At 43.7% G+C, this 144,179-nt stretch overlaps 2 protein-coding genes and 1 long non-coding RNA gene across 3 annotated transcripts; 2 read left to right on the top strand and 1 right to left on the bottom strand.

The window, feature by feature from the left end:
- The first annotated feature begins 21,250 nt into the window (after nucleotides 1-21,250).
- On the top strand, nucleotides 21,251-34,192 carry LOC120995337. The gene is made up of 2 exons (XM_040424465.1): nucleotides 21,251-21,392; nucleotides 31,711-34,192. Exon 2 carries the CDS (start codon nucleotides 31,716-31,718, stop codon nucleotides 33,936-33,938), a length of 2,223 nt encoding a protein of 740 aa, XP_040280399.1. The 5' UTR covers nucleotides 21,251-21,392; nucleotides 31,711-31,715; the 3' UTR covers nucleotides 33,939-34,192.
- An 11,561-nt stretch (nucleotides 34,193-45,753) lies between these two features.
- Nucleotides 45,754-132,609, top strand: MACO1 (macoilin 1). The gene is made up of 11 exons (XM_040424464.1): nucleotides 45,754-46,051; nucleotides 91,455-91,596; nucleotides 94,859-94,985; nucleotides 109,081-109,204; nucleotides 109,487-109,665; nucleotides 110,075-110,561; nucleotides 125,353-125,511; nucleotides 125,596-125,778; nucleotides 125,884-126,004; nucleotides 129,688-129,862; nucleotides 131,511-132,609. Exons 1-11 carry the CDS (start codon nucleotides 45,972-45,974, stop codon nucleotides 131,711-131,713), a joined length of 1,980 nt encoding a protein of 659 aa, XP_040280398.1. The 5' UTR covers nucleotides 45,754-45,971; the 3' UTR covers nucleotides 131,714-132,609.
- LOC120995336 lies at nucleotides 113,503-132,738 on the bottom strand. Its single transcript, XR_005777574.1, has 3 exons — nucleotides 132,604-132,738; nucleotides 128,294-128,296; nucleotides 113,503-113,514 (listed from the first exon to the last, which is right to left on the bottom strand). It is a non-coding gene; the product is annotated as an uncharacterized LOC120995336 (long non-coding RNA).
- Nucleotides 132,739-144,179: the final 11,441 nt, after the last annotated feature.

The following is a 144,179-nucleotide window of genomic DNA, read 5'->3' as shown; positions in this document are numbered from 1 at the left end:
CCGGTCAGTGCAGGGATTTTTTGGGGCTTTGGGTCTCATATATGATGACCCTGACCGAGTCGCCCTGGCTGAGTCGAAGTTACGAAGACTCCTACAGGGAGATCGGTCAGCAGAGGAATATTGCTCAGAGTTCCGTAGGTGGGCTACGGATACTCAGTGGAACGACCCGGCTCTCAGGAGTCAGTTCTGCTCTGGGTTATCTGAAAGGGTTAAGGATGCACTGGCGCTGTATGAGACCCCCCTTTCCCTTGATGCTGTTATGTCCCTCTCTATCAGAATAGATAGGCGTCTTAGGGAGAGATCGAAAATTCCTGAGCAATTGGTTACCTCTCCCAAGCAACAATTAGTCTGTACTGACTTAGATGAGCCTATGCAGCTAGGCGGAACTTCTCGTCAGGTCCGTCCTCCTGAGGTTCGCCGTAGGGGGGGGGCTTGTTTTTTCTGTGGGGGGAAGGGTCATTTCATTAATGTCTGTCCCTCCTTTCTCAAAAACAAAAGACCGTCGGAAAACTACTAACCCCAGGCTGTGCGGAGGATGTCAGCCGGGGGGTATACGTTTCCTCCATACGAACATCTCAATTTGTGTTACCAGCGGTTATTGTTTTTGGTGTTAAGACGGAGTCTATTTCTTTTTTTCTAGACAGTGGAGCAGGGGTAAATTTGATTGATGCCCATTTTGCCCGCACTATGGGTTTGTCTCTCTGTACGCTGCAGAGACCTATTCCCGTATTCGCTATAGATTCGGCTCCTCTGTCTCAGAGAAACCTCACCCACATTGTTCATAATTTACACCTTCGGGTAGGGGACCACCATAATGAGTGTCTTTCATGTTACGTTCTGGAGGGCCTTCCCTCTCCTGTGGTATTGGGTCTTCCCTGGTTGGTAGCGCACAATCCAGTGGTGGATTGGCAGGCCAGGGAGATATTGGAGTGGAGTGAGCATTGCAGAGAGAATTGCTTAAATAACAATTGCTTAATCGCCTCCATAGCTTCCCTACCTACATTTATTTCGGACTTTGAGGACGTTTTTTCTGAAAAGGGTTGTCAGAAGCTACCACCTCATCGTCCTTATGATTGCCCGGTTAACCTGATTCCCGGTGCAAAATTACCCAAGTCCAGGTTGTATAATCTTTCGGGTCCCGAGAGACAAGCCATGAAAGATTATATCTCCGAGAGTCTGGCTAAGGGACACATCAGACCCTCTTCTTCACCCGTGGCTGCAGGGTTTTTCTTTGTTAAAAAGAAAGATGGGGGCCTGCGTCCTTGCCTAGATTTTCGTGAGCTAAACCAGATAACCATCCGAGACCCATACCCTCTTCCTCTCATTCCTGACCTTTTTAATCAGATTGTGGGTGCTAGGTGGTTCTCCAAACTCGATCTTAGGGGGGCCTACAATCTGATTCGTATCAGGGAAGGGGATGAGTGGAAGACAGCTTTTAACACCCCTGAGGGGCATTATGAAAATCTAGTTATGCCTTTCGGTCTGACCAATGCCCCCACTGTCTTCCAACATTTCGTTAATGATATTTTTAGTCATCTCATCGGCAGGTTTGTTGTCATATACCTAGATGATATCTTAATTTATTCGGCTGATCTGAAAACACATGAGGTGCATGTCAGGCAAGTACTGCAGGTCCTACGGACGAATAAATTATATGCGAAAATTGAAAAATGTGTCTTCGCCGTTCAGGAAATACAGTTCCTGGGATATCTATTATCTGCTTCAGGTTTCCGTATGGATCCTGGGAAGGTCCAGGCAATTTTAGATTGGGATCTTCCTGAGAACCTTAAAGCCCTACAACGGTTTTTGGGTTTCGCAAATTTCTATAGAAAGTTCATTAAAAATTATTCAGTGATCGTTAAACCCCTTACCGACATGACTAGGAAGGGGACTGATTTTTCTAAATGGTCTGACGCCGCTAAAAATGCATTTTCCTCTCTAAAAGAGAGGTTTACCTCGGCACCTGTTCTAATTCAACCTGATGTCTCCCAGCCTTTTATTGTTGAGGTAGATGCGTCAGAGGTGGGAGTGGGGGCTGTATTGTCTCAGGGTCCGTCTCCTGGCAAATGGCGCCCTTGCGCTTTCTTTTCCAAAAAATTATCTTCTGCAGAGAAGAACTATGATGTTGGAAATAGGGAACTGTTGGCGATTAAGCTGGCGCTTGAAGAGTGGCGTCACTTCTTAGAGGGAGCAATCCACCCCGTCACGGTGATTACGGATCACAAAAACCTTCTGTACCTAGAATCGGCTAAGCGTCTCACCCCTAGACAAGCTAGGTGGTCGCTATTCTTTACCAGATTTAACTTTGTAATCACCTATCGTCCTGGGGCAAAAAATACCAAGGCAGACGCGTTATCTCGTAGTTTCCCTGGAGGGGGTAATGCTAGTGATCCGGTACCTATTTTACAAAGAGGAGTGGTTGTCTCTGCTGTACACTCTGTTCTAGAGGGAAAGGTGTTAGAGGCCCAGGGGGACGCCCCGGCCTCTTGCCCCTCAGAGAAATTGTTTGTACCGTTAAACCTGCGTCTTGAATTATTAAAAGAACATCATAATTCGGCACTTGCTGGGCACCCGGGTAGTAAAGCAACTTTGGAGCTATTATCTCGTCGTTTTTGGTGGCCAAGGTTGCGTCAGGATGTAATGGATTTCGTGTCTACTTGCTCTACTTGTGCACGCGCGAAAGTCTCTCATACACGTCCAGCAGGGTCTTTATTGCCTCTTTTTATCCCCAATAGGCCATGGACACATCTGTCAATGGATTTCATCACTGACTTACCGTTGTCTGCGGGTAAAACAGTTATTTTGGTAGTAGTAGACAGGTTTAGCAAAATGGTACACTTTAGGCTACTTTCACACTACCGTTCAGAGCGGGTCCGTCTGATGTCTGCTCAGATGGATCCGCTCCTATAATGCAGACGTTTGGATCCGTTCAGAACGGATCCGTCTGCATTATAGTTGAAAAAAATTTCTAAGTGTGAAAGTAGCCTGAACGGATCCGTCCAGACTTTACATTGAAAGTCAATGGGGGACGGATCCGTTTGAAGATTGAGCCATATTGTGTCATCTTCAAACGGATCCGTCCCCATTGACTTACATTGTAAGTCTGGACGGATCCGCTCGCCTCCGCACGGCCAGGCGGACACCCTAACGCTGCAAGCAGCGTTCAGGTGTCCGCCTGCTGAGCGGAGCGGAGGCTGAACGCTGCCAGACTGATGCATTCTGAGCGGATCCGCATCCACTCAGAATGCATTAGGGCTGGACGGATGCGTTCGGGGCCGCTTGTGAGCCCCTTCAAACGGAGCTCACAAGCGGACACCCAAACGCTAGTGTGAAAGTAGCCTTATTGCGCTACCCGCACTTCCTAATGCTAAAACTCTTGCTCAGGTGTTTATCAGTGAAATCGTGAAGCTTCCCGGGGTCCCTTCCGATGTGGTTTCGGATCGGGGAACCCAGTTTATTTCTAAGTTTTGGAAAGCTTTTTGTTCCCGTTTGGGGGTACACTTGTCCTTTTCCTCAGCTTTCCATCCTCAGTCGAATGGACAGACTGAGCGTACTAACCAAAACCTAGAAACATATTTAAGGTGTTTTGTGTCTGAAAACCAAGAGTTGTGGTCATCATATTTACCGTTAGCTGAGTTTGCCATAAATAATCATTATCAGGAGTCCACTGGCAAGTCACCATTCCTTGGTGCATACGGTTTTCATCCCCAATTTTGTACTTTCAAAGAGGGGGGGTCTTCTGGGGTTCCCGAAGAGGAAAGGTTTTCTTCATCTCTTTCTTCGGTATGGCAGAAGGTGCAAGTTAACTTGAAAAAGATGAGTGGTAAATATAAATGCATGGCCGATAAGAAACGGTCGCCAGGTCCGGACCTAGGGGTGAATGACTATGTGTGGTTGTCTACTAGGAATATTAAGTTGAAGGTTCCCTCTTGGAAACTGGGCCCTAGGTTCATTGGTCCTTATAAAATAGTAGCCGTCATTAACCCTGTGGCTTTCCGCCTGGAGCTACCTCAGACTTTTAAGATCCATAACGTCTTCCATAAATCGTTACTCAAGAAGTATGTTCCACCTCTAGAACCATCACCGCTGCCACCTCCTCCTGTTATTGTGGATGGTAATCTGGAGTTTCAAATAGCCAGAATTGTTGATTCTCGTCGGGTCCGCCGCTCTCTTCAGTATCTGGTGCATTGGAGGGGTTACGGTCCCGAGGAAAGAATGTGGGTTCCAGCGTCAGAGGTAAACGCCAACAGGTTAATTCAGGCTTTCCATACCTCTCATCCGGAGAGACCTGGTCCTGAGTGTCCGGAGGCCCCTCGTGAAAGGGGGGGTACTGTCACGAGGGTATCTAGAGCCACGTCTGACTCCGTTATACCCGGGGTCAGGAGGTCGCAGCGGGTGGCTGCGCGCTCTATATCTAAAGATCACGTTGTTTCTTAGTGATTGTTTTCTGTGTTTGCCTTGCTATCCTTTTTGTCTCAATCAGGGATCCGTAGCTTCTCCTCCTCAGCTGTTTCTTGTCTGCCACTCCCAACCTCCTTATATTCTCCCCTCACACTTCTCTAGTTGCCAGTTATAGAGCTTCCTGCCTGGACATCTATGCTGACCCACTGGAGTTGTGAATCCTGGTTGTCGTTCCAGAGTGCTACCCTCCGGATCTCTGTTGGGCTTCTTGTTGTCTCCTGTTGTCGCCCACCTGGGATTATATGTTGAGTTTGTATTGTCTGTCCTTCCCTTGGTGTTTTCCTTTAGAGCTAGTGGTGCGGACTAGTGTTCCCACCGCCCTGTTCACTATCTAGGGCTCAGCTTAGGGAAAGCCAGGGCTTTAGGCACGTGATCGGCGTACGGGTGAGGAACCCGTCTAGGGACGTCAGGGCAGCCAGGTGCCAGCCGCTAGGTGAGTCAGGGGTCACCACCTTCCCTCTCACTTGGTCAGGGCCTTCCTTGTTCCCTCCCTCTGTGTCACGTATGTGATAGTCACGCCGACCGTGATACCAGCTAGGTATATTACCACAATTGACCTCACCAAGGGGTACTGGCAGATTCCCCTATCAGATGAGGCAAAGGAAAAGACTGCCTTCTCCACCCCAGACGGGCTCTTTCAATATACCAGGATGCCCTTTGGGTTACAAGGGGCACCCGCCACTTTCCAGAGAGCGATGGACAGGGTCTTGGGGCCCCATAAAAGGTACGCAGCAGCATACTTAGACGATATTGTGGTCTTTAGCACGGACTGGGAATCCCATCTAGGTAAGGTACAGGCCGTACTGGATTCCCTCAGGAAAGCTGGCTTTACTGCTAACCCGGAGAAGTGCGCTATTGGGTTGGAGGAGGCTCGCTATCTGGGGTATATTGTAGGCAAGGGCACAATAAGACCACAGGTAAACAAAGTGGAGGCAATTCAGAAGTGGCCACAGCCTCGGACAAAAAAACAAGTGAAGGCGTTCTTTGGGATTGTTGGCTATTACCGCAGATTTGTCCCGAACTTTGCCTCCATTGCAGCACCATTAACAGACCTCACAAAAGGGAGAAAGTCAGTAATGGTCCAGTGGTCTCAAGAGACAGAAAAGGCGTTTCAGGACCTTAAAAAAGCCCTATGCAGTCAGCCTGTGCTGATCGCACCAGACTTCTCAAAAGAGTTTATTGTCCAGACTGATGCCTCAGAGGTTGGTTTAGGGGCAGTAATGTCACAAGAGGTAAATGGGGAAGAACACCCCATCATATATTTGAGTAGAAAACTCACCTCTTGTGAGAGAAACTACTCAATAGTGGAGAGGGAGTGTTTGGCAATAAAGTGGGCCCTCGTGGCTTTGAGGTACTATTTGGCAGGTAGGAAGTTCCGCTTGGTATCTGACCATGCCCCTTTAAAATGGATGTGCCGAAATAAAGGAAACAATGCAAGGGTAACACGGTGGTTCCTGGAGTTACAGGACTTTAATTTTGTGGTAGAGCACAGGGCAGGGAAGCTTCATGTTAATGCTGATGCCTTGTCAAGGATTTACTGTCTATCAGGGTCAAGTGCCCAGTCTCCTGGCCTTGGGCAGAGGGGGGGGGGATATGTAAGCATCTAAAGGGTGAGGTTATTGATGGTAAGTATGTGTCACTGAGGCTGCTGCTCTCAGTGATGTAAATCCCGGAGGTAAATGGCAACCAGTGATGTTAGATTGCTGAGTTTGTGGTAGCTGGAATTTGGGTCCGGGATTTAGGAGTGACTGAAGAGTTTGGGTGGGAAGGTCACTCCCATACTCCATCTTCTGTGTTGCCACCTCACCCAGCTGGAAGCTAATTTAAAAGACACACTGTCAGTATGTGTTTGGTGTTGGTCTGCAGAGGACTTAGGAGCATTCCTCTCCACAGTGTTCCTGAGAAGGGAAAAGACAAGATTCTGCACAAAGGTGACTCCTGTATTTTGCCTGTTTAACAATTGAACTGTTATATGACACATGAGGGCTGAAGATAAGTGCTTTATGTGCTTGAACTTTGATGGGCTGAAGCCAAGCCATCCTGTTGGACCAAATTTGAGTTGTGTTTTTTCCAATAAAACCCTTATGTTGCATCCAATCCTGCCGACTGCCTACCATTTGTACAGCTAATCTCCACAATATCTGTATGCAGTGTGCTCCTGTAAGCTCCCAAGTGGTGGCTGTATATATCTGTATGCAGTACGTTCCTGAGCTCCGCTTAGTGGTGGCTGCATATATCTGTATGCAATAAGCTCCTGAGCTCCCCTAGTGATGGCTGTATATATCTGTATGCAATAGGCTCCAGAAATTCCCATAGTTGTGACTGCATATATTTGTATGCGATAACCGACAGAGCTCCCTCTAGTGGTAGCTGTATATATCTGTATGCAATAGGCTCCCGAGTTCCCATAGTGGTGACTGTATATATCTGTATGCAATAGGCTCCCGAGCTCCCCTAATGGTGACTGCATATATTTATATGCAATAAGCTCCAGAGCTCCCCATAGTGGTGGTTGTACATATCTGTATGCAGTACGTTCCTGAGCTCCTCTTAGTGGTGGTTGTATATATCTATATGTAATAAGCTCCAGAGCTCCCCATAGTGGTGGGTGTATATATCTGTATATGGTACGCTCCTGAGCTCCCTCTAGTGGTGGCTGTATATATATCTGTATGCAGTACGCTCCTGAGCTCCTCTTAGTAGTGGTTGTATATATCTGTATGCAATAAGCTCCAGAGCTCCCCCATAGTGATGGCTGTATATATCTGTGTACAGTTCTCACGGTCTCTACTGGGACAGGGGTCAGAAGATCTAGGAGACTGGCTGCACGTGAGGTGAGCTGACACCCTCTCTGCTTTCACTTTTCTGTGTTGTTGCTGGGTATGACCACACCTCTGGTCTCAGTTGTAGCTTAAGTGGTAATTCCTACTCCTCTATTTAGTCTGACCTCATGCTATGCAGTTGAAATCTCCTTTTGCTGTGGAAACGCTGGTGTTCTCCTCTGAGTTCCTGCTCGTCCGCATACTTCGGAGTTAGGGCTCTTTCACACTTGCGTTCTTGTCTTCCGGCATAGAGTTCCGTCGTCGGGGCTCTATGCCGGAAGAATCCTGATCAGGATTATCCTAATGCATTCTGAATGGAGAGAAATCCGTTCAGGATGCATCAGGATGTCTTCAGTTCCGGAACGGAACGTTTTTTGGCCGGAGAAAATACCGCAGCATGCTGCGCTTTTTGCTCCGGCCAAAAATCCGGAACACTTGCCGCAAGGCCGGATCCGGAATTAATGCCCATTGAAAGGCATTGATCCGGATCCGGCCTTAAGCTAAACGTCGTTTCGGCGCATTGCCGGAGCCGACATTTAGCTTTTTCTGAATGGTTTCCATGGCTGCCAAGACGCTAAAGTCCTGGCAGCCATGGTAAAGTGTAGCGGGGAGCGGGGGAGCAGTATACCTACCGTCCGTGCGGCTCCCCGGGCGCTCCAGAGTGACGTCAGGGCGCCCCAAGCGCATGGATCATGTGATCACATGGATCACGTCATCCATGCGCATGGGGCGCTCTGACGTCATTCTGGAGCGCCCCGGGAGCCGCACGGACTGTAAGTATACTGCTCCCCCGCTCCCCGCTCCTACTATGGCAACCAGGACTTTAATAGCGTCCTGGGTGCCATAGTAACACTGAACGCATTTGGAAGACGGTTCCGTCTTCAAATGCTTTCAGTACACTTGCGTTTTTCCGGATCCGGCGTGTAATTCCGGCAAGTGGAGTACACGCCGGATCCGGACAACGCAAGTGTGAAAGAGGCCTTAAGTATCTCTTTTTCCTATTGTTTGTTTGTGAGTTTTTTGCCTTTATTTTGGTATTAGGCCTGAGGGGGTCTCCTGTTCCTTCAGCTTGGAAGGAACAGGCCATCCATTGTCCTGACACTAAATCCAGGGCCCTGTTAGGGTGAGATAGGACCTAGGTTCCGGCATATAAACATTCCTACCATCAAGGTCTGTTCATACTGTTAGTCAGGGCACGGATTAAGGACTCACTAGGTGGTGACCATCCCCCTATCCCTAGTTTCCAGGCCTAGTACCTTTCCCCCTCCCTCCTGTGTTCGGTGTGGAGTGTTTTCCCCACACCGCGCCGTGACATTATCAACCGCCAAAAACCATCATTTTTGTTTGTGCCAGGGAGGCTATGGATCCTATTGCTGCACTGGCTGGACAATTGCAGCGTCTGTCTTTGGAGGTAGCTGACCTCCGCACGCAGATCCAGGGATCATAGGCTGCTGGTGCCTGTAGTAGTTACCAGGCCTGTCCTGAACCTAATAATTTATGTAGATAGTGGCTCACCCCTCCTGTTATCACAGACAGTTGCTCTCACTATGCTGTGGTTCACCCCAACCACAATTGAGAATTGGTAATATATAAATGTATAGTGGGCACTCAATATCTGGTACTGCACATTGGGTACAACATATTTATTATAATAACAAGTTAATCTATTCACAATATTATCAATCAATTACATACATTTAAAAATATCATTATTCCCAATTGTTATGTATGACAATATAAATCAATATCTACAATTACTAAAACTTAGATAAAAATTCCTGGAGGTTTTAGAAAAAAATCATGAAGGTGGTTATTAGTTGATTAAAATATCACATATTATTCATTATTCCATAGGCTTCATAAAATCCATAAAATCCCTTTAAGATCTTCCACGTTAAGAAAATGCAATTGATAGGATATAGTTGGTAAAGTGCAATTAATGCAGTGCACTTGTTAAATGTTCATCAACAGTATTTTGATATCTAGCTCGGTAAGTGGTCTCACTTGTATAGCTGATTATTATCGGATATTACTTCTAGTTAGGGGTTAGTTACATGCAGTTCATTATTCACTTACTGCTTGATGTTCAGCTTGTCTCTATATCTGACTGTAGTGGCGTCCCACTACTAGTCAGTTCACTCACCCCTCTTCTTATACACCGTAAAATATATTTACTTGCGCTCCCACTCTGGGATGCTGCTGCGTTTTTCTCAGGTCTCCTGTCGGTCTCTGTTCAGCGTCCCACGTGTTGATGGCGTATCACGTGATCGGAGCGTCAAAGCGTTCCACGTGACCTGGACTTGGTGTAGTTGTATTAATTCAAGTTCCGGAGGCGGTACCAACCTCCGTACATACGATTTTCCGGCAATATTCCTGTTGGTTTTTCGCAATAGTCTTTTGCTAATTGCAATGCTGTAAGACGTCTTATCAGTATAAGGATCTCATCCACTCCTTCTATACGCGTTTCGAGGTTGCGTACCTCTTCCTCAGTAGCTGGTTTTTGAGATCCTCATTTCTTACTTATATACCCTTATAAGTCCCACCTTTTCCTCTAATTAAGGTTCCTCACAAAATCTGGTCAGGAACTCCTAGAATGTGAATAATATATCCTCCTTTAGCTGTGTTTAACTCCCATATTTCAGTACGGTTTTCATACGAAAAATTCTCATACGAAAAATCATATATATATAGCTATATCATACGAAAAAAAATTCATGCAGTTAGAATTCATATACTTAAAATCCCCTAAAATTATCGTACGAATTTCCTAAAATTATCGTACGAATTTAATATCATAATTTTCGTACGAATTTTATAAAAACGAATCATTAGTTATGTGTCATACTTATAAAATATGTGTCTAAAATTGACGATAAAATTTACAATAAAATTATAACTTATTGCCTATTCACCAATTTCTCTACGACTTTGGTTATTTTCTGTTTAAATTCTTTTCTGTTTTCGTATTTTCTGTTTTCTCCTCTATTCCGATTATATTCTTATTGTCGATATATTCTTAGTGTATGGGGGTGGGGGCCCTCCGTCGAGAGGAGATTTTTACAGAAAGCCAAATATCTCAAAGTCTGAATTGAGACCTCCAGGTAGTAACGTGTTAAAATCATATATCCGTCTCGCTTCCTGTCGTGATATGTTGGAGATATGGTCACCTCCCCTCCAATGTATGTCTACTTTTTCAAATGCCATAAATCTTAACTGAGAGGGGTCCTGGTTATGGCAATACTTAAAATGCTTCGACAATGAGTGTTTCTCATATCCTGTCCTGATTTTTGTCATATGCTCTGCAATCCTTGTTTTCAATAATCTCTTAGTACGTCCTATATACTGTTTCTTGCAAGGGCATTCAATCAGATATAAAACATTTGAAGTATTGCAGGATAAGAATGTATCTATTTCGTAGGAGAATGCTTTCGTAGTAGAAGAGACATTACTAATCTTTTTCGGGAACTTGGTATTTTTACAGTTGTTACATGTATTGCATCTATAGAATCCCTTTAAATTAAATGCATTATGGTTTATTTTTTTCTTATTTTTTATGGTAGGTGCCACTTTTAAAGCTAAATTCGGTGCCCTCGTGTATACCAATTGTGGGCCATTAGTTAGATATGGTCCTATTATTTTATCTTTTATGACATGGTGCCAATGGTTTTTAATAATGGTTTAAATTTTCTTATGCTGTGCACTATAAGGTAGGATAATCCTAATTAGGTCGTCAGTTTTTTGATCATCCCTTTTTTGATCTATATTCGATTCAGCTTCTTTTTCTACGAAGAATTTTGTTCTATCCATTTTTTGTATTTCTCTCAATGATTTATCCACTTGTTTAAGAGGATATTTTTTCACAAGAAATTGTTCCTTCATAATCGTGGCTTCTTCATATAATCATCTTCCTTCGTGCAATTCCGTCTCTGTCTTCTAAACTGTCCCTTAGGGATATTCAGCAGCCATCTTGGTAGATGGCAGCTTGTGTATAGAATGTAGCTGTTACGGGCTACTTCTTTCTGATATGTATGACATATCAATTTGTCTTATTCTACTTTAATAGTCAGATCTAGAAATTCTATCTGCTTTTTACTGACACTTGAGCTAAATTTTATATTATTATCATTTAGGTTTATATCTTCTAGGAACAGTGTCAGTTCTTCCTCTGTCCCCTGCCATATAAAGATCATGTCGTCTATAAACCTTCTCCAGAGCACCAGGTTCGTCCCCATCCTTGGTGCTATTTGCTGATCCTCCCACTGAGCCATAAATAGATTAGCATAGCTGGGGGCGAACCTGGTGCCCATGGCTGTCCCTCTTATCTGAAGAAAAAATTCGGAATCATAAGAAAAATAAATATGGGTTAGAATATGTTCCACCCCGTCCGCTATATATTTTACTTGTTCTGGTAAGTACTCCCCATATAGTGTTAACTGTTGTATCAGGGCATTTACTCCCTGATCGTGTCTTATTATCGTGTACAAAGAGTTAACATCGAGAGTGCCCAGAATCCAATTGGGATCATACTTTAAACTCTCGATGCTCTGCACAATTTGAGTAGTGTCCCTGATATTGGAAAATGTTTTCCTTACTACTGGCTGTAATAATCTGTCCAAATATTGGGACAAGTTTGAATTGTAGGATCCTATACCAGAAATAATGGGCCTCCCTGGAGGGTCCAGTGGGTCTTTATGCACTTTTGGTATAATATAGAAGACGGGCATGCGTTTTGGCGTTCCCATAATAAATTTAGATTCTTGTTCATTCAGCAGTCCTTTTTTGCATCCCTCCTCTACATATACTCCCAATGATTCACTGAATTCCTTAATTGGATCTTTTAATAATTTCCTATATGTCCCAGTTGTCTCTTACATTCATTGTCATATTTACATGTATCTAAAATGACTATATCTCCTCCTTTATCAGCAGGACGGATAGTTACATTGTCATTCTGTTGTAATTGTTTGATTGCCTGTATGTCGTGTGGCTTCAGATTATTGAATCTTCTAGACTCTCCTTTGATTTTCCTTCTATCGGCTTCCACGTTTTTTTTTTATGTAATTATATCCTGTCCCATTTCATGTCTTGGGTACATTTTACTTTTTAACTTAAGATCCGTATGTACATATATCCCCTGTTTCTCCCCTTTTGGTATCATGGGGTTCCTAAGAAAATATTTTTTTAAACACAATTTTCGTACGAACTTCTCAATGCCTATGTAAGTGTCGAATTTACTTAACTGTGCTGTAGGTGCAAATTTTAAACCTTTATTTAATAGTGCATATTGTGCTGTTGTGAATGTGTTAGAACTTAAATTAATTACAGAGTTATTTTCCTCTGTTAGTGTCTTCTGTGATTTGCTCTTTCCCTTCCTTCCCTTTCCTCGTCGTGTCGTCTTTTTTCTACATTCTGATTGTGCTGGTGCTTGTGATGATTTCCTACATGTGTCTCCTTGTTGGTGTAAGATGGGTACTGATTCCTTGTTTGATATGTTTTCTGAAAATGTTGATCCTGATTCTTTTTCTGTATCTCCTCTTTGTATATCAAATTGTAGTGATGGCCCGTGATTGGTGTTATGTGATATTGGTCCTGTGGTGATTGTCGGGAGGATCTCGTACATATCCTGTGGTGTGGGGGTGTACGATCTAAAAAAAGAGGATTACTTAATGTTTCGTATCTGTTCGTAGTTTGGATGTTATATTGTGTTGGTCTTTCTTCATTTGTTTCTTTTTCTCTTGGCTTGGGGGTTTTATTAATCTGTACTCGATCTTCCTTTATATATTGACTATCACTTTGTTTATCATTTTTCACTAAATTTTGTATTTTCCTACTCTTTTTTTATATAATATCTTGTTCCACTATCCCTAATTGTTTACATATTCTTTAATGCCAATTCTTAAATGTCTCATTTTTTGGGAATTTATCTAAGGTTTACCTTAGTGCTTCTATTTTACCTGAGACTTCTTCCAGTATTGACATTCTCCTTTTAACAATTAGTTGTATAAGTGCTGTGGACTGCGATTTCAGGAGATCCTCCCATTCCTTATCAAACATGTCATTACATAGATCCTGTGCTGGGGTCTTAGATAGCTTGAGTCCTCTTGGTATAATTCCTTGTTCTAAATGGCGATTCAGGGACTTAATTTCCCACCTTTGTTTTAGTTGTTTTGTCAGGAGGGACTCAAGTTCTCTAAAGACCTCCGTCACAGGTCTATCTAATGTACCTTCTATTGTACCGGTATCTTCAAATGAATAATTATCTATTCTTTGTTTTTGACCCTCTATGAAGCTCCAGATATCCATGATTAACAGGGAGAGGAGCTCAACTAATGGGTGAAAAAACCACTTGATAATTTATGTAGATAGCGGCTCACCCCTCCTGTTATCACAGACAGGTGCTCTCACTATGCTGTGGTTCACCCCAACCACAATTGAGAATTGGTAATATATAAATGTATAGTGGGCACTCAATATCTGGTACTGCACATTGGGTACAACATATTTATTATAATAACAAGTTAATCTATTCACAATATTATCAATCAATCACATACATTTAAAAACATCACCCCCATACACTAAGAATATAATTACAATAAGAATATAATCGGAGTAGAGGAGAAAACAGAAAATACGAAAACAGAAAAGAATTTAAACAGAAAATAACCAAAGTCATAGAGAAATTGGTGAATAGGCAATAAGTTATAATTTTATTGTAAATTTTATCGTCAATTTTAGACACATATTTTATAAGTATGACACATAACTAATAACTCGTTTAATAAAATTCGTACGAAAACTATGATATTAAATTCGTACGATAATTTTAGGGGATTTTAAGTATATGAATTCTAACTGCATGAATTTTTTTTCGTATGATATAGCTATATATATGATTTTTCGTTTGAGAATTTTTCGTATGAAAACCGTACTGAAATATGGGAGAAAAACACAGCTAAAGGAGGATATATTATTCACATTCTAGGAGTTCCTGACCAGATTTTGTGAGGAACCTTAATTAGAGGAAAAGGTGGGACTTATAAGGGTATATAAGTAAGAAATGAGGATCTCAAAAACCAGCTACTGAGGAAGAGGTACGCAACCTCGAAACGCGTATAGAAGGAGTGGATGAGATCCTTATACTGATAAGACGTCTTACAGCATTGCAATTAGCAAAAGACTATTGCGAAAAACCAACAGGAATATTGCCGGAAAATCGTATGTACGGAGGTTGGTACCGCCTCCGGAACTTGAATTAATACAACTACACCAAGTCCAGGTCACGTGGAACGCTTTGACACTCTGACGCTCCGATCACGTGATACGCCATCAACACGTGGGACGCTGAACAGAGACCGACAGGAGACCTGAGAACAACGCAGCAACATCCCAGAGTGGGAGCGCAAGTAAATATATTTTACGGTGTATAAGAAGAGGGGTGAGTGAACTGACTAGTAGTGGGACGCCACTACAGTCAGATATAGAGACAAGCTGAACATCAAGCAGTAAGTGAATAATGAACTGCATGTAACTAACCCCTAACTAGAAGTAATATCCGATAATAATCAGCTATACAAGTGAGACCACTTACCGAGCTAGATATCAAAATACTGTTGATGAACATTTAACAAGTGCACTGCATTAATTGCACTTTACCAACTATATCCTATCAATTGCATTTTCTTAACGTGGAAGATCTTAAAGGGATTTTATGGATTTTATGAAGCCTATGGAATAATGAATAATATGTGAATAATATGTGATATTTTAATCAACTAATAACCACCTTCATGAATTTTTTCTAAAACCTCCAGGAATTTTTATCTAAGTTTTATTAATTGTAGATATTGATTTATATTGTCATACATAACAATTGGGAATAATGATATTTTTAAATGTATGTAATTGATTGATAATATTGTGAATAGATTAACTTGCTATTATAATAAATATGTTGTACCCAATGTGCAGTACCAGATATTGAGTGCCCACTATACATTTATATATTACTGTGCTGAACCTAAGGTTGCACTTCTGGACCGATTTTTGGGGGGAAGCAATAATTTCATTCGATTCAGAGAGTCGTGTAAATTGTACTTTAAGTTACATCTGCTCTTATCTGGGGATGAGAGTCAAAGAGTTGGTATTATCATTTTGTTGCTTAAAGGGGACGCTCAGTCCTGGGCTTTTTCTCTACCGACCGGATCACTGTCCCTCCGGTCAGTAGATGAATTTTTCAGAGCTCTAGGTCTTATTTACGATGACCCGGTTTGGATCTCCCTGGCCGAGACCAAGTTACGTGGTTTACGGCAGGGAGAGCGTTCTGCAGAGATCTATTGCTCTGAATTTAGGAGATGGGCTACGGATATGGAGTGGAATGATCCAGCTCTCCGTAGCCAATTTTGCCAGGGATTATCCGAGAGACTACAGGACGCGTTGTCACGACTGTGACTGATCCAGACAGGTCTGGGAGGAGAAGGTCGCAGCGACTTGCTACTCGCGATAGCTTGTGAGTTTGCTCCGTGGTTCAGGGTATGTCATCTGGGTTTTGCCTTGTGAACCTTTTTGTCCTGACTGGGAGTTTGTAGGCATCCTTCTCAGGTGAGTCCTGTCTGCCACTTCCAGCTACTATATTAGTTTCAGTTTCACTTGCAGTCATTGCCAGATATAGTCCTTACTTCCAGTGCTACTCTGACCTTGGAAGGAGATCGTTTGATGGTGTTGCTGTGGAGCTCTTGTCCGGCGTGGACTGTCGTGTTTGGGATCGCCTTCTCTGCTCGTGACTGGATAAGTCTATCTCTGCTGTTTTTTGTTTGTTGCTGTCTTCCCCTGTTTTTTTCCTAGACGTGAGTGATGGTGACTAGCGCTCCCATCGGCCTTTCCCCAGTCCAGTCTTGTTAGGGCGACTGAGGGTTTAGGCATCCTGCTCGCCGCACGGGTTCACACCCCGTCTAGGGTATCAGGGCAGACAGGTGCCAGCTTAGGGTTAGTCAGGGGTGGCCATTCTATTTCCCATCCGTAGATAAGGGTCCCCCTTCCCCTCCATCTGGTGCGACACGACTGCTGCTGGGTTAGCGGTCGTGACCCGCGTTGGCTTTTCACAAAAATCCTGAATCATTGGAAGTGGCTATGTCCCTTGCTGTACGTATAGATAGACGCCTGAGAGATCTAAGGTCCCTCACTCTCAGGACGAACTATCATATAATGTGGCGACTTCCTCTGACACTCTGGGTGGAGAGACTCCTGAGTTTATGCCTGGTGAAGAACCTATGCAGATAGAGAGCTACCCCTGAACCTGCTTGCAAGAGTGTTAGTCATAAGAAGAGACTATGTTTTTTATGTGGAAAAAGGGGACATTTTGTCAATATTTGTCCTTACGTTCAGCGTCAAGGTGAAAACAAAAGAAAGAAAACGTCTAATTTCCATCTTACTCTTGGTGGTGTGGGTGGGGAGACAGACAACTTACTTTTGTCATTTACTGGTAGTACCCGATTTCTCCTGTCTGCCGAGGTGGCGCTAGAGTCCAAAACTGTGGGAATTGAGGTGTTCATTGACAGTGGGGCAGGGGTTAATCTAGTCGATGGTCAGTTCGTCCGTAGGTATGGGTTGACAACAAGTGTATTAGAGAAAAATATTTCGGTGTTTGCAATAGACTCCTCACCACTTACTCAGAAATGTTTGTCACAGATGGGGCAAGACATCCGTTTAAGAGTGGGTGATTTTCATCAGGAATCCATTTCGTGTTTTGTGCTGGAGGGTCTGCCTGCTCCGTTGGTTCTGGGTTTGCCATGGTTGAGCAAACATAATACTACCATTGACTGGCAAGCAAGACAGATTCTTGATTGGAGTGATTATTGCATGGACAACTGCCTTAATACATCACTTTCTGTCTTGACCACTAAGGCTGTTCCCTCCTTTATTTCTGATTTTTAGGATGTATTCTCTGAGAGTGGTTGCCAGGGGTTACCCCCACATCGGGAATATGATTGTCCTATCAATCTTATTCCCAGAGCAAAGTTGCCCAAATTTAGGCTATATAACCCTTCTGAACACGAAAGAGCGGCCATGCGAGGGTATATTGCAGAGAGTTTGGCTAAGGGACATATTAGACCTTCCACGTCCCCAGTGGCGGCAGGGTTTTTCTTTGTAAAGAAGAAAGACGGAACTCTTAGGCCATGACTGGACTTCCGTGAGCTCAGTCGGATTATGGTCTGTGATCCTCCAGATTCTTGTCCTCCAGGGAAGTTGTTTGTTCCTTCTGAATTATGTCACAAAGTGTTTGAGGAACATCACTGTACGGTTCTCACAGGTAATCCTAGGAACCGATCCACTGTTGATCTCATCTCTCGTAGATTCTGGTGGTCGGGATTGAGCAAGTGTGTTGAGAACTCTGTGTCAGCTTGTAGTACTTGTGCACGTACGAAGGTGACACACACAGGGCCTTCCGGATCTTTACTTCCGTTGCCCATCCTGACCTTGGACTCATTTATCCATGGATTTTATCACAGATTTACCTAATTCTTCAGGGAAAACTGTGATTTTGGTGGTTGTTGATCGCTTTAGTAAGATGGCGCACTTTATAGCATTGCCTGGTTTACCTAATGCTAAGACTCTTGCACAAGTGTTTGTCGACAACATCGTGAAATTACATGGTATTCCATCTGATGTGGTGTCTGATAGGGGGACTCAGTTTGTTTCCAAATTCTGGAAGGCGTTCTGTACTCGTCTGGGGGTACAATTGTCCTTTTCTTCGGCCTTTCACCGGCCTGTCGAACGGACAGACTGAACGCACTAATCAGAATCTGGAGACTTATTTGAGATGTTTTGTCTCGGAGAACCAGTCCTCATTTCTGTACCAGGAGTCTACTGATAAGTTGCCGTTTTTGGGGCATATGGGTTCCACCCGCAATTTGGCACATTTTCTGGTACGGAGACTTCTGGTATACCTGAAGAGGAACGATTTTCCTCTTCTTTATCATCTATTTGGCGGAAAATTCAAAATAATCTGAAAAAAATGAGCAACAAATATAAACGTATGGCTGACAAGAGACGTATGAATGGTCCGGACCTGAGAGTGGGTGATTCTGTGTGGCTGTCCACAAGAAACATTAAGTTGAAAGTACCTTCTTGGAAGTTGGGTCCAAGATTTATTGGTCCATATAAGATCACTGCCATACCCAGTATCCTTTCATCTTGAACTTCCTCAGGCTTTGAAGATTCATAATGTTTTCCATAAGTCATTGTTGAAAAGATGTCTTGAACCGTCCTCCTTGCCTCCTGCTCCTGTCATGGTGGACGGTAATCTGGAATTTCAGATCTCAAGGATAGTTGACTCCCGAATTTTCCATAGATCCCTCCAGTATCTCGTTCACTGGATGGGTTACGGACCAGAGGAGAGAATGTGGGTTCCAGCGGCCGACGTTAATGCTAGTCGTCTGGTGAAAGCCTTTCACCGAGCCCATCTGTAGAAAAAGGGGGGGGGGGGGGGGGGACTGTCACGGTCTCTACTGGGACAGGGGAGACTGGCTGCACGTGAGGTGAGCTGACACCCTCTCTGGTTTCACTCTTCTGTGTTGTTGCTGGGTATGATGACCACACCTCTGGTCTCAGGTGTAGCTTAAGTGGTAATTCCTACTCCTCTATTTAGTCTGACCTCACACATGATGCTATGCAGTTGAAAGCTACTTTTGCTGTGGAAGAGCTGGTGTTGGTTTCCCTCTGAGTCCCTGCTCGTCCGCATACTTCGGAGTTAAGTGTCTCTTTTTCCTATTGTTTGTTTGTGTTTTTTTGCCTTCCTTAGTGGTGGCTGTATATATCTGTATGCAATAAGCTACTGAGCTTCCCTAGTGGTGGCTGTATATATCTGTATGCAATAGGCTCCAGAGATTCCCATAGTGGTGACTGCATATATTTGTATGCAATAAGTGCCAGAGCTCCCTCTAGTGGTGGCTGTATATATCTGTAAGCAATAGGCTCCTGAGCTCCCCTAGTGGTGACTGCATATATTTATATGCAATAAGCTCCAGAGCTCCCCATAGTGGTGGTTGTACATATCTGTATACAGTACACTCCTGAGCTCCCTCTAGTGGTGGCTGTATATATCTGTATGCAGTACGCTCCTGAACTCCCCCTAGTAGTGACTATATATATCTGTATGCAATAAGCTCCAGAGCTTCCGCTAATGGTGGCTGTATACATCTGTATGCAGTACACTCGTGAGCTCTGCCTAGTGGTGGCTGTATATATCTGTATGCAATAAGCTCCTATGCTCCCCGTAGTGGTGGCTGTATATATCTGTGTACAGTACACTCCTGTGCTTCCCCAAATGGTGGCTTTATATATCGGTATGCAGTACGCTCCTGAGCTCCACCTAGTGGTGGCTGTATATATCTGCATGCAATAAGCTCCTGAGTTCCCCATAGTGGTGGTTGCATATATCTGTACGTAATAGGCTCCTGCACTCCCTCTAGTGGTGGTTGTATATAACTGTATGCAGTATGCCCCTGAGCTCCCTTAGTGGTGGTGGTATATATTTTTATGCAGTAAGCTCCTGTGCTCCCCCTAGTGGTGGTTGAATATATATGTATGCAATAAGCTTCTGTGCTCCTCCTCGTGGTGGTTGTATATATCTGTATGCAGTACACTCCTGAGCTCTCCCTAGTGGTGGTATGTATCTTTATGCAGTATTGTCCTGCGCTCCCTCTAGAGGTGGTTGTATATATATCTGTATGCAGTGTGCTCCTGAGCTCCCCCTAGTGGTGGCTGTATATATCTGGATGCAGTCTGCTACAGAACTTCCCCTAGTGGTGGTTGTATATACCTGTATACAATACGCTCATGAGCTCCCCCTAGTGATGGAATATATCTTTATGCAGTAAGCTCCTGCACTCCACTTAGAGGTGGTTGTATATATCTGTATGCAGCACGCTCCTGAGCTCCCCCTAGTGGTGGTTGTGTGTATATATATATATATATATATATCTGTATTCAGAAACAACCTGACTTCCTCACAGTGGTGGCTGTAGATATCTGTATAACCAGAATACCTCTAATTTGCTGAATCATACATACTTTTTGAATTTATGTGTGTCAGACACTTTTTGGACCTTACCCGACAAGGTGCATGTCCATGGGGTTAGTAAATCTGCCCCACATTATTTTTCCCATTTTTATTGCAGTAAATGAAATACATACTTGTGGCATCTTATGTACAGTTTCGATCTCTTTAATTTTTATCAGAATCACATATGCATTTTTTACCGTTTGCTGCCATATGTTGCTAAAACTGTGTCAAAACCTGTACCTTCATTTTTTTTTTTTCTGGTGGATTTAAAGAGGTGTTCCAATACTTCGATATTGATGGCCTATCCTAATCAATATCAGGTCTGTGGGTGTCTGACACCCCCACCAATCAACTGTAGTGCCGCAGCTGGAAACTATACGGTGGACGGGTCCTGTCTGCTATGTAGTGGCCATGCCAGGGTACCACAGGCAGCTTCCACCAGCAGCCACCGCCCAAAACAGTAGATCAGTGGGAGTGCAAGGCGTCAGACCCCCACCAATCTTCTACCTAAAGGCAGGCTATCAATATCCAAATCCTGGAAAACCTGATTTTTTTTTTATTTATATTTATAAAATATACAAAAAAACCCTGTGTGAAGGAAGGAGACATCACAGGGGCTTATGACATTGTGCTAAACATTGGCCTCATGCATTAAAACTGTACTGACAAAGAAGCGTCAGTGTCCACAAGAAGCAGCTTTCTGCAGGGTGGAAAGTCCCCTGAGCCCGTCTTATGGACGTCCATGACACGTTTCCGCGCACCACTTTTCACACATAAGGCCATTATGTACGTTTCTGCGCAGAGTCCGTATACAAGGCGGTGTGTCCCTGCATACGGACGTCCCCTCACTTCCTGCTTCCTGCAGCAGACACTGGCTCCCTTCCCCCTTCTTCCTGCTGCCTCCTCTTCCGCTCTTTTTGACTGGGCCCCCTCCTCTGCTTTCTGGGCTCTCGTGCGATACGCCATTGACGCGACAGCACAAAGTCTTTCTCCCGCCATTCTCGGTGGTGCACGCAAACCTTATCCTGTCGGACCTTCGGCTTCCAGTAAGTTTTCTGATCACATGTAATCCGGCACATTGTTTGTAAACTCGTGTGAGGAAGGCGGACACACCATGTCCCCTCCTGGACGCCTGTGTGTATGGGAGCGAGGGGGAAAGCCTGCTACAATGGGTCACATGGGTGGAAATCCGGGCTGTGCTGCTACTAGTCATGTAGCAGTGTTAGGTGTGTGCTGTACAACACTGCCATCTGCTTGGTGCCCTTTGTGTAATATATAATGTGTGTGTGTGTGTGTGTGTATATATGTGTGTATATATATATATATATATATATTATAAACACACACACACTACATATATATTTATTATTGCCACATCCCTTTTCATACTTATGTATGTTTGCATTTTTTGTTTTTTTTGCCTCATGCCCATATAGTACCAGTGTATTACATGGCACTAAAGAAAGTATGAAGTAGCGTCCGCATGCTGGTGTCAAAATATGGGCAAAAGTGCACCTTATGCTGCATTCGACTCCCTAATGAAAATCAGATCCCACTAAGGGCTCATGCACACGACTGTATGTATTTTGTGGTCCGCAAAAAAAACCAAAAACAGATGACATCCCAATTGCATCAGTTTTTTTTGCGGATCCATTGTAACAATGCCTGGCCTTGTCTGCAAAACAGACAAGAATAGGACATGTTCTATTTTTAGGATATGTTTGTTTTTTGCTGCCCATATGCGGAACATTTTATTGCAATGGGGCCGCAAAAAAACGGAAATGACACCGTGTGCATTCCGTTTCCGTATGTTCAGAAGTCCATTCCGCAAAAAAATAGAACATGTCCTATTCTTGTCCATTTAGTCATTGTTACAACAGATCCGCAAAATAAAATAAAAAACGGATACAATACGGATGTCACACAGGTGTCATCCGTATGTTTTGCAGACTGCGAAATACATACGGTTGTGTGCATGAGCCGTACGGTATGTCTGTGAGGACGGTAGTTTCAGTTATGTGTTGGATCTGACATTCCCATTATTTTTGTACTTCTGTAATGGTGCAGAACAGTGAAAAGAAGAACGCTTGCGTGATCCACATAAGGCATCACGCACACGGCCGTAGGTATTTTGCAGTCCGCAAAAAATACAAATGACGGCCGTGTGCATTCCGTATTTTGCGGAACAGAACAGCCGGCCCCTAATAGAACAGTCCTATCCTTGTCCGTGATGAAGACAATAATTGGATATGTTCTATTCTTTTTGCGGAACGGACATACGGAAACGAAACGCACATGGAGATTAAATGGTCTGCAAAAAAAACAAAAGACGGGACTGACAGAAAGAAAATACGTTTGTGTGCATGAGCCCTAAGCCTGCTGATGAGGGTCAGTATTAGGCCCATGATCCACATTTTTTTGGGGCCGGTGACTGTGCATTGTGGACATTCGCCTGCATGAACCCTTACGCTGTGGATTCTGTACCATGTGCAGGTACCCTTATGGTACGGGCACTAGTGGTGTAAATGCTGGGGATTTTCCACAGAGGAATTACATGTGGAAAATTCATAGCTTTTTGCAGTAGCAGTAAAGTGGAGATTTACTGTACCCCCCCCATCCCCCAAAAAATAATAAAAAAAAAAAAAAGAGGGAAAAGTGGCAGTGCGTCTTATAGTCTGAATACTAAAGGCCGCTTCCATTATGGAATCAGTTGTCGCATGCGCGGGGGGGGGAGCGGTGAGAGTGCTGCACTGGCCCTACTTACCCTCCCTGGTCTTCTTCCCCGCTCTGCACTATGTCCTGACAGCGTACGGTGCCAGGACGTAAGCACTCACTACCACCTGATGCTGTGAAGCGCGAGCTAGAAGACCAGGGTGCGGTGAGTGAGCATGCGAGGCAAGTTTATTTTATTTTTTACATCTGATCTGAGGCTGATGGGGGTAGACAGTCTGATTTTTAGGGTCTTATCTGAGGTCTGATGAGGATTGAGTGTCTGCTCTGAGGTCTGACGAAAAATATTTTTTACTTTCCTCATCAAGATCCTAGGTGCGTTTTATAGTCTGCAAAATACGGTATACAAATAGTACCCATGGGCGGTATAAGAAATCTGCAGCGGATTTTCAGTCAATTTATGCAGGACATTTCCACTGTGACTGTCGCCCTTTGCACAGGCTGAAATGTCAATGTAAAATTCCGTCCTACGTGGCCTTAAGGCAGTATTACACTGGTTGATATTTCGGCTGATCGTCACTAAGGAGTGTTCATATAATACTGCCGCCGATGAACGCGCAAACGCTTGTTCATCGGGCAATTCTGATTTTTAATGCTTGCTTAAAAATGAGCGCTTGTCTAATCCAGCTAACTAGACAGTAAGCGGTCGCTCCATGCTGCGGAGGAGATCGATGCATGTAATAGCAGCGGTCTCTTCCGCTAGCTAGTAAGCGGTTGCCGGCAGGGAACACTTCCCTCCTGACAATCGCTTGCTGATCTGCCTAATGCAGGCTTTAGGAAATGGGAACAACTTGAAAAGCGGAGTGGTAACGCCACGTTCGCCATTTTCATATGCTTTTCATGAACTTTGTGAGGAAAGAAAGTTTACACAGAAATGCCAGACAAATTGGTGTGCACCAGTAGAGTGTGCCTCCAACTGCAACCTCCTGCCCTACCTGACATAAGGCATACTACATGCTGGGTGCTACAGTTGCCATGGCAACACGTTGTGCTTAGGCCCTTTTGGGGGATCTAACTGGGGGTCCATGCAACATTTGGCCTCTGCAGTACAATGAAATCGTCACAAAGAAATGCTGCGGATTTGCAGGGTTTTCTGACCAAACAGCTGATCGGCGGGGATGTTAGACACCCACCGATATCTATCAATATTAAACTCCTGGAAAACCCCTTTAAATCCCAGACAGTGGCAGGTGACAGTGGGTTTACCACAAGCAGAAGAAATGATCATGAGGTCTCAGCAATCTTTGGGTCAGTAAACATACATTACATATATTAAAGGGGTTATCCCACTTAGCAGTTTCATACTTACCTGCTGCCACCGCGCGTTCACTTCCTGGATTCTGGCTGGGGGCGGGCTTCATCTTGATTGAAGTCTTCTCCCGGCCGGGCCGCGCGCTGGACTGAACGCGCACGCTGCCGCGCATGCGCAATGTGACTTATTTCTGGCCAGTATAGTACAGAGCCGGCGTGCGCGTTCGCAGCTCTGTACTATTCTGGCCGGGAAGAAGTCACCGTCGCGCATGCGCGGCAGCGTGCGCGTTCAGGACAGCGAGTGGCCCGGCCGGGAGAAAAGAAGAAGTCTTCTGGGCAAGCGCGACCATCGGGATGTTGCGGAAGAGCGGTGGTCGTAACCAGGGGAGACCGAGTCACAACAATAAGGTAAGTGGGGATGAATTTTTCTCCTAATCGGTGGGAATTTGTTAATAAAGTATATTTACAAAAATGATCACTGTCAAATCATTAACAGATTTAACAGTGATCATTATGATGGGATAACCCCTTTAACCCTTTCAGGACACAGACCTTTATTACTGCTTTTCCATTTACATAGCAGTGTGACTTGTTTCTTCTGGGACAGGTTTTATTTTGTAATGGCTTTTAATTTACCATCTTTTGCATTGGAAAACAGAAAAGAAATTCTTTGTGGGGACGAAATTGGGGAACATTTCACCATTCCACCATTTGTTTTTTGGGTTCTAATTTTAAAGCATTCAATGTTTGCTAAAAGTGACATTCTTATTCCTCAAGTCAGTTTAATAAGTGATACCAAATGTACGTAGTTTTTTTTTAAAACTTTTAAAAATAAATTTTTTGTTGCATTTCCATGTTCGACACCCATAACTTATTTTTTCATCTACAGAACTGCATGAGAGCTTGTTTCTTGCAGGGGAGCTATATTTTCCATTTCATCCACCATGACAGCTACACATGAGATCGACCTCTGTAGGGGCAGGAACACACGGAGAGTTTAAAAGCCCCCACCCACTCTCACCCATCCAGTGTTTTCCTGTCCCTTCCGGGCACCTCACAGAGAGACCTCCCGTGTGGGAGGTCAAGAGTTTTTATTTTATTCAGGTACCTTTCTTCCATTCCTTCCTGCCCTCCTGCGGCGGCTAAAGCTGGGCAGAGGAAAATACAGGAGTTGTGAGCGGGGTGCCTGTTCTCACTCCTTGCCGCATGGTCTTCCTTCCCTTTTGTGAGGAAGCAGACCAGAGGAAAAGAGCTGGACGCTGCACGCCGATTGAAGGCGTGAGCCGCAGTCAGCTCTCCGTTCCCGGCATTGCCGGAGGGGGCGGAGCCAGGGGGCACATGGGGAACGCGGACGCCGCTCTTGGAGTAGGAGAGCAGGCGATTCGGTCCACTTTTCTCTCCACTGATTCCTGCTCCTGGAGAAGTTGGAAGCCATATGGAAAGTGCAGACCCACTTTCGGCTGCTCCTGCTGTAAGTTCCCCTGCGGGGAAAAAACAAATCTGCATTTATCTTCATGCTTTTCTGGTAAAATTTGATACCTGGTTGCTCTTCTTTTTATAGGGAGTGAAAGAGTCTAAAGTTAGATTTAAACTGGTGGAAGGAAAGGGCGAATCTATCAAAAGGAGTAGCCTGGCTAACAGTGCCAGAAATAAAGATCATGGCTGTTGCAAGCGGTTCTGGATGGGGAGCAAAAGTGGCCTCCTCAAGCTGGCAGGGAAAGTGGTCAGACTAAGTAAGAAACAGATCCTCAAACTACAGAGAACTACGAGCAGTCTGGAAAACCCTAAGGCCCCTTTCACACGGGCGAGTATTCCGCGCGGATGCGTGAGTTGAACGCATTGCACCCGCACTGAATACCGACCCATTAATTTCTATGGGGCTGTGCACATGAGCGGTGATTTTCACGCATCACTTGTGCGTTGCGTGAAAATCGCAGCATGCTCTATATTCTGCGTTTTTCACGCAACGCAGGCCCCATAGAAGTGAATGGGGTTGCGTGAAAATCGCAAGCAAGTGCGGATGCGGTGCGATTTTCATGCACGGTTGCTAGGAGACCCGATCATTATTATTTCCCCTTATAACATGGTTATAAGGGAAAATAATAGCATTCTGAATACAGAATGCATAGTAAAATAGCGCTGGAGGGGTTAAAAAAATAAAAATGTAACTCGCCTTAATCCACTTGATCGCGGAGCCGGCATCTCCTTCTGTCTTCATCTTAGCTGTGTGGGGCAACAGAACCTGTGGTGACGTCACTCCGGTCATCACATGGTCCATCACCATGGTAAAAGATCATGTGATGACTGGAGTGACGTCACCACAGGTTCTGTTGCTCCACACAGCTAAGATGAAGACGGAAGGAGATGCCGGCTCCGCGATCAAGTGGATTAAGGTGAGTTACATTTTTATTTTAAATTTTTTAACCCCTCCAGCGCTATTTTACTATGCATTCTGTATTCAGAATGCTATCATTTTCCCTACAGAAAATCTACAGAACACCAATTCCAAGCCCGAACTTGTGTGAAAAAGTTCGCGTTTGGGTACCAAACATGCGCGATTTTTCTCACGCGAGTGCAAAACGCATTACAATGTTTTGCACTCGCGCGGAAAAATCGCGCGTGCTCCCGCAACGTACCCGCACATTTTCCCTCAACGCCCGTGTGAAAGAGGCCTAAAAGTATCTCAAGTCATGTTACGCAAAAAACATCTAAAAATATTTTCGGACAATACCACGACTGTCTCCTATTTAAAACATCAAGGAGGCACAAGATCTCCGAGCTTGAGACTGCTAGCGGAAAAAAATTTTTTTGGGCAGAAAAGAACGTCCTTTCCATTGCAGCAATCCATCACAAGGGATCAGAAAACATAGAGGCAGATTACCTGAGCAGAAGAACATTAGACTCGGGGGAATGGTCATTAAACCAAGGTATCTTTCAGAAGATTTCTGGGAAATGGGGTATTCCGCAAATAGACATGTTCGCCTCAAAGACAAATGCAAAAGTAAGAAATTCCTGTTCTTTAAATCCCAGAGAAAAGCTGTGGGCAGTAGACGCCTTTTCAGTAAAATGGACATTGGATCTAGCATACGCTTTTCCTCCATGGACTCTAATCCCTTGAGTCCTGCAGAAAATACTAACTGACCCAGTAACAGTGATACTACTGGCCCAAAAAAAAGCTGCTTCTCCATCTTAAAGGAATTGGCTCTGGAGGAACCTTTGAAAATACCATTACAAAGGGACATTCTGTCACAGGGTCCAATTCTTCATCAGAATCCCAGTCTTGTCAAGCTGTCAGCCTGGATCCTGAGAGCGAGGTCTTGAGAAGCAAGGGGCTCTCGGGCAAAGTTATTAATACATTGAAGGCTAGTAGGAAAAAGATTACCTCAGCAATCTACCTTAAAATCTGGAAAAGATCACCAATCCAGCCCAAGCCTTTCCAGCAATTATGTCTACTCTTCAGACATATCACTCCCTATCTAATTTTTCAGTAAACTTCTCTAAATCCACAGTCCTGAATGTGACCCTAGGGAAGAAATTTATGGCTACTATGAAAGAAACAACCCCTTTCCAATGGACCACTGAGTCTATAGTATTCCTAGGGATAACACTGACCCCAGACTTCTCGAATTTATTTCGAGATAACTTCCAACCATTACCAAAAAGATTAGAAGACCTATTAGGTTCATTTATATCATGGTTTGGTCGAAGGACACTGATTTAAAACAATATTGCTGCCCACTGTTCTTTACTTTTTGCAAGCAATTCCTATCCCAATCCCAAAGGCTTATTTTGTAAAATTACAGGGAATCTTATCAAAATTCCTCTGGGGTGGTAAGAGATCTAGATTACCTCTTACTCTTCTGGTGCAACACCCTACAAATGGGGGGCTAGGTATTCCGGACCTATATACCTATCATAAAGCAGTAATTGCACTTAGATGCCTAGAATGGCTAAGACCTTACCCAAATCGGCTGGATCTAATTACAGAAGACAATATGTTAAACCTCCCGCTTCACTCTTTAGTCTTCTTGGACCAATCTCCAAAATACGCCAAATTACAAACATATAATGCCATCACTAAATATACTTTTGACATGTGGAAAAACTCTAAATGGAAAGACCACTTATTAACCAATTATCTCGCCCTGATGCAAGTGCGAGATGTCCTCTGCCATTCCTCAACCCAGTTCTGGGAGACTATATCTGACAGAGCCAAAGCTGTTACTACACCGGTTTTGTCTCTGTGTCCAGATAATGATGTCCCAATATCCTAGGAACTGAAAAAACACCCTAAAATAGCTTGCCTTTCTAATCGGTACGGCACGGTTTCTAATCGGTATCGGTACGGCATGGTTCCCGAGTCCTTAAGGACTCATGACGTACCGGTACGTCATGTGTTCCGATCACCACCGCCTGATCGGAACAAGGTGCCTGCTCAAATCATTGAAATTGGGTTTTTGAAAATTTCTGAAAAATTTCAAGATTTGCTTCTAAACTTCTAAGCCTTGTAACATCCCCAAAAAATAAAATATCATTCCCAAAATGATCCAAACATGAAGTAGACATATGGGGAATGTAAAGTAATAACTATTTTTGGAGGTATTATAGAAGTAGAGAAATTGAAACTTGGAAATTTGCCATTTTTTACAAATTTGGGGTAAATTTGGTATTTTTTTTTTTTATAAATTAATTTTTTTTACTTCATTTTACCAGTGTCATGAAGTACAATATGTGACGAAAAAACAATCTCAGAATGGCCTGGATAAGTCAAAGCGTTTTAAAGTTATCAGCACTTAAAGTGACACTGGTCAGATTTGCAAAAAATGGCCAAGTCCTTAAGGTGAAATAGGGCTGAGTCCTTAAGGGGTTAATATGTAATATATTTTTTTTTTTTTCCTGTAATCTAGTCCCATAGGGGGCTTAAATATGTGATCCTCTGATGTACCATAGACTGCAATAGAATACTATTGAAGTAATTATTATTACTATTAATTATTTTTTTTTTTACTGGCTGCCTGTCAAGCCCTGCTGCACTTACTGCTTAACAGGCAGTTTACTATGGCAGGACCGGGAGGATGTCGTAGCAAAAGATGGGAGCCCATGATTTCGCACTGGGGGCTTAGATGGGAAGAGTGAGCCCCCTCTTTCTAACAGCTCAAATGCAGAGGGTGTGATGGACCACGGGGTTAAATGATTGGGATCAGAATCCTCTCTGTTCACCTTCTCTGGTCATTGCTGCCGGGTGCCAACTGTATTATATAGCCGGTACCCACCATGTATGGAGTGGGCTCAGTTTGTGAGCCTGCTCATACATTTACACACATTGTACATACTTTACAGTCAATTAATTGTATAGTCTTACATAGTTGGGAAGGTTGAAAGAAGGCACAGAATTATAAAGTCAAACCTATAATTCTTTTGCACAAAAAAGGCAAACGCCTTCACCAGGGGCTTTGCAAACAGTGAGACTGACTTCAGTTGAAAAACAAAGAATGCTCCAGCACTGCCGTACATAAAACCGTACATAGAATCCAGTTTTTTTGTACGACAGTGCTGGAGCATTCTTTGTTGTTCAGCTATGATTCTATTGTGAGGCCGGGACAACCGGTAGTCTCCAGTTACCCCATATTTGGGGGAAAATCCAAATACTGGATGTACATAGACAATGCTTGGTAGGACTTCTGTGATTACTGGTTGTAACTGCAGGGACTCTGCTATGGCTGCTTGAAGGGAGAGGGAAGGTCACTGCTGTAATTACTAGTACAACTAAGTGGGACTATATCCAAGAGTGTGTGCACTCCTGAAAGTGAGGTACAAGGATGGGTTCTTATTCTGGTTGGCTGACAGGGCACCACATGACTACCTCCAATGACCCCTTGGGGTGGTGTCACACAGGTTTTTGTGGTAGCTTTTCATGCCGTTTTTGAGTCCAATCCAGAGGAGGATCCAGCTGGAAGAAGTAGATGTCTTTGTTTCTTGTTTCCTTTAAGCACATTTCTGGCTTTGGCTCAACAAAATGCCACAAAAACCTGTGTCTGACACCACCCTTAGGCCTCATGCACATGACTGGAGGTGTTTTGTGGTTTCAAGGCCGACTGCATGCCAGAATTTTTTTCCAAACTCCTGTAGAAGTGTCCTATTCTTGTTTGCAAAATGGGCAAGAATGAGACATGTTCTATCTTTTTTACAGGGATGAGGAATGGACAAATGATGCGGATGGCTTGCATTATGCTGTAAACTTTTTGCGGCCCTGTTGAAATGAATGGGTCCAAAACCAATCTGCAAAAAATACAGATCAGATGTGGACAGAAATATGGTTGTGTCCATGAGTATTTTGGTGCTTCAAGGCTGACTAAACTCTGCTCCACCTTTTAGGCACGCTATCTTTTAGGCCCCCCCGCCTGTCTGTCGGGGTATATACATTCCAGTACTTGAAAACTGGATGGATCCATGCACTTCAGTAAGGAAAAAGGAATACAAAGGATTCATTTTTGTACTCAGATTGACCTGCTTCCGTTTCCGTGTTTTGTTTTTTTGCTGGACTAGATGGCACAGTCTACCATGCCACTCCTTACAACAAAAAAGACTGAAACGAAACAGAAACCAGATCAAATGGAGTACAAAGATAAATCCTCTTTGCCTCATTGAAGTGAATGGATCAATCTTGTTTTCAAGTATTAAAAAGTACACAAATTGGAGAGCCCAACAGAGGGCTAAAACGCAGTGTGGTCCCTCAAATGAGAAAATAGGATTCTTTTTTTTTTGTACCCATGGTGAAGAATCTCCATATTAACTAGCACTACTTTTAATTAAATAATGCCTTATGAAGGACATATAAGAAAATATTATGTGACTGACATTAAAATCAAGAGGTAAACTTGGATCTAAATAAGAATTGAGGCCAAGGCTTGGCTCCAATAATTATTGCTATAAATCGCATACATCCTGCTGCTTGTACAAAAAACGCAGAAAGACTTGGGGCAGATTTACCAATCTTAGAAATGATGTAAACTTGGCCTGTCTGGATGTGCACCAGACCAATCACAGGGGGTCGGGCTGGATGAGACACCTTTTGTCTAATGCTATACCAACTATTGGTTGGCTTTCTTTGGTATAATGTCGCATCTTAGACCTCGCCCCTTTACAGTGAAGTCCCACCCCTTTTCAAGAGTGAAAAAATTAGAGAAAGCCATTCTCTTGAGATAGATTCAAGGCACAAACACGTTCGTAAATCTGGCCTTTGTGCCTCCAATATTGTAGCCGACAGGGAACGATCTATTGTCAATGATTTTTTTTTTATTATTAATGATCGTTTTGTACAAAAAAGTGTAAATGTATATACCGCTAATTCATGTGTTTTTTTTATTTTTTATTTCTTCACAGGTACGATGCCTTCTTGTGTTGTACAGGGCTGTTTTTCCGGAGGAAGGAGAAAAGAGGAAGGGGTCATTTTGCATGTATTCCCAAAAGAGAGGGAGATGATAAAAAGATGGCTTATAGAGACAGGGCAAGACTTTGGGGATATTGAAGCCTTTACAGACAAAATTATTGAAGGAAAAAAATATGACACATACAGAATGTGCTCTAAACACTTCAGAGAATATTGCTACACACAGTCTGATGGTTTCCGCAAATGTTTGCGTAAAGATGCTATACCAACTATCTTTGATCTCCCGACAACCTCAAATGAAACTTGCATCCTCTTACCATCAGGCAAGCGGAAAAGACTTGATGACGAACATGATTCATTTATGGAGTACCAGTTTACTCATGGAGAGATTTGCCCCACGTGTGGGCATGTCTTTGAAGAAAAGCCAAAGACAGAAGACAAAGGTATAGTAACTGAACCTATGGGAAGAAAACTGCGCTCAACGCAAACTGATCCAAAATGGGGAAAGAGAACCATGTCAACTGAAACAAAGATTAAAAAATACCACAAAAAAATCCAGTGTAGGCGACTTTCTGAAAAGAAATTAAAGTCCTTGTCTCTCCTTAGCTCTTCTGCTAAACATCAGTTGATTGGGACAATAACGGACAGTGATGACAGTTTTGACAGTGATAATGAGAGTAAAAGCAGCGGGGGCAGCCCACAACATGAATTTGAGTCCACTTTTCAGCTTCCTTTAGCTCCCCGTAATGAGCCCTCAAAAATGGAAGTAACACATACTGATAGACTCGATCTAAAACTCCGCACAGAAGAGACGCACTCCATATGCAGAGATCCCGTAAAAGACCGCAAATTTCTCGTTTTTGAAAGCTGTCTAGATGAACTAATCCTGTCAATTCCATGCAGAGGAGAGCAAGGCTGTGATCGACCGATTGTTAAAATTTGGAAAGAAGTAAATGGTACTTTAATAACTGTTCATGTTTCTTGTGGTAATCACAGCTATAAACTGTGGGAAAGCCAACCGCGAACTGGAGGAATACCGGTGGGCAATCTCTTAGTGTCGTCTGCTATTCTGTTCAGTGGATTAACCTTTGTGAAGGTCAGACACCTTTTCTATATTTTGGGACTTCTATGTATAGATAAGGCAACACACCTAAAAAATCAAGTTTACCATCTCTTTCCTACTATCAGTTCCCAGTGGAATTTAGAACAAACTGCGATCATAGACAACCTGAAGAAAAGTCCACTTTGCCTGGCTGGGGATGGCCAGTGCGATCGTCTGGGGCACTTGACAAAGCATGGCATCTATACGCTGATTGACATCAACAGCAAGAGGGTTGTATCTTTCCACATTGAACAACTTTCTGCTGGAACTTCTTATTTTGGTCTAAAAACAGAAGCTTGCAAGCAGGCTCTAAGGAATCTTGCTAAAAAGCAGTTAAACATAAAAATTGTATGCACGGAAAGAAAACTAAGCCTTCGTAAAATGATGAAGGCACACTTTCCATCGATTATACATCAGTATGATATCTGGCAACTGTCTAAATCCATTGGCAACAAATTGATCAAGGTTAGTAGAAAACAAGATTGTGAAGAACTAGCCAAGTGGGTCACTGCCGTTAGGGAGCACCTGTGGTGGAGTGCAAGTACGTGCAATGAGGACCGTTCTCTTCTAATTGAGAAATGGAACTCCATCTTATTCCACATTGTTAACAAACATTCATGGGAAGGGAGCGACACTTACAGTTGCTGTAGCCATGAACCAGTGGTTACCTCTAAGTTTGGTCCAAAGAAATGGCTTGAGCAAGATACCATAGTTCACAATGAACTAATAGAAGCTGTGTTGGACCGGAACCTAAAAAAAGACCTACAGCAAATGTCCTATTTCTCTCATGCCAGGGAGTTTGATGTCTTCCGCAGTGCCATTCGGAAATATCGATCCAAGAAGAAACACCTCGTAACGGATGGCATAACCGCACGCACACAACTAGCCGCACTATATCACAACCACAATGTACACCTTGTCCAGCAACAGGCCCGAACGGCTTCAGAGATCTATTCGCTAGGAAAAACGCGTTTCAAAGCTCAGAGACAAAAGATTATTGGCGCATTATATAAGCCTTCAACCCAAGATTTTCTGTTTCCAATAATGTCAGAGCTTATCAAGATGGCCCCTAAACATCGGGATATTAATCGGGAACCTAAAAGGAGAATAAGGTACTGAGAAGGTCGAGGATGCTGACTGAGGCTTTGAAGATCTTTCTAATATCAACACTGGTTTCCATATTGCCACTGTGACTGTTTTTAGAAGACCAAAAAAATGTTTTGGTTTTAGAATAAAAAATTTAAACAAAGCAAAGCACTTACATTTGATGGGTTGAATATACAGCATTAGGGTCTTATTTCTATTTTTTTTTATAAAAAGTACATCTGAGTAACTTGACTTTTTTTTTTTATATATATATTAATAAACTTATATTAAAAATATAGCATGTTTTCATGCCAATTTATAATTTTATTTTATTTTTTCGTGTCATTCTAAGGCCCAATGCACACAACCATATCTGTTTTGCAGTCTGAAAATTGCAAATCCGCAAAATACGGACGCAGTCCATGTTGCATCCGCATTTTTATTTTTTTGTGGGCCCATTTGTGTCAGTGGGTCCGTGGTCTAAATCTGTGACCAAGTATAGGACATATTCTATCTTTTTGTGGCATAGACATGCGGATGTGAAAAGAAGACTTATTATCCGAGTGCTTTAAATTCCGCAAAAAGATACTGTCTGCAAATTGCGGATAGCACAGAGATCGCATACATAGACCGCAAACCGGACATGTTGTGTGCATGAGGCCTAAGGCTTTGTTCAGTCCCTGGATCTGAACAGTACCCCCTCCACTGGATTTTTTTATTTTTTTAACACCATGTGTGAACAAGGGTTTTACAATGCACTTCACATATATTGAATCTGCACTTATTTTGGGCTTCTGCTGTTTTGAAACGTAGCTGTAGTGTTTGATAGACTTCATGAATGGTTATACTGATGTATCAGGAGTCTTATGAGGTAGAGGTTTGGCTGCTCATCACTAAAACAAGGGGACAGAAACTCAGCTGAGCTGTGTCCATTCTTGTTCCACTCTCCAAACAGGCGGTGTAAAGATTCATAGAAGAAGTAGAATTGAGCTCAGCCAAGTTCTTCAACGCTCTCGATTTAGAGATTGATGGGGGCTCCCAGCAGCTGGACCCCCTCTTCTGACGTGTCTGATTAAGTTTGTTAAAATGCTACCCTTCAGCCCCTTAAAGGGGTTGTCTCATCTCGCCGTTACTAAAGTGAGATGAGACGCAACCTCGACCACCAGTTGGACAGGAAACAGCAGAGCAAGCCGACGTTCAGTTTACCGATTGGCTGGTGATTGGGACATGGTGAGATGAGACAACCCCTTTAACACGCAATGACATACAGGTACATCATTTGTGTTAAGGCTATGTATGTAGCGGGCCCCCCAAATATAGAAATATTACAAATTCAATCCAAGTTCTGTAGACAGGGGTGTGAGAATATGGAAATGCAAAGAAAATTTGTATTTATTTCAAAGCTTTTTTTTTTTTTTTAAAGTAGCAAAACATAATAAAAACATAAATTTGGTATTGCTGTAGTTGTACTGACCACCAGAATAAGGGCTCATGCACATGACCGTAGCCTGTTTTGCGGATCCACAAAAAAACGGAACGGACACTGAAAAAAAAATACTGCTATGGCTCCCCCTGTTTTATGATAGTCAGTTGCTTTTTGCACAGGTCTTTTATAATGTAACTACATGATTATGTGAGTACAGTACATCGAGATGCGGCAGACGCACGGACCGTGCACAGTTGTGTGAATCACACATGTAATTTTTAGCATATATTGAACACCATAATAAAACCCCAAAAAACGTGGCAGAATGGGTGTGTGTTTCAGTTTCACTTGACAATCTTTTTCCATTTTCAATACAAGATCTAGTAAATTAAATGGTGCCATAGAAATAATACAACTTGTCCTGCAAAAAATAAGTCCTGATATGGCTATATGAAAGAAAAACTTAAACAAAAAAAAAACTGTGTGCTTCTATGAAAGAGGGGGGAGGAAAAAATGAAAATCCAAAAACCTTAAATAATTGGGCCTTTCCTTAACCACCTCAGCTCCCCTAGCTTAACCACCTCAGCCCCCCTAGCTTAAACGCCCTTAATGACCAGGCCACTTTTTACACTTCTGCACTACACTACTTTCACCGTTTATTGCTCGGTCATGCAACTTACCACCCAAATGAATTTTACCTCCTTTTCTTCTCACTAATAGAGCTTTCATTTGGTGGTATTTCATTGCTGCTGACATTTTTACTTTTTCTGGTATTAATTGAAATTTACCGATTTTATTTGCAAATAAATGACATTTTTCACTTTCAGTTGTAAAATTAAAAAAAAAAAAAATACATCCATATATAAATTTTTCTCTAAATTTATTGTTCTACATGTCTTTGATTAAAAAAAATGTTGGGGTAAAAAAAAAAGGGTTTGTGTAAAAGTTATACCGTTTACAAACTATGGTACAAAAATGTGAATTTCTGCTTTTTGAAGCAGCTCTGACTTTCTGAGCACCTGTCGTGTTTCCTGAGGTTCTACAATGCCCAGACAGTAGAAAAACCCCACAAATGGCCCCATTTCGGAAAGTAGACACCCCAAGGTATTCCGTGAGGGGCATGGCGAGTTCCTAGAATTTTTTATTTTTTGTCACAAGTTAGCGGAAAATGATTATTTTTTATTTTTTTTCCCTTACAAAGTCTCATATTCCACTAACTTTTGCCAAAAAAATAAAAACTTCCATGAACTCACTATGCCCATCAAGAAATACCTTGGGGTGTCTTCTTTCCAAAATGGGGTCTCTTGTGGGGTAGTTATACTGCCCTGGCCTTTTAGGGGCCCTAATGTGTGAGAAGTAGTTTGAAATGTGTAAAAAATGCCCTGTGAAATCCAAAAGGTGCTCTTTGGAATGTGGGCCCATTTGCCCACCTAGGCTGCAAAAAAGTGTCACACATCTGGTATCGCCGTACTCGGAAGAAGTAGGGCAATGTGTTTTGGGGTGTCTTTTTACATATACCCATGCTGGGTGAGAGAAATATCTCGGCAAAAGACAACTTTTCCCATTTTTTTTTTTTATACAAAGTTGGCATTTGACCAAGATATTTCTCACCCAGCATGGGTATATGTAAAATGACACCCCAAAACACATTGCCCAACTTCTCCTGAGTACAGCGATACCACATGTGTGACACTTTTTTGCAGCCTAGATGCGCAAAGGGGCCCACATTCCTTTTAGGAGGGCATTTTTAGACATTTGGATTCCAGACTTCTTCTTCTCACGCTTTAGGGCCCCTAAAATGCCAGGGCAGTATAAATACCCCACATGTGACCCCATTTTGGAAAGAAGACACCCCAAGGTATTCAATGAGGGGCATGGCGAGTTCATAGAATTTTTTTATTTTTTTTTTGCCACAAGTTAGCGGAAATTATTATTTTTTTTTCTCACAGTCTCCCTTTCCGCTAACTTGGGACAAAAATTTCAATCTTTCATGGACTCAATATGCCCCTCAGCGAATACCTTGGGGTGTCTTCTTTCCAAAATGGGGTCATTTGTGGGGTGTTTGCACTGCCCTGGCATTTGAGGGTCTCCACAATCATTACATGTATGGCCAGCATTAGGAGTTTCTGCTATTGATAATATTTATTTTTTCCGTTCAGCCTCTGGGCTGAAAGAAAAAAATGAACGGCACAGATTTCTTTATTCGCATCGATCAATGTGGATGAAAAAATCTCTGCCAAAAAAAGAGGGGAAAGGCATCTGCCAGGACATAAGAGCTCCGCCCAACATCCAAACCCACTTAGCCCTTATGCCCTGGCAAACCCGATTTCTCCATTCACATCAATCGATGTAGATGAATAAATCATTGCCGGGATTTTTTTTTATATACAAAGTGTTTGCCAAAGTATATGAACACCACCTCCCCCTCAGCTCATAAGCCTCGGCAAATGTATCTTTTACTGCAGAGGAGAAATCTCGTCTTGCAGTGCCGCATACACCGACTTTTGTGTAATCTGACAGCAGCGCAATGCTTCTGTCAGAATGCACATCAGTGCTGCAGCTAGTCGATCGGTTGGTCCACCTGGAAGGTAAAAAAAAAAAAAAAAAAAAAAAAAAAACCAGGCTGCAACGCAATAAATTTATTAACTTTATAATAACATTTGAACGGAACATATAAACTTTATTTAACTTTTTGAACAGAACATTAACTTTTTTGCTTACTGGTGATTTTTTTTTTTTTACCTTTTTATAGGACAAACCTCTCCTTCCCCATGGGACAATGTGCAAAGCGCAAATCGCCCAAAGATGTGGCGAAGTACATTATGCACTTTGTCCCAGGTGAAAGGAGAGGTGTGCAGCAGCTGTGAGTGAAAAGCAATCCCTATGCTAAGTCTACCTGTGTGTGGTACTTCCGGAAACACTCCCCAAAGCATAGGGCAGGGTGGTCAGGGCAGTCAGGACACAAATAGCGGGTGTCACGCCTTATTCCACTCCTGCTACAGACGCAACATTTTTTTCGGGGTGGCGGTCGGTTTGAGGTACCAGCAACGACACTGGGGAAATGTCGCTCGTGTAGACGGCTCACTACACTGGTGGATGGGGCCACGGAACCTTCTGGATACAGGAGGTTCTCGATGATCTCTTCCTGAAATTTGAGGAAGGATCGTGTTCTCCCAGCCTTACTATAGAGAACAAAACTATTATATACAGCCAATTGAATCAAATATACAGACACTTTCTTATACCAGCGTCTGGTCCTGCGGGAAAGTAGATAAGGAGCCAATATCTGGTCATTGAAGTCCACCCCTCCCATGAGCAAATTATAGTCGTGGACTGGAGGGGCTTTTCAATGACACTGGTTGCTCGTTCAATTTGGATTGTCGTGTCTGCGTGAATGGAGGAGAGCATGTAAACGTCACTCTTGTCTCTCCATTTCACCGCGAGCAGTTCTTTGTTACACAAGGCAGCCCTCTCCCCCCTTGCAAGACGGGTGGTAACGAGACGTTAGGGGAAGCCCCGGCGACTAGGTCGCGCGGTGCCACAGCAGCCAATCTGTTCTAGAAACAAATGCCTCGAGGGGCACACTTGTGTAGAAATTGTCCACATAAAGATGGTACACCTTGCCAAATAAGGGTGACACCAAGTCCCAGACTGTCTTCCCACTGCTCCCCAGGTAGTCAGGGCAACCGACCGGCTCCAGGGTCTGATCTTTACCCTCATAGATCTGAAATTTGTGGGTATAGCCTGTGGCCCTTTCACAGAGCTTATACAATTTGACCCCATACCGGGCGCGCTTGCTTGGGATGTATTGTTTGAAGCTAAGGCGCCTGGTAAAATGTATAAGGGACTCGTCTACGCAGATGTTTTGCTCAGGGGTATACAAATCTTCAAATTTGGTGTTGAATACTGGTCTATGAGGGGCCGAGTTTTGTGGAGCTGGTCAAAAGCTGGGTGGCCTCTGGGACGAGAGGTGCTGTTGTAGCTAAAGTGCAGGAAACGCAGGATGGTCTCAAATCGTGTCCTGGACATGGCAGCAGAGAACATGGGCATGTGATGAATTGGGTTCGTGGACCAATATGACCGCAATTCATGCTTTTTGGTTAAGCCCATGTTGAGGAGAAGGCCCAGAAAAATTTTAAATTCGGAAACTTGGACGGGTTTTCACCGGAAAGACTGGGCATAAGAGCTTCCCGGGTTGGCGGCTATAAATTCAGTGGCATATCGGTTTGTTTCTGCCACAACTAAGTTCAAGAGCTCCGCAGTCAAGAACAGCTCAAAAAACCCCAGTGCTGAACCGATCTGAGCTGTCTCAACCCGAACTCCAGACTGGGCGGTGAAAGGGGGAACTACAGGTGCGGCTGAAGTTGGGGACTGCCAATCAGGGTTTGCCAGCACCTCAGGGACTCTAGGGGCTCTACGGGCCTGTCCGTGCGGTGGCTTCAACGGGGTAACTATTGCATGTGCCACCGTACCAGCTTAAACTGCCCTTCTGGTGCTCGCCACTTCACCATGTTCTACGGCAATGCTGGTACTAGGGCCAGGATGGGCTGCGCTGCTGGTGTATGCCTCACCACGTAATCCGACAGCGCCAGCCCCACTATGCTGCCCTTGAAGTGGATTTTGTGCAACCTGTGGTGTAGCAACACGGGGCCGGGTACGCCTGGTGGTATCAGGGACCTCAACCTCCTCGTCCGAACTTTGGGTCAGACTGCCACTGCTTTCTACAGGTTCATATTCTGACCTGCTGGATTCGTCAGATGAGGGTTCCCATTCCTCATCCGACTGGGTCAGAATCCTGTAGGCCTCTTCAGAAGAATACCCCTTGTTTGCCATTTGGTCAACTAAATTTAGGGGGTATTCCCTGAGACTACCCAAGAAAAAAAGCAAGCCTGTCTTACAAATGGGAGGCTAGCGAAGTACCGGAGGCCGCTGCGATTGATAAAAAAATATCAAAACTGATTTTTTTATCGCCGCAGCGCTTGTAAAGTGATTGTGCAGTGATCAAAAAATATATATAATTTTGTCACGGCGGCGGGGCGGGCGTGGGTGAACGCACGAGTGGGCGACCGATCAGGCCTGATCGGGCAAACACTGCATTTTGGGTGGAGGGTGAGCTAAGGTGACACTAATACTATTGCGGATGCAATGCGTTTTTCACTGAAGCCCCATTCACTTCTATGGGGCCAGGGCTGCGTGAAAAACGCAGAATATAGAACATGCTGCGATTTTCACGCAGAACTGATGCGTTAAAAAACGCCCATCTACACAGACCCCTCAAAATGAATGGGTCAGGATGCAGTGCGGGTGCTATGCGTTCACGTCAAACATTAGGGGGCATTATTAGGCTGCATTCACACAGCATTTTAACATATCTTTGATGTGAATGCTGCCGTATAACGCATAGTTTCCAGCCTCTCCCGTTGCTTAGCCGTAGGTCTGTGACATTCTAGCATCCTGCTGACAATTTGGAATGATATATAAAGCCATAGCCTGTTGGCTGGCAGTAAGGCTACTTTCACACTAGCGTTCGGGGCTCCGCTTGTGAGTTCCGTTTGAAGGGGCTCACAAGCGGCCCCGAACGGATCCGTCCAGCCCTAATGCATTCTGAGTGGATGCGGATCCGCTCAGAATGCATCAGTCTGGCTCCGTTTGTCCTCCGCTCAGCAGGCGGACACCTGAACGCAGCTTGCAGCGTTCAGGTGTCCGCCTGGCCGTGCGGAGGCAAACGGATCCGTCCAGACTTACAATGTAAGTCAATGGGGACGGATCCGTTTGAAGTTGACACAGTATGGCTCAATTTTCAAACGGATCCGTCTCCAAATTTTTATTTTTTATTTTTTTGTTCATGGTAATGCAAACGGATCCGTTCTGAACGGATCTAAGCGTTTGCATTATAGGTGCGGATCCGTCTGGGCACATACCAGACGGATCCGACCTAAACGCAGGTGTGAAAGTAGCCGCTACTTTCACACTAGCGTTCGGGTGTCCGCTCGTGCGCTCCGTTTGAAGGGGCTCACGAGCGGTCCCGAATGCATCCGTCTGGCCCCAATGCATTCTCAGTGGAGGCGGATCCACTGAGAATGCATCCGCCTGCCAGCGTTCAGCCTCCGCTCCGCTCAGTGAGCGGACACCTGAACGCTGCTTGCAGCGTTCGGGTGTCCGCCTGGCCGTGCGGAGGCGAGCGGATCCGTCCAGACTTACAATGTAAGTCAATGGGGGCGGATCCGCTTGAAGATGACACTATATGGCTCAATCTTCAAGCGGATCCGTTCCCCATTGACTTTCAATGTAAAGTCTGAACGGATCCGCTCAGACAACTTTCACACTTAGAAAATTTTCTAAGTTTTAATGCAGACGCATCCGTTCTGAACGGATGCGAACGTCTGCATTATCGGAGCGGATCCGTCTGATGAAACATCAGACGGATCCGCTCCGAACGCTAGTGTGAAAGTAGCCTAAGGTGTGCATCCATACATGTGCATGATCACTACAAAATGCATGCACACGTATGCTCACTACACCCGGGATCAGCAGTCTTCGGCACGACGGGTGTGGTGAAACTACGCATCCCAGCATGCACTCTTGCTTCACTGTTCTCAGAACTCCCATAGAAGAGAATAGAGCATGCTGGGAGTTGTAGTTTCACAACAGCTGGAGTTCCGGAGGTTGCTGGCCCCTGCACTACACCCTATAGACAGTAAATGTATGCACATATCCACATGATTAGCATATATTCATGGACACATAAATGGATAATGGACACCTAGCCTCTCCTCATCCACTTATGCGCTCCTTAGCGCACGGTCCCTCAGGCAAACACGGGGTACGTTCAGACTGAGATTTTGAAGCTGAAAATAAATCGGCTGCGGTTTCTACCACAGTTGTTGCCTTTGAATGCCGCGGCCATGCTTGTAGCTTACCTCCATTGAAGGGAGCTAAACCAGAAGCGGACACCCATCACGGCTTCAAGTGGCGTCCTTCTGGTCATGTCTCTTCTTGGTGCGCTCACGCTTTACCTGTGAACTGCAATGCTGCCTCCCATTGAAAACAAGGGAAGGAAGAGACCCCACACAGCTGGCCGCTGGAATTTTGGCACTGTGTCTGCCATAGTTCCGCCTTCAAATTCCACTGTGTGAACAGGCCGCAAAAGGAGGAGTAGCAAAGGTTGCGCCGTCTGGTCAGAGCAGTGTGAGTACAGAGCTGCAAGTCATTAGGTTTCTTGTGTGCAGTGCAGAGAAAATCCACTAGGTGACTGAAGGTCCTTTTCCATGGGCCAAAGCTTGTTCAGGGGATCAGCATCACTTTCATGCAGGGCAATTATCAGGAGCAAGCATTCATATGATCATTTCCCCCTTGGAATCGAACCTGAAATGTTCTTTTACAGTAGAAATTGATTTATGAAGTTATTATGCAAAGTCTTGTGAGACTTTGCGAAGTAATAACCTCGGGTCATAGGAGCCAATACATTCTAATACTGTACGGAGTGCTCACTCCATACAGTATTCAAACGAAGTATTATGCGAATTGACTTCGGATGTTTCATCCGAAGTCGATTCGTTCATCCCTAGTCATCTGTATCAGGTAAGTTGGGATCCAACTCCCAGCACCCCCACCGATCAGCTGTGTGAAGAGGCTCTGGTGAGTGCTGTGTTTTCCTCAGATCTTACCAAGCACAGCGCTGTCCATTGTATAGTGGCTGTGCTTGGTATTGCAGCCAAGGTCCATTGACTTGAATTGAACGGAGATGCACCTGGGCCATGTGACCAATGAACGTGACATCACTGGCCTAGGAAGAGGCAGCAGTGCTCACCGAAGCGCTTGGTCTCTTCAAACAGCTGATCGATAGGACATTAATATCAATGTCTCAGACAACCCCTTTCGGCAAGGGCTAAACGCCGACACTGATTGCGTGACACCTGTCTCGGCCAGGATCGCTGAGTAGCGATGATCCCATGGAAATGAATGGGATCACTGTGGCAGTCGCAAGAAAGCCAACACTGCTGCGGCAATCTCATTCATTTCTATGGGATCACCGCTGCTCAGTGATCCTGGCCGCGACCAATGTCGCCCTCGCCTTAACCCTTTCGCTACCAGCGCCATATATGTACGGCGCTGGAGCGATGGGTTAACATGGTGCCAGTTCGCACGTGCAGCAAGTGTGATCACGCCATCTAAAAGCCAACGGTAATGTGAACAAGCCCTAAGAAAAATAATCGCACAGAATAAAAAAAATAAAAAATAAATAGCGAGTCTTGTAGCCTCAAACACGAGCTACGAAACCATAAAAAAAAAATATATAAAAATTTTAATCACCCACACTCCAAAATGGTATCTACTCCTAAACTACAGATTGCCCCCGCAAAAAATGAGCCCCCACACAGCTCAGTAGATAGAACTATAAAAAAAAGTTATGGGGTCAGAATATGGTGATGTAAAAAAATATTTTTTTTTTTGAAAGTTTTGATCTATTTTTGCACTATTTAGACATAAAAAAAACCTATACACAAATTATCGTTGTAATTGTACTGACCCAGAGAATAAAGGGCACAGGTCAGTTTTGCCGCAAAGGGAACGCCATAGGGACAAAACCCGTAAATTGCATTTTTTTTTGCTTCCCTCTACATTGTATGCCATATTAAATGGTAGCATTAGAAAGTACAACTTGTCCTGCCAAAAATATGCCCTAATATAGTATGTGATATGGTATTGGGAAGAAAAATTAAAATGCAAAAACAAACAACATCCGGTATCCAAGGGGTTAAGGAGAATCTGTGTTTTTTTTAAAGTAAATTATCGTATATTCACCGTGAAATAATTCTGACACCTATATTGTGTTGATTCTCTGTTATTCCTACTAGAAATTTAAGAATAAGGCCGGACACGACTGTATGTATTTTGCGGTCTGTAAAAAATACGGATGACATCCAAGTGCATACCGTATTTTGCGGAACAGAACAGCTGGCCCCTAATAGAGCAGTACTATCCTGGTCCGTAATGCGGACAATAATAGGACGTGTTCTATTTTTTTGCGGAACGGAAATACGGACATACGGAAACGGAATGCACACAGAGTAACTTCAGTTTTTTTTTTACGGACCTATTGAAGTGAATGGTTCCGCATACTGTCCGCAAAAAAATGGAACGGACACGGAAAGAAAATACGTTTGTGTGCATGAGCCCTAAAATTGATAACTCAATGTTGCTATTTAGGGGTGTCGCCCAATGCAGGCTGACCGACCAATCAGTGCGGATTGTGTAGAGACACGTCTCTGTAACAAGGGGCAATGGTAACACTCAGTTGACAGTTTACTCAATGTACCATTCAGAATATAACAACTTTCAGGAAAAATTTAGGGACATACAGTTCTGGCACCCTTTTTTAGGGCTGCACCCCAGCCATGAGGGCACACCCTCCCTCTGTCAAGCACCTGGCGCTACCGACCATGGCATCCAAGTGGCCAGGGATCAGCAACCTTTGGAACTCCAGCTGCTGTGAAACTACAACTTCCATGCTTGGCTGCTCTTACTCCCATAGAAATGAATGAAGCATTCTGGGAGTTGTAGTTTCTGAACAGCTGGAGTGCTGCCCCCCCCCCCCCCCCAAATCAGGATTGCATGTTTTTTTTCTGAATTGCTGCCACTAAGGTGTCTCATGATCTTTGAATGGCTGCTGTAAAAAAATAAAACACTATATTACAGTCATTAAAAGGTTAATTGGTAAAAAATATATATATTTATTTGATCACATTCCCTCCTCTTACATATTTTTTTTTAGGAAATCTGGACATCCCCTTTAAGGGAAGCCCTATGCTGACACTGTGGTTAGCTTTCCACGTCAGTGCTCCCAGTGACAGACATTGTTCGTGCACATGGCGCAGCCTCCCTGCTGTGACAAGCCAGAACTAACACACCCCCTTGGCACAGGGCCACTCCAGGTGGGGGCGGGCTCTACGGTCCGGCCCTTCATCCTGCGGACGTGGAACCCAAAACAAACCCGCCCATTGCTGTGCCTCAAGGGTTAACACTTGCTCCTCCTATTCGGCGGTCTCATTGGACAGCCCGCCGTCACCCTCTCCCCTATCTGGGCTCTGATTGGCTTCGTGGTTTGACACCTCACGCCCCCTCGCCTTTCACTACCTTGCTTCCCGCGCACTGCATTTGCCAACCTCTTCGCCCCGCCCAATCCATCTTCTGCCCCGTGTGATTGGTCTCTTCATGTGTCAGTCATGAGAATGCTCCACCCATACGTTGGGCTTTTCTTTCTAAGGCCACCAAAGCATCAGACGAACTCCTTGCGTCATTATTGGCAGCTTGCCCTTGTCTCCTATTGGCTCTCCGACTTGTCTCACAACTTTTGCCAAGCTTTGATTGGCTGTGGTAGCCGTCGCTCATAAAGGAGGCAGGTTTGCGTTTTGTCCGGCCCTGGCTGCGCCGTTGCTGAGGGGAGGAGGAGGAGGGGCCTCCATCTTTATCTCTTTGTTTCAAACCCTTTAAACTCGTTACTACCGTTTTCAGTTCATGTGTTTATTGGTGCGCTTCCGGGCGGGTAGCCCTTGGTAAGCACCGGAGGAGGTGTGAGCGGTGTCTCAGCGGAAAGGGCAGGCCTCGGGCGGCGGCGGGAGGAGGCGGACACCGGGAGAATGAAGCGGCGGAATGCGGACTGCAGTAAACTTCGGCGCCCGTTAAAACGGAACCGAATTACTGATGGAATCTACGGCAGGTGAGTGTGCACATCCGCTCCCCGGAGCGCCCCGGACGGGTCTGGCAGATGTAGGCCCTAAACGAAGCCTCGGCCTTTCCTAGCCGGGCTGCCTGTCAGTGAGCAGGGGCACATGGGGTGGTAAGCGGGCACCTGCTGGCTGTGCCGGTGTACCTGTAGGCTCCTCGGGTGGGGTGGAATACTCTGCCGAGCTGCCATTGTGCAGACTTTGTTTTGGTGAGCAGTGAGCTGTCATTAGCCGCCTGTCACCTGTCAGTGCACTTGCCCAGCCAGTCATGTGTTCTAGTCATGTCACCCCAATGACCCAGTCCCAGGTGGCCTCTCTGTCCATGTCCCCTTATGCTGCTAGTTATACTATGTTACTACTATGCCATGGCGTTCCCTTCATTCCTTAGCGGGATCCTCCTGTCATCCAATTCCCTATCCGTCCTATTGATATTATTTACTTAGCTTGCCACCATGAAACGCTGTTCGTCACATTACTGACCACCTATGTAGAGGAACATTTCTCAGGACTAGGCTTCCCATAGGCCAGAGGCAGATATCCCTTCATCTCTGGGGGCTGGCAGCTATAACTTTTATGTCAGATTCTGGAGTAAATTCTAGTAAACCCCGGCTGGCTCCTTTGGGAAAGTGACGGGAAGCTCAAAAGTTGCAACATTATGGTGCAAGTATGGCGTGTTCCATAGTTTGCAACTTTTGTTTACCCCACAATAGTGACCCCCCCCCCCCCATAGTTTGTAAGAAAAGATTCAGTATTCTAATTTCATTAAAACTTCTGCTCTTCCCGTACTTAGGAGTAGAGATGAGTAAATCAGTTTGTACATCTTAAAGGGGTTATTCTGGTTATGTGAAGTTATCCCCTGTCTGCGGGATAGGGGGATGACTATTAGATTGGTGGGGGTCCTACCACTGGGACTCCCATGGTTCAAGACCTTGGAATAATGGAGGGGCAGATGGAGCATGGGCACTTCTGTAGAGGAGATCTGCTAATAGCTGAGCGCCATACTCGGCTGTCTCCAGAACTCCCATAAAGATTATTAGAGCGGCAGTTCACATGCACAAACTGCCACTCCGTTCCAAGGGGTACTGGGTATCCATTCCCGTGATCAGTAGGACCCCCACCAATCTTATAATTATCCCTCTGTCCAGAGGAAAAGTTATAACTTTACCTAACTGAAATTTCCCTTTCACGTGTTCTACACCTGAGAGGGGCTTTCCACTCTACAGACGAAGCTGCCCCCATGCCGCTCGTATCTGTGCCACTGCCTGGAAATATGGTGGCACATTGTGCTTGTTCCGCTCCTTGGGGATTGTCAGGGTGAAATGTTTGGCTCTGTCAAGCAAGCGGCAAAGGGGGCAGCTTCGTCTACACGGGGGGGGGGGGGGACAACAGCCCCTCAGGTGTAAGACACATGAACAAATCGATTTGCCCATTTGTACTTGGGGGCTGATGGCTATCCCTGTATGTACAGACATAGGGAGTGCTGTCAGTCGCACCGCCCATTGGACTCCTAAGGATAGAAAGAGCAGGGATGGAAAAGAAGAAATTACACTCTTGAATCCCAGAGAAATGATTGCTCCATCTGCTCAGCTCCTCCTGCTCTATAACATGCTGCCTGCAGGTAAGACCGCATTTTCCTTTGTGACATGTTCTCCTTTTTAGTATGGGTTAAGAGGGCGATTCCGATTTCAGTCCGCAGAACATTGACTATGTGGACGCCCGTGTGCCTCCATTTGTTTTCTGAACCCATTCTCTTGAATGATTGAGTCTCGGTTAGAAAACTGATGAAGGGATTCAGCTACAATGCGATCTGTATTGTAGGACAGGTGTCGCAGTATCGCTGAGCATCCATAGTTAATAAATGGGGTCACGGCGATACCCGCAGGTTTGCTACGACCTCAGAAACACAAAAAATGCAGCAAGATTGGATTTTTTGCTATTTCTATGGTCACGGCAAATGTGTGAGTCGCGCTGCGACCCCCTTTTATTACATTACTGTCACATGACCAAGATCGCCATGAACCCAAACCCAAAAAGTTGTATGCTGCACATTTCTTGGCATGGGCTGAAAAAGTGCTGAGTGATTTGTGCCATTTACTTTAATGGCTGTGTGTGGGTGCAGCCCAGAAAGCACACTGGAATCAGGTCTCACTAGTGGTTAGAAGCACCCATTTATATCGGAGCCACCACTTCTCTTAAGCAAGTGAACTGCTGAATGCCACAGGACTGGGTGCTGAAACTGCTGCCAGGGTTTCTCTTCAGAAGGTTTTGTACGGTGCCTATTGAAATGAATAGGTTGTGCAGTTTGCCAGTGGGAGTAGCTGTTTATGGCGGTCTCAAGCATGGTCCCTCTATAACATTCATATTCCTGGGTACATAGAAAACCGTAGTCCAGTTGGGAAAAGTCTGAATAAATGGGTAATGAAGAATAAAATTCTTCTAATAGTCGAGAGTCTGCTAATCTGGTTCTTGGTTCCTGCTAAGACTGGCAAGATAAGATATGAAATCTCATGTGACTAGGACCAGCAATGACCACTTGTGAGATGCTTGTTGGTGCATTCTCCGCAAGCTTCTTTTTTTTTTTTTTTTTTTTTTTTTTTGGGGGGGAGGGGGTGCTCAGAGCACTGCTTTATCTCTGACTCCCCGTTCCCACTCCCCCTCCAAGTGAGATTTAGGGTGCACTCACACGCTGCAGTTTTTGCCTGGCCAAAACCCAGGGTAGCAGTCAGCCGTCCACTGGATCCCATTATAGTCGATGGTGCCGGTGGGAATTGCGGTCTCGCTATGCCTTATCCAGAGAGCTCTGGCATTCTGTTCTCTGCCAGAACAGCCTGTTGAGAGCACGCTGCACTTGTGAAACTCTGCCCACTGTGGCCACTTCGGTGTATTAGTCAGAAACTTGCATCAGTATTTGTAAGATGTGGAAAGACTGATCCGAATATACAATCGTGAAAGTGTCCTTAGGCCTCTTTCACACTAGTGTGACGGATTAGGTCCGGATGCATTCAGTGAAACTCGCACCATTTTGCAAGTTCAGTCAGTTTTTTCGACGCGGGTTCAATGTGTTTTGATGCGTTTTTCACACGTTTGAAAAAACGGAAGGTTTACAAACTACATCTCCTAGCAACCATCAGTAAAACACATTGCATCCGGACTACATCCAGGTTACCTCCGGATGCAATGTGTTTTTCACTGAAGCGCCATACACTTTTATGGGGCCAGGGCTGCGCGAAAAACACAGAATATAGAACATGCTGCAATTCTCACGTAACGCACAAGTGATGTGTGAAAAAAAAAACGCTCATGTACACCGACCCATTGAAATAAATGGGTCGGGATTCAGTGCGGGTGCTATGGGTTCACATCACAGAAAACTCACTCGTGTGAAAGGGGCCTAAGGCTAGGTTCGCATCTGGTAGAAGACTTTGTCGCAGAATCCAAAATAAAAGTACCGTATACATGCATCATTTTTCAGGCAGAATGGACGGAAACCCAATGGACCCATCATGGTCAGTGGGATCAGTTGGGCGTCCCGCATATGCTGAATGACGCATTTTCCGATTTTTCTGTTTTTAAAACAGAAAACCGGAATTCCGCCACATGTGAACCTAGCCTAAGACTGTCTACCGCCTATTTTTTGTCTTTGGTGAAAGTCCTCGTCATCGACCAAGTATCTTTACCCCAGTTGTATTGAAAAGTGCATTACAATATAATACGGTATATGAAGAAAGAAAAATAATTATATATTTTTTTTTTTTTTGGGGGGGGAATGTATGTAACTGCAGGGGTATACGTATGCTTTTGTCTAGGTTATGTTTTTTTCCCAGATCAGAATGGCCTAGAATATGCAATGAGCTGCAGCAGCTGTGGATTATAAAGGGGCGTTCCCCTCTCCGATATTTAATCGCTGTTTTCTGGAGGACCCCGTTCTGGAGATGTGTGCAGGTTCCTCTGTTGGGATCCGCACCTATTAGACATTTACAGTAGATGTGAAACCCATTTAGAGGTGATGCCACACACAGCATTCTTTTGGCAGTTTCTGGAGCCAAAGCCACAAGTGGGTTGGATGGGAATGAGAAATTTCAAGAAAGCACTGAGGGTTTGACCGTATAGCGCGGCTGTATCGCGTGGCCCTTCTGGTCCTAACTAAACTAATGAGTACCGCACTGTTTAGTTGGTCTGCATTGTTAATGGCCTGCGGGGGACTACGTGGGCATTAGCAACATAGACCAACTAAACGGTGCGGCCCTCATTAGTTTAATTGGGGCCAGCTGCGGGCCGGAAGGGCAGGCATTACCCGACCTCAGCGCCAGGACCACGCTGTGTGGTTGTACTCTATTTCTATTAGAGGGGCAGTTAAGTAGAAACTAACTATTCTTATTTTCAATGTTTGCTCATTCCTCTAAAGCATTTGCACTGCTTACGACTGTCAGGGTTCAGATTAGACTGTAATCTTTCAGTCAGGCTGATCTGTCCAATCCACAGAAAACGACTTGTCCTTCAGTCACTGGACTCTGTTACATGCAGCAATAATTTGTCAAATCTGAACAATTAGATAAAAATTCAAACTATAATCCCTCTAATAAGCTTTATACTTCTTGCTGAATCTCCTTATGGCTTTGGGTCAGAAACCTTGATCAAAAACTAAAAATTGGTGTTTGGACAGTGTTTTTCATCTGTGATGGTGAGCCAAAACCAGGTGCAGGAACAAGTGCAAATCTCTCACCATGCTGAAATATCTGGATTGGATCTGGATCATGCATTCGGCATCAGTATTACCATGCAAGATGATCGCTAACGAGCATTACTACAAATGCTTGTTAAAGATTATCGGACAAAATCTGCCTGTCTAAGGCTACTTTCACACTAGTGTTCGGGTGTCCGCTCGTGAGCTCCGTTTGAAGGCTCTCACAAGCGGCCCTGAACGGATCCGTCCAGCCCTAATGCATTCTGAATGGATGCGGATCCGCTCAGAATGCATCAGTTTGGCACCGTTTGTCCTCCGCTCCGCTGGCGGACCCCTGAACGCAGCTTGCAGCGTTCGGGTGTCCGCCTGGCCGTGCGGAGGCAAACGGATCCGTCCAGACTTACAATGTAAGTCAATAGGGACGGATCCGTTTGAAGTTGACACAATATAGCTCAATTTTCAAACAGATCCGTCCCCCATTGACTTTCAATGTAAAGTCAAAACGGATCCGTTTGCATTATCATGAACAAAAAAAAATTATTATTATAATTTTTTTTTTTTGTTCATGGTAATGCAAACGGATCCGTTCTGAACGGATCTAAGCGTTTGCATTATAGGTGCGGATCCGTCTGTGCAGATACCAGACGGATCCGCACCAAACGCAGGTGTGAAAGTAGCCTCATACATCCTTTTAGGCTTTGTTCACATACCCGTGACAAGATAGTGTTTCGCCCATTAAGATCTGTTGTTGGTCCTCCTGTTTTTAGCCCTCAGTGTGCCATCCGTTTAGCATGTGCAATGCTAGGAAAAGAACTGACGGAACATGGATGCCATCTGTGTTCTGTCAGTGCTTTTCACTGATCTATAGCGTTCAGTGGGCATGTTTGGTCCACACCACGGACCAGAGTAGTGCATATCTTAAGGATTTTGGTGTGGAAACCTATGAAAATCTGCTCAGAATTTCTGTTCTGAAGCCCGCACCTATGTGCAGTTAGCTTGGGTAACTACACACAATGTAGATTTGTATGCAGAAAATATATATGAAAATTGTAAAACTGCACATAAATCTGCGCTATTTAGTGTGATTTTATGCTATTCTTTTTATTTTTTTGTATTTTCTTTATAACAACCCTAATGAAGTCTATGGTGAAAACCACTGTATACATCAGATGTGAAACTGCACAAGCAGTTGGAATGCGGACATCAAATTCCATACTGCATGTACGAAATCCATACAATCAAACCTGGTGCAAAGGAACACTGGCTTAGGTGCCCCTAGCAACCAGTCGGATTGATCTTTTTATTTTCCAAAGGAGCTGCTGAAAAATGAAAAGAAAAATCTGGTTGGTTGCTAGGGGCAACTAAGTTTTCCCTCCACCCTCCCTCAACCAAGACAGCACTACAGAGAGAGAGGATCCACCCCCAGGGACAGGAAACCTGCAGAATAAAAAGGTGGAGCCTCTCTCTCTCCAACCTGAGTGGTTTCCTGTCCCTGGAGACCTATAGTTTTATTTTCAGGTCAGTACCATTAGTCTGGAAGTCCCAGATATGTTCTGGAGGACTAGGTGATAGACCCCAGCAGATATACTATCACCCAGCAGATTGGTTCTTGCAGCAGGTGTGTGTGCTCCTACAGGGGAGTGAGGCCACGCGATGTCCGGAGTTGAAGGTTCAAAGGATGCAGCTCCAGGAGGGGGTGTTGCATTCCACCACATGTGGCCTAGGCTCTCACCTAGATTCCGATTCTGCTGGTACTCCTGCTTCCCTATATTGCTATATATATCCTCTATATGAGGGTTGGAGACTAATCTTGATTCCCCTGATCTGCTCTTTTTCTTTACATTTATAAGATTGTCCTGATTGAATGCAATGGTGGAGGAAAAGAGGCCTGATCCGGCAGAAGGGGAGATTCTTGTGCCGGTTCTGTTTGGGAATGAGTGGGTAAGTGCCCAACAAGTGATACTGTGTTGATATTTGGTGATTTCTTTATTCTGGACAAGGCCTAAGAAAGTTTTGGCTAAAAGAAAGAATAAAGAATGTGCGTTATGTGGATGTCCCTCATCTTCCTCATATACTAAGAAGCTTTGCCAACAATGTATAGACAAGACCGTAGCGGCGGAATCTCCATGTTTTCGGAAGAATATAAAAACTCATTAGGTCAGAGGTGAAAAGTTCCTTGATATCCTGGAAACGTCAGAAAAGATCTGCGGAAGGCTGGTTATCAGATATGGATTCTACAGTTGATAGTGAGGAAGTGGTGGAAACATACGACTCAGATTTTTCCTCATCCTTTGAAGATTTAGAGGGTAGAGCTTTATTTACTGTAGAAGATACTGACAAATTATTGAAAGCTATTCGTTGTACTCTGGATTTAGAAGATGTTAAAGATGATAAATCTGTAGTCTTTTTAATGTTTGAGGGACTTCAGGAAAGGGGGCATAGATGTTTTAGTTACATAAGTGTTTCGGCCCTCATAAACGGAGTGGAAAAAAAACCTGATTAAAAAATTTGGCGCTTTCCCAAATTTTTTAAAAAGAAAGTGTCCCTTTGAAGAAGAGGCCTCTTCTTTTTGGGATAAAGCGCCAAAGATTGACGTAGCTATATCAAAGATTTCTAAAAAGTCTTCCCTATCTTTCGAAGATATGGTGTTCCTAAGGGACCCGTTAGATAAAAAAAAAGTAGATTCCTGTCTCAAAAACTTGTGGGAAGCAGCGGCTTCCGCGTTTAGACCGAATATTGCGACTACGGTTAAGGCCATATCCATGATTATCTGGTTTTAACGATTAGAATGTCAGATTAGGGATGTGTCCTAGAGAGAAAATTCTAGCCTCCTTGCCCACTTTACAGAAGGCGGCTGATTTAATTGCGGATGCTTTTGTAGATTCAGTCAAACTGGTGGCACAGGCATCCTTCCTTTCCAATTCTGCTCGCAAAGCACTCTGGTTGAAATTGGAAAGGGCTTGATTTGTCTTCAAAGCAAAGATTGTGCAGTATTCCTTGTCAGGGAGAGCTTTTGTTTGGGCCTGATTTAGATTCCCTTTTGGAGAAAGCTGCGGATAGGAAAACCAAATTTCCTGGTCTTTCTTTAGGTTATTCTTCAACCTCCTTTTCCAGATCCAGATGTCCTATTTGTTCCTCCTCTAGATTTCGGGGAAGAGGTCAAAATAGCGACAGAAACCAAAGTTTTAGATCTGAAGGTTTTTTTTTTGGGGGGGGGGGGGGGCAGCAGGAAAATGGGTCTAGGGGCTCATAGGAGAAGGTTTAGGGTTAGATTTTTATTCAAAACCCCCTCAGAAGTTTATGATCACAAAGGCTCAAGGTTCGTCACTAGGAATGTTTGCTATGGAGGTAGAAGTCTTAGAGCTGTTAGAGAAGCAGGTTCTAATTCCAGTTCCAGTGGCAGAACAGAAAAAAGGGGTTCTACTCTCCTCTATTTCTGGTTAAAGAAACCAGACAACTCTTTCCGCACAATTATAAATCTAAAACGGCTAAAGAAACACCTTCTTTTAAGAAAATTCAAGATGGAGACCGTAAAATCAGCAGTTCATCTACTGTATCCCAATTGTTTTATGGCAGTCTTGGATCTGAAAGAAGTGTATGACCACATCCCCATACACCCTTTGCATCAGCAGTTCCTCGGAGTGGCAGTGACTGTCGAAGGAAGTATTCATCACCTTCAGTTTCAGGCGCTTCCGTTGTGCCTCTCTATGGCCCCCAGAATATTTACGAAGGTAATGGCAGAAGTAGCCTCATTTATAAGGAAAGAACATTTTATTCCTGCCTTATTTTGGTGAATTTCTAATTTATAGCAGGGTCTCAACGGGACTGTATGATGGCGTTGCAAAAGGTGACAGGAATTTTGGAAAATTTTAGGCTGGATGATAATTCTAAAATACCGAATTGTGCCGGAAACTCGTCAGGTGTTTTTGGGTCTTCTCTAGGATTCGGTAGTCCAGAGTTTTTCTGACCAAAGAAAAGATATCCTGTGTCCATAAAAAGTTGCAGATGCTGAAATCATCTCAGAGCCTGACATTTTGGAAAGCCATATCAGTCCTAGGGTCACTGACCTCCTGTATTCCAGCGGTAGAATTGGCCCAGTTTCATGCTCGGCAGCTACAGGCAGAGATTCTTCTAGCACTAAAGAGTGGTGGATCTTTGGACTCAAGGATGGTAATTTTAAGGAAAACATTAGAAGATCTGTCCTGGTTGGAAGACAGCACAAATCTAAGTCAGGGGATTCCTTGGAGTTGTTCCGATCCAGTGGTTTTGACGACAGATGCCAGCCCTTGGGGGTGGGGGGCAAATTTTTTTGGACCACATCATTCAAGGACAGTGGTCATCTGTACAGAGAAAATTCTCCTCCAACAGAAAGGAGTTGCTGGCTAGAAGACTGGCCTTGGAGACAGCAATACCCTTTATTTATTTAAAACATGTGAGGATAATGTCGGACAGTCAGCTGTAGCTTACATAAATCATCAGGGGGGAACAAAATCAGTTTCCCTCATGAAAGAAGCAGATCTGTTCCGAAATCTGGAGCGGAAGGTCAGTCATATTTCTGCTCTCCACATAAGAGGCAAGGAGAACTTCCAGGCGGACTTCCTAAACAGTCTTCAGCAGAGACGGGGAGTGGACTCTGTATCATTCAGTTTTTTTGAAGATCTTTTTGCCACCAGAATATTCAGAAAGGTGGAGAGGTTTTGCGCTCTCAACCCAAGAGAATTCCCAGATGGGGTGGATGCTCTTCTTAAGAAATGGGGTTTCCCCTTAGGCTATGCGTTTCCTCACTTACAGCTAATTCCACTAGTTCTCAAAAAGATGAGACGAGGGTGCAAGAATGATTGATGGCCCTCCTCTGGCCGAGAAGGGCATGGTTCTCTCCTGAGGTGCATGTCAATAACAGACCCCTGTATTCTTCTGGAGATCCCGGACCTTCTGATGCAGGGCCCAGTTTGTCATTCAAATGTCAGAGGCCTACACCTTACGGCCTGGAATTTGAAAGATCATTATTGATTAGAGAGGGTTTTTCGGAAGCTCTAGTATCCACCTTACTAAAAAGTAGGAAAGCTGTAACAGTTTCAATCTATGCCAGGGTTTGGGAAAAAATTCTTCGAATTTTTAGGAATCAAGGCAGGTTCTTTGAGACTTTGGTCATTCAGACCCTGGAGTTTCTCCAGAGGGGTTTGTCTCTGAGGTTAGCAAAGAACACTCTAAAGGTTCCCTGTCAGCCCTCTTTGGTCTAACTTTTGCCATTGACCCCTGGGTGGTAGGGTTCTTTAAAACAGTAGATTAAGGCACCCAGGATACCCCCGTGGGATCTAAATCTGGTATTAAATGCTTTGACTAGGCCTTAAGTTAGTCCTATTGGTAGCTTTAACCTCTGCAAGAAGGGTCAGCGAAATTCAGGCTATTTCTATCAATCCTCCCTTTATGTGAATCCTGGATGATAGCGTAGTTCTTAGACCAGATACTTCCTTTTTACCTAAAGTTCCTTCCAAATGCAATAGACTCCAGGATATAGTCCTTCTTCCAACTTTTTGTGATATAAACCCAAAAACCATGAGGAATGAGTTTTCCACTCCCTGGGTGTTAGGAGATGCCTTATACGTTACCTACAGGTAACCGAGGCTTGGAGAAAGTAGTCTGCACTATTCTTTTTTTTTTCTGGCATAAATAAGGGTAAGGTGGCCTCAAAGCGTTCACTAGCCAGATGGATTAGGACAGTTATTTCCCTGGCTTACACATCTTCTGGAAGTTCTTCTTTGTCTGAAAGCACACTCTACTCGTTCAGTTTCTACCTCATGGGCTGAAAGAGCAAATGTTTCTATTGAGCAAATTTGTAAGGCTGCCATGTGATCTTCTACCGTCACTATCTGCTCCAACTGAATTCTGCCTCTGATCTTCTGTTTGGTAAGAAGGTTCTGCAAGTTTTGCCCCCCCCCCCCCCCTCCCATAAGGAAGGGGTATTTTCCTATCGCCCATGACGGCACCACCGGAGAGAGGAGGATCCACCCCCCAGAGACAGAAAACCTGCAGAATAAAATGGGCGGACACTCTCCTCCCCTTCAGTGTGGTTTCCGGTCTCTGATGGGAAGCCTGCAGCGTGTGCATGGTTCCTTCCCTCTGGTGGCTCTCCCCTACTAACCTGCGAGTCCCTGGTAAATTTGGCAGCATCAGGTGGTGCGCTAAGGGCAGGCAGAGGCACAGCTGAGCTCCGGAGGGGGCTGTCAGTGTTCGGGAGCTCTGGAGACGCGGGCAGCATCGCTGTATGCTTCCGGAAGACGAAACGCCGGCTACCAGGGGGAAGAAGAGGAGTGGCTCCGGCCGTGAAGTGCTCCTGAAGTCACGTGACCGGCTTCAGTGCGTCGGCGGTGACATCACCCCCAGGCGCCCTATAAGTAGAGCGCGAGTTTCATCGGCCGGCGTCTTTCTTGTGACCTGGGCTGAACTTCACTTCTGCAGGTATGGAAGAAGACAAGCTTTCTGAGGAGCCTACTGTCCCTCCTGCTCCGGTTAGGCGCAAAAAAGTAGTTTAAAAAAAGAATGAGTGCGCCTTATGCAGAGTTGGGGTTATCTTCTGACTGGGATAAGAAAATGTGCCAGCCCTGTATAGATAAGACGGTGTCTGAGGAATCCCCCTCATTTTACAAGTGCCTGCAAGCATTAGTCCGCTCGGAAGTTAACGCGTCCCAGGCTGCCAAAAGACAGCAAAGACCTAAGCGTAGAGAGTGCACTGGGGAACCCCTTTCGTCGGACGAGGGGGAGGCCCCTTCCTCTGTATTTGGGCCCTCAGATGTTTCATCTCAGACCTCTTCTGGGGAGGAAGAAATGGGGGGGGGGGGGGGGAAATTAAACCTCTTTCTTTAACCCAAAAGATTCAAAATGGAGACTATACGATCAGCGATCAACCTCCTATATCCTCAGTGCTTCATGGCCGTTCTCGACTTAAAAGACGCGTACTACCACGTCCCCATTGCGATAGAACATCAGAGGTTCCTAAGGGTGGCAATCTATCTGAAAGGTCAACTGGAACATTTTTAATTTCAGGCTCTCCCTTTCGGCCTTTCCATGGCCCCGAGGGTGTTCACAAAGCTGGTGGCAGAAATGGCGGCCCACATAAGGGAAAGGGATATTCTCTTTATCCCTTACCTAGACGACTTCTTAATTGTGGGTCAGACAGAAGAAGCCTGCAATTCAGCAGTATCAGAAGTCCGGTCCATTTTAAACAAATTGGGTTGGATAATAAACTAAGAAGTCAAGACCCCATCCAGCAAGAAGGCAGACCTTCCTGGGCTCGTTCAAAACCTGACCAGGAGTCCAGTTACCTCAATAAGAGCAGCGATGTCAGTCCTCGGCTCCCTCACGTCTTGCAGTAAGGTGGGCACAGCTACACTCCAGAGCCTTACAGTGGGAAATCCTGTCCAATTGGAAGGGAAGCAGGTCCTTGGACTCAAAGCTGAAGATCTCAGTCCAGACCCTCTAGAAGCTATCCTGGTGGTTAGATACGGAGAATCTTTCCGGAGTGCCCAGTGGTAGACGGACAGGTTAGTTTGCCTGACCACGGACGCAAGTCCTTGGGGGTGGGGAGCCCACATTCAGGGAACTTCATTCCAGGGTCGTTGGGACCCCTTACAGAGAGTAAAGTCCTCCAATCTAAAAGAGTTGATGGCGGTCGGCCTTGCAATGAGGGAGTCCCTCCCAAAAATAAAGGAAGAAACCTAAGGATTCTTTCGGACAACAGAACTGTAGTCTCCAATTTGAACAAACTGGGAGGGACAAGATGCAGAGCCCTCATGGAAGAAGCTTATGTCATTTTGGGTCTGGCAGAGAGTGTGCACCTCGATCTCAGCAGTTCACATCAGGGGTGTGGAAAACAAACAGGCGGATTTCCTGAGCCGCCATACCCTGTCTCAGGGGGAATGGTCTCTAGACCCTTTCATTTTTCCAGAAAATAGTGGATCTTTGGGGCATCCCAGAGATCGACTTATTTGCTACCCATTCAAACAAGAAGGTGCCAAGATTCTATTCCCTGAACCAAGCGGGATCCCCTTGTGGGATAGATGCCCTAGCACAGGAGTGGAAATTCCGCCTGGCTTATGCCTTTCCCCCTCTTCCCCTGATTCCCCGGGTTTTTCGGAAAATCAGGGAAGAGCGGGCCACAGTAATTCTAATCGCCCCCTTCTGGCCCAGGAGGTCCTGGTTCACGGGGCTCCGGGCCATGTCGGTCTCCGATCCCTGGGTGCTTCCTGCGGTCCAGGGCCTTCTGAGCCAGGGACCAGTAATGCATCCAGCCGTGGACAATTTGCACTAAACGGTCTGGATTTTGAGAGGTGGCTATTAAAAAAAAAAAGGAAGGGTTCTCGGATGCTCTAATCTCTACCCTGCTAAAGAGCAAAAAATTAATTGCAGTAGGGATTTATAGCAGAATTTGGCACAAATTTCAAGATTTTGCCCAAATCCAGTTGAGGGACATTCCTTCAGTTGCTTCTCTGCATACTATCCTTGAGTTCCTTCAGAATGGTCTAGCAATCAGTACCCTGAAAGTTCAGGTCTCTGCCCTGTCCGCTCTGTTTAACCAGAACATAGCCAGAAGCCCTTGGGTTTCCAGATTTTTCAGGGCCATGGAGAGATCTTCTCTAGTTTCGGCTCCGAGGGGCCCCCCCCTGGAGTCTAGAAGTGGTGTTGAAAGCATTATCTGGGCCCCCCTTTGAACCCATTGATTCCACCTCAATTAGGCATCTAACTTTGAAGCTGGCCATTTTGATAGCTTTGACCTCCGCCCGCAGGACTGGTGAGATCCAAGCCATTTCCATCAACCCTCCGTACACTTTAATCTTAGAGGACAAAGTCATTATTCGTCCTGACCCGGCTTTTCTTCCAAAAGTCGCCACCAAATTTCACCGTTCTCAGGAGATTATTCTTCCTACCCTTTTCCAAAATCCTTCCTCGGAGGAAAAAAAATCTCTTCATTGTCTAGATGTCAAGAGAGCCCTTTTGGCCTATTTGTCCTCTACTTCTTCTTATTGGCGGAAGTCTTCTTCACTCTTCCTGCAGTTTCAGGGGAGGAACAAGGGTTCAGCTGCCTCAAAAAGTTCTATCTTGCGGTGGGTCGTTTCTGCCATTTCCTTATCCTACCTAGCCTCGGGGTTGTCTCCTCCAGTTGGTCTGAGGGCTCACTCAACCAGGGCGGTAGCTGCTTCCTGGGCAGAGAGGTCCTCGGTCCCAATCGAGAGAATTTGCGGGGCAGCCATCTGGTCTTCACCTTCCACCTTTTTTTAAGCACTACAGGCTGGACTTGATCTTTTCTGGCGATTCTTCCTTTTGGTAAAGGGGTTCTTCTCTCTACTTCCCACCCTTAGGGATTACTCTAGTAAGTCTCCGGTGGTGCTGTCATGGGCGATAGGAAAAAATGGTATTACTTACCGGTAATTTGATTTTACAGAGCCCATGACAGCACCCTGGTTTTCCCTCCCTGGTGGTCCTTCTATACTGCATGGGTGTTGCAAAAAAAAAAAAAGTTTAATTTCATGTCTAACATATGTTGGCGGGCTTCCTCCGATACTTGGAAAACTCACTGAGAGAGTCCGCTCATTTTATTCTGCAGGTTTCCTGTCTCTGGGGGTCTGATCCTCCTCTCTGGTGGTGCTGTCATGGGCTCTGTAAAAATCAAATTACTGGTAAGTAATACAATTTTTTTTTCTTCTCTGAAATCTCTCTGTGGTGCTGTCATGAAGGGGGGGGGAGGGAAAAATGATGATTACACTCACGGGTAATCAGATTTTCCAGACCCCACGACAGTACCCTTCCTTGTTCCCTCCCTGGTGTTTCGTGGTTCTCTGTTTTTAACCACTTCAGCCCCCAGTGCTTAAACACCCTGAAAGACCAGGCCACTTTTTACACTTCTGACCTACACTACTTTCACCGTTTATTGCTCGGTCATGCAACTTACCACCCAAATGAATTTTACCTCCTTTTCTTCTCACTAATAGAGCTTTCATTTGGTGGTATTTCATTGCTGCTGACATTTTTACTTTTTTTGTTATTAATCGAAATTTAACGATTTTTTTTTTGCAAAAAAATGACATTTTTCACTTTCAGTTGTAAAATTGTGCAAAAAAAACGAGATCCATATAGAAATTTTGCTCTAAATTTATAGTTCTACATGTCTTTGATAAAAAAAAAATGTTTGGGAAAAAAAAATGGTTTGGGTAAAAGTTATAGCGTTTACAAACTATGGTACAAAAATGTGAATTTCCGCTTTTTGAAGCAGCTCTGACTTTCTGAGCACCTGTCATGTTTTCTGAGGTTCTACAATGCCCAGACAGTACAAACACCCCACAAATGACCCCATTTCGGAAAGTACACACCCTAAGGTATTCGCTGATGGGCATAGTGAGTTCATAGAACTTTTTATTTTTTGTCACAAGTTAGCGGAAAATGATGATTTTTTTTTTAATTTTTTTTTTTTCTTACAAAGTCTCATATTCCACTAACTTGTGACAAAAAATAAAAACTTCTATGAACTCACTATGCCCATCACGAAATACCTTGGGGTCTCTTCTTTCCAAAATGGGGTCACTTGTGGGGTAGTTATACTGCCCTGGCATTCTAGGGGCCCAAATGTGTGGTAAGGAGTTTGAAATCAAATTCTGTAAAAAATGACCTGTGAAATCCGAAAGGTGCTCTTTGGAATATGGGCCCCTTTGCCCACCTAGGCTGCAAAAAAGTGTCACACATCTGGTATCTCTGTATTCAGGAGAAGTTGGGGAATGTGTTTTGGGGTGTCATTTTACATATACCCATGCTGGGTGAGAGAAATATCTTGGTCAAATGCCAACTTTGTATAAAAAAATGGGAAAAGTTGTCTTTTGCCAAGATATTTATCTCACCCAGCATGGGTATATGTAAAATGACATCCCAAAACACATTCCCCACCTTCTCCTGAGTACGGCAATACCAGATGTGACACTTTTTTGCAGCCTAGGTGGGCAAAGGGGCCCATATTCCAAAGAGCACCTTTCGGATTTCACAGGTCATTTTTTACAGAATTTGATTTCAAACTCCTTACCACACATTTGGGCCCCTAGAATGCCAGGGCAGTATAACTACCCCACAAGTGACCCCATTTTGGAAAGAAGACACCCCAAGGTATTCCGTGAGGGGCATAGTGAGTTCATGGAAGTTTTTATTTTTTGTCACAAGTTAGTGGAATATGAGACTTTGTATGAAAAAAAAAATAAAAAATCAGTATTTTCCACTAACTTGTGACAAAAAAATAAAAAATTCTAGGAACTCGCCATGCCCCTCACGGAATACCTTGGGGTGTCTTCTTTCCAAAATGGGGTCACTTGTGGGGTAGTTATACTGCCCTGGCATTTTCCAGGGGCCCTAATGTGTGGTAAGTAGGTAAATGACCTGTGAAATCCTAAAGGTGCTCTTTGGAATATGGGCCCCTTTGCCCACCTAGGCTGCAAAAAAGTGTCACACATGTGGTATCGCCGTATTCAGGAGAAGTTGGGGAATGTGTTTTGGGGTGTCATTTTACATATACCCTTGCTGGGTGAGAGAAATATCTTGGCAAAAGACAACTTTTCCCATTTTTTTATACAAAGTTGGCATTTGACCAAGATATTTCTCTCACCCAGCATGGGTATATGTAAAATGACACCCCAAAACACATTCCCCAACTTCTCCTGAGTACGGCGATACCAGATGTGTGACACTTTTTTGCAGCCTAGATGCGCAAAGGTGCCCAAATTCCTTTTAGGAGGGCATTTTTAGACATTTGGATACCAGACTTCTTCTCACGCTTTGGGGCCCCTAGAATGCCAGGGCAGTATAAATACCCCACATGTGACCCCATTTTGGAAAGAAGACACCCCAAGGTATTCAATGAGGGGCATGGCGAGTTCATAGAAATTTTTTTTTTTGGCACAAGTTAGCGGAAATTGATATTTTTAATTTTTTTCTCACAAAGTCTCCCGTTCCGCTAACTTGGGACAAAAATTTCAATCTTTCATGGACTCAATATGCCCCTCACGGAATACCTGGGGGTGTCTTCTTTCCGAAATGGGGTCACATGTGGGGTATTTATACTGCCCTGGCATTCTAGGGGCCCTAAAGCGTGAGAAGAAGTCTGGAATATAAATGTCTAAAAAATTTTACGCATTTGGTTTCCGTGAGGGGTAGGGTGAGTTCATGTGAGATTTTATTTTTTGACACAAGTTAGTGGAATATGAGACTTTGTATGAAAAAAAAAAAAAATAATTCCGCTAACTTGGGCCAAAAAAATGTCTGAATGGAGCCTTACAGAGGGTTGATCAATGACAGGGGGGTGATCAGGGAGTCTATATGGGGTGATAACCACAGTCATTGATCACGCCCGTGTAAGGCTTCATTCAGACGTCCGTATGCGTTTTGCGGATCCGATCCATCTATCAGTGCATCCGTAAAAATCATGCGGACATCTGAATGGAGCTTTACAGGGGGGTGATCAGGGAGTCTATATGGGGTGATCACCACAGTCATTGATCATGCCCCTGTAAGGCTTCATTCAGACGTCCGGATGCGTTTTGCGGATCCGATCCATCTATCAGTGGATCCGTAAAAAATCATGCGGACGTCTGAATGGAGCTTTACAGGGGGGTAATCAATGACAGGGGGGTAATCAATGACAGGGGGGTGATCAGGGAGTCTATATGGGGTGATCAGGGGCTAATAAGGGGTTAATGGGGGGGGGGGGGGTGTAGTGTAGTGTAGTGGTGCTTGGTGCTACTTTACTGAGCTACCTGTGTCCTCTGGTGGTCGATCCATACAAAGGGGACCACCAGAGGACCAGGTAGCAGGTATATTAGACGCTGTTATCAAAACAGCGTCTAATATACCTGTTAGGGGTTAAAAAAAAACACATCTCCAGCCTGCCAGCGAGCGATCGCCGCTGGCAGGCTGGAGATCAACTCTTTTACCTTCCGTTCCTGTGAGCGCGCGCGCCTGTGTGCGCGCGTTCACAGGAAATCTCGCGTCTCGCAAGATTGACGCATATATGCGTGACTCTGCGCAGGGCTGCCACCTCCGGAACGCGATCCTGCGTTAGGCGGTCCGGAGGTGGTTAAGTTGCACGGGGTGTAGCAAAAAAAACAAAAAACACCTAGGTTGGAGTCACTGTCACGCTCTGTAAACCATTGAGGTGGGAGAGAGGCTCCACCTTTTTATTTCTGTAGGTTTCCTGTCCCTGGGGGCGGATCCTCTCTGTGGTGCTGTCGTGGGGTCTGGAAAATCAGATTACCGGTGAGTGTAATAATCATTCTCCTTTCTACCAGTTTTGATAAATCTCCCCAAGTGTGTACACTCCTCACTTAGTTGGTACTGTAGTGGGTCAGTGATTTGAACCAAACGCGCCCATTAAAATCTCTGAAACGCTGACGCAAGACAGATGACAGTGGTTTTCACTGACCATTGGTAGGAGATTTGCAGAGGGCTAAAAAAAACATACGGATTCTTCACAGATGAACCACTGACCATCTTGTCAGACGCCTTCAAGGAAGTGTAAGGCGTCTGTGCTGTTTTTCTGCACCAAAATCAATAAGTTTGAACTTACTTGCATGTAATCCACATCATGTACAGCTGCCCTAACAGGGACCTCTGATCTTAACAGGGTCCTTGGTGAAACAGTTGGTTGGGAACATTTATCTTTTGAGAACGGTGGTCTTGAGCTTTGTTGTGGTGGAAGCTGAAGTGCAGGTTGAATCATATGTAGACTTGGGCTTACATTGCGGCACATTTTCTGTTCCGAGTGTAGAACAAACTGGAGATGCTGAATTCTGTACATGAAGGCCACTAACAGAATCTGCGAACCACAGATGTGAACCTAAGGGTATATTCACACACGAGATTTTTCAGAAATCTATGTGCTTGCTGCCAATTGGAACAGATTTTCAGTTGCAGATATTTTTAGACCTCTATTTTAGATTTCTCCTCCTGTTTCACAGTATGCAGCACTTTTGTATGTGATTGGGGTTGGCCTTGTAGTATTTAGTAGGGAACTGTTTGAATCCCAGTTAGGCCTCATGCACACGTCTGTTGCCGTATTGCGGCCTGCATACAGCGGGTCCGCAATACACAGGCATCGGCCGTGTGCACCCTGCATCACGGATGCGGGCCCATTCACTTGAGTGGGTCCGCAATACGGGAGATGCAGAACGGAAGCACTACGGTGTTTGTCTGTGCCTCCGCACTGCAAAAAAAATAGAATATGTTTATATATATATATATATATATATATATATATATATATATATATATATATATAATTTTTTTTTTTTTATGGTGTGGACGGATCACTGACTCATTCAAGTTGAATGGGTCTCGATCCGTCCCGGCCACCACACGGATGTTGCATGAGGCCTTACTTTGTTCCTTTCCTGGAAGAGCTCCTTTTATTATCTTGTGAGACATGAAAATTCTGCTCGGTAGCAGACTACAGTCAGGCTAAATTTGAATACTGAATGCATGTCAGAACTGCACTATGTGCCAGCACCCTAACAGAGAGCTAGCTTAAAGGGAACCTCTCATTAACTTTATGCTGCCCATACTAACGGCAGCAGAAAGTAGAGACAGGTGAGTTTATTTCAGCGGTTTGTCATTTATAAGTTAGGCTACTTTCACACTAGTGTGTTTAATTCCGCTTTTGAGATACGTCATAGGATCTCAATAGCGGAAGAAAATGCTTCAGTTTTGTCCCCAAACGAAATGCACCAAAATGCATTCCATTACGTTTGGTTGCGTCCCCCATCGTAGACAAACGCTGCGAGCAGCGTTTTTCTGCCCGTGATGTGGTGCAGAGCAAGACGGATCCGTCCTGACACACAATGTAGGTCATTGGGGATTGATACGTTTTCTCTGACACAATAGAAAACAGATCCGTCCCCATTGACTTTCAGTGGTGTTCATGATGGATGCATGAGGATGTATTATGGTAACGGAAGCGTTTTTGCAGATCCATGACGGATCTGCAAAAAACGCTACTGTGAAAGTAGCCTTAAAAGTGGTTGCTGAGAACCAACATCACAATCCTTGCAGATTAGGTCTGTAAGAGTCACAGCCACCTGAGAAGAGTCAAGGTTATTCATAAATTCCTGCTCTCCCTGCCCACCTGCTGATTGACAGTCTTCTACCTAGTTTTCTCTCTAGGAGAGAACTGCCAATCATCAGCAGATGGGCGGGGACAGCAGGAGATTATGGATAACCAGGACTCTTCTCAAGTAGATTTGACTCTTTTCAAGGCCTGGGCTGCAATCATTATGATGCTGGATCTCAGCAACCACTTACTATTAGCTCATGAGTGATACACCGCTGAAATCAGCATTTCTGTCACTATTTTATGCTGCCCTCAGTGAGATCAGCATAAAGTTGATGACAGGTTCCCTTTAACAACAAAATTCACAAGGTGTTTGATCCATGAATCGCCCAATAAATTTACTGGTTTGATTAGAATTGATATTTAAACAGTCCTCCAGTCATGCTGTTCACATTTTGACATCATGTGACCAAGATGACACCTGACAATTTATCAACAATATCTCGCCATTGCGAGGCTTCAAGCAGGATGTTCTCAGACGGAAGTGGCCACTGAGCTTAGAGTGTCATCAGCAGGTTGCAACAGAGATAGAGAGAGACTGGAAAAGTCTGAGACAGGCATAGAAGTGGACATCCTTTGGCCACATCCCACACTGAAGACCGATTAATTGTGAACAATGCCCTGTGGAACTGGATGATGAATGCCACACTACTCCAGGTGCATTTAAGGGAGGTGAGAGGGTGATCTCCCAGACCATTTGAAACCGTTTACAAACAATAGACGACCCTCAAGGGTACCTGACCACACCACCAGGCACAGGCATCATTGTTGTGCATAGGACAGGCAGCATCTATGCTGGACGAGGGACCAGTGGGCCTCAGTCCTGTTCACTGATGAAAGTCCATTCAGGCTGAGCATAAATTATGTCCTTCAACGATGTTGGAGACATCAAGGAGAGCGCTATGCATCAGCCACTGTTGTCACCAGATGAGCCTTTCTTGGTGGTGGTGTTAGTGTGGGCATGTGTGTCTAGTCAATACAGAACTGCTCTACACTTTGTGAATGGTACAATGCCAAGCCCAAAATACTTGAATAACATGAATCCAGTTATTGTGCCTCTGCATGAACAACACAGGCCTCATTTCATCTTCATGGACGCCAATGCGCCAGCTCATCGAGGTCACATCATTAGGGAACAGCTGTTGGAGACTGAGGTACCTCAAATGGAGTGACCTGCACTTTCTCCAGACCTGAATCCCATTGAAAATCTATGGGATCAGCTGTGCAGCGTCTCTTAACTCTTTACTGCAGAACCTTATTGACCTGAGGGCCTCCCTTCAAGAAGAGGCCTCAGGCTGTTAACGTATAATATTTTTTTTGTATATGTTTAAGCGGATGGCAAAAAACATAATGTAAACCCACCCTAAGGCTACTTTCACACTTGCGCTAGCAGGATTTGGCAGGCTGTTTCCCCTAACGCTAACCAATGTGCCGCCAGAAGTCCGCCCCGGTCTCATTCACTATAATGGGGACGGGCCGGAGGTTCGCCCACAGCACAGCAGACATGCAGAGAGGCAGCCGTACAAAAACTGCAGCGTGGGCTAGCGTTAGTATGGATCTGGCAGGCCCTGCCAGACCCTGCTAGTGCAAGTGTGAAAGTAAAATTTTCTCCGAAACGTTTGTTTTCATATTCAGGTAGTTAAATTATTGAACACCCCTCGGATAAATAGCATTGCTGAAAACCACACTGTAAAACGCACGCTGTTTGGAAGTGCGGTGCACTACTTGTAAGGAAAATCTTAAATTACAATCACTACTTGGCTCTTACCATGTACATGTATTTCATTTAATTTTAGATTTTGTGTCAAATTCTGGATGTCGGCAGGCACAGGGAAGATAAAGCCATTTTCAATTTTTTTATATTTTTGCTTTTTTATTTTATCTTATTACTAAATAGCTGTTGGACAGAGCAGATGGTGAGCGCTCAACATGACTGCTCAGCTTGACCATTATTAAAATGCAAACTGGTATGGAAAGCTGTAAATACAACACAGTGCGGTAGATTAATCAAACTGGTGTATAGCAAAACTGGCTTTGTCCATAGCAATTCCTCAGATTTTTCCTTTCATTTTCCAAAGGAGCTCTGAAAAATGAAAGGTGGAATCTGATTGCAATGGACAGCTAAGGCTAGGTTCACATGTCCATCAGGGATGATCCAGCATAAATGCCAGCTTTCAGCCTAACTGCATTTACGCCGATAAGCTGCCTGGTTACCGTCGAACCTTATTACAGTCAATGGGGATCCGGCAATGCGAGATCTGGTGAACTCCATAGAACAGCCTGTTGGAAACTTTCACTGCAGATGTGAACATAGCCTAAGCCAGTTTTCCTTTACTTCTATAATACATAGTAATACCTACAAAAATAGTTATTACTTTACATTTCCCATATGTCTACTTCATGTTAGGATTTTATTTTTTTGGGGATGTTACAAGGCTTAGAAGTTTAGAAGCAAATCTTGAAATTTTTCAGAAATTTTCAAAAAAAACCTTTTCAAGGACCAGTTGAGGTCTGAAGTCACTTTGTGAGGCTTACATAATAGAAACCACCCAAAAATGACCCCATTCTAGAAACTACACCCCCTCAAGGTATTCTAAACTGATTTTACAAACTGTTAACCCTTTAGGTGATCCACAAGAATTAATGGAAAATAGAGATACAATTTCAAAATTTCACTTTTTTAGCAGATTTTCCATTTTAATATATATATATATATATATATATATATAATTATTTATTTTTTCCCAGTTACAAAGCAAGGGTTAACGGCCAAACAAAACTCAATATTTATGGCTTTGATTCTTTAGTTTACAGAAACACCCCATATGTGGTCGTAAACCGCTGTACAGCACACGGCAGGGCGCAGAAGGAAAGGAATGCCATACGGTTTTTGGAAGGCAGACTTTGCTGGACTGTTTTTTTGACACAATGTCACATTTGAAGCCCCCTTGATGCACCCCTAGAGTAGAAACTCCAAAAAAGTGACCCCATTTTAGAAACTACGGGATAGGGTGGCAGTATTGTTGGTACTAGTTTAGGGTACATATGATTTTTGGTTGCTCTATATTACACTTTTTGTGAGGCATGGTAACAAGAAATAGCTGTTTTGGCACAGTTTTATTTTTTATTTACAACATTCATCTGACAGGTTAGATCATGTGGTATTTTTATAGACACGGCAATACCTAATATGTATACTTTTTTTTTTATTTATGTAAGTTTTACACTGATTTCTTTTTTGAAACAAAAAAAATCATGTTTTAGTGTTTCCATTGTCTGAGAGCCATAGTCTTTTCAGTTTTTGGGCGATTATCTTGGGTAGGGTATGATTTTTGCGGGATGAGATGATGGTTTGATTGGCACTATTTTGGAGTGCATATGACTTTTTGATTGCTTGCCATTACACTTTTTGTGATGTAAGGTGACAAAAAATGGCTTATTTAGCACCTTTTTTATGTTTTATTTTTTACGGTGTTCATCTGAGGGGTTAGGTCATGTGATATTTTTATAGAGCCGGTCGATACGGGCGCGCCGATACAAAAAAAATATACACTGTTCAAAAAAATAAAGGGAACACAAAAATAACACATCCTAGATCTGAATTAATTAAATATTCTTCTGAAATACTTTGTTCTTTACATAGTTGACTGTGCTGACAACAAAAATCACACAAAAATAAAAAAATGGAAATCAAATTTTTCAACCCATGGAGGTCTGGATTTGGAGTCACACTCAAAATTAAAGTGGAAAAACACACTACAGGCTGATCCAACTTTGATGTAATGTCCTTAAAACAAGTCAAAATGAGGCTCAGTAGTGTGTGTGGCCTCCACGTGCCTGTATGACCTCCCTACAACGCCTGTGCATGCTCCTGATGAGGTGGCGGACGGTCTCCTGAGGGATCTCCTCCCAGACCTGGACTAAAGCATCTGCCAACTCCTGGACAGTCTGTTGTGCAACGTGACGTTGGTGGATAGAGCGAGACATGATGTCCCAGATGTGCTCAATTGGATTCAGGTCTGGGGAACGGGTGGGCCAGTCCATAACATCAATGCCTTCATCTTGCAGGAACTGCTGACACACTCCCGCCACATGAGGTCTAGCATTGTCTTGCATTAGGAGGAACCCAGGGCCAACCGCACCAGCATATGGTCTCACAAGGGGTCTGAGGATCTCATCTCGGTACCTAATGGCAGTCAGGCTACCACATGGAGGGCTGTGCGGCCCTCCAAAGAAATGCCACCCCACACCATTACTGACCCAATGCCAAACCGGTCATGCTGGAGGATGTTGCAGGCAGCAGAACGTTCTCCATAGCGTCTCCAGACTCTGTCACGTCTGTCACATGTGCTCAGTGTGAACCTGCTTTCATCTGTAAAGAGCACAGGGCTCCAGTGGCGAATTTGCCAATCTTGGTGTTCTCTGGCAAATGCCAAACGTCCTGCACGGTGTTGGGCTGTAAGCACAACCCCCACCTGTGGATGTCGGGCCCTCATATCACCCTCATGGAGTCTGTTTCTGACCGTTTGAGCAGACACATGCACATTTGTGGCCTGCTGGAGGTCATTTTGCAGGGCTCTGTCAGTGTTCCTCCTTGCACAAAGGCGGAGGTAGCGGTCCTGCTGCTGGGTTGTTGCCCTCCTACGGCCTCCTCCACGTCTCCTGATGTACTGGCCTGTCTCCTGGTAGCGCCTCCATGCTCTGGACACTACGCTGACAGACACAGCAAACCTTCTTGCCACAGCTCGCATTGATGTGCCATCCTGGATAAGCTGCACTACCTGAGCCAATTGTGTGGGTTGTAGACTCCGTCTCATGCTACCACTAGAGTGAAAGCACCGCCAGCATTCAAAAGTGACCAAAACATCAGCCAGGAAGTATAGGAACTGAGAAGTAGTCTGTGGTCACCACCTGCAGAACCACTCCTTTATTGGGGGTGTCTTGCTAATTGCCTATAATTTCCACCTGTTGTCTATCCCATTTGCACAACAGCATGTGAAATTGATTGTCACTCAGTGTTGCTTCCTAAGTGGACAGTTTGATTTCACAGAAGTGTGATTGACTTGGAGTTACATTGTGGTGTTTAAGTGTTCCCTTTATTTTTTTGAGCAGTGTGTGTGTATATGTGTGTGTATATGTATGTATGTATGTATATGTGTGTGTGTGTGTGTGTGTGTATATATATATGTATGTATATATATATATATATATATATATATATATCCGCAGCACTCCTTGAAAGATAAAATGTGCTCTTTATTCACACATCAAATATTGACAATGTTTCGGTTCTCTCACAGAACCTTTCTCAAGTCAGGTGAAACATAAAGTGCAGTAGTGCCTGTATAAATACATCATCAGGTTGTTACCAATTAATTCATCAACCAATACAAATAAAGTGCACTCCCCTTTTATAGACATGTTACAATTCATTACTTGACGACATTTGTTCACATAAGCATCAATGCGTCCACTGTCGTACATATATACTGTGTATTTATAACCCTCATATCGCTTATAACTTTCAACAGTGATACATTAAAGTGCATATAACAAAGTGCATAGTGCTCTAAAAACATCTAATACCTTGCTGGAGGTTTTGTGGAGTAGAAGGAGATGGCGTGTTAACTTCTATGGAAGCACGCCGTTCCTCCGCGTCTACTCCTTGTCAGTGCGCATGTGTCTGTCTCTTGCCCCTCCTGTTAGGCGGTACATAACCATTTTACGTCACTAACTGGCGGAGACCATGCGTCATGACGTCCGGCTCCCTTCGATCCCGCGCTCATCACGCACATCACGTGACCGCACGCCCGAGATCCCAGTCGCCAGCGTCACATCACTGATCCCTTCCGCCATTTTACATTAGGGCAAACTTTTGGGCAATGACAAAATCCATCATCTTTCTGACTCTCTATTACTTCCTCTTAGCTACAATGACCCTCCCCGCATAGGTAAAGCGCCTGATTCAAAATCACATGATATCATCTTCCCGTAACAGGTTCTGTGAGAGAACCGAAACGTTGTCAATATTTGATATGTGTGAATAAAGAGCACATTTTATCTTTCAAGGAGTGCTGCGGACCCTTTTTCTTATCTTCCGTCCTGAATCGAGGGACCACCGCCTGCCACCTGTGATACTGCTGAAGGGAGTGCTGCCAGATTTTCTGTGTGTGTGTGTGTGTGTGTGTGTGTGTGTGTGTGTGTGTGTATATACATACATACATACATACATACATACATACATACATACATACATACATACATACATACATACATACGGAAAATCTGGCAGCAGTATCACAGGTGGCAGGCGGTGGTCCCTCGATTCAGGACGGAAGATAAGAAAAAGGGTCCGCAGCACTCCTTGAAAGATAAAATGTGCTCTTTATTCACACATATCAAATATTGACAACGTTTCGGTTCTACAGTGTTAGTGTAAAACTTATATATATATATATATAAGTTTTACACTAACACTGCTTTATTAAAACAAAAAAAAATGCCGTGTTAGTGTGTCCATATTCTGAGCCATATTTTTATATATATATTTTTTTGGGCGATTGTCTCAGGTAGTGGCTCATTTTTTGCGGGTTGAGGTGACTATTAGATTGGTACTATTTTGGTGGGCGTACGCCTTTTTGATCGCTTGCCGTTTTACTTTTTGTGATGTAAGGTGACAAAAAAAATGGTTTATTTAGCACAGTTTTTTTTTTTTTTGTTTTTACGGTGTTCATCTGAGGGGTTAGGTCATGTGATATGTTTATAGAGCCGGTCGATACGGATGCGTATGTCTACTGTGTGTTACTCATACAGCTTCCGGCCTGTGAGATCCAGGGGGCTGGATCTCACAGGCACGTCACAGGAAGGCAGCGGCGATACCTTCCATGCCATCGGGTCCCCTCTACACCCCCATGGGGACGCGATTGCACCTCTGCCGCCCGCAACATAAAAAGCCGCAAACTGCAGGTCTGAATTGACCTGTGGTTTGCGGCGATCGCCGACATTGGGGGGGGGGGAGTGTGTGTGTGTGTGTGTGTGTGTGTGTGTCACAGGTACTTTCTCACTTACGTTTTTATTTTCTGGCACTGAGTTCCGTCAAAAGGGCTCAATGCCAGAAAAGAACTGATCAGTTATATCCCCATGCATTCTGAATGGAGAGCATTCCGTTCAGCATGTCTTCAGTTCAGTCTTTTTGACTGTTCAGGCAAAAGATAAAACCGCAGCATGCTATGGTTTTATCTCCGGACCAAAAAACAGAACACTTGCCTTTTTTCTATAGGAATTAGTGCCGGATCCGTTTAGCCGGATGTCACTGGAAAGACTGATCCGGCATTTCAATGCATTTTTAAGACCGATCAGGATCCTGATCAGGCTTACAAATGCCATCAGTTGGCATACTGCTTGCCGGATCACTCTGCCGCAAGTGTGAAAGTAGCCTTAGTAATGGAATTTTTTTTTTAGGACGTTAGAAGGTTTAGAATTTGAAGTCAACTTTTTTTTAAGGACTAGTTCGGTTCTGAAGTCACTTTGTGGGGCTTACACAATAGAACCGACCCATAAATGACCCCATTTTAGAAATAACGCCCGTCAAACTATTCAAAACTGGTTTTAGAAATGTTGTTAACCCTTTAGGTATTCCACAGGAATGAAAGCAAAATGGAGGTGAAATGTAAAAAATTTTTTGCAGATTTTGCTGGAATGGTCTTTGGGCACCATGTTGCATTTGAAGAGGCCCTGAGGAAACCCCCAAAAAGCGACCACATTTTGTAAACTGCAATACCCAAGGAATTTTAAGAGATGTAGAGAGCACTTCACTCAACAGCTGTTTCATAGAATTTTTAATACTTGGGTGTGAAAATAGAAAAATGTTTGTTTTCAAGAAAATGGTGCTTTAGGCCCAAACTTTCTTTTTCACAAAAGATAACAGGACAATATCCCCCCCCCCCCCCCAAATTTGCTACCCACTTTCTCCTGAATACAGTAACACCCCAATTGTGGTCATAAACTGTTATTTAGACATACGCCAGTGCTCAGAAGGGAAGGAGCGGCATCTGGATTTTCTAACATGAAATTTTCTGTCATGGTTTTTAAGAGCGATAACTTTTTATATTTTTTGTTAAATGAGCTGCGTGAGGGCTTTTTTTTGTAAGAGGCAAGCTGTAGTTTTTCTTGGCACCATTTTGGGGTACATTTGGCCTTCTGGTTGCATTTTATCTCATTTTTCTGGCTATAGTCTTATGTGAAGGCTTTTTTTTTTTTTTTGCGGGATGAGGTGATGTTTTTATTGCTACCATTTTGGGGTACATCCGACTCTTTGATTTAACATGTTTTTGGGGAGGTGAGCTCACAAAAAAAAAAAATCTGTTTTGGCGCAATGTTTATTTTTTTTTAACGGCGTTCACCTGAAGGGGTAGATCATATAATATTATAGAGCTGGTTGTTGCAGACTCGGTGATACCAGACCAGTTGCAGACTCTGATATTTTATTTATTTATTTTTTTACACTGTGATACAAGACCTCTGGGGGACATTTAACTTCATATTTAACTTTTTTCTTTTAAACTATTGATTTCTCCTGTAACTGGGGATGACATAGTAGCCCCAGTCACGGTGAAATACACCCCCCATCAGTGCAGGGCTGATCGTGGTCTATGGAAGACCAGACAGCTCCTGCACTCACCCGACCCCGGCGATCACATGATCACCGGGCCAGGACAGGAAGAGGCAGCTGCCATCTCTGAAAGGACGTTCCAGAACATCCATTCAGAGAGAACCCGACCGCCCAGGACGTTTATAGTCAATGGGTGTTCGGGAAGTTGTTAATAATCAAGGCTCTCAAGTCATCATAAAGAATGCCATATACTAACATATAGCATATAATATATACTATTGAGTGTATTGACCGTCCAGGATAATACAGATTAATGATGACACCATGTGGAGTCTGGCGTTAACAGAAGTGTTTTGGAGCCATCTCCACTCCTTCCTAAGTGCACTTACTAATGTATTGTTGTTGTCCATATTGCCTCCTTTGCTGGCTGGATTCATTTTTATTTCATGGTTATGACCACCCTGCAACCCATTAGTTGTGGTCATGCTTGAACACTATTGGAAAAAGCATTGTCCGATTAGGTGGGAGTGCACATAGGCTAGTGCTTTTTCCTATAGTGTGCAAGCATGAGCACCACTGCTGGATTGCGGGGTTGTTGTAACCATGGAAACGAGCAGTGACTTAGTCGGCGCAGTGAGGAATCCGGCACCAGGAGCTCATCATTCACTCACGGCGCCTGCGCCGAATACAGAAGTGAACATCGCAGGTGCGGGATTTCGGCAGCGATGTGGCGTACCGTGCCATCAATCAAGAGGAGCGGGGCGAGCAGAACAGGGGACCTGGGCGGGATGAAGGGTGAGTAAACTGGGCCTCTAGGTGCTGATTTTACGCCCACATAGCACCTAGAGGCTAATTAGCATATTATAAAAGTGCTTTTTTTTTTTTACCAAAACTGCTGCAGGGAGAAAGGTAAAAAACATACTGTTATGTAGTGCTGACATTAGTGCATCGCTAATGTCAGCTACATAACAGTATTTCTGGTGGTAGATGCCCTTTAAGTATATTAGAAAGCAGCATAATTTACTATTTAGCAAAGGCTGAAAACTTAAAGTACGAAGCATAAAATATCTGACTGGTGTGGGGCTAGTGCAGAGGTAAGAGGGGACACCTGGTTCCTCTAGTCGTCTTCCATTCTGCCTTGTGTTGCAGGAGATTAGCCGGTCCACAGTGTGTAGCCTTTCATAGCATCTGGACCGCTGTGTTCAGAAGCCTTCTCCCGACTCCCATCTATACTGCTCTTGGCAGTCACTTTACTGCTGGCTGTTTCCATTTGCCAAGGAGATAAGGCATGTCAGCAAGTTTTGTATCACTTTTGGATTAATTGAACTACATTTCACATGTAGAATATAAATTGCCTCTATCCGGTTATTTCTGCAGTTCTTTAGATGTTTGGGGACAGTGTTATAGTAATGTGTCCTTTTAATGGATTCAGTTGATTGTTCTTACGATAAATATTATTATTTTTAAATTTTTTTTTGTTTTGTGTGCCATGCCCATCGCAAAGGGGTGGTGTATGTATTTCTCCCCATAGCATCATTTGATGGATGCTCTCTTTTGCGCCAGTGGAAGTTTTTATTTTTTGTGGTTGCAGGCTATTGTTGGCTCTGAATTTCTGTGGTTATTCTCTGGGTGAGAATGATTACAGTGATACCAAATTAATATAGTTTTTCTTGTGTTTAATACTGAAAAAATAATAATTTGAAACTTTTAAAGAAATGTAATTTTCAGCTTTGGGGAATTTGACTTCCACAGATCCCCCTAAGAGCCACCTAATGTGTATAATTGGCTGCAACCTGCGTAAATGTAGCTTTGTTAATTACAAACATTAACTTACAGGTTACTTTACTTAATCACCAAAAAAAATGAATGAAAATAACTTACATATGTATGAAGATCCAAACAACTTTATTGTAAGTATATATAAACAATACATACATATATAATAAAACAGGCAGCACAAGGCGGGACACAGATGAGTAGCAGGACCCAAGGAGAGGCTGGGAGATCGATGCACGGAAAAACAGGGAAAAGAATGCTAGCTGAAAGAGCATACCTCTAAACCTCATAGCAGCAACGCCCCAAACAAAGTGCAAAGGAGGCGATTGTGGAGATTGAGGTTGAAATAAAAAGGACAAAGTATAAACATACCCTGGATGGTGCAGAGATCTCTCGGCCGACTCCTGACCCAACGCCGTTTCGCCAGCAGATCTGGCTTCTTACGGGGATATGGAAACACATAAAAACATCTCCCCTATATAGTGCCCACACAGGTGTGTGGAGGAAAATTTAAATTGCAGGACCTGAATGACGTCAGCACCAATGGAATTGGAGCCCCAGTACCTAAAAGCCAATCAATAGAACCAGAAGCACCTAATGGGGGCAGGACTGAGATGACAGAGCGAGCATGTGAGCAAGCACATGACCGCAGTGTCAGAGGTGCATCATACGACACGCCCTGACCATACCAGGAAAACCAATCAGTAGCCCATGTAGTCATACGGAGGAGGAACCGGGGGCAGTGCAGTAGGTGCGGCCAAACATCTGAGTGACAGCGGCACCAACAGAACATGAGGCCTCAGACTCCAAGGGGCGGAGGACTAGTGATGCGGCAATCACATGACACAGCACGCGACCGCAATGTCACGCGATGCGGCATACTCGAGGCTGCTCTCACACCCGCGCTCAGAGCGGATCCGTCTAGTGGCTGCACAGACTGATCCGCTCCCACAGTGCAGATATAGGGAATCGCTCGAAGACGGATCCGTCTGCACCATGGTTCAGAGGAATTCCAAGTGTGCACTTTAACCAGACGGACCCGTCCAGACCCCACACCGAAAAGCCAGCGGGAGACGGACCCGCTCGAGATCGTGCCACATTGTGTCAACCTCAAACGGATCCGCGCCCACCGACCCACACTGCAAGCCCGGACGGATCGGTCTGGCTCCGCGCAACCAGGCGGATACCCGAACGCTGAAAACTGCGCCCGGGCATCAGCCCGCGAAACGGAGGCCAGGCGGAGCCAAACCGCTGCACTCCGAACGGATCCGCATCCACCGGGGGGTCCACGGATCCGCTCGGGGCCGCCCCCGAATGGGACTCACAAGCGGAACCCCGAACGCCAGTGCGAAGGCAGCCCAAATGCGGATACACATACCAGCCCACAGACTCATCTAAAAATGGGCAGATGGTCAGAATGCATGGAAACTTGTTAAATATAGGTCAGGGTAAAAAATACCAGGCCAGTGGCTGGGAGCTGGACATGACATAAGAGACATAGAATACGACAACACACAGTTAACCCCTCCATTATCCAAATGGACAGCAGATAACTACATTGCGCTGTGGACAGGTGGATTACACCCCACCACACCGCGATGTTGTGTTAAGAGACAGTGTTCAGACTCATTATCATCACACCGTGTACAGTATAAAAAGTGCGTACCATATATAATAGAGGAATAATGGCACAAATGTCAGTATTCCAGGACAACAGTTGACTTAGTTTGGCATAAAGTGCTAATGCATAAACCAGAAATAATTATACATACATACATACATACATACATACATACATACATACATATTGACAGGAGCATCCAACCTAGGGGGCTGAATTATTGCAATACACAATTGCTAGAAAGATAAGTGCCAATGGAGTACAAATTCAATTGTAATAAAACACACACAAGATAATTATATACTAAAAAGAGGAAGAGAGGCGCACGTGAAAAGAGTGCTCGGTACAGTGATGGAAAGGAAAGGAAACAGATGTATAATAAATAATTTTATAGTTTTCATCATTGTTAAAATATATGGTCGGAACGACTCGAGAGAGGGGGAGTTATTGTGTAATATTGATGGAACCGGCATAGTTGTATAGCCAGCATATGGCCCGGGGAAGTCCAGAATGTATCCAAAAGGCGCCATGCACACAGACCTAACTCAGTATGGAACCATGACTCCACTGGAATGGTCCTCCACTGCGACAGATGTCATCGGTAGTGCTAAAGATAAATTAGGAAAGCACAATATGTTAAACAGGGGAATGACAGACAAGGGATTAAAAACACGGGACCTGGGATGAGCAGAGAGACCCCAAGAAGACTCAAAAACAGGGAACGTTATTAAGGACATCCACCACGGGATGTATCAATTATAAAAAATTGTATAATGTGTATAATTGGCTGCAACCTGTGTAAATGTAGCTTTGTTCATCAGAAACATTAACTTACAGGTTACTTTACTTAGTTGCACAGCCAGTATTCTGTATATGCGATACGGAACAGAAACGGAAACACAACGGATCCGTGAAAAACGGACCGCAAAACACTGAAAAAGCCATACGGTCGTGTGCATTAGCCCTTAGTGTAAGGGGTGTGTATGTTGTGTTTTCACACGTGAAGGGGCTTGTAATAAGTTTGAAATAAAATTTAGAAGAAGAGTTGTAAAAGTCTTCTGCACAAAAAAGTATTTTCTGCAACAAAAATAAACTTGCAGTGGAAACTGAGCAGACACAATCAGTAATGGACACTGGTGCTCAGTGGTTGCAAAATGCATCTACTGCAGGTCTTTTTTTTTTTTTTTTTTCACACCCAAAAAAATAAATAAAAATCAAATATGCAGATGCTACTAAGCACTGATAGGTGCTCTGCAGCACGCACGCACACAGATCGTGTGTGCGTGCAAAAACTAGTATAAAAATGCACTACAGGGCTCTGCAAAATGCATGCACGCAGATGGTGTGTTCCTGCAAAAACCTAAACTCGCACTAACTGAAATAGATATAGATATATATTATATATATATATTCAGGGGTGTGGAAATTTTTAAAAAAACTACTTGTCGAAGGACTAAAGTGGGGGCTCAATCTACTTGTCCCTCATGACCATCTACTTGTCCTGAACTTATATTAACGTTATACTGTATGGGGGTGGGGGCCACAAGGCGATGTTATGCTGTATGGGGTGGGGGCCACAAGGAGACGTTATATTGTATGGGGGTGGGGGCCACAGGGTGACGTTATATTGTATGGGGGTGGGGGCCACAGGGTGACGTTATACTGTGCGGGGGCAGCCGCTTGGTGACGTTATACTGTATGGGGCACTAGGGCAGCCCCAAGGTGACGTTATACTGTATGGGGGCAAGAGGGAGACGTTATAGTTTATCAAGTGCCACGTGCAGTGCAGATTGCAGGCAGGGCCAGAGCCTCAGAAGACAGACAGCACAACCTTTATTTCTGACACCCCTGCAGATGAGCGTTCCTCCCGGAGCCTGTCCACATCGCAGCTCCCGACCTGACCTGCAAGCGCTGACTGGGGTCACATAGCATTATACTGATTTATGATGCTATGTAACCCTTACAGTTCTGTAATCTATTGGATAACACTGACATAATGCTGTCAGTGTTATCCAACACATTCCAGAACATATAACATATATATATCTCCTGAGAAGCCAATTTGATCCTAAAGGGTAAATTTACCCTGTAATCTAAACTCTGTGTCATCTGTCACTTTTCTTATCTCTCTGCTCCTGTCCCTTAACCTTATCACTGCTGCAACAAAAGCATCAGCACAGCCTCAGTGTAACCTGTTCTAGCCTCTGACTCAGTGTAATGTAAACTGTTCTACAGTCGGACTAACGGCTCTTTTAACTCAATTAATCGGATCTTTAGATTCTTTTAACTTGTGACTCATTCGATTCATTTCTATTCTAACTCCCTGTACAGACGGCTCAGAGCTGCTAGTGCTTGCCTTGCCTCAGCTCTGATTGGTTGGTGGGCGGGGAGGGGAGGGGCTGGCAGAAGCAGCTTCCACTCTAGGATCAGATTACACTCCTCCCGAGTCCCTCCCCTCCCTGCTGCCAGCGTCTCTGCTATTGTGTGCTGTGACTGAACTGAGCCGACGATGCAAGGGCAGGCTGACATAGATGTAGGAGCGGTCAGCTCGCGGCAAGCATATGACCGCTCCTATTACTGCCCAACCGACATGTCCCTGCTACTTGCCCGCACAGGGCTAAACAACTATACAAACTACTTGCCCGGCGCCCGGAACTGCATGTCCCGGGCGTCGGGCGATAGGAATTCCACACCCCTGTGTGTATATGTGTGTGTGTGTGTGTGTGTGTGTGTATGTGTGTGTGTGTATATATATATATATATATATATATATATATATATATATATATATATATATATATATATATATATATATATAATATAATATCTCTATCTATTTAGTGAAAAAATAGAGCAGCACTCCAAAGTAGCAGTAAAAAAAATTGTATCTTTATTCAACCATTTCGGCTCCAACCTGAAGCCTATTCACCTATGGGTGAATAAAGATACAATTTTTTTACTGCTACTTTGGAGTGCTGCTCTATTTTTTTCACTATACATTTGGGTAAGCTTTTCCCTTTTTTTTTTTTTTTTTGGGAGATTCCCAAAAAATGCATTAGCCGATAGAAGCTTGGTCACATGACCCTTATCAGCCTATAGAAGCTCTCAGGTCCTTCAGCCTCCACATGCAGTTTTACTCCAGGTTTCCATAACAACCCAGCCATTTTTCTTCACTGCTGTAGGTGAGCTTTTAAAGGAAATCTGTCACCACGGTAATCACTATTGAAGTAAAGCCATGGCCTAATAGCACTTAGTACCTTATTTCAAGATGTGCCTTTGTTCCAGCAATAGATGTTTTTTTTATCCTCTGAAAATCCACTTTATTAGGTATGCAAATGAGGCAGTAAGGTGCCCAGAGGGGCGTCACTCTTGCAGGAAGGAGCCCAGACACGCTCTCTGCCACAATGTGTCCACCCTCAAAAGACTTAAAACCCCGCCCCCAGGTCCCGCTAACCCAGACCCCAGAATAATTATTTACTTCATGGCTCTTTAGTGGACAGTTTAGTATAATAGACCTATGTACTGTTAGATTTGCATTATGCACTTTATACTTTGTACTGTATCTGATTTGTACTCTGTTCTTATAGCTTGGGCTGGTTATATGTACTAGACACCTATTTGGGGTTATGTCACATAGTATATACATTTCCAGCCTCGATATGTTGAGTGATTAGTGGTGTCCCATGTCGTGCAGTGTGTTTTTCATCCACCACGATATTGTCTTATCTGTATTTTATCGTATTTTGTCTTGTGTAGAGACTATAATAAAGCTTATATTTACTACTATTTGTGCTAGCCCCATTTCCCTTTTTTGGTGTCTTACTTCACGTGCAGGCTTGGCACGGGTACTCACTTCTGTGAGTCATTTATTGGTGTATATATAGAGGTGGGAGGGAGGGTGACTTTCTCCCTACAGCTTACACTCAGACAGCACAGTGCTGCTGTCTGAGTAAGCTGTTCAAAAGGACACACCCCCTATCTGGTTAGGCCATGCCCCTCCCACTCCTCAGCCGACCGAGAGAGAAGTTGAATTTTACCTTCATTTTTTCAATCTCAGTCTGCTGAGGAGTGGGAGGGGCATGGCCTAACCGGATAGGGGGCGTGTCCTTTTGAACAGCTTACTCTAAGACAGCAGTCACTCTCCCTCCCTCCTCTGCAGCTGACAGAAGTTGATTTTTACCTTTTTTTTTTTTTTTTTTTTTAAGTCAGCTGCAGAGGTGGGAGGGAGGGTGACTTTCTCCCTACAGCTTACACTCAGACAGTACTGTTCTGCTGTCTTAGAGTGGGGTGTTCAAAAGGGCATGCCCCCAATCCAGTAAAGGCCACTGTTAAGGGGCGGGCCCCTGTGGAGGTTGCTGTCAAGGGGGTGGTATGCTGTGAAAGTCACTGTTAAAGGGGAAAGCTGCTGTAAAGGTCAAATTTAAAGGGGTGGGCTGCTGTGGAGATCCAAGTTTTAAGGGACGGGGCACTGTGGAGGGGTCAGTGTTAAGGGGTGGGGGGGGGGGCTGTGGCGGTCACTGTTTTAGTGTTTATCTTTTAACGACACACAAACCTTAAATGAAATAGATTAAATATACCCAAGTGAAGCCGGGTCCTTCAGCTAATATATAACTTCTTCTTTTTTTTTTTTTTTTTTTTTTTTTTTTTTTTTTTTTTTTTTTAACAAAATAAATGAATAATTTGCCAAAAAATCAGCACAAATAATCCGCAGGTGCTGATCAGGCAGGTACACACTGAACAGTACTTGGCGGTCACAGCTCGCACGCAGAAAAAGTGGTGCTGGAAAAATTGTAAAAAAAAAAAGGGTGGTTTATGGATCTGGAACAGCTGCAAATGAAGAAAAATCTCTGCAGCTATTACAGATCTTCTGTCTTCTTTTCAGCAGGAAAGGGGTTTAAATCGCTGTGGTGTGCACCACAAGTCCCAGCAAGCCAACAAGCAGCACAGAACCTCTGCTTGCAGTCACCAGCTAGAAAGGTTCTGCCTCTTCCTGAGTGGCTACAGCGCTGCCATTGGCTGGAGCGTTGTTCCAGCCAATTGCAGTGCTGGCAGGGGACCCAAAACACTGGTGTCCGCTGCCTCACCTCGGAGGTGACGATGCTGATTTGTTTAGCACCTGCCACCTCCTCCCGACCCTCCCCGTTGCCTCTGACAGCTTTCTGCGCTGCAATGTGCCGGTCTCATTGATCGGCCAATCGCAGCTTGCTGCTGAAAGGGGGCGATGCAACACCATGCTGCCCTTACCCGGCATGGCTGCCTGCCAGTAAGAGCAGGCATGGTGCCGCGACTCCAACCCCCCTTTGATCGTTCCCAAGAGCCCCGCGGACCTTGCGGCGTATATGTACAGTGCTGGGCGTTATGGGGTTAAACGCTGTTGCGATAAAGTTTTGTTGAAAGTGGCATTTCTACGCCACGCTCTCCACTTTCTAAAAAGGGGATGGGGCCAACAGGGCCGGCACATTTATCTTCCTTTACACCAGCTTTCTGGTGTAAATGAAGACTGACATCTACCGTGGCTAGGAGCTGCCATAGATTACAGTTTAGGCACATGGACTGCAGAGGATGTGACTAATTTATGACTGGCCATGCGTGTCGCCATAAATTAGGTTCATCCTCCGGCAGTGCAGGGGATATCAAGACTGGCACCGTGAATTCCAATATAAAATCACCTGTTTCTGACTTTTCTCTTTACCGAAGCAGTCTTGTAATGTAGCCTTGTGAGGCTCTAGATTATCCGATAATTCTGTGCTCATCTAGAAGCAATTTTTCTTCTTTATGGAGGTTGTGTATGTCAGACATCTATTACATCCCATTCATAAGAAAATCAGTAAACCTCCTGTTTCCCTTATATTTGCCTTTTAAATCAGGCAATAGGCTGAAAATCTCCTGTTCCAGCATGTATAAGAAAATATATGCGGTGGATGTATCACCTTTTCCTACTTCTCAGATTTCTGCCGAGTAGTATTCAAAATGAGGTGCTTTATCATCCTCTTCAGAGGAGACACTACTACTACTTTTTGTGTGCCGTTACCATCTGTGTACAAGGGGCAGAAATTGCTCTACTTAAGGAATGAAGAGAACTACTGGCATATCAATTTCTGTAATACAACTTAAAGGGGTTCTCCGGGAATTAAAGGGGTTGGCCACCATAAGTATAAAAAAACAATAAAGTGCCCTGGACAATAACTAAAGCCAAGAGGTATTTGTATCATGACAGATAGGGATGTCCCGATACCTGTACTCGTGCAAATGTCGCCGATACCTTAAGGGCCCAGATCAGCGGTGGTGGCGGCTTGTCCCATCTTCTTCTGGGCGGCGGTGGCGCTGCGCCCAGCTGATCGGCGTGTGGGCGGGACTTCTTTGCGACGGTGATTTAAGTCCCATGCGGTTTCATGTCGACTATCCACCTGGGGACGTGCTGGCTCGGCAGCGGCAGGAGGAGGCCGCCCCTGGCTGGGGTTCTGGATATTACCCTCAGGGAGTCAGGGGATTGCAAGAAGCTGGGCCGGAGGTGGAAAGATGGCAGGAGCTGCCGGAGCCCAGGTACTGCAGTCCATTCTTTTGTCTGCCAGCCACATCTGAGTCTGAGAAAGCTGGGTGACCAATATGGCCGCCTCTCATCCAGAGCAGGAGTGGGAAGAGCTGGCATTGAGAACTTCAGGGAAAGTGGGTGACAACCCCTGTGACTGCTGTGATGCTGTCTGCTGTGGTTGTCACCAAGGATCTACCAGACTGGGACCACTCCTACAGTCTGTGAATACTCAGTCGCCTTCATTATGCTAGCGTCGGATCTGCCTGCCGGATCCATCAAAATGTATACCAACTGATGGCATTTGTCAGATGGATCAGGATCCTGATCAGTCTTACAAATGCATTGACATGCCGGATCCGCCTTTCCGGTGTCATCCGCATAAACGGATCTGGCATTTCTTTTTTTTTCTAATTTTTTGCGGTCTGACTGCAATGCCGGATCCGTTTTGCCGGAACACTGCCACTGGGAAGAAGTTAAAGCCACTTCCTCCCAGGTGCATCTGCATGGGAAGGATTGCAGCAGGCCAGGTGGGTACAGTGCATGAAATGGAGGAGAAATTCTGTTAATTTCTCTCCATTTCATGTTAAAACAGACAAACAATGAATAATAAAATAAGGTTGGGGGGGGGGGGGAGAAATGGGTATATAATAGTGATCCCCAACCAGTGTGCCTCCAGCTGTTGCAAAACTACACCTCCCAGCATGCCCGCACTGCCAAAGGCTGTCCGGGCATGCTGGGAGTTGTAGTTTTGTCACTTTTGCAACAGCTGGAGGCATGCTGGTTGGGAAACACTGGCCCATTCTCTCCCTTCATGTGCCCATTCCCCTCCTTTATATGCCAGTGTTTCCCAACCAGTGTGCCTCTAGCTGTTGCAAAACTACACCTCCCAGCATGCCCGGACAGCCTTTGGCTGGGAGTTGTAGTTTTGCAACAGCTGGAGGCCCATTGGTTGGGAAACACTGTTATATGCCCATTTATTAACCCTTGTGCAAAAGGAAAAGTAAAGCAGTTGTCCATAGCAACCAAATTCCAGCTTTAATTTTTTTCATTGCTATCAGCAACTGCGCCGCTGTTTCTTTGTACAAGGTTTGTAAATTAAATTAGAATTTGCTGTAAAAACATTACCACACCATAATTGGTATCGGTGAGTACTTAAATAAAAGTATCGGTACTCGTACTCAGTCTTAAAAAAATGGTATCGGGACATCCCTAATGACAGATATACTGTGTATATAACATTTTTCTACTGCATTCAGCATAGCATGCTCACGTTGATGAGAGGCTGTGTGGGCGGAGCATCTTCAAAGGGAAAGTAAAAATCCCAGCATGCATCACAGCAAGCATCTTCAGAGGAGCAGTCACATGACATCTCTGCCTACTTGTGATGCCATAGTGACAACAGCACCTCAGGTGTCATCTCATCAGTCCTTCAGTCAAATAACTACATAGAGAAATCAAAATAATGATAGCAATCCTACTCCCAACATTGAATAAAAGGTTAATATATACTGCTCAAAAAAATAAAGGGAACACAAAAATAACACATCCTAGATCTGAATTAATTAAATATTCTTCTGAAATACTTTGTTCTTTACATAGTTGAATGTGCTGACAACAAAATCACACAAAAATAAAAAAAATGAAAATCAAATTTTTCAACCCATGGAGGTCTGGATTTGGAGTCACACTCAAAATTAAAGTGGAAAAACACACTACAGGCTGATCCAACTTTGATGTAATGTCCTTTAAAACAAGTCAAAATGAGGCTCAGTAGTGTGTGTGGCCTCCACGTGCCTGTATGACCTCCCTACAACGCCTGTGCATGCTCCTGATGAGGTGGCGGACGGTCTCCTGAGGGATCTCCTCCCAGACCTGGACAAAAGCATCTGCCAACTCCTGGACAGTCTGTGGTGCACCAGCATATGGTCTCACAAGGGGTCTGAGGATCTCATCTCGGTACCTAATGGCAGTCAGGCTACCTCTGGCGAGCACATGGAGGGCTGTGTGGCCCTCCAAAGAAATGCCACCCCACACCATTACTGACCCAATGCCAAACCGGTCATGCTGGAGGATGTTGCAGGCAGCAGAACGTTCTCCACGGCGTCTCCAGACTCTGTCACGTCTGTCACATGTGCTCAGTGTGAACCTGCTTTCATCTGTCAAGAGCACAGGGCGCCAGTGTCGAATTTGCCAATCTTGGTGTTCTCTGGCAATGCCAAACGTTCTGCACGGTGTTGGGCTGTAAGCACAACCCCCACCTGTGGATGTCGGGCCCTCATATCACCCTCATGGAGTCTGTTTCTGACCGTTTGAGCAGACACATGCACATTTGTGGCCTGCTGGAGGTCATTTTGCAGGGCTCTGGCAGTGCTCCTCCTGTTCCTCCTTGCACAAAGGCGGAGGTAGCGGTCCTGCTGCTGGGTTGTTGCCCTCCTACGGCCTCCTCCACGTCTCCTGATGTACGGGCCTGTCTCCTGGTAGCGCCTCCATGCTCTGGACACTACGCTGACAGATACAGCAAACCTTCTTGCCACAGCTCGCAGTGATGTGCCATCCTGGATAAGCTGCACTACCTGTGCCACTTGTGTGGGTTGTAGACTCCGTCTCATGCTACCACTAGAGTGAAAGCACCGCCAGCATTCAAAAGTGACCAAAACATCAGCCAGGAAGCATAGGAACTGAGAAGTGGTCTGTGGTTACCACCTGCAGAACCACTCCTTTATTGGGGGTGTCTTGCTAATTGCCTATAATTTCCACCTGTTGTCTATCCCATTTGCAGAACAGCATGTGAAATTGATTGTCACTCAGTGTTGCTTCCTAAGTGGACAGTTTGATTTCACAGAAGTGTGATTGACTTGGAGTTACATTGTGTTGTTTAAATGTTCCCTTTATTTTTTTTGAGCAGTGTGTGTGTGTGTGTGTGTGTGTGTATGTGTGTGTGTGTGTGTGTGTGTGTATATGTATATATATATATATATAAGAAAAAAAGATGAGCAGCACACACTTTGCAGAGGTGCAATCCCTTGGGTAGATCACGGACTTGATCCAATAAGATATATATATATAGAAGAATCCAAGGCAGCACACGAATAACGGTGAAAAAAAGTGGTGTTTATTCCCACATGTGCAGACAGCAACGTTTCAGCTCTCTCAATGGAGCCTTTGTCAAGCCTGGCTTGACAAAGGCTCCATTGAGAGAGCTGAAACGTTGCTGTCTGCACATGTGGGAATAAACACCACTTTTTTTCACCGTTATTCGTGTGCTGCCTTGGATTCTTATATATATATATATATATATATATATATATATATATATATATATATATATATATAATTATATTATATTATATTAATCATCATTTACCGTATCTATTTACATCTGTATATCGATCGTGGTGGAAGGTGTGTATATCTCGCCCAGATACCTTAGCTGGATGAGATTGCTTTAACAACTGCAGCTTTCTGGATTTCAGTTAAGTGTAGTTTGCTGAGACAGGTTTGTTTAGATTCTGTTCTGGGTTTCTGCTGTTTTAAAGAGACCCAGGGCTAATGTCTGTGATTGACCATAATGCCAATCGCAGACAGATGCCATGGTCTTTTGTAACCACAGCATCTGAGGTGGCTTTCCCTGAGACTGCTCCACCACATATAGTGGTCTGCAATGCACAGGTACCAGCCGAGTGCAGGCAGTTTGCAGATGTGGACCCATTCACTTCAATGGGTCTGCGATCCGCAAGATACGTTCCGCACCACAAAACGATAGAACACGTTCTATTTTTTTGCTGTGCAGAAGCACGGCGAGAAATCCTTTTGGAAGCACTTTGTACTGCTTTCGTGGGCTTCTGATCCCTGCCTCCGCTCCATACCACTCTGTATCTTGCAGATTGCAGACCCATTCAAGTCAAAGGGATGTTTGCTGTCCGCAATGCAGGAACAGGGCACACACATTCCAAAATAAAGATAAATATAAAGTAAAAATATAAATTCTTTGGCACCCCTACTTTAAAAAAAAAAAAAGCTCACTATTAAAATATGTATCACATAGGGTGGACGGTATAACTGAAAAAAAAAAAAATCAAAAATGGCCAATTTTGACTTTTCATTGCTTTATAAAAAAATAAAAAAAAAATTTAAACTGATCAAAAACCCACTCACCCACACACTCCAAAGTGGTATAAATAATAAAACTACAGATCACAAAAATGAGCCCTCAGTCACCAACGTAGACCTAATTCTAAAACCGAAATGGGGATCAGAATATAGAGATGCAAAGAAATATATATATATAGTTTTTTTAATTATTTCAGTATTAAAGGGGAAAAAATTGCACATGTGGCATCGCTGTAATTACACTGTGGCAGATTTATTTATTTTTTACATTACACCCCATCTGGATTTTACAGCTTTACACCACATCAAATTCAAAAGTAGATGGTGCCAATAGAAAATACTATTTGTCCCGCAAAAAAAAAAACACTCCCTCCTACAGCGTTTTGGAAAATTATAAAAGTTATGGCTCTGGGAAGGCCAAAAGTAAAAATTGGAAAATGGCCCTGTCCTGAAGGGGGTTAAAGGGGTTGTCATTCCATATATATTCATGACCTATCAACAAGATAGGTCATCAATATCTGATCGGCAGGGGTCCGACTCGCGGCACCCCGCTGATCAGCTGTGTGAAGAGGAGGCGCAGCTTCCTGGTCATTACATTACACTACACTATGTGTTGTCTCCTCTGGAGCAGAGATGTAGTATAATTACAAGCACTGGCTCCATTCACCTGAATGGAGTGAGTACTTTTATTACACTGCACTTGCAAGACGACAAGCAGTGTAATCAAGAGGAAGCAGCACTCGCATGGCGCACTGCCCCCTCTTCATCCAGCTGATTGGCGGGGATGCCGGTTGTCAGGCCCCCACCGATCAGATACTGATGACCTATCCTGAGAATGTCATCAATAGATCTGGATGGTTTAAACATATATAAAATTTTTTTTTTTTTAAAAGGTATATTTATATCAGAGAGAGAGAGTTAGTAACATCTAGGTTCTGCCCACTTTTTGTTAGCCCCCCCCCCAAGATCTATTAAATGCATACTGTATGCAGGGGCTTAGGAGGGTTTATGGAAGAGAACTTCATGGAAGTGCTTGTCCACTAGCTGCTCATCTCTTATAGACTCCGGAGTAATCACTGACAGGAGCAGACTCTGCATGCTCTGCTCTTACAGGTGAGGGAGAAGAGCGCAGGTAGACTTCACAGATCTGGCATGGACAAGCTTGTTGTGAAGCTCCTCCATGTCGCGTGCAACCATGGACTGATTCGGCTGCAGGGCAGAGAGGGCTCAGGGGGCGTTGCTTCCGATTATTAAAAAAAACAGGCAGATCTGCTTAAAGGGAATCTGTCACTAGCATATTAGCAAATATTTTTTTTTTATGAATCTATGTGTAATAAAGTACCTTATTTTCATATGTCTTGTTCTTTTTATTCTGTCTTGTCATTTCTTCAAAAAAACGCTTTTTATGATATTCAAATGAAGCTGTAAGGAGCCCAGAGGGGCGTTATTCTTTGTCCACGGTGCCCAGGAACGCCCCTCTGAAGTGCCATGCCCGCCTAAATTTGAAAACTAATAACTCCTCCAAGTTCGCCTAAATCGAGGCTAAGTGCTCCCCCCCCCCCCAGCGCCGCACTCTGCGGCAAACACCCCCGATCCTCCTCTCGCCTGCAACCGAAATCCCGCGCAGGCGCAGTGCCTGCGATTTAGCTGGCTGAGGAAACAGCGAACACGTCACTGGGATCGGCGCATGCCCAGTGACGCTGTTGAAGCTGTTGCCCTCAGTCGTCCTATCATCGCGCAGGCAATCGCCGGCACTGCGCCTGCGCGGGATTTCGGTTGCAGGCGAGAGGAGGATCGGGGGTGTTTGCCGCAGAGCGCGGCGCTGGGGGGAGCACTTAGCTTCGCCTCTGGGAGGAGTTATTAGTTTTCAAATTTAGGCGGGCACGGCACTTCAGAGGGGCGTTCCTGGGCACCATGGACAAAGAATAACGCCCATCTGGGCTCCTTACAGCTTCATTTGAATATCATAAAAAGCGTTTTTTTGAGGAAATGACAAGACACAGAATAAAAAGAACAAGACATATGGAAATAAGGTACTTTATTACACATGGATTCATAAAAAAAAAAATGCTAATATGCTAGTGACAGATTCCCTTTAATGACGTATATTAGAAAATGAACTTTTTCCCTGCCTCCCACACAGTAGTAGCAAATACATGGAGAGTGGCCAACACCTTTAAGAAAATGAAAATACGTAAATATTACTTTATTATAAATAGATTCCCAAATACCTTTTCATTAGTTATAATGGCTTGTTTTGTCTAGGGAGCATTGATTAGGAGAAACAAAATGGCCGCTGTCCTATAAGTGTACACAAAACCTGTCCTAATCATACAGCAGGACAAGTTACTTCACAACACTGAGGTAAAGAGCTGCCTCATCCTCCTCTCATACTTGTCAGGAATTATGATCCTGAATACAGATGAGAAGATCTTCAGCTGAATCTCTGTAGGAATGGAGTTCCTAATACGGTCACCTTTGTTACCTTTGTATACAAAGTGCCAGACTCGGTGTTAATCTTTTAGAATGTAAGTTTTATTACCACTTGTTTATAGTCGGCACGCATTAAAAGATTACCTAAGTCGGTCATGCTGAGCTATGCATAATCCCCAAAAAGTCTTTGCAGTAAACTATTTTCAGATTTACATTTGATCTTTACAGCTTTTAATTCATACATGTGTGCAGGAATCAGTATTGAAGGATTTAGTATTTCCCCGTAACCCTGTTAAAACGTCATTTCTTACAGCAATGCTTGTTTCCTGCTGCTGTTTTTCTGTGTACCGTAATTGGTGCCTCTATGTATTGGTGCACTATGTACTAAAAATCCTATGTATCTGAGAATGCACCTGGAAATTTGTGCCTGGTGCACACTGGCCTAGGGTCTGTTTTCTGTCATATTAAAAGAATAATCTGTTTCTTGTCCTTTCAGTACCTTTCTGTATCTGAAGTTCCTCGTTGTCTGGGCGCTTGTGTTGCTGGCGGACTTTGTACTGGAGTTTAGATTTGAGTACCTGTGGCCTTTTTGGCTGTTCATCAGAAGTGTATACGACTCCTTCAGATACCAAGGCTTGGTATGTATGTTAAGCTGTTTAAACTTTTTAATGTATCATGTTTAAAGGATCATTAAACCAAGAAATGAAAGATTAAAGTTAACAGTTCAAGCCCCGGGGAGGGGGGGGGGGGGGGGGGTTGGGCTGCCATTTGTCATACAACCAGACGCATGATGGTGATTTTAGGTGAAGGAGGGGCATGGCTGAGCTCCTGGGACACAGAGAAAATGTCTTTATATATTTTTCAGTACAGAGAGACTGAGAGAGAATAGGGAAGCAATATGCAGGCTGCATGTGGCCCCTATGCCGCACACTGTGCACCTCTAAATAAGCACGAACATGGAAACTGCACTACAAATTAAAATATTTATTTTTTTAAATGGGTTTAAGGGGTTATCCAAAATTATTTCAGACCTCAGAGTGGCCGACCCATGGTTCCCACTGCTGGGTGCAGGCTCTATTGCTCCCTGACTGGCTCTTCATTTCCTTTGTGCATTGATATCGACATACTGTTGATGGAGAGTGGTGGCGTGCAAGTCACTGCAGAAGCCAATTGCTGGCCGCGGAGGTGACCATTTGTCTCGATGCAAAGGGAGCAGGTCACCACTGCGGCCAGCCTGCAGCAGTCATGTGCAACATGGCCAACAGGATGTTGATATCAGTACACCAGGGAGATGAAGAGTCAGCCATGGAGTATTAGAGACCAAACCCAGTGGCAGGGACCAGATATGTATGATCATCAGTCACTCTGTGGTCTGATATTATGTTGGATAACCCATTTAAAGGAGCAAATTTAGGATTTTTTTTATTTTATTTTTTTTCGCACGAGTGCAAAACCTTTTAAGGCCTATTTGGTACCCAGACCCAAACTCGGACTTCACAGAAGTTCGGGTTATGGTTAGGTGTTGTGTGGATTTTATTTTCCCTTATAACATGGTTATAAGGGGAAAATAATAGCATTCTTAATACAGAAGTAAAATAGTGATGGAGGGGTTAAAAAAAAAAAAAAAAAAAATTCAACTCCCCTTAATCCACTTGTTTGCGTAGCCCGGCTTGTCTTCTGTCTTCTTCTTTGGGGAAAAGGACCATGGTGATGGATCATGTGATGAGCACAGTGAAGTCGCCACAGGTTCTTTTCCTCAAAGTAGAAGAAAAGAGAAGCCGGGTTGCACGAACAAGTGGATTAAGGTGAGTTAAATTATTTTATTTTTTTTAACCCCTTCATCACTATTTTACTAAGCATTCTGTATTAAGAATGCTATTTTCCCTTATAACCATGTTATAAGGGAAAATAATGATCAGGTCCCCATCCCGATCGTCTCCTAGTAACTATGCGTGAAAATCGCAACGCATTCGCGCCTTCTTGCGGATGCTTGTGATTTTCACGCAGCCCCATTCACTTCTATGGGGCCTACGTTGCAATAAAAAGGCACAAAATGAAGCATGCTGCGATTTTCACGCAACGCACAAGTGATGCGTGAAAATCGCCACTCATGTGCACAGCCCCATAGAAATGAATGGGTCCGGATTCAGTGCGGGTGCAATGCGTTCACCTCACGCATTGCACTCGTGCGGAAATCTCTCCCGTGTGAAAGAGGCCTAAGACTAGCCTTACATGACCCACCTTTGCTTGAGATTCAGCTCATGGACTGATGTCCTGAAATCTTCCTTTTAGAATTTGCTGGAATAGTTCAGAATTCCTTGTTCCATCAATGATGGCAAGCTGTTTGGGACTAAATGCAGCAAAACAGGCCCAAACCATGATACTACCACTACTGTTTAGGTTTTTATGCTTCAATACAATATTTTTCTTTCTCCATACATAATACTTCTCATTTAAATCAAAAAGTTCTGTTTTGGTGTCATCACTCCACAAGCCATTGATCCAGTAGTCTACTGGCTTGTCCTGGTGATCTTTAGCAAACTACAGATGAGAGCAGCAGTGTCCCCCTGATGGACTCCTGAACATTAGCTAATGTATGAAAGGCCTTTAGTTGCTTAGAGGTTACCTTGGGTTCCTTTGTGACCTGGACTATAACGCACCTTGCTTTTGGAATGATCTTTGTTGGTCAACCACTTCTGGGGAGGGTACCAATGGTCTTGAATCACTCTTTAGTTACCTTTTTCCAGCTTGAAGAGCATCAGCAATTCTTCTTTTGAGGTCCTCGGAAATCTTTGTTCGTGCCATGATACACTTCCATAAACGTGTAGTGAAGATCAGACTTTGATAGATCCCTGTTCTTCAATAAAAACAGGTCACCCCCTCACCCCTGATTTAGTTTGTTGAACAACATGGGGTATGCTACTGTAAAAGCACCCATTGTCTATTCAGTCACAAATGCATTATTGACATTGGGCAGTTTATGGACTGTTCAGCTTAGCTCAAACTTGGTGTCTAACTCCCTTCATCCTAACGGTGTGCAGTCTGGACTGTATTCCTTTCAGTGGTGTTGTTATGGCACATAAAATAGCACTATACTTTCTAACATTATTAACAACTATTCACTGATCCCAAGGGGCCCAGTTCAAACCATTAAAGGAAGTCTCCTTAACACCTAAAGTGTGTCAGGTCTTATGTATCTAGTGGCGTGTGTGAGGCCAATAAAGGCGAACCACGTGTTTAGATGGGCTGTGCACTAACATTTTGACCATATGGTGAGTTTTTATCATGGATTTGTACTTTGTTACAATGCCTCCACATTTTCTTGTGTTTTACACAAATATGGTGGTTATTTGTCCCTGTATTTTGCTACTTTATCGAGCTTTCCAGTATTTTTGACAGCAATAATTACCACAAACCTGATGAACCCCCTTTAGCCATGACCATAAGTGTGAACAGAACCTTAAACGGTTTCCCAAAATCAAGTTATCACCTATCCATAGTGTAGGTTAAACTCCTGAGAGCCTCACCAGTAACAAGAATGGGGGCAAATGTCTCCTCCTCATCCCCACCCCCAAAAAAGTAGTATTCTTGGGAGATACGATGAACTGTTGGCTTACTGATGTATCAATTTCCAAGCTCCCTTTAGTCCCTGAAGAGGAAGGAATGAGGAGGAGCTGCTAAAAGGAGAAAGGGGCATTTGTCTCTGATAAGATATATACAAAGTTTCTTGTATTCACCTGTACTATTGATAAAGTTAATTAAAAGTACAGTGACTGTACTTTTTCTATATATGTTACTGGATATATACTGTTGCTGTTGGGATAGATTCTAAATGTTTTAATCCCTTTTCTATTGTCTTTCCATAATCTAACTGCTCCTTTCTTCTGTTTTTTGTTTCAGGCCTTCTCAGTATTTTTTGTATGTGTAGCATTCACATCAGATATAATATGTCTCCTATTTATACCAGTGCAATGGCTATTTTTTGCAGCAAGTACCTATGTTTGGGTACAATATGTGTGGCACACAGGTAAGCTCTATTTGTTGAGTTGGCATAAATGTGTAGTTTTTCTACATGGGTTGTGTTTATATTTATTTATATATGAGCACCCATAGAAGGGCAAGTACTACGGAGAAAAGCTACTTCCTTGGGCCAGCTTAAAGAATACATTAAGGCTACTTTCACACTAGCGTTGTTTAACCACCTCCGGACCGCCTAACGCAGGATCGCGTTCCGGAGGTGGCAGCCCTGCGCACAGTCACGCATATATGCGTCATCTCGCGAGACGCGAGATTTCCTGTGAACGCGCGCACACAGGCGCGCGCGCTCACAGGAACGGGAGGTAAGAGAGTTGATCTCCAGCCTGCCAGCGGCGATCGTTCGCTGGCAGGCTGGAGATGTGTTTTTTTTAACCCCTAACAGGTATATTAGACGCTGTTTTGATAACAGCGTCTAATATACCTGCTACCTGGTCCTCTGGTGGTCCCCTTTGTTTGGATCGACCACCAGAGGACACAGGTAGCTCAGTAAAGTCCCACCAAGCACCACTACACTACACTACACCCCCCCCCAGTCACTTATTAACCCCTTATTAGCCCCTGATCACCCCATATAGACTCCCTGATCACCCCCCTGTCATTGATTACCCCCCTGTCATTGATCAACCCCCTGTAAAGCTCCATAAGACGTCCGCATGATTTTTACGGATCCACTGATAGATGGATCGGATCCGCAAAACGCATCCGGACGTCTGAATGAAACCTTACAGGGGCATGATCAATGACTGTGGTTATCACCCCATATAGACTCCCTGATCACCCCCCTGTCATTGATTACCCCCCTGTAAAGCTCCATTCAGATGTCCGCATGATTTTTACGGATGCACTGATAGATGGATCGGATCCGCAAAACGCATCCGGACGTCTGAATGAAGCCTTACAGGGGCATGATCAATGACTGTGGTTATCACCCCATATAGACTCCCTGATCACCCCCCTGTCATTGATTACCCCCCTGTAAAGCTCCATTCAGATGTCCGCATGATTTTTACGGATGCACTGATAGATGGATCGGATCCGCAAAACGCATACGGACGTCTGAATGAAGCCTTACAGGGGCGTGATCAATCACCTGTGGTTATCACCCCATATAGACTCCCTGATCACCCCCCCTGTCATTGATCACCCCCCCCTGTCATTGATCACCCCCCCCTGTCATTGATCACCCCCCCTGTCATTGATCACCCCCCCTGTCATTGATCACCCCTCTGTAAGGCTCCATTCAGACATTTTCTTTATACCAGGGCAGTATAAATACCCCACATGTGACCCCATTTCGGAAAGAAGACACCCCCAGGTATTCCGTGAGGGGCATATTGAGTCCATGAAAGATTGAAATTTTTGTCCCAAGTTAGCGGAACGGGAGACTTAGTGAGAAAAAAATTAAAAATATCAATTTCCGCTAACTTGTGCCAAAAAAAATAAATTTCTATGAACTCGCCATGCCCCTCATTGAATACCTTGGGGTGTCTTCTTTCCAAAATGGGGTCACATGTGGGGTATTTATACTGCCCTGGCATTCTAGGGGCCCCAAAGCGTGAGAAGAAGTCTGGTATCCAAATGTCTAAAAATGCCCTCCTAAAAGGACTTTGGGCACCTTTGCGCATCTAGGCTGCAAAAAAGTGTCACACATCTGGTATCGCCGTACTCAGGAGAAGTTGGGGAATGTGTTTTGGGGTGTCATTTTACATATACCCATGCTGGGTGAGAGAAATATCTTGGTCAAATGCCAACTTTGTATAAAAAAATGGGAAAAGTTGTCTTTTGCCAAGATATTTCTCTCACCCAGCATGGGTATATGTAAAATGACACCCCAAAACACATTCCCCCAACTTCTCCTGAATACGGCGATACCACATGTGTGACACTTTTTTGCAGCCTAGGTGGGCAAAGGGGCCCATATTCCAAAGAGCACCTTTAGGATTTCACAGGTCATTTACCTACTTACCACACATTAGGGCCCCTGGAAAATGCCAGGGCAGTATAACTACCCCACAAGTGACCCCATTTTGGAAAGAAGACACCCCAAGGTATTCCGTGAGGGGCATGGCGAGTTCCTAGAAATTTTTATTTTTTGTCACAAGTTAGTGGAAAATGCTGATTTTTTTTTTTTATTTTTTTTTTTTTTTCATACAAAGTCTCATATTCCACTAACTTGTGACAAAAAATAAAAACTTCTATGAACTCACTATGCCCATCAGCGAATACCTTGGGGTGTCTTCTTTCCAAAATGGGGTCACTTGTGGGGTAGTTATACTGCCCTGGCATTCTAGGGGCCCAAATGTGTGGTAAGGAGTTTGAAATCAAATTCTGTAAAAAATGACCTGTGAAATCCGAAAGGTGCTCTTTGGAATATGGGCCCCTTTGCCCACCTAGGCTGCAAAAAAGTGTCACACATCTGGTATCTCCGTACTCAGGAGAAGTTGGGGAATGTGTTTTGGGGTGTCTTTTTACATATACCCATGCTGGGTGAGAGAAATATCTTGGCAAAAGACAACTTTTCCAATTTTTTTATACAAAGTTGGCATTTGACCAAGATATTTATCTCACCCAGCATCGGTATATGTAAAATGACACCCCAAAACACATTCCTCAACTTCTCCTGAATACAGAGATACCAGATGTGTGACACTTTTTTGCAGCCTAGGTGGGCAAAGGGGCCCATATTCCAAAGAGCACCTTTCGGATTTCACTCGTCATTTTTTACAGAATTTGATTTCAAACTCCTTACCACACATTTGGGCCCCTAGAATGCCAGGGCAGTATAACTAGCCCACAAGTGACCCCATTTTGGAAAGAAGAGACCCCAAGGTATTTCGTGATGGGCATAGTGAGTTCATAGAAGTTTTTATTTTTTGTCACAAGTTAGTGGAATATGAGACTTTGTAAGAAAGAAAAAAAAAAAAAAAAAAAAATCATCATTTTCCGCTAACTTGTGACAAAAAATAAAAAGTTCTATGAACTCACTATGCCCATCAGCGAATACCTTAGGGTGTGTACTTTCCGAAATGGGGTCATTTGTGGGGTGTTTGTACTGTCTGGCCATTGTAGAACCTCAGGAAACATGACAGGTGCTCAGAAGGTCAGAGCTGCTTCAAAAAGCGGAAATTCACATTTTTGTACCATAGTTTGTAAACGCTATAACTTTTACCCAAAGCATTTTTTTTTTTTACCCAAACATTTTTTTTTTATCAAAGACATGTAGAACAAAAAATTTAGAGCAAAATTTATATATGGATGTAGTTTTTTTTGCAAAATTTTACAACTGAAAGTGAAAAATGTCATTTTTTTGCAAAAAAAATCGTTAAATTTCAATTAATAACAAAAAAAGTAAAAATGTCAGCAGCAATGAAATACCACCAAATGAAAGCTCTATTAGTGAGAAAAAAAGGAGGTAAAATTCATTTGGGTGGTAAGTTGCATGACCGAGCAATAAACAGTGAAAGTAGTGTAGGTCAGAAGTGTAAAAAGTGGCCTGGTCATTCAAGGTGTTTAAGCACTGGGGGCTGAGGTGGTTAAATCCGGCGTTCAATTCAGACACCAGAACTGCCCGCCGGATCCGGAAAAACGTGTGAAAACGGATTACATTTGAATCCTGATCAGGATTTTGATCACAATGAAAAAATGCATTGGAAAAAACGGATCCGCCATTTATGGACTTTTAACTTTTTTTTTTTTCCCATTTTTCGGGTTTAACATGCAAAAGCCGGATCCGGTTTGACCGAACACACGGCACCAGATCCGGCGTTAATGCAAGTCAATGGGAAAAAGACTGTATCCGGCGTTCAGTCAAAGTGTTCTGGATTTTTGGCCGGAGGTAAAAATACGACATGCTACGGTTTTCTGAAAAGCCTGATCAGTCAAAAAGACTGAACTGAAGACATCCTGAGGCATCCTGAACGGATTACTCTCCATTCAGAATGCATTAGGATAAAACTGATCAGTTCTTTTCCGGATTTGAGCCCCTGGGACGGAACTCAGCGCCGGAAAAGAAAAACGTTAGTGTGAAAGTACCCTAAAGAGGACCTGACCTCTCATTTAGTAAATGTGTTCTTCCTGAAATAACCATTCTGGAACAGCTTTTCTTATTGTTCTGCATTATGCCATTCCTCTTATTCTTCATAGAAATCTGTAAATAAACTGACAACTGGGTGTTATTAGTTGCATGTGTGTCCGTACACATTGACGCTGATCAGTCAGTGCTGTCTGTATAGGGACACACCACTTTGACAATGGGAATGGTAACACCCATAAACCCATTACTCATAAATATCTGTAACAGTTGGAAGAAAAGATGCTTCAGAATTGTAATTTCTTGAGGAATGCAAGCATTTACTAAAACTGACATGTCATGATTGCCGAGCAGATATATTTGTGCATAAATGCTGTTCCGGGCAGGCCTCCAGTTACTTGTGCAGAAGTAATTGTCTTACAATGGTTTGACAGTTTACAGGCTGCCTTGCTTAACAGATCAGCAGATCGTGTGTTGGAAATTATTCTTCTTATTATTTTTTTCGTTTTTTGTGTAAATTGGAAACTCTACTGGATGGGTCATAAGTACTTACATCTTCACTAATTAGTTTTTTATTTTTTCATGTTGCTCTGGCTTCTAAATTTTTAGGATTTCTCACCCAGTGGGCATTCCCTTGTGCCGTAGACACTCCGCTATTGCTATGTGATTGCTGTCCTAATGTGTATTCACCTCAGCAGGTAGTATACTGCACTGCTGCGACTCTGCAGTGCAGTGTAAAAGCCATGCAACGAAAAATCTGCACTGCAAAACCGTAGTAGTTCCCAGTAAAAGGTGTGCTGTCTTGTGCAGATGGTTTATGACTTGTTAATCCTCCTTTTCTCCCTGCGGCTGAGATGGCTCTTGTCAATCATTGCAGTCTGCAGTGTAACATCTTGGGATGCAGTTGCTGGATGAATCGCTAGAGAGACCGGCCTATGAGCTCATTCAGACGAGCAATGGTCACATCCATGTTGTGTCAAAGTGTAGAAGGGAAAAATTCACAAAGACATTGCAGTGAACATTGCAGTGAACCATCATAGTCAGTGGCCAACTCGCATGTCTGATTTTCCTCACAGACCATCAGTCTCTGCAGAGAGTATGGCAGCATGCTCTATTTTGGTCCAATGTTTGTGCTAAGCTCGCCTGTTGTGTCAGTGGATACTTGATAAAAACTGGCAGCACACAGTGGCCAGAACAGTTACATTGCTTATTTTAATATTTTAATCTGCGAGAAACTGAGACTAGTATGCCACTGAGCTTCATATTAATATAAATAAAAAAAATAAAAAAATATATATATATATATATATATATACATACATACACAGAAAACTGAGTGTACGTATGTACAGTATGTATGTCCGCTAAACAAATCTGCACTGTCACATTTGCAATCACTAAATTTGGCACACAGGTACATCAGGTGTTCGGGAATGTTTTAGACCGCGTCTCAGCTCTCTAGCGCATACCATTCCTGAGATATTCCCAAAAAAATGCATTAGCCAATAGAAGCCTGGTCACATGACCCTTATCAGCCATTAGAAGCTCGCAGGCCCTTAGTCTCCACATACAGTTTTTCCTGAAAAGCTAGTTGCAGATATGAGACTGGCTTCCTATTTTTCTAGTTCTAGCTTTCTTTCATTTTTGGAAAGAAAGCTGTAATGCACGTTTTCCACATGTGGGTCTCGCTCATGAACTGCAAAATATTTTGGTTTGCTAGATTCAAAAATTCAAGATGAATTCTGTATTGATACAATTGATTTTCTCCTCTCTAGTATGTTTATACATATCTCCTTGTGCTTCATAGATCAATTTTCCCCTATTTTTTTTTTTTTTTTTTTTTAATTCACCAAGTTTTTGGTAGAAGCTTCAAACTGTTAAATCAGTGCTTTTTCATTATAAGATTTTTTTTCTTATATCTTTTTCTGTGCTTGTATTCCCACATAATGCTTCTCTGGAAAAGAGACATGCAAGACAGCCAAAAGAAAAAAACAGTATCTCATACCAGGAACCAATCTCTTTCTGGATAACTATCCTTTACCAGAGCTGAGCAAAGAAAATCTGCTTGGCTGCCTGAGAAGCTTTTGGTTGGGGTACTATATCTTATATGAGGAATATTGTAGCTAAAGTTCCTCTGGGTTCCTGGGAAAAATGTATGAAAATCTTACAACTGCTGGCATCAGATAGGCTCAGGCTCCATTAACACGTCCGCAAAATGGGTCCGCATCCGTTCCGCAATTTTGCAGAACGGGTGCGGACCCATTCATTCTCTATGGGGACTGAATGGATGCGGACAGTACACAGTGTGCTGTCTGCATTTGCGGTGCGCGGCCCCGATCTTTGGGTGCGCAACACCTAAAAAAAAATAGAGCATGTCCTATTCTTGTCCGCAGCTTGCGGACAAGAATAGGCATTTCTATGGCTGTGCCGGGCTGGCGTGTTGCGGACCCGCAATTTGCGGGTCCACAACACACCATGGACGTGTGAATGGAGCCTTAGAAAGTGAATTTGAATATCTTTCCTAACAACCCAGAGGTGTAATGCCTGGTCTACAGGCCCTCTCCATACTGAGAGAGTAACCCCCAGACAATCTGTCAATTACATACTAGCAGAAGGACCCCGGCTTCGCACTGATATATTTGATCTATTTCATTTAATGTTTGTGTGTGTCGTTAAGATACAGTATCCACTATAACAGTGAAATCTACAGTACCACCGCTTCTTTAACAATGACCTCCACAGCGTCCGCCCCTTTATTAGTGACCTCCACAGTACCCCATTTAGTTAACAGCAGTGATTTCCACAAAAACCCGTCCCTCTTAAGGCTCCATTCACACGACCGCAAAATGGGTCCGCATCCGTTCCACAAAAGTCACCCTCCCTTCCACCCCCGCAGCTGACAGAAGTTGATTTTTACTTTCATTTTTTCAATCCCCGTCGGCTGTGGAGTGGGAGGGGCGTGGCATAACCGGGTCGGGGACGTTGATTAGCAGGGCCTGGGGTTTTTCAGTCTGTCTTTCAAGGGTAGCCAGAATGGCTACCCTACCTGACCCCTTAACTATTACCTCCACAGCACTCCGCTCCCTTAACAGTGTCATCCACAGTGCCCTGCCCCTTTAAAGCTGACCTACAACAGTGAAGAAAAATGGCTGGGTTGTTATGGAAACCTGTCTATTTTCAGAGCAAAGCAGATAGAATCAGCTTTTCTAGTTGAGAGGCCTTGTGGGGACCTCTGGCTAGATATATTATTTCTATAATTGGAGACCGCTTTAGTATGTGTGATGACTATTTTAGGCTAGGCAATGCTCCCCTGGTTTCTGGGAAAATATATGCAAATTAGTATGTCTAACAGCTGGCATCAGAATTACTTATCTTTTTGTCAGCTTATTTTCATAGCTTTGGATTTTGGCTAAATTTTCAAAATGGCTTTTCTGACAGAAAGGATAATAGAGGTAATTCTTTCTGGTGCCAACTGATGTTAGACTTGCTAATTTGCATATATATTCACAGAAACCAAGAGGAGTGTTGCCTAGCCCATAGTAGTCATCAAATATATTAACTGTTCTATATAATAGAAATAATACCCAGTCAGAGGCAAGGCCTTGCAACTAGAAGAGTTAATTCTATTTTCTCTGCTCTGATAACTCTTATCAGAGTTAGTTACAGATGTGAGGCTGGCTTATCTATTTTTCTAGTTAAGCTATGGAAGAAAAATTCAGGATTAATTTCACATTTATAAAAATTGATTTGCTAATCTCTAGTATGTATATTTATACATATCTCCTTGTGTTTCATAGATCTATTTATTTATTTTTTATCCACTAAGTTTTTGGTGGTAGCCTCAAACTGTTCAATCGGTGCTTTTTCATAAAACCATATTTATCTATTGCTGTGCTTGTATCTCCACATAATGTTTCTCTGGAAAAGAGACATGTAAGCTACTCTCTTCTCCAAAAGAAAAGGAAAACAGTATCTCTCATACCAGAAACCCAGCTCGTTTTGGGTAACTATCCTTTAAAAGAGCTGAGCAAAGAAAATCTGCTTGGCTGCCTGAGAGGCTTTGGTTGGGCTACTTTTTCTTATGCATGATGAGTATTGTAAGCCAGTCAATGTTCCTCAGTTACTGGAGAAAGGGAGCTCAAGGGAACTGGATTATGGAGAAGACTTGTAGCCAGAATCTAGTTATAGTAGCAAATACACACAGCTGGAGATATAGATAGAGATATATATATATATATATATATATATATATATATATATATATATATATATATATATATATTGCTCAAAAAAATAAAGGGAACACAAAAATAACACTTCCTAGATCTGAGTTAATTAAATATTCTTCTGAAATACTTTGTTCTTTACATAGTTAAATGTGCTGACAACAAAATCACACAAAAATAAAAAATGGAAATCAAATTTTTCAACCCATGGAGGTCTGGATTTGGAGTCACCCTCAAAATTAAAGTGGAAAAACACACTACAGGCTGATACAACTTTGATGTAATGTCCTTAAAACAAGTCAAAATGAGGCTCAGTAGTGTGTGTGGCCTCCACGTGCCTGTATGACCTCTCTACAACGCCTGTGCATGCTCCTGATGAGGTGGCGGACGGTCTCCTGAGGGATCTCCTCCCAGACCTGGACTAAAGCATCTGCCAACTCCTGGACAGTCTGTGGTACAACGTGACGTTGGTGGATAGAGCGAGACATGATGTCCCAGATGTGCTCAATTGGATTCAGGTCTGGGGAACGGGCGGGCCAGTCCATAGCATCAATGCCTTCGTCTTGCAGGAACTGCTGACACACTCCAGCCACATGAGGTCTAGCATTGTCTTGCATTAGGAGGAACCCAGGGCCAACCGCACCAGCATATGGTCTCACAAGGGGTCTGAGGATCTCATCTCGGTACCTAATGGCAGTCAGGCTACCTCTGGCGAGCACATGGAGGGCTGTGCGGCCCTCCAAAGAAATGCCACCCCACACCATTACTGACCCAATGCCAAACCGGTCATGCTGGAGGATGTTGCAGGCAGCAGAACGTTCTCCACGGCGTCTCCAGACTCTGTCACGTCTGTCACATGTGCTCGGTGTGAACCTGCTTTCATCTGTGAAGAGCACAGGGCGCCAGTGGCGAATTTGCCAATCTTGGTGTTCTCTGGCAAATGCCAAACGTCCTGCACGGTGTTGGGCTGTAAGCACAACCCCCACCTGTGGACGTCGGGCCCTCATATCACCCTCATGGAGTCTGTTTCTGACCGTTTGAGCAGACACATGCACATTTGTGGCCTGCTGGAGGTCATTTTGCAGGGCTTTGGCAGTGCTCCTCCTGTTCCTCCTTGCACAAAGGCAGAGGTAGCGGTCCTGCTGCTGGGTTGTTGCCCTCCTACGGCCTCCTCCACATCTCCTGATGTACTGGCCTGTCTCCTGGTAGCGCCTCCATGCTCTGGACACTACGCTGACAGAAACAGCAAACCTTCTTGCCACAGCTCGCATTGATGTGCCATCCTGGATAAGCTGCACTACCTGAGCCACTTGTGTGGGTTGTAGACTCCATCTCATGCTACCACTAGAGTGAAACCACCGCCAGCATTCAATGGTGACCAAAACATCAGCCAGGAAGCATAGGAACTGAGAAGTGGTCTGTGATCACCACCTGCAGAACCACTCCTTTATTGGGGGTGTCTTGCTAATTGCCTATAATTTCCACCTGTTGTCTATCGCATTTGCACAACAGCATGTGAAATTGATTGTCACTCAGTGTTGCTTCCTAAGTGGACAGTTTGATTGACTTGGAGTTACATTGTGTTGTTTAAGTGTTCCCTTTATTTTTTTGAGCAGTGTACATTAAATATAACATAAAAAATAATTAATATTGTCTAAAAATACTTAAAATCATAGATATAATACAATTGATAATCGCAAACTTTCTCAGTCACTGTCCCTCTTATATTTCTAATTGCGGAGCTCACGCAAATTCAAGTTTTAAGTTGGGGTGTGTGTGTGTGTGTGTGTGTGTGTGTGTATATATATAAAATAGATAGATAGATATATATATATATATATATATATATATATATATATATATATATATATATTAAAATTATTTATTAATTATAGTAAGAAGGTACAAGGAATCATTGTGGATGATAGGTATGTGTCACCGAGGTTCCTGGCGTCGGTGGGGTAAGAGCTAGTTTTCATGTGTCAGCACAGTTGCTGTGTTACACCTTGCTATCTAGTATGGCTGTAAATAGCTGATCCGGGACGGCTCTTACTGGGAGTAGTCAAAGTGCTGGCTGGGTGACTACTCCCCACGGTCCGGGTTTTGAAAGGCCTATAAAAAAAAACAGCCAGCAGTATCAGGTGGGTGGATTACTCCACTGACACTGGAGCTGTGTGAAACTCTGCTGAGATCTGAGGCCTGTGTCTGGGCTGAAAGCTGAAGACTGTGTGTCAGGCGAGCAGGCCGCCTAAAGCCTGCAGGTGGACTGTCTGAGGCTGAGCATTCAGCGGAATGTCGATCAAACAGCCAGGATCAAAGGTGACTGTTTTTCTGTATGAATTGTTTTGGAAGTGAACTAACACCAATACTAAAAATGAACTGTCATACTGTGAACCTGCAACTAGTGTGAATAAACACTGCAGTTTTTGAGTTACAAACGTGTCTTTGCCTCTATACTGCACCCCCTTGTACTGTCTACCAGACCGAATCCCCACAAAATGTTATATTTTTGATTTATATCTGATGTTAGAATAATGTCACTCCAAGCTGATATTTTGTACTTGGTCTGATGTAATTGCCGTGGCACAGTAAAAGGTTGTCCGATCCCAAAAGGAAAGGAAGGAAGGAAGGAAAAGATCAGAACTTCACGGTCCGATCCAGGTCTTTGTTGTCACACCGGCTCTATATAAGGAGCAATGGGTCCCCCATTTTTTTTAATTATTTATACCACTGAGGAAGGAACTGCTGAAGTACCGAAACGCGTCTGTGGAATAAGAGGTTAATTGTGGTATTTTGAATAAATCTGTCATTATTTTTGAAAGAGAGCGTCCATTCCGTGAAGTAAAGAAGTAGCAGAGATTGGCTTCCCGATACATCTACCACGCATGCGCTATAAAATGTGCTGGCACAAGAGAAGTGTAAGTACAAGTGCGAACTGCAAGCCCCAGCGATATGAAGTGGCAGAGGGGAGCAGAGCGGAAGAGACGCCAGCCAAGCCAGGCACGTATCCACCTACCCGATACGGACAGTGGGCCACGCGATAGAATTTGGGTATTGGTAAGAAGCGGGAGCGCGATTCACCCTGCATGACTAAATATAGAGCCTTTCTGCTGCTATTACAGTTAACTGTACCACGGCAATTACATCAGACTAAGTACAAAATATCAGCTTGGAGTGACATTAGTCTGACATCAGATATAAATCAAAGATGTATATGAGGAATTAACTATATATACACCGCACCTTGTAAACGGAATTTAACTTGAATTTGCGTGAGCTCCGCAATTAGATATATAAGAGGGACTGTGAGAAAGTTTGCGATTATCAATTGTATTATAACTCTAATTTTAGAGTGTGTATTTTTTTAATGTTAAATGTGTATTGATTACTTGAGAGCCGGCCATTTGTTTGAATAATTAGCAATTTCAGCCAGGTGGGTATAGCGGGCCGAGCACTATTCTAGTGAGCTTCTTACATCGGTTATATCTTTGCATTACACTTTATAGCTATTCTCCCCGGTTAAGGGTAGGGCTACATAACAACTTTGGTCACGTGACCGCAAGCTGCGTGACAAATAATGTGTGTGATTTGTTTGCGACTGGTCTGATTTGGAGTCGCATGCAATTTTGAATTTGCGATACTGTAAATGATAGTAAAATAAATCTGACAGTCTATGCTGGTAAAGTTGCATGTGACCAGACCCCAAAAATCCAGCAGGTATGGATTTTTATGTGACTGTTGCTGTTGCATTAGGCACATGTGGCAAGCCATCCACAATCATTAATTGCTGTGTTTCCATGCAACGTTGCGATGTTTGGGCCGTGCTCGTCCTGTAGCCCTATCCTAAAGGTAAACTTGTGCTTTACGTTTCTATGATTTGCCTGAGATGAATATATCAATACCTGTTGCTGCATTCCTGACATAGGGGGCTTTTTCATAATATTCAAATTAGGCGTAAAGTTAGGAAAGGGCAGTGCACCTTAGCCCATCTGCTCTGCTTCCCAGCCATTCCCCCTCTGGATGTATCCATGTAGAAGGGGGCCTAATTTGCATATTAGGGAAAGGTGCCATATCTGGAGACTGCAGCAATAGATTGAGGTGAAATGAGTATTAATTTCTACTCCTCGGGCATCCCTACACGGTATTGTACCTGGTTTGATACTGTTGAGCCTCGTGACAGATTCCCTTTAACAAACATGAGAAGCATTTTATTACCACCCTGTTCTTTGCTTCCTTTGCTTGGGCACAGTATGTTATTGAGAATGTATTTTCTTTTTATTTTCCCTGATTCACCTGCATGATTTGAATGTTACCATGGAAGGTTCTTCTATGTAACAACCCTATTTGTATAGACGGAAATGTGTGATTCTGATTTGAATATCTGCAGGGAATATTTCTTTGTAACCAATACTAAATAAAGTTAGGGCTATACAGAATATCTGAATGTTGGCACTTTCTGAAAAGTTCTTCCCTCACAGCTTAAACTTAAAAATATTATACTCGCCCCTTTTTTTCAGAGCCATTCTCTGCATAGCTGGTTCAGTCCTCCTGCCACTGTTTTTCAAACTTCAGTGGTCACTTACCTGTATAGGCCACATGACTGCTGCAGTCAATCGCTGTCTTCAACGTTAGACCGCTGAACAAAGTGATTGGCTGGAGTGGCCATGTGCCATTTTTAAGCAGGCAGAGACAAGAGAACTGGAACCAGCTATGCAGAGAAAGGGGTGAGTGTAATATGATTTTTTTTATTTTGGGCTATTTGAGAGCCTGTCCGAGATTCTTCATTATCTTGCACATCCTCTTTAAAGGGGTTGTCTGGGTTCTTGATGACCTTTCCTCAGGATAGGTTTTCAGTATGGGGTCGGCGGGGGTCAGACAGCCGGCAGCATCCTGGTCAATAAGTTGTCTGAGACAGCAGAGTTAAAAGGAGCGCTGCATTCTCTTCACTAGCTCGCCATCGACATTGGAGTGGTGGGCAGTGTAATTACAGCATAATTAGAGCACCCCCATCCCATTAACTTGAAAGTGAATGAGACAAAGGAGCGGTCATCGTACTCCTCGCCATTGCATTGTCGACTGCTAGAATGTACACAGTGAAGAGATTTCTTGTATGTTATGGAGTAGATTAATATATAGTTTTGTTAAAGTATCACATGTGTTTTGCTGATGCTGGGATTGGGAGTCCGGTGGGCGGTCCTATTCTTTGGAAATTCTGCAGCTCAGAAATATTGAGATTGGTCAATGGATTGGGCTACTTTCACACTGGCGTTTTGGCTTTCCGTTTGAGATCCGTTCAGGGCTCTCACAAGCGGTCCAAAACGGATCAGTTTTGCCCTAATGCATTCTGAATGGAAAAGGATCCGCTCAGAATGCATCAGTTTGCCTCCGATCAGTCTCCATTCTGCTCTGGAGGCGGACACCAAAACGCTGCCTGCAGCGTTTTGGTATCCCTCTGAAGAAACTGAGCCAAACGGATCCGTCCTGGCACACAATGCGAGTCAATGGGGACGGATCAATTTTCTCTGACCCAATCTGGACAATAGAAAACGGATCCGCCTCCCATTTACTTTCAATGGAGTTCATGACTGATCTGTCATGGCTGTTACAGATAATACAAACGGATCCGTTCATGTAACGGATCCGTTTTTGCAGATCCATGACTGATCCGGCTAAAACGCGAGTGTGAAAGTAGCCTTAACTGTTTGTGTACAATCTCCTAGAAGTCAAAATGTAGTGGCTTCCTGGGTAAATATAGCGTTTGATCTTTTTATGGATTGTGAGAACTGCATTCGTTCTTTTACTTATAAGATTTTTTTTCTCTCCTGCAGAAAGAGGCGTGTGTTTACCTACAGTCTCGCTGTGGATACTTTTCGTGTATATCGAAGCAGCAATTAGGTTTAAAGACCTGAAGAACTTTCATGTAGATCTATGTCGTCCATTTGCTGCACACTGGTAAATTTTCCATGTCATTTTATGGTTAAGAACTGCTGACCACTAAGGGTATCTTCACATGCTGCAGACTTTGCTTATTTTGGCAGCAAGCGCATGCATTTCTGTAAGCCCCATTCACGTTAAAATTTCTGCAAATAAAATCTGCCATGTGTGAGGGCATCCTAAGCAGTGAAGATGGCTCCTGCTATTTATTTTTTATTTTTTTATTTAGATCTCTTCTTTTATTAAGATTTCTCTCAACTTTATATTAACTTTGTATTTTTTTTCTTACTTCTTGTACAGTATTGGATATCCTGTAGTCACTTTAGGCTTTGGGTTTAAAAGCTATGTCAGTTATAAAATGCGGTTAAGAAAGCAGAAAGAAGTACAGAAGGAGAATGAGTTTTATATGCAGCTCCTGCAGCAGGCACTACCCCCAGAGCAGCAGATGTTACAAAGGCAAGAAAGGGAAGCAGAAGAAGGCAAGTACTTGTTGAAAATGGCCTGCCCTGTACAAGTGCCCTGTGTGTTTCTTGCCATTTAGATTAGATGCATATCGGACAAACCTGCAGATTTTGGGGAGAGTTCCCCACACATATGAAGACTGTTGGCCAAACCCTACCATTCTTGGCATGTTCAGCTGACGGTACACTAATGTATCAGAGGTGTCAAACAGTGGCTTATTCTACCTACTGAGCATATTCATGATTGACCAAGCCCATTATGGATGTGTATGTTTGAGAGATTGATTGGCCAATAGCTACCTAGTGTATATGGCCAGCATCTTACTGGTATGACTCCATACATGTGGGTATGATACATTCTCTTAGTGTTAGTCGTGGCCAGGATATTTGCCGTTCAGAGTAATAACTTTTCTTTTCCACACTACAGCCGCCAAGGGTTTATCTGAAATGGATTCTTCGATACTGTTACAGCACAATGGACTCTCTTCAAATAAAAAAATTTCCAGCACATTGCCAGAGCTGGAGTACAAAGAAAAGGGCAAAGACAAGGATGTGAAAAGACACAATTTGGGGATTAACAACAACATCCTTCAGCCCACAGACTCTAAAGTACAGGAGATTGAATATATGGAAAATCATATCAACAGTAAACGACTAAATAATGACTTGGGGAGTACAGAGAACCTTTTAAAGGAGGACATGTGCACTACTTCCTCTAAGAACTACAAGAACACCACAGGGACTGCTAATTCATCTCCTCGGAGCCACAGCTCCTCAAATGGGACTATCCCTTCCTCAATGTCCAGCAAGAATGACAAGAAGAAATGCACTAGTAAGAGTCCAAGCATGCACAAAGACCCAACAGAGAACTGTATTCCTAACAACCAGCTTAGTAAGCCTGACACGCTAGTAAGGTGAGCATACCCTGCACTTTACTGTTATCCCTTTGAGGTAGTCTGTCAAACTGTGGATATGGTTAACTTGAAAGCCTAAAAGAAAGGAGACATGCGTGGTCATCTGCTCAGGTGGAGTATTGGTTCTCAATGAAGAGTTATTTTCAGGCAATGTACCATGGGAAAAAAAAGTATGCAAGTTAGGCTACATTCACACGAACGTTGTGTTTTGCGAATACCAGCCCATGTGCTCTCCCCAATTTGCCGCGGCTATCATAGAAAATGCCTATTCTTGTCTGCAATTGTGGACAAGAATAGAACCTGTTCTATTTCTTTTGCGGGGCCGCAGCACGGAGCAACGGATGAGGACAGCACACATTGTGCTGTCCGAATCTTTTGCCGCCCCATAGAAATGAATGGGTCCTCACCCGTTCTGCAAAATTGTGGAACGGATGTGGACTCGTTCATACATTCGTGTGAATGTAGCCTTAGGCTGAGTTCACACTTCAGTTATTTGATCAGTTATGTCCATCAGTAGTTGAGCCAAAACAGGGTGTGGGTCAAAAACACAGAACATGCACAGATTTTTCCATTACACCTGACCTCTGAGTAGGCTTCTCTACTGGTTTTGGCTCACAATAACTGATGGAAATAACTGAAGTGTGAACTTAGCCTTAGCTTATGTCAGCCAAACCAGAGACTCCTCCAAAAGGAAGAGCAACTCATCCATAGACTGCCGTTCCAGGTTTCTTGCCCCTTTGATGTTCGATGCAGTTTCAGGGGTGAAGGTACTGGTTCTCATTGAAGAGACCCAATGGGTGTCTGAAAATTTCTTTTCAGGCAGTGCGCCATAGGAAAGTGAGCAAATCGCAAAAATGTCAGCCAAACCCAGGGGTCAACCTAGTTATAGTTCTGGCAGTAATAGGAGAGTGCTACACGTTGTTAACTTTGGCAACCAGCTAGGTCATTGTTTTGTTTCCACAGGGCATGGCTACCAATTTGCCATGCTAAGGCTCAGTGCATTAGACACTAAAGAGCTGTGTTGTAGACCTAATCCATGAAACACCCACACAAGAAGAGGCTGGATGATACACGAGTGTGGAAGATTAAAGAAAATGAATCAAATTATGTTAAAATGTGAATATTTGGTATGTAGAGTATTGTCTGTTTGCTTTTGCTATTTGTCATCCTGCTTATTCATGGTCTAAGGGGTAGACCAGCTTTGGGGACAGAATGTGTTGTACATGTTTGAGAATCTGATCCAATCTGGCTCCCTTAAGTGGTCTTCTGGTCGCCATCCTGTAAACTTCCAGATGGGCAGGGTCACATATGCCGCTGCAGGCAGTGGCTGGCTTCAGCAGGACGTGACCCAGCTATGACTAGGGCTGCAGTTATCAATTATTAGCTATCGATCAAGTATTCTACCGATTAATCCAACAATTAAGAGTACTCTAATAAGAAAAAAACTAATTAAAAGAATGTTTTCCTTTTACAAAAACTCATCACCCCCCTCCCCCTTCCAGTGTTCGAATCTCCCCCCTCCTAGTCATCAGTCCCCAGCGATTTTTTTTATCAGATCAAACAACAAACACGAACAACCCCTGCATCCTTCCCACTCCTACTGTGCACAAAGTACATAAAGTCTAATATAAGAGCACACCCTGGCAAAATGACAACGTACACTTTGTTCAATCCTAAAGGCTGTATTACACTGGCCGATATTTTGGCTGATAATCGCTAACGAGCGTTTGCATGAACACTCTCTTTAGCGATCATCTTGCAGTGTAATACTGCCGCCGATTGCCCAATGAATTAGCTTGTTCATTGGGCAATTCTGTGTTTTTTATTAATTTTTTTTTTTTTAAAGCATGCTTAAAAACAGCGTTTGGCTTGCCAGTGGCAGATCGTGCTGTCTAATTACGATCTGCCACCGGCAAACCACTGAGACCCAGAACCGACCACATGACTAATTATACGTGCACGGGGGTCAGTACAATTGTTCAGCCCCACAGGTGTCCGACTTGGAAAGCCAGAAATGACAACCACATATTTGGTACAGCTAGACCCCCTGCATCTCCAGAAGGCTGCAATTTCTCCAACCGTATTCTAGGTACCCTATTCCTCTAGATCAATTGACAAAATAACCCATTAACATGCCGAAAGGTAGCAGTAGGTATCCTTGCAGGGGAGCGGTGGAGAAGGTACAGCAGTTGGGGCATAAGAATTATTTAATAAGATTTTGCCCTACCAATAATTGATATTGGGAGCTTAGTCCAAGCGAGTATGTTTGGAAGTTTACAGGACAGGGACTGCGAGACGGCTGAAAATGGATGTCAGAGAGAAAGAGTAAGGGCTGTTTCACACGAGCGGATGCCATGCGTGACATCCGCTCCGTGAGTGACAGCCAAGACCCGATGCAGACTGCAGAAGCACGGAGCATTAACATGATTGATAATGCTCCGTGCCTCTCTGTGATCTCTTTACTACGAAATCACAGTGACAACTTTATCTCACTGTGATTTCGTAGTAAAGAGATCACAGAGAGGCACGGAGCATTATCAGTCATGTTAATGCTCCGTGCTTCTGCAGTCTGCATCGGGTCTTGGCTGTCATTCATGGAGCGGATGTCACGCACGGCATCCGCTCGTGTGAAACAGCCCTAAGAATTTTTCCAACAAGGTACAACACGCTGCAAGGGTATGTTAAAAATGTCCCCAGAGCTAGACAACCCCTTTTAAAGGGCTTGTGTCCTGTCATACATTAGTGGCATATCGCTATGATATCCCACCAATGTCAGATAGGTGCGGCTCCCACCTCTGGGACCTGTTCCGGTCTCCAGAACAGGCCTCCAAAGTGACAGATCCACACTGTGCATCTGTGCTGCTTTCCCTATAGAAGTGAATGGAGGTTGGCCGCACATGCACAGTGCCCTCTTATTCTTTTTGAGGGTTCCATTCAGAGGTGGGACCTGCACCTATGTGACATTGGTGGCATATCGCTAGGATATGCCACTAATGTATGAGATGAGACAACCCCTTTAAGGGATGCAACACAGAGCTCTTTGTGGCAGTTTTTTTTTTTACCTAAAGCAAGAAGTGGATCCAGCAAGAATGAGAAGTATAAGGCCCCTTTCACACGGGCGAGTACTTCGCGCGGATGCGATGCGTGAGTTGAACGCATTGCACCCGCACTGAATACCGACCCATTCATTTCTATGGGGCTGTTCACATGATTTTCACTTGTGCGTTGCGTGAAAATCGCAGCATGCTCTATATTCTGCGTTTTTCACGCAACGCAGGCCCCATAGAAGTGAATGGGGTTGCGTGAAAATCGCAAGCATCCGCAAGCAAGTGCGGATGCGGTGCGATTTTCACGCATGGTTGCTAGGAGACTATCGGGATGGAGACCTGATCATTATTATTTTCCCTTATAACATGGTTATAAGGGAAAATAATAGCATTCTGAATACAGAATGCATAGTAAAATAGTGATGGAGGGGTCAATTTTTATTTATTTAACTCACCTTAGTCCACTTGATCGCGATGCCCGGCATCTCCTTCTGTCTCCTTTACTGAACAGGACCTGTGGTGAGCATTAATTATAGGTCAAGGACCAGTGGTGATGTCACTCCGGTCATCACATGATCTTTTACCATGGTGATGGATCATGTGATGACCGGAGTGACATCACCACAGGTCCTTGACCTGTAATGAATGCTCACCACAGGTCCTGTTCAGTAAAGGAGACAGAAGGAGATGCTGGGCATAGCGATCAAGTGGACTAAGGTGAGTTAAATTTATTTTTATTTTTTTAACCCCTCCAGCGATGTTTTACTAAGCATTCTGTATTCAGAATGTATTATTTCCCCTTATAACATAGTTATAAGGGAAAATAATAGCAATCTACAGAACACCTAACCCAAGCCCGAACTTCTGTGAAGAAGTTCGGGTTTGGATACCAAACATGTGCGATTTTTCTCACGCGAGTGCAAAACGCATTACAATGTTTTGCACTCGCGCGGAAAAATCGCGGGTGTTCCCGTAACGCACCCGCACATTTTCCCGCAACGCCCGTGTGAAAGAGGCCTTAGTCCTTCCTTTATGTTTCCCATTTCCTTCCAACCTACTTCTGGCTTTGGCTCAAAAACTGCCACAAAAAGCTCTGTCACAATGCCTTTAAGAGGTTGTCCAGCAAGTATTTATATGGAAAAAAAAGTCACACACCGTCACCCATCAACAATCTCTTGCCGCTCATGTTCCGATGCTCTATGGTTCCCCATCGGTCTTCGTAGTCTCCATTATCATACAGGAAAACTCACTCATTTAATCACGGCTGCTGTGGTGATCCACCTTGGCCACTGATTGGCTGAATGGTCATTTCCTGTGCCACAAGAGGGACCAGGAAGTATAATTTGCAGCCACGTGGATGCGGACAGCACGTGGCTGATATCTGTGTGCTATCCGCATTTTTTAAAGCCCCATAGAAATGACTGGGTCTGTGTGTGATCCCAAAAAAAGTGGATTGGAAGCGGACCCAAAATACAGTCATGAGCATGAGGGGCTGGTGGTGGGCCAAAGCCAGAAGCAGACACTTCTCCTTGCCATTTTTGTAGTGCTCTTTAAATGTAAAGCTGCTCTGTGATTAGTTGCGGTGGGCAACAAGTCAAGGATTTCTTTAGGACTGATGAATCTGCCCCATAGCTCCTTTTATAATAAGGGAGCAGTGGTCAGGGCAGAATGAGTCTGACATGTTCCCTGCTTCACAGTGCTTTCCTCTGGTATGTCCCCCAGTCATCTGTGACTTGTAGAATTACTCCATTGTGTTTGGAGAAAACGTACTGTATGTCTTCTGAGAGTCAGATTTCTTGCAAATCAAACTTAAATTGGCCGTGACACAGAACACATCTTGTTCCTAACAGCCCTATACCATTTTCTTACAACTGTGCTCACATTAGGTGTGCCCGCAGGCCAGTGACATCATGTTCATTGGTCATGTGCCCTGAGCGCTGCTCAGCCCCATTGAAAGGCATGGGGCTGAGCTGTGCCCAGGCCAGTGAAATAGTCATGACCTCACCGGACAGCGAGAAGGCCACGGCGCTACTGCGAGTGCCACTGCCTTGTCAAACAGCTGATCATAGGATAGATAGTAAGAAAATGGTATAGAACCCCTTTAACTGACATTCAATACATCTATTTTTCTGTGCATGTGGAGTGTATTTTTTATTTTTTTTTCTTACAGTAAACCAGATGAAAGGGTTTAATGTAAAAAACTGGCCTGTGCCTCACATGGATCTAGAGATCTCACCATTCATTGCTCTGCTAGATTTATTTCAAGCTAGCAGCTTAGGGGGTGTGTCCTTTCTACTGCAGCTCTCTTCCTATCTCAGCTCAGGGGCACGTCCTTTCTGTTGCAGCGTAATGCCTATCGGAACTTAGGGAGTGTGTCCTTTTTGCTGCAGTTATCTTCCGGCAGCTGTCACAGCTTCTAACCGTAGATAGGGCTGGTGGCAGTTGAAGGATGGAACGGACCATGCCTGACCAAGTGGACAGATAAATAGGCAAAAGACCAAACAGCAGGTGGCGCTATACAGAAGGATTTAATTGAGCAACTTGGCGGTTATAGTATTTTTTATTTATTTTTTACATGCAATTACAAAAGGATTCAGATCCAGGTGCTGGTTTGAAAAATGCTGGATATTTTTCATGGGACAACCCGTTTTAAATGGAGTAATAGAATAATGAGCGAGCACTCATACACTTGGCAACCAGATTGACATGTGCAGAAAATATTTATTAAATCCCCATAAAATACAAGTAATAAAATTTATAAGAACAATGTAGCAATAATATACAACATTACAGTCACATATATTGTGGTAGATATGATCGACACTATATTCATATGACTCAATAGTGTCGATAAATTCAATAATATATATCACACCAAGAAACTTCAAGTATATGCTGTTATTTGGGAAAGAGGGGGTATTATCTTCTAGAGCTCTATCCCAATTTGGGAAACTGAATGTCACTGAAAATGTTGTAGGTGTATTCACTGGGAGCGCAATATGTTCATAAAGTGTCCACAGGAATCCTGATAATGTGAAAAGTCTCTTATAGCATATCCTTTTAAGGTCGATATGAGCTTTGGATTGAAGAAAACTTTAAATTGATGTTTGGCTTACCGTCTAGCGTCTGCTGTCTCCCTATTGCTTCAATGGAGCTTTAAATATTTGCCGGCTTATTCAGTCGCTCCATACAGCAAGCTGGTTTAAATTTCGCAGGAGTTGCCACTCTGTTCCGCAATTTCCTTTGGTGCAGCTTTCGACGATAAGAATAGTTAATCCTTTACTGTAGAAATTTTCTTCTGTATGGCCATACAGTATTATCGGAGGCTTTTCAGTGCAGGTACACCACTTGTTTCACCATACGCGTTACGGGTAGATTCACTCTCCCTTCCTCAGTGGAGGCAGAGCAGGCAGACACTTGACCACTGAGGAAGGGAGAGTGAATCTACCCGTAACGCGTATGGTGAAACAAGTGGTGTACCTGCATTGAAAAGCCTCCGATAATACTGTATGGCCATACAGAAGAAAATCTCTACAGTAAATGGATTAACTATTCTTATCGTCGAAAGCTGCACCAAAGGAAATTGCGGAACAGAGGGGCAACTCCCGCGATCTTTGGAACTCCCGCGAAATTTAAACCAGCTTGCTGTATGGAGCGACTGAATAAGCCGGCAAATATTTAAAGCTCCATTGAAGCAATAGGGAGACAGCAGACGCTAGACGGTAAGCCAAACATCGATTTAAAGTTTTCTTCAATTCAAAGCTCATATCGACCTTAAAAGGATATGCTATAAGGGACTTTTCACATTATCAGGATTCCTGTGGACACTTTATGAACATATTGCGCTCCCAGTGAATACACCTACAACATTTTCAGTGACATTCAGTTTCCCAAATTGGGATAGAGCTCTAGAAGATAATACCCCCTCTTTCCCAAATAACAGCATATACTTGAAGTTTCTTGGTGTGATATATATTATTGAATTTATCGACACTATTGAGTCATATGAATATAGTGTCGATCATATCTACCACAATATATGTGACTGTAATGTTGTATATTATTGCTACATTGTTCTTATAAATTTTATTACTTGTATTTTATGGGGATTTAATAAATATTTTCTGCACATGTCAATCTGGTTGCCAAGTGTATGAGTGCTCGCTCATTACTCTATTACTACATTTGCCTTTTAAGAGAGGGTGGGGTGATTCCCTCTATATGAGCTTGCAGCACCATACCTTAACTACTTGCTAGTGAGCCACCACAACCTACCACCCGTTTTAAATGGAGCAAACCATTTTGGCAGAGCTGCTGTTTGCTCAAACTATAGACAGGCAAAGGGAGAGTGTTGTGAGCATGGTATGTGACTTGTGCAAAGATTCTTCAGTGGGTCCGTGATCCGCAGGATGCAGCCATAGACAGGACATGTGTCCAGACCCAGAAGCCTTTCATAAGTTCTTTAACTGTTAGTGAACAATACATCAGGTTTATGTCAAGTATTTCCAGTGTTGGCCCGTCTTTTTCAGGACTTCCGCCCTAGATGCCGGATATCTGCTTCTGGGCCAAACCCTAATGCCTATCCATTCTTTCTTAAAGGGGTTCTGCACTTTGTTTAAACTGATGATCTGTCCTCTGGATAGATCATCAGTATCTGATCGGTGGGGGTCTGACACCCGGGACCCCCGCCGATCAGCTGTTTGAGAAGGTAGCGGCACTCCAGGAGCGCCGCGGCCTTCTCACTGTTTACCGCAGGCCCAGTGACATCACGACTAGTATCCACTTGCCTGGGCGGGGCTAAACTGCATTCAAGTGAACAGAGCTTAGCCCCTCCCAGGCCAGTGATACTAGTCGTGACGTCACTGGGCCTGCTGTAAACAGCGAGAAGGACGCGGCTCTCCTGGTGCGCCTCTGCCTTCTCAAACAGCTGATCGGCGGGGGTCCCAGGTGTCGGACCACTGCCGATCAGATGCTGATTATCTATCCAGAGGACAGATCATCAGTTTAAACAAAGTGCAGAACCCCTTTTAATCACAGTTTGGCATTTATCATAATTTCTGTGTTTTTGTTACATAGTTTCTTACACTCCAGTCACATTCAGAGCTGGAGTGTAAGACTCGATGTAACGGCACAATGGTGCCTGCAGCTGTGGATGTGACAGGAGCATAAGATGTGACTTAACAGCCTGCAGCTCTGGATGGGACTGGAGTCGTGACTGCCTTTTATTTTTTTGGGTGTGTGTTATGTTCAGCTTTGCGGTTTCTGTAATATTAGTACAATCAGTGTTTCTATGTGGCCGAACACGCTTATTAGTGTTGAGCAAATCGAGCTTCGGATCCTAGATCCGAAGTCTATTAGTTCAAAACTTTGTTTGACTGCTGTACGGAGATTCACCTCTGTACAGCATTCAAATGTATGGGCAAAGGCAAATTCGTTAGCACCGAAGTCTTGTGGGACTTCTGTGAATAACTTCGGTATTAGATTTTTCAACTTTAAAACCATTTTAAAACATGTCTCCACAGTCTGCTTCGCTACAGAGGTACCGACCTGTACCAAAGCCAACTTAGGATCCATGTTTAAATCGATGGCCGAAGTTATTCACTGAAGTCACGCAAGACCTCGGTGAGGACACTGTTCGCCTCACCAGGGCCCGTACATTTTAATGCTGTACGGAGTCCTATCTCCATACAGTATTAAAACGAAGTTTGGAGAGAATTGACTATTTGCTCAACACTAATGCTGATTATACATTATACAGAGATCAGTGGCACTACATTTGTGCCACTTGTCTCTCTGGACATCTCAGCTGCTGTGATTATTATGTAGCTGTTACATATAAGGGCTGTTTCACATGGTCATTTGCAGTCAGGAAATCACGTTCTGCGTGTGAGCGTGATCCTCTGTTCTGGACACTGCTCCTCTTGCAGGAGCGCCCGGCATTATACTGATTTATAATGCTATGTGCCTCTGCATGACCTTCCTTCTACAGAATCCGTGACTGCTTTGTCAGTATGATCCTGTAGAAATAAGGTCATGCAGAGAGGCACCGCATTATAAATCCGTGTAATGCCCTGCGTTCCTGTAAGACGACCAGTGTCCAGAGTGTGATTTCCGGACTGCGCACGCTCTTCTGAAAGAGCCCTAAGGAGCATGGTTTATAATAATGTGACCACAGCAGGAACCCTGTAGTTCTGACAGCCTGTTATATAGGGTTCCATGTACAGGTGAAACTCGAAAAATTTGAATGTCGTGCAAAAGTCCATTTATTTCAGTAATGCAAATTAAAAGGAATTGCATTAATGCAGCTTAAAATTAGAATTTTGGGAAAAGGTTCAATATTCTAGGCTCAAAGTGTCACACTCTCTAGTCAGCTAATTAATCCATACCCCCTGAGCTAAGGGTACCTGAGATTGTGACTTTGGGGTTTCATAAGCTGTAAGCCATAATCATCCAAATTATACCAAATAAAGGCTCGAAATATCTCACTTTGCATGTAATGAGTCTATCTGATATATTAGTTTCACCTTTTAAGTTGCATTACTGAAATACAGTTGCAAGAAAAAGTATGTGAACCCTTTGGAATGATATGGATTTCTGCACAAATTGGTTATAAAATGTGATCTGATCTTCATCTAAGTCACAGCAATAGACAATCAGTCTACTTAAAGGGAATCGGTCACCTGCTTTTACCATTTTAAGCTGTCACCATCGCCATGTTCACTAAAGTACCTTATTTCCAGCAGTCGTCGTCTTACTTTATTTCGTTTTGTCCTTTTGATAAAAAAAGCCCTTTTATGATATGCTAATGAAGCTCCAAGGTGCCCAGAGGGGCGTTTTTTTCCCCCTCTCCGGTGCCCAGTGATGCCCCCCTGCAGTGCCCAGCCCGCCTTAATTTGAATCCCAAGAACTCCTCCTGATCCTCAAATAACCTCCCACACCCCGGCAAACGGTTCCGCCCCCTCCCCACGTCATCGTCTACCTTCTAGAAATGCCCCGTCCTGAACTTTCTCCATTTATAGACAATTTGTCTTACCATGGACTGATGAACAGCAAGGCTTTTGGAGATACTTTTATAACCCTTTCCAGCTTTATGCAAGTCAATAATTCTTAATCGTAGGTCTTCTGAGAGCTCTTTTGTGCGAGGCATCATTCACATCAGGCAATGCTTCTTGGGAAAAGCAAACACAGAACTGGTGTGTGTGTGTTTGTTTTTTTTGTTTGTTTTTTTTATATTATAGGGCATGGCAGCTGTATCCAACATCTCCAATCTCTTCTCATCTCATTGATTGGACTCCAGTTGGCTGACACCTCACTCCAATTAGCTCTTGCAGATGTCATTAGTCTAGGGGTTCACATACTTTTTCCACCTGTACTGTGAATGTTTACATCGTATGATCAATAAAAACATGGTAACATTTCATTCTGTGTGTGTTATTAGTTTAAGCAGACTGTGATTGTCTATTGTTGTGACTTAGATGAAGATCAGATCACATTTTATGACCAATTTGTGCAGAAATCCATATCATTCCAAAGGGTTCACATACTTTTTCTTGCAACTGTAAATGAACTTTGCACAATATTCTAATTTTTCGAGTTTCACCTGTATATGTTTCTTTGCTGGACTTAGCAGGATGTAAAAGCATAAATGGGGACAAAAACATGTCAGGGAGAGGGCTTGCTTCAGCAGAATATTCCCAACAAGTTGGCCACACTTAGTTTGTACACAAAACAGCATGCGACAGAAGTCCTCCCCCTCCTCCCACAATCCCTGACTCACATGAAGTAGCATTAGGCCTCATGCACACGACCGTTGTGTGCACCCGTGGCCGTTGTGCCGTTTTCCGTTTTTTTTCGCGGACCCATTGACTTTCAATGGGTCCGTGGAAAAATCGGAAAATGCACCGTTTTGCAGCCGCATCCGTGATCCGTGTTTCCTGGCCGTGAAAAAAATATGACCTGTCCTATTTTTTTCACGGCCAACGGTTCACGGACCCATTCAAGTCAATGGGTCCGTGAAAGAACACGGATGCACACAAGATTGGCATCCGTGTCCGTGATCCGTGGCCGTAGTTTAGTTTTTATACAGACGGATCCGAAGATCCGTCTGCATAAAAGCTTTTTCAAAGCTGAGTTTTCACTTCGTGAAAACTCAGAACCGACAGTATATTCTAACACAGAAGCGTTCCCATGGTGATGGGGACGCTTCTAGTTAGAATACACTACAAACTGTGTACAAGACTGCCCCCTGCTGCCTGGCAGCACCCGATCTCTTACAGGGGGCCTTCATCAGCACAATTAACCCCTTCAGGTGCGGCACCTGAAAGGGTTAATTGTACTATCATATCCCCCTGTAAGAGATCAGGGCTGCCAGGCAGCAGGGGGCAGACCCTCCCCCCCCCTCCCCAGTTTGAATATCATTGGTGGCCAGTGCGGCCCCCCCCCCCCTCCCTCTATTGTAATAATTCGTTGGTGGCACAGTGTGCGCCCCCCCCCTTCCTCCCTCTATTGTAATAAATCGTTGGTGGCACAGTGTGCGCCCCCCATTGCCCCCCCCCTCTATAGCATTAACAACGTTGGTGGCCAGTGTGCAGCCTCCCATCTCCCCCCCCCTCCCCCCCATCATCATTGGTGGCAGCGGAGTTCCGATCGGAGTCCCAGTTTATTCGCTGGGGCTCCGATCGGTAACCATGGCAACCAGGACGCTACTACAGTCCTCGTTGCCATGGTTACTTAGCAATAGTACAATAGTAGAAGATTAATACTTACCTGCTGCTGCGATGTTCGTGTCCGGCCGGGAGCTCCACCTACTGGTAAGTGACAGTGACAGGTCTGTGCGGCGCATTGCTAAATGAACCGTCACTTACCAGTAGGAGGAGCTCCCGGCCGGACACGAACATCACAGCTCCCAGGTAAGTATGAATCTTGTACTATTGCTAGTAACCCGCTGCCACCAATGATCGGGGGGGGGGGGGGGGGGGGGCGCAAGATGGGTGGCCGCACACTGGCCACCAATGTTGAAAATGCTATAGAGGGAGGGGGGCCAATGATTGCCACCAACGATTTATTACAATAGAGGGAGGAAGGGGGGGGGGGGCGCACACCGTGCCACCAACGAATTATTACAATAGAGGGAGGAAGGGGGGGGGAGGCGGGGGGGGGGGCACACTGTGCCACCAACGAATTATTACAATAGAGGGAGGAAGGGGGGGGGCGCACACTGTGCCACCAACGATTTATTACAATGGAGGAAGGGGGGGGGGGCCGCACTGGCCACCAATGATATTCAAACTGGGGAGGGGGGGGGGGGGTCTGCCCCCTGCTGCCTGGCAGCCCTGATCTCTTACAGGGGGATATGATAGTACAATTAACCCCTTCAGGTGCGGCACCTGAGGGGTTAATTGTGCTGATCACGGCCCCCTGTAAGAGATCGGATGCTGCTAGGCAGCAGGGTGCAGTCATGTACACAGTTTGTAGTATATTCTAACTAGAAGCGTCCCCATCACCATGGGAACGCCTCTGTGTTAGAATATACTGTCGGAAATGAGGTTTCACGATCTAACTCATATCCGACAGTATATTCTAACATAGAGGCGTTCCCATGGTGATGGGGACGCTTCAAGTTAAAATATACCATCGGATTGGAGAAAACTCCGATCTGATGGTATAAAAGGGACTCCGGACTTTACATTGAAAGTCAATGGGGACGGATCCGTTTGAAATGGCACCATATTGTGTCAACGTCAAACGGATCCGTCCCCATTGACTTGCATTGTAATTCAGGACGGATCCGTTTGGCTCCGCACGGCCAGGCGGACACCAAAATGACTTTTTTTTCATGTCCGTGGATCCGCCAAAAATCAAGGAAGACCCACGGACGAAAAAACGGTCACGGATCACGGACCTACGGACCCTGTTTTTGCGGACCGTGAAAAAAAACGTTCGTGTGCATGAGGCCTTAGGAGGAAGATGGGAGTAAACCATGGACGCTTTCCAGACTTGTGTTTTTCTGGTTTTCATCTATGGAATGGACATAGGACGCAGCATGTGGAAGTAGAAATAGGTTATTATGCTAAGTTTTGTTGGTAATTTTTGTTTCTGCTTAGACTTTAGCTTCCTTTTAATTCATGGCAATGTCCCTAGGCAAGACTGTGAGTGAGCCCACTCTCTTGGATGAGAAGCAACAAATGAATGGTCCCGGGATGCTTTACTGTTGGCATGACACAGGAGTCATGGTAGTGTTCGCTTGTTCTTCTCCAGACAATAATTTTTTCAGATGTCCCAAACAGTGTGACGGGGGCTTCATCAGAAAAAATAACTGTACCCCTGTCCTCTGCAGTCTAATCCCTGTACTTCCTATAGGATGTTTTGCTTAGAGGGAAGTGGCTTCTTTGCTGCCCTTCTTGACACTAGGGGGCCATCCTCCAAAAGCCTTTGCCTCATTGTGTGCAGATGCACGGACACCTGCCTGCTGCCATTTCTGAGCAAGCACTGCACTGGCGGTGACCCGATCCCATAGCTGAAATCTCTTTAGGAGACAATTCTGTCACTTGCTGAACTTTCTTGGGTGTACTGAAGCTTTCTTCACAGCAGTTGAACCTCTCTCCTTGCAGTTCGTCATGATCCGATAAATGGTTGATTTAGGTGCAGTCTTACAAGCAGCAATGGTCTTGCCTGTAAAGCCCTTTTGATGCAATTTAATGATGATTGCATGTGTTTCCTTGGAGGGAAACATGTTTAACAGAAGAAGACAATGATTTCAAGCAGCCCCTCTCCTTTTTTAAATAGCAACCAGTCTGCTTTTCTTATTCAAACTGCATGACTGAGATATCAGCTGCCTTGTACTCATTAACATTTTCTCCTGAGCTAATGAGAAGATCACTGAAATATTAGCAGGGCAGAAATGCAGTGGAGTTTTTTTTCTGATTTAAGTTAATTTTCATGGCAAGAAATGTGTTTGCAATTATTTGCAATTCGTCTGATCACTCTTCATAACAATCTAGAGTTAATGCTTCTTCAAATAGCTGAACAGCCTATCTTGAGGACAGGCCATCAATATGAAAATCATGGAAACCCCCTTTAATGCATCATACTTAGAAGGTCTGTTCACCTTCAGATATCTGTTGACGTGTCAGAAGATGTCATCAGTGGGTGACTATGCCCTGCAGTGAATGGGAGATAAAGACTGCGCCTTCATTCTAGAGATCCTGGGGATGGCCACAGAACACAGACCTTGCTATCTCACGATATTTTCTAGGGTACAGTCACAAGGGGCAGATTTTCCACATGCAACAAAGTGCCCATGTGTTACTGCAGATTTACCACTGAATTGGGGCCTGGTGGGAACAGGGACCAATGTGAGTGATGACTGTCTCTGTACAGCATGGCTGAATATAGGTGTTTGGTCATAAATACTATATTGGATGAGGTATTGACTGATGATAGAACATGTAGACCTGAAGAATATTTAGACATGGGTGTTCTCATTTTATCTTTTGCTGTGTTCCCTTACAAATGCTTACTTGTTAAAGGGGCTGTCCAGGATTAGAGAAAATCTGGCTGCTTTTTTCCAAAAAAACACCACACCTGCAGCTCTGCCTCGATGACTCCAGTGGAGCCGAGGTGCATTACCAGACCCAACCCAAGGACAGGTGGTGGTGCTGTTTTTGGAAGTAAGGAGCCATGTTTTTCTAATCCCGGACAGCACCTTTTAAAGGAAAGGCTAACCATTTTCTGTGTTCTTCCAGGTTGGAACAGGATGTAAAGAAATTAAAAGCAGACCTGCAGGGCAGCAGACAAATTGAACAGGATCTCCGCAGTCAGATCAATGTACTAACAAGCACGGAGCGGGGAATTCGAAATGAAATAGGGCAGCTCAGGCAGGAAAATGAGCTGCTGCAAAACAAGTGAGTGTTGTCACCAGGGAAATACGCAGCTAACAGGATTGTTCTATTCTCCATTCCAATGAAATGTCTCCTGTCGTCACTCAGATTACATAATGCTGTTCAGATGAAGCAGAAGGACAAGCAGACGATCAGTCAGCTGGAGAAGAAGCTAAAAGCAGAGCAAGAAGCTCGAGCATTTGTAGAGAAGCAGCTCATGGAGGAGAAGAAGAGGAAGAAATTAGAAGAAGCCACAGCAGCAAGAGCAGTCGCGTTTGCAGCAGCTAACAGGTATGTGTGTAAAATATAACTAGCATGATGGATCTCATACTTTTCTCAATACTGACCTTGTCCTTTTTTTTTTTTTTTTTTTTTTTTTTTTTCCTTTTGGAACAGAGGTGAATGTACAGAAACATTAAGAAGTCGAATTCGAGATCTTGAGAGTGAATGTAAAAAGTTATCAATAGACCTGAAACTAAAAGAAGACCAGATAAGGGAACTGGAGTTAAAAGTTCAGGTATGGTGTCTCCTGGTGCTTCGGCTAGAGAAAAAGCTAGTGGTAAATTTGACTTAGCTCGTTCTGGTTGGTCAAATGACACAGCTGAGGATCAAAAGGGAGGTTATAACTCAGACATAGACCAGCAAGAAGATTTCCTTCACTACAGTTTACATCATGTACCTTTCTAACAGGTCAGAGTATAATATTTTTGTGGGAGTGCTTCTTTAACCCCTTCCCGACAGCGCCGTACTATTACGACCTGCTGATCGGGCGTGTGCAGGAGTTGCGCCCGCCCGATCAGCTACAGGGGACCGGATGTTCCCGTGAGCCAGACCCCTGCTGTATGCGCCGGCATCGTTCAGCTCTCACCGCAACATAGAAGGGGGGTCCCCTCGCTGCTGTGTCGGGGACCAGATGGGTGAGAAGGCAGCCCGATGCTTGCAGAGGCTGCCCAATGCCTTGCATGGCATCAGGACCTGCTTTAAAAGGGTGCCCAGGAGATCCAGCCTCAGGCTGGGTCTCCTAGGCAATCTGTTAGTGTATTACTCTGTGTAATACAATACAGGCAATGCATTACAATACAGATGTATTGTAATGCATTGCAGAGGGGATCAGACCTCCAAAAGTTAGTCAGAAATAGAGTAAAAAACTGTTTTTAATTGAAAAAAAGTTTCAAGTAAAAAAAGAAAAAAAGGCCCTTTTCCCCTGATTTTATAATAAAAAAAATTGAAAAACAAAAGAAAAAACACACATTTGGTATCGCCGCTTCCGTAACGACCGGCTCTATAAATATCACATGATCCCACCCCCGTCCGATAAACTCCATAAAAAAATAAAAACTGTGTTAAAAAAAGCCATTTTTCACCTTACATCACAAAACGTGCAACACCAAGCGATCAAAAAGGTGTTTGTCCGACAATACCAATAAAGTGTCGCCTCATCCCGCAAAAAATGAGCCCCTAAAAGAAAATCGCTAAAAAAAAATATAAACTATAGCTCTCAGAACATGAGACACTAAAACATCATTTTTTTTTTTCAAATATGCTATTGTGTTAAAGAGAAATAAATAAAAAAAAGTATACATATTGGGTATCGCCGTGTCCGTAACAACCAGCTCTATAAAAATATCACATATCTAAACCCTCAAGTGAACACTGTAAAAAATAAAAACTGTATAAAAAAACAACATTTTGTCACCTTACATCACAAAAATTGCAACACCAAGCGTTCAAAAAGGCGTATGCCCCCAAAAATAGTACCGATCAAACAGTCACCTCATTCCGTAAAAAAGGAGACCCTACCTAAGACAATCGGTCAAAAAATAAAAAAGCTATTGAAATTTCATTTCCATTTTCTTTTAATTCTGTTTTGAGTAGCTTGAGTGGTGTAGTTTCTACAATGGGGTCATTTATAGGGGTATCCACTATGTAGGCCCCACAAAGTGACTTCAGACCTGAACTGGTCCTTTAAAAAGTGGGTTTTGGAAATTTTCTTAAACATTTTAAGAATTGCTTCTAAACTTCTAAGCCTTCTAACGTCCTAAAAAAATAAAATGACATTTCCAAAATGATGCCAACATAAAGTAGACATGTGGGGAATGTTAAGTAATAAATATTTTATGAGGTATCACTTTCTGTTTTATAAGCGGAGAAATCGAAATTTTGAAAATTTTGAATTTAAAAAAAGATTTGTAAAATTTTTATATATTTTCATAAATAAAGGTGAAAAATATTGACTCAAATTTATGACTATCATGAAGTACAATGTATCACGAGGAACCAATCTCAGAATGGCCTGGATAATAAGGTGTTACAAAGTTATTACCACATAAAGTGACACATGTCGGATTTGCAAAAAGTGGCCTGGCAGGAAGGTGAAAACTGGCCCGGGGTAGAAGGGGTTAAGTGAGCAGTAGAACATCCAGCGGTTCCTCACTTAAAGGGGTTCTCGAAGATTAGTAAAATAAAATTGCTAAAAATACCTAAATATTTATTCTAAACGCTTTCCCAAATAGCCTTCATTTATAATGGCTTGCTTTCTCTAGAGGGAAAGCTTCAGGGGTAATAAAATGGCCGCTGCTCTAGTAGACAACACAATAACACAGCAGGATGGGAGTCTTCAAAGCTTCAGTGCAGTTGGCTTAATAGCTTTCTCAGCCCTCCTTACTACTCTTGATGTCATAAATTCAGATGTTACATACTGCTGATAAGATATCAGCTGTGTGTGGTAATGGAGGGAAGTGACAGTACAGAGAGGAGGATGGTGGGGGTTGTGGCTAGTGAGCAGCAGCACATCCCCACAGCAGACTGCCTCATCCGTCCTCTGTACTTTCATATCGCCCCCTTACCACACACAGTTGATATCAGCTATATGTGAACTTTGAAGACTCCCATCCTGCTGTGTTATTGTGTTGTCTACAAGAGCAGCGGCCATTTTATTACCCCTGATGCTTTCCCCCTAGAGAAAGCAAGCCATTATAAATGATGAAGGCTATTTGGGAAACTGTTTAGAATAAAGTAATATTTGGGTATTTTCTGTCATTTTATTGCATTAATTCCCAGAGAACCCCTTTTAATATCCTTTTCTCTTTTTAATCCTATTGTCTCGTACTGCAGTCACATTTGGGAGAAATATGTATAGGTTTCTTGTATATAGGTCTTGGGGAATCCTTTTCCGTTCTTCCTCCTTATGACACATTGAAAAGTTGTGCAGATTCCTAATGTTTGTTTCAGTTCATCATAGTATCCTACATGTTTGCTTGCAGTGAATGGAAACATTCATAGTCGATCAGGGGCAACTTTTCTTAGATCAGTTCTACATCATTCAATGGTTAAATGCACCTTAGATCTTCTCAGAACAAAATCAAAGCTGGTTTATCTAACATCTGTATAATGCGTATGGCCACCATTACCCTGTGTCATTTGTCATCGGCTAAATATCTAGCCCCTTTGTGAATGATGTCTTCCTCTTCTGTAGGTTTACTACTCAATTAAATGGGTTTTCCAGGAAAAGATAATGATGGCTTATCCTCAGGGTAGGTCATCATGATCACATCAGCAGGAGTCCAAGTCCCATCACCCCCGCCGATCAGCTGTTTCAGGGAGCTGCTGTGCTCACCGGAGCTATGGTGAAGGATGCAGGCTCCCGGCAGCTTTCCAAGGACAGCGCCATACATTGTATAGATGCAGTGCTTGTTATTGCAGCTCAGTTCCATTCACTTCAATGGGGCTGAGCTGCAACTAAGCCATGTGACCAATATAAGAATAGGCTGCGGTAGTCAAGGCCTCTTCTAACAGCTGATCACTGGGGGTCCTGAGTGTTGCTACCCCCCCAGATCTGATACTGATGACCTATCTTCTATCTTGAGGATAAGTCATACATTTCTTTTCCTGGATAACCCCTTTAAGAACCCTTTCTTGAGGTCTAAATCTCCTTTCCTCTACATAGATAATGAATATCCCCTGGTCATTTGACTGGAAGGCCTTAAATCTTCCTCTAAATAGTTTTCGTAAGACCAGAGGGGCACTTAGCTGATAGAAGCACTTTCCATGATGTGCTATTCACTATACGGTCATCACTGTAGGTACATCTGGGCGCTTATGTCTCCGTATTATTATGTGGTGTTACTCTTGTATGTCATACAGTGACTTTTATTAGAATGTATCAAACGTTTTTAACCTTCGCTGTATTATCTGTTTCAGGAGCTCCGCAAGTACAAAGAAAATGAAAAAGATACAGAGGTGTTAATGTCTGCACTTTCAGCCATGCAGGATAAAACACAGCACTTAGAAAATAGCCTCAGTGCAGAAACCAGAATCAAGTTGGATTTGTTCTCTGCACTAGGTGATGCAAAAAGACAGCTGGAGATTGTCCAAGGTAACTGGCATATCGCAACCGCTGGGGTTGAAATGTCTGAATTACGGCTTTTTTTGCCGGCAATATTCATGTAGAGTGTGAAATTTTGTGCAGCAATTGTCTACCAGAGAATATTTAAGGTTCTTAGATTTGTGTGTCAGCACTTACATGTCAGCTTCTCCTATTAGAATTGTCCTCTTTTGGATAGTGCCTTTTTGTTTTAACCCTTTGCCTGGCAATCAGTTTGAGAAAGCACAGCAGTGCTAACAGAGGGAGTAATACATTTTCCCTAATGGTGATAAACCAGGGTCTGGCTAGAAGGAAAGGCCTATATTACTCCAACAGATTACCTGACAGATTTTCTGAGCAATCATTGGTCAGATGGCCGTTCACACACACAGATCTTTTCTTATACACACCAACTATTGATCTGATTGGACAGCCAAAGACTTGTAATCAGACATTGGCCACAATGCAAAAGAGGTTGTTTTTTTTTGTTAGTTTTTTTCTGTTTCACTCTGGCCCTCTGTACAGGGAAGTACTGTCTGCTGTTCTACTTCTGTTGGCTGAAAGGGAGACTAACAATATGTTTGTTATATGTCAGGCATGGCCAACCTGCGGCTCTCCAGCTGTCGTAAAACTACAACTCCCACCATGCCCACCCAACAGTAGGCATGCTGGGAGTTGTAGATTTGCAACAGCTGGAGAGCCTCAGGTTGGCCATTCCTGGTGTATTCTGTTTGAGCTTTTCTGATCCATACACCAAACATTTTCACTGGAATGCAGTGTGAACGTAGCCTTATTTAGGCAGCACTTTTTTTTTTTTTAAACATATTGTACACTAAGGATGGATTCACATGTCTGTGGGCCAGCCGTGTAATCTATCCACTTTACTCGAATGTGTGACAGCCCGAATGCAGGTTTAACTGACATGAACTCAGCATCATAGATCAAGGCCTATTTTTTGCAAATTTTAGAACAAATGCACCAGATCTGCCGATCCAATCTGCTTTGATGCTCAGTTCTCTAGCCTCTGAAGGTAGCAGGAAGACTTCCGATTAGAACTTCCCTATTGTGTGGTGAGAAGAAGTTTTAAGGTCGTAAAGGCCCTTTACACGGGCTGAGAATCCGTCAAATAATAGCTACAGAGCTAGAGATGCTCCTTAGCGATTTATCTGACGGTGTAAAGGTGCCGCCGAATACTCGTTCATCAGGTAATCCCATCTTTCAGGCGGTCACCTAAGTTGTTGTTTGCCGGCAGCAGGTTGTGGTGTCTAAATACGCTTTGCTGCCAACAAACAATGATTCTGTATGGGGACGATCATACTGTGGAGAAGATTGCGGCATGTCAATGCAGTGGTCTTTCACTGCTAAATTGTTCAGTGTAAAAGGGCCTTCAAAGCAAAACAATTGTTGTAATGATGCGGCCCTTTTGTCCCCTAATCAGATGGTATAGAAAAGCCAAGAGTAGATACAAAAGAGAACCACGAAATACCCTTTTATACATTTACTATTTTTATAATCCAGCTCAGCCTCATGGTCGTCTTCTCACTGCCAACAGAGGGCTGGTAGGGTGTCATCGAAGTTTGACTTGGCAGTGGTGTCCATATCACTGTATATAGGTCTGTAACAGCCTGTTTTTTGTTTTTTTTTCTCTTCACCCGTGCAGGACAATCTCTTCAGAAAGATCAAGAAATCAAAGACCTCAAACAGAAGATTGCAGAAGTAATGGCTGTGATGCCCAGCATTGCATACACTGCAGGGACAAGTACCCTAAGCCCAGTTTCCCCACACTACTCTTCCAAGTTCGTGGAGACTAGCTCATCTGGGTTGGACCCCAATGCATCAGTTTACCAGCCACTGAAGAAATGAATGCCAGCTGCCATCAGCCCACCCAATCCCCCCTCCCTCCCCCACAAATTTTGTCTGACTGGAGTCAACATGCAAAAGCATCTGTTGCAATTAAAGATGGAATTGTATTACAAGAACTGTATTTGTGTTAACTTAAAATGAAAAAAAAAAAAAAAAAAAAGCTGACGGCACCATGTTGCAATAGGATGAGCGCAGTGTTTTATTTCCATTTGGTCTTTTTTTTAAATAAACCTCACAGAATTTTGCAGTTCATCCTTTAGCAAATCCATCTGTGATTCACTTGAGTTTAACCATTGAATGGCATTTCTTATTGTGCATAATCTGTAATTCATGTCCTATTGGTCATCGATTGAATTTTCAAACAACATAATCTAGGCTTCGAGGAATAGCTCACGAGATGGAGGGCTCGATCGAAAACTGTAGTTAAAATGCAAAGAACCATTGTAACTGACACAAACCTGTTTTAAAGGTTTCTGAGATGAACAGTACATAGTCCCCATTCCCCCTCGGAGACCATCATGAATTGATTTTTATCTGTGCATTCTGCTAAAGAATCAATATACAGTCTAGGGAATACAAAGCAACCATAACTGTGTCTTCATTGCATTTCAGTGGTAAATCCAGACTGCATGATTACTATAGGGATGTCATTGACAAAAGTACTGCCCATTAAGTGTGGTACATTTGAAAACCTCCATGTTTTTGCTCCTATAATTTTTATGTTAAGGGGTTGTCCAGGATTTTGCTATTGATGGACGATCATCCGGGTAGGACGCTCTGTACCCCAGCAGTCAGCTGTCTTGTAGCTTCAGCTCTGGAACCACACAATTCTGTCTACTGTGTATAGTGGACGTAGCTGGTACCTGCAGAACTGCTTCCATTCACTTCACAGTTACCAGCACTGTCCACTGCACAATTGGCATAGCTGTGTAGTTCTGACACCAGAGCTTCAACCGATCACCAGAGGTACACCTTAGATATGTGGGAGAATATGGCCAACTTCTTGCCCATAGCCATCAAGAGTCCACACTTCATTTTCTCTGTGTATAACTGGTGCTGTGGTTGCTATGGACAGCAAGAACACTTTGTCTCAGAAGATTTTGGTACATGAGGACCAGTGAGTATTTTGTTCCCATTGCCTTGCTTGTACGTAACACAAGTGATGTAGTTTCACTTAAAAAACTTAAAGGGATTCTGTCATGACATTTTAGGCCTATAACCTAAACATATGGCCAGGTCCGTCCAAATAGCATGAATCCGAAACTGTACTTATTAAATGTGCCTGTGGCTCCATTGGCACATAAAACAGGTTTTTATAACCTGTCATTCACCTACCTAAGGTGCCCAAGGGGCGACGTCCCCTTGGGCACCTTAGGTAGGTGAATGACAGGTTATAAAAACCTGTTTTATGTGCTAATAGAGCCACAGGCACATTTAAGAAGTACAGTTTCGGATTCATGCTATTTGGACGGACCTGGCCATATGTTTAGGTTATAGGCCTAAAATGTCATGACCGAATCCCTTTAAGTCACTAAAATGTATTTTTGCGGAGCTGATTCTCTAAAAGAAAGCCTGACTGAAAGTATGAGTCCTGGTTCTTACTATGCAATAACTATTCCATGCTGGTCTAAACAGTTTTCAGGGTTCACAGTTGCCATTTTATCTTTATTAAAATACAGTATTGTCCTCTTAGACTATTTAAAACACTATTTCTAGAAATTCTGGATTTTTATCCAGTCAAAAGCCTATGAAACAGTTAGTCATACAAATTAAAAATCAAATTGATCAATTTTAATAAAGGCATCTTTTTTTCCTACGATGTCTATTTTAGTAACTTCTTGCATTCTGGAGCATTTTTTCTTATGACTGTGTTGTGCCATTCCTTTATTATTCGTGCTAGAACCTGTCAGGTAGGTGCAGGTCCCCCCCCCCCTCCCCCCGAAAGTGAAGGAGAGCGCTGTGTGCTCTCCATTCATTTCATTTCTATTTTCAGAAGTCCCATAAAATAGAATGGAGGGCACACTGGGCAAGCGTGGCCACCGCTCCATTCATTTCTATAAGACTGCCAGAGATGGCTGAGCTAGTGCTTGGCTATTTTCGATGGTCCCATAGAAATGAGTGAAGGGCTGCGGATGCTCTGTTCTCACTCTGGGGGTCCCTATCCACATCCTAGCAATATACAACAAATGTCAAAGGTTAGACACCCCCTTTTAAGGTCCAAAGGGGTTTAATAGTAACATTGGCAGCACTATTTGAATAGTGACTACGCAAAAACATACCTCTAACTGGTAAACCCCTCTGGACCTTAATTGCAAACTGCTAGCAATTTCTTCTTAACTTTTTGCATGAATAATAAATGAATGACCCATCATGGAGTCGTAAGAATAGATGCTCCAGAATTGGTATTACATGGGGAATGCAAGTAGTTACCAAAACAGACATCTCAGGAGAGGGGACTGGTCATCTTTAGGTGATCCTGTACATGCAGTTCTACCTGTGAGGAGCATGTGTACTGAGCAGATCTGTAGTTTTGTAGGACAAGATTTAGTCTAATTTGTATTTTATTTAAATCCCTGCTCTTTGGGCCTAGGAGTCCAGTGGGTGGTCCAGTGGTGATTCCAGCTATCTTTGTATGCATACTTGTGATTAACAGCCTTTCCTGTATAGGACCGCCCGCTGGACTCCTCAGCCCAGAATAAGCAGAGGTTTAAATTAATGAAATAAGTTATACTGCATCTTTTCCCACAAAACTATGTGTAGCTAATCATGGTCTAAAACAGGCATGCTCAACCTGCGGCCCTCCAGCTGTTGCAAAACTACAACTCTCAGCATGCCCAAACAGCCTGCAGCTATCAGCCTACAGCAGGGCATTGTGGGAGTTGTAGTTTTACAACAGCTGGAGGGCCGCAGGTTGAGCATGCCTGGTCTAAAACAATTGTACTGCATTTTCAATTTGACAGTTCATGGTATTACTTAGTGCTTGCATATGGTTTGTCTCCCCTGCCCCTAGCAGCATTTTCTTTTCTGTAATTACCGTTTGGGTATCGTGACCCAAAGTTGTCAAAAAGGGAATATTACTTTCAATATATTACATGCTGGTCATGAAATTATCCAACTCCCTATAAGCACTGCGTTTCTTGACAGTTTTGTTTTTTGCTACCTTGCAGTTTATTTGAAAATCCAGCATGCCCCGGGTGTAGCTTTTTTCAAACTTTTTCCCAATAGTCTTTTCTATAGAGAAAAAGGCCGAAACAAAGTGTGACTAATACCACCCCAAACATGCTTGTAAAAAAACTTTCTTAAATGTCCAAGTTTTAAGTAGTTGCAACTAGAGGTGTATATAGGAATTTTATTTTACTGAACAAGACCATAAGAAGCTGAAAAATAATCTATTCCAGTTTCCATTGTCTTTTATATAGTTAATACAGCTCCATAATACAAAGCGGCATGGGTCATGAAATGTGTTTTTGCCAAAAAGTGAGAAGTTTGTCTTTTTTTGTTTGTTTGTTTTTTTATTGACCATTACATTTCACAGTGACTGCACACATAGAAAAGGCAGAGCATTTGACCCTGGTGGCTCTCGTGGGCACTGACGCAGAAAGTTCATAAGTCCATTTTGGTAATTGTTGAGGGACAAATTGCAAAAAAAATATTTACCTGCACTTTATCCACACTCAAATATGCTTATTAACATGAAAACAAGGTGAAAATTTTCTTTATACCTGCCATGGACCAAAAACCTAACTACTGTTGGCTTAGTCTTGGTGTGAAGGGGAACGAGATGGTGATGTTCTTGTCAAGTAGACCTGTGAAGTAGTTTTTGGTGTTTCTAGTGGAATGGGTCTCGTTCAGTGCCTTGAGAATAGACTGTTATGGTACAAAATGATTAGGTTCTGGGATTTATTTTTCTTCCTTATTCTGAATACTAACATGCCATAGACCCCATGCTATAGATGAGGTGCTCACCATTGCAAACATAGTGGCTAGGTTTTAGCCCATGCAATAAAATCCTTTGTGTTTTTAAGGCATGTTCATCCATCCACCACAATCCTATAGAAGGAAACGTGCCCTAGAAAAAATTCTAAAATTATGGAAATTTTTTCAGTCTAGAACCTAAATTATGCATACAATAAAATATATGGATCGGATTTTTGTCCTCTGTATATTGTGCAGATATTAGTGTCACAAAGCTGTATAGTTGACAAGGAGGGAAGATTTCATATCAACCATTTAAGTGCCAAGATTTTTTTTATTTGTGAAGAGACTTTTATGTGACATAGTAGTCCAGTAATTTGGTTAAGTGTGATAAAGTTCAAAAAATGTAATCCCTTTCTCCAATTACTAGTTTGAATGACAGTATATCTGATTCTGCTTGGCCTTCTGTATGGACACTGGGGTCCTCATTTCAGAATAAAGTAGAATAAGCAAATCCACATGATAGTATTAATTCCGTAATTTAATTCTCTTCTAGTTTTAGCAGGATGTGTATGTTGCAATGATTTTGCATTTTAAACCATCTTGTATTGCTGTTCAACATTGAAGTGTTACACGGATATGTCTCATAGTTTTCTCCAGCTTTGTGCAGAACATGGAAACTCATTCACTGACTTTTGTGTTGAAAGTTCCTCTACCATTTGCTGCCTTTATGGCGATTTTTGTTAATTACTTGGTCTTGGCTGCAATTCAGCTTTTTTCTGTGGGGTTTACAAATGAATAAACATTTTCTTGCAGATACAATGAATTTTGTGATTTTATTACACACCAGTTTAGACCAATTTTGTGTTTTAAATAATTGTTGACCTGCAAACCCAAGGCTTCTTTTACACAGCCTTATGTATTTTGGCTTGCAAGCAACCGAATTGTGCACAGTATTGTGGCTTGTCAGTGAAGTTTTGTTCCATTTATTCAGTGTTTCTCTGAAATCTATGCTTTTGGAGGAGACCATTATACGAAATTTAGGGCATCTGATGGAACATGTTACATAGATTAATTCATACTGGATTACAGGCATATAAGCATTTGCATAGTCCTATGGACGAACATTGGCTATATATTAAGGAGTAAAATGAAACTGTAAACAGACTCTAAATATGCGAGTGTACAAGAGGTCTAAACAATAGTCTTGTATGTAATGCAGCTCCTGTGGGCCTGTTGAATGGATTTGGCTGGGGACTATTCCTCAAGGTGAACCCCTTGTTTTCAGCATTTCACTAATGTACGTGGGATCTGTATTTCACTGCAGGGGCCTCCAAAATGCTACCTCGAGAAGTAGTCTCTGTTTAGAGGCTGCTGACCCAGGAATGTCGAGACGCTTGTGCATGGCACCAAGGGGACAGGCAGAAGTGTCTAGGGATATGCCAAGTTTCGGGAAATGCAGAGTTTGTGCAATACAGTAGTCGGGTAATAAGTCGGGGCAGGCAGCAGAGGGTCTATACAATAGCACACCTTCACAGGAGTAGGCAAGCTAGGGACCTATAGTTCAGGCACCTTCCCATAGGGAAAGTCACCCAGTGTACCCCAGGGAACACTGCCATTGGATTAGCCCCTGTGCTTTCTGGCTCTAAGAGTGCATGCCCCCTAATGTAGCGGGTGAGTACAGTGGCCATTCCCACCGGGAGAAGGAGATGCAGACTGCCAAGCGCTCTCTTCAGAACCAAATCCATTCCAGTCCAGCAAATAGAAAGCTTTCTTCCTAACCTTCTTGACCTCCAAGCAGGATGCTTTTTGCCTAGAACTCCTCTTCAGGACCAACTGGAGTTTGAGCAGTGACTGGAGTAGCTGTTGAGCACAAGCATTGTAAGGTGTGAGAAAAAAGGAATTGGGAATATGCATAGAAGGTGTACAGAGTAACTTATAGCTAAAGGATTGGTCTGTTTCACAATCTCAAAAACTGAGGAGCAAACTTGTAGGAAGCAACTCTCAAGGAGAATAGCCAGCAGCTGGTAACTCAGAGGAAGTTGGAACAGGAAGTGTAATCCTCAAATGTTGCCCATGCACAATTTAGAATGAGTGGTTATAAGGTAATTTGGCCCATGAAACCAAAGGTACCCAGTTATCCTGGCAGAAAGAGATGCATCGACGCAGCTAATTCTCCAATACTTGGTAAATGTCTTCTACCTGCCCATTGGATTGAAGGTGATAGGCTGATGAGAAATCCAACATGACATTCACCAATCTACAAAGGGACTCCCAGAAACTTAAGGCAAACTATGCAGAAGGAAAATATGCTTGATAATAGGTTGGCAAGTTGAACATCAGCAGCGAGAAAATGAGCCATTGTCACAGTGTGGTTCACTGTGACAGTTGTGACCGTGTAGGCTGGCTGCATGCCCTCTCGCATACTGGCTGCAGGCCGTCTCCTGCATATGCTGGTTGCTTGGGGCTGCGTGCTGGCTGCGGTGTCTTGTGTGAACTGTTGCCTGTGAATGTGTGTACTCCCCGTGTCTGAATCTGTGCAGTTCTTGTCACTGTTGCCGTGTAGACTGACTGCAGGCTCTCTCTCATACTGGCTGCAGGCTGACACCTGTGTATGCTGGTTGCTTGGGGCTGCGTGCTGGCTGCAGTTTTGTATGTGAACTGTGGCCTGTGTTTGTGTCTTCGATGTCCATATCTCTTTTGTTCCTGTCATCGGTACCGTGCAGGCTGGCTGCATGCGCTTTGTGTACTGGCTGTGGGTGTTCCCATGTATTCTGGTTCTGTGATGCGTGTTGGCTGCAGCCTTGTGTGTGAACATGGCCTGAGTATGGATGCATTTCTGTTAGTATCACAGTGCGGTTCTGTCACTCTCTCTCGTGTAGACTGGCTGCCTGTAACCTCGTACTGGCTACAGTTACCCTGTGTATGCTGGTTACCGTTTTGGGCGTGCTGGCTGCAGCATTCTGTGTCTAGTGTGAGCTGTAACTTGAGATTGTATATTCTTTTGGTTCTTGTTACTCCTGGTTCTAGTGGGGTTAGCATTGCCTGAGCTGTTTCTGTGTGTGTTTTTCATTTTGCGGCTATTTCTACCTGTGAGCTGTGGGGCTTGGGGTTAGTCTGTCTTGTGCCTTACTGGGTGTAGTCCCTTGCTGCTGACCCAGGGATGGGGGGTTTACCATCTGCACCTCTGTGTGCTGTCGCCTGGTAAAGCCTTGGTGTTGATGTTATTCCCTTGTCTGATCTTCTGTACCTGTTCTGTGTTGATGTTGTTGTTCTTGTCCATGCATTGCCTGATCTTCTGTACCTGTTCTGTCTGGGTCCACTTTGTTCCATGTTAAGCCTAGCAGTGCTCTAACTGCGTCTGATCCAGTCTGTTCCATGTCTGTCCTGCAGTGCCTTACTGCATCTGTTCCTGTGTTGTCCTGACTTCGTGAGAGGGCTCCTAGGTTCTCCGGAGGGAGGATCTGTAGTCTGTGTGTAGCTCTGCCTGAGACCGCCATGCTTCATTCCACTTTGTGTCCAGGCACCTGCTTCTGTGCTGGTTCCCGTTTGTCTTTTTGTCTGATCCGTGTCCTGTGTTTGCTTGGATTCCAGTTCTTTGTAGGTAGCGGCCAAGTGTACCGGGACCTTCCTGGAGTTGCGACCAGTGAGCCCTTGGCCCAGCTCTGTGAAGAACTCTGCTCACTGGCTCTTCGCCCTCCTGGGTTTTTCCTCTGGTCTGCCGGTGCACTTGGTTCTGTGGTAGTGCTACCACTATTGCCTAATCTGCATATGTTAGTCATGTTCACTTATTACATGTGTAATAAAGTATTCTGTTGGTCCCTGGTCTGTTATCTACCTTTTTCCTGTTTGCAAGACGTCCCGCAGGTCTGCCTAGGCCCCCGTTACGCCATTTTGGAGAAACGGTAGTCTGGCGCAAGCAAAGGGAGATGACTTGCAGGTCTTTGCTGAGAGTACTTATGGCATAGGAGGCAACATAATCATGGATGTCCTGAGATATTGTAGGCCACTAGTAGTATCAGGAAATAAGTTCAATGTCTTGCATACTCCTGGATGGCCCAAAATTTTTGATTTATGTCCCCAAGAAAAGTTTTGTCCCATGTTGGTTGTAGGAACAAGTATTTTTATGATGGTATGTCTTAAACTAAGAGAGGAGCAACAGAGAATTTGGGCCAGACCAATAATGTGTCAAGGCTAGCCACCTTGACGCCTGGTAGATGGGCCCGACACATGTTTGATCAAATATGTACGCTAAGAGCTTCCATTGACTCATTTATAGTAGGTATTATACCACTTTTTATATAGAATGACCCCCATTTCTTAGCTCTATTGTTTGTATGTATAATGATGTGCAGACATTTTCTTTTTTATATGGCTAAGTGTCTGCTGAGTCAAAGGAATGCAAGAGAGCACCCACCTTGATATGTTTCTGCAGGATGAAAGTGAAAAATAAAATTTAACTTAGTAAATAATAGAGGCCCCTTGGCTTCACAAGAATTGAGCTGCTGATTAGTCAGGAGAAAGACCTATAAACGAACACAGAGTTGATAAGCTATAAAAATATTGTTTATTGAAGTACATGATTAAAACATACAAAGGGAGATGACAGGCAAATCCATAATTGAAAAAAGTGCGGTACAATCCTGGGAGAGTTTATGAAGTACAAAAGTATAGTAAAACACGTGACCCAACAATAGAGCCTTCAGACAAAATTCTACTGCATGGAGTATGTATTATACATATACAGTACAGACCAAAAGTTTGGACACACCTTCTCATTCAAAGAGTTTTCTTTATTTTCATGACTATGAAGGCATCAAAACTATGAATTAACACATGTGGAATTATATACATAACAAACATGTGTGAAACAACTGAAAATGTCATATTCTAGGTTCTTCAAAGTAGCCACCTTTTGCTTTGATTACTGCTTTGCACACTCTTGGCATTCTCTTGATGAGCTTCAAGAGGTAGTCCCCTGAAATGGTCTTCCAACAGTCTTGAAAGAGTTCCCAGAGATTCTTAGCACTTGTTGGCCCTTTTGCCTTCACTCTGCGGTCCAGCTCACCTCAAACCATCTCGATTGGGTTCAGGTCCGGTGACTGTGGAGGCCAGGTCATCTGGCGCAGCACCCCATCACTCTCCTTCCTGGTCAAATAGCCCTTACTTTCAAAGTTTTCCCAATTTCTCGGCTGACTGACTGACCTTCATTTCTTAAAGTAATGATGGCCACTCGTTTTTCTTTACTTAGCTGCTTTTTTCTTGCCATAATACAAATTCTAACAGTCTATTCAGTAGGACTATCAGCTGTGTATCCACCTGACTTCTCCTCAACGCAACTGATGGTCCCAACCCCATTTATAAGGCAAGAAATCCCGCTTATTAAACCTGACAGGGCACACCTGTGAAGTGAAAACCATTTCAGGGGACAACCTCTTGAAGCTCATCAAGAGAATGCCAAGAGTGTGCAAAGCAGTAATCAAAGCAAAAGGTGGCTACTTTGAAGAATCTATAATATGACATTTTCAGTTTCACACTTGTTTGTTATGTATATAATTCCACATGTGTTAATTCATAGTTTTGATGCCTTTCAGTGTGAATCTACAATTTTCATAGTCATGAAAATAAAGAAAACTCTTTGAATGAGAAGGTGTGTCCAAACTTTTGGTCTGTACTGTAGATGTTTTTAATCAGTGAGAGCAAGAGGTGCCATCAATTATAAAGTGCGAGTGCAGACTGCAAAATACGCAGTAAAAATGGCAACTTTGCGAATATATAGATCACTGATTAAATAAGCACTATTTAATAAAGTGCAAATAGGTGCCATAATAAAGTGCATGTGCAGGCCACAAAAAAGTGGCAACAAAGCCTGATAAGAGCTTGCTTAAAAAAAAAAAAGGCTCAGCAAATGGTAATATGTACAAAGTAAGCAGGATAGATCACATACCGTAATTTAAAGTAATGACTCCACAGGGGGACCGCACACCCCGACGCGCGTTTCGATTGAAACCCCAATCGAGTCCTCATCAATATTTCTAAAAGGTCTGCTTTGCCTTTTGAGGACCTCTGTACCTTGAAAGATCCGATGGATAGACGGGCAGAAGTATACCTTAAAAAAGTATGTAAGGCCTCTATGCAGGCATTTTAAACCAAATATTGCCACTACCTCTACTGCCAGGTCTTTAAAGTTATGGCTACAAGAGTTACAATCCCAAATGCAGAATAAAACCTCCAGAGACCAGTTGCTAGGGGTGTTTCCTACCATCTTTAAAGTGGTGGACTTCATTTCGGATGCTTCTGCGGATGCATTAAGATTAAATGCCCGGTCAGCTCTATCTAATTCTGCTAGGAGGGCCATTTGGCTTAAGGCGTGGTCTGGTGACACGGGTTCAAAAAATAAGCTTTGCTCTATTCCGTGCCAGGGAGATTTCCTTTTTGGGTCGGTTTTGGATGAAAAGGCCTCTGACAACAAAAAAAAGGCTTTCCTGTTTCCAGACCCCCTAAAAGACAACAGTTTTTTTTTTTTTTTTTGCAGAAACAGAAAATTTTTCAATAGAACAGACAAAAAGCAGAATAATTGGAAAGAAATCAGAGGTAGGAAGGATAAGGGATTCCTCTTTAATACCCAGTCCACTTCAGGGCCCAAGGCTGGTCAACAATGACTGTTCCTGTCCCATGGGGAGGGGGAGACTTTCTTTTCTCGGGCTTGGGAAAAAATCTCTGAAGCCCTTGGACACCGCGCAACAATGATTTTGCTACTGAGAGAAAAACGTGTGACTTATACTAAAATGAGCGTGCTGATTCCAAATAGGTACTCTGAATTTGCCTGACACATCTAGATTTTAACCCCTTTAAAGACCCTGGGATTTTCCATTTTTGCGTTTTCGTTTTTTCACTCCCCTCCTTCCCATAGTCCTAACTTTATTTTTTTTTCCATTCACATAGCCTTATGAGGGCTTATGTTTTGCGGGACAAGTTGTACTTTCTAATGGCACCATTTACGGTTGCATACCATGTAGTAGGAAGCGGGGGAAAAATTCCAAATGGGGTAGAATTGGGGGGAAAAAAACGCAATTCTGGTAAAGGTTTTTATTTTTTACACTGTACACTATGCGGTAAAATGGACCTGTCATCTTCATTCTCCAGGTAAGTATGGTTACGATACCACACTTATAATTTTTCTTGCGTTTTAATACTGAAAAAAATTAAAACCTTTGCAGAAAAATAAATTCTTTTTTATAACCATATTCTGACCTCTAACTTTTTTGTAGTTATGTGTATGAGGCTGTGTAAGGACTCATTTTTTGCGGGACGATGTTATTTTCAGTGATGCCAATTTGAAGTGTGCGCGACTTTTTGATCACTTTTTATAAAAAAAATTATTGGGTGGTTGAAGTGGCAAAAAATGGCAAATTGACAGTTTTTATATATTTTCTCCATTATGCCATTTGCCGTAGGCCATTAATATATTTTAATAGTATGGGCATTTTCGCATGCGGCGATGCTCATGATGTTTATTTTTTTATTGTTTAAGTATTTTTATTTTAAGGAGGTGATTTGAACTTTTTTTTTTTTTTTTTTTTTATATTTGCAAATACTTTACTTTTTTTAAGTCACCTTGGGTAACAATAACTGGCAATCAATAGATTGCCTATTGTGTTCATTGATGTATATATAGACACCATTGAACACTTAATTTGCACTATACCTATACAATGCTGCCACCTAGTGGCCTGTATTGGTATAGGCATCTAAATGGCACCGAAGCCTTCTTTAGGCTTCAGACTATTAGATCAATGTAACAGGTTCCCCGATCTCAGCCGCTGATCGCATACATGTGCCGTGGGTCTCTGTTATTTATAATAGCAGAAACCCGGCGGCTATGGCGCCCGCTGCACGTGCGAGCAAGTGCCATGTTTGAGGACCGGACTTCTGCTGTACATGTACGGTGGAGTCCTTAAAGGGTTAAGTACATGCAAAAACTTTTCAGTTATAATATTAATGCATTATATTGGAGATATTCCAGTGGTCATGTCCAGACCTGTTCGGACGCACTCAGGCTGATGTCAGCAGTAAGTATATAAGGCAAGCTGGACAGATTTTGATAAAGTGATCTGTTATAGTGCTATCGGTTTTGAAACTTAAGATGGATAAACGCAAATGTGTTAACGATCCAGACAATTTCTGCTACAAATGTGGCAAATACACTACTTATGATCAGAGCAAGAATCTGACAAAGCAAGTGCGTCTTGCAGCTTGGGATGCATTTGTGCTAGTAGTGCAGAACTTCCTTGGGAACGGACGAGCTGCAAACTATGCTGAATCAGTAGACAACATGCTTACAGCATATGAACAACCTGGCTGCCGAATGTCATTGAAAGTGCATTTCTTACATTCCCATCTTGACTTTTTCCCACTCAATTTGGGACACGTAAGTGACAAACATGGAGAGCGGTTGCACAAAGATATATTTCTGCAATGGAGAACAGGTATCAAGGCCACTGGAATCCCAACATGATGGGGGACTACTGCTGGTTTTTACAACGGCAAA

This window comes from Bufo bufo, chromosome 3 (assembly GCF_905171765.1).
Source record: "Bufo bufo chromosome 3, aBufBuf1.1, whole genome shotgun sequence".
Lineage (NCBI taxonomy): Eukaryota > Metazoa > Chordata > Amphibia > Anura > Bufonidae > Bufo > Bufo bufo.
Note: the sequence above shows the minus strand (reverse complement) of the source record. Positions and strands in the feature narration are given on the sequence as shown.

Excerpts from the sequence above, each read along its gene's own strand:
- LOC120995337 (XM_040424465.1), top strand. The coding sequence starts at position 31,716 with ATGCCTTCTTGTGTTGTACAGGGCTGTTTTTCCGGAGGAAGGAGAAAA.
- MACO1 (XM_040424464.1), top strand. The coding sequence starts at position 45,972 with ATGAAGCGGCGGAATGCGGACTGCAGTAAACTTCGGCGCCCGTTAAAA. Across the intron at positions 94,986-109,080 it reads ACAATATGTGTGGCACACAG|AAAGAGGCGTGTGTTTACCT; the intron begins GTAAGCTCTATT and ends TCTCTCCTGCAG. Across the intron at positions 126,005-129,687 it reads AACTGGAGTTAAAAGTTCAG|GAGCTCCGCAAGTACAAAGA; the intron begins GTATGGTGTCTC and ends TATCTGTTTCAG.